The sequence below is a fragment of the Lampris incognitus genome, chromosome 11 (genome assembly GCF_029633865.1).
Source record: "Lampris incognitus isolate fLamInc1 chromosome 11, fLamInc1.hap2, whole genome shotgun sequence".
Lineage (NCBI taxonomy): Eukaryota > Metazoa > Chordata > Actinopteri > Lampriformes > Lampridae > Lampris > Lampris incognitus.
In genome coordinates, this window is record NC_079221.1 from 39,926,714 (window position 1) to 40,070,892 (window position 144,179).

General features: G+C 44.5%; 2 protein-coding genes and 1 non-coding gene across 3 annotated transcripts in view; 2 read left to right on the forward strand and 1 right to left on the reverse strand.

Moving 5' to 3' along the window:
• The first annotated feature begins 14,824 nt into the window (after nucleotides 1-14,824).
• Nucleotides 14,825-14,906, forward strand: trnas-uga (transfer RNA serine (anticodon UGA)). The gene has a single exon. It is a non-coding gene; the product is annotated as a tRNA-Ser (tRNA).
• A 24,238-nt stretch (nucleotides 14,907-39,144) lies between these two features.
• Nucleotides 39,145-97,569, forward strand: arhgap15 (Rho GTPase activating protein 15). The gene is made up of 13 exons (XM_056289739.1): nucleotides 39,145-39,251; nucleotides 42,806-42,983; nucleotides 45,183-45,248; nucleotides 45,570-45,719; nucleotides 47,967-48,056; nucleotides 58,782-58,880; nucleotides 59,168-59,309; nucleotides 68,887-69,021; nucleotides 70,556-70,654; nucleotides 72,893-72,970; nucleotides 75,129-75,263; nucleotides 90,363-90,468; nucleotides 96,811-97,569. Exons 1-13 carry the CDS (start codon nucleotides 39,238-39,240, stop codon nucleotides 96,992-96,994), a joined length of 1,476 nt encoding a protein of 491 aa, XP_056145714.1. The 5' UTR covers nucleotides 39,145-39,237; the 3' UTR covers nucleotides 96,995-97,569.
• Nucleotides 97,570-131,790: 34,221 nt separating this feature from the next.
• Nucleotides 131,791-144,179, reverse strand: part of gtdc1 (glycosyltransferase-like domain containing 1) — a 44,526-nt gene continuing 32,137 nt past the window's right edge. Inside the window, exons 8-11 of the mRNA XM_056289017.1 lie at nucleotides 143,161-143,305; nucleotides 133,403-133,473; nucleotides 132,849-132,940; nucleotides 131,791-132,725 (exon numbers count right to left, since the gene is read on the reverse strand). Coding sequence (XP_056144992.1) covers nucleotides 132,660-132,725; nucleotides 132,849-132,940; nucleotides 133,403-133,473; nucleotides 143,161-143,305 — 374 coding nt within the window. The 3' untranslated portion in view covers nucleotides 131,791-132,659. The remainder of the gene's footprint in view (nucleotides 132,726-132,848; nucleotides 132,941-133,402; nucleotides 133,474-143,160; nucleotides 143,306-144,179) is intronic.

A 144,179-nucleotide genomic window follows, 5' to 3' on the forward strand; every position in this document is an offset into this window, starting at 1 on the left:
GTTTCACCCACAAACGCGCCCATGATCCATCATCCGTGAGCAGAAAGATGGGTCGTATATCATGATCTGCTACTCAACGATGGAATGTGAGAAATCATTTTTTTTATTTATTTTTTTATTATTAAGCTTTTTTTATCCAGGTCCATTGAGACTCAAAATCTGGTTTTCCATGGAGACCTGGCCAAGACTGGCATAACACAGAGTTGCAGACAGGATGGCGCATACATACCATATGACATAACAAAGCAAATTAAGATTAAAAAAGGGTGGGGGTGGGAATGATTAAAGGAATGAAGAGGAGGGATGAAGTGAGCTTGTGTGTGTGTGTGTGTGTGTGTGTGTGTGTGTGTGTGTGTGTGTGTGTGTGTGTGTGCAGTAGTTTATAATATAACAGCTCAATACTTTTATTGAAGTTTCATGGCCATAATAGAGAATAAGAAAACAAATCATACCAGTGAGATTATGGCATAAAATTAAGATTTTATTCATGAGTAATCAACTTTTTGGGGGTACTTTTCTATTTTATGAAATATATAGCAGGATAAGCGGTTTGGATAATGGATGGATGGATAGGCTAGCAGTATCGACTAACAATACATAAGTACTCTATTGTGGCTGCAGTATTGTGCTCGTATCGTAACAGAAGTGTTTCTTCTGCGGTGATAGGATTACTATATCAGGACTTTACACAGTTTCTCTCTTTCACAACTCCATCATAATTTCTCCATCTCTCCAGCAGATTTGGGTGCTTGGATCTTTGGTACATCTGGTGGACATGTCTTTATAAAGAGCCGTCAGGGTTGTCACATACATGGAGAACCTCCTGGTACCGGTTTCCTCTCTCTGTCTTCTGTGGATGATATTACAGCCTGAAATGCGAAGGGGTCAAAATACGGCGGGGGTCCTCTCACAATGCTGGCTATAGGGGTGTCGCAACAACGGACTGGAGTTCCAGCACGCACCGCAAACCATTATAATTATGCTGGATTTGTTACTTGCGGCTATTTTCCTTTTGCTCAGTCCTTATGTCTGGTTTTGATCGATCCGGAGCACAGTTTTTTTTTTTTTGCCCTATCCCAGTAGGAAGCTCCTCTCTTTCTGTATGATGTGTAGCCCCCCTTCTCTCCCTCTCTACATCTCTCTCTCTCTGTCTCTGTCTCTTTCTCTCCATCTTCCCCCCCCTTTCTCTCTCGCTCCATCTCTCTCCCCCTCCCTCTCTCTTGCTGTCTCTCATCTCTCTCTCTCTCTGAGTTATCAAAGAGCCATGGTGCTCTCAGTGCTCCAGGAGGCTGGTAGATTCCCTGCCAAGGCACATTGTGAGACTTTGAGGCGCGGAAATGAAAGGAGCGAGGGTACGGCTGATATTCAGGCATCACAGAGGATGCATTAAATTGTCTTTCCCAAAACAAAAAAAAATGTAAAAATAAAATCAGGAGTGTAGGCATCCAACGACTTGAGCCCAGGTGTGGAAATTAAAGATGAAATGCGTGGCTCAAAGCTGGTGTTTGCTCTCCACCATTTCGGAGTCCATTTGAGTCACCGGGTCAGCAACAGACAATAAGACTATTGGGTTTAAGTCGGTGATCTATGCAGGGTTTCTATGCAGTTCAGTGTATAGAGGACCACACAGCGGTAATACCATCAGACACAATATGCCCCTGAACTTACGTTCAGTCGATGCAAGCTTGGTACAATGTGGAGCTGATTCCATTCAGCAGGCTCGGATCACCAACATCTTATCAGGGTGTGTGGTTAAAGAGCCAATGGAATGAGCCGTGCGCTGTCGAGTCACAGAGGCATCCATCCAGTCCCCTTCCGACACAGCCGCTTGTTGCCAGGCTTGTTTGTGCCGTGCAGGGGAGATGTGGAACTGGAGCAGAAAATGTAATGGAGAACACATGGGCTCCGGCTCTGCCACCTGAGCATCGCCATCCTTCACATGGACTCTCCAGTATGTTCTGAAGAAAGACACTCAAACTGCCTCACCCGACCAGTAATAACAGGGGAAACAACCCGGTTGAGTTCATATGGCTGGGTTTGAATATGGACAAGATTTGTTTCAGTGCAAAAAAAATAAAAACAACCCTCATTTGCTTTTATTCACCTGTTTTTTTTCTCTCGTCTAAACCCTAATTTTGCCTTGGTTTGCATCCTGGTTCTCTGTATGAGTGTGTATGGATGAGGGATTAGCGGGAAGAGTTGACGACTGGGTTCCTGTACTTTATATGTGAGGGTTGAACATGCAGGCGTAACAGCGACTGTTTATTGTCAGTCTTTGTGACCTACATTCCACTACTGCGGATACGATGTCTGAGATGTGATTGTGTAAAACTGGGTTGAAACTAGATAGCATATGGCAAAAACAAATGTTCCTCACAATAGCTAACAAAACAAGTAAATAAGTTCCCATGGCTGCTATTAAAATCAGTTTGAATAGAAAATATAAAGGGGGGGGGGGACCGGGGTCAGTGAGGAGCATGTCAATACATACCATTGTATTCAAAATGAGACTGTATATTTATCTCACGGCGCTGGAAAATAGCTAATGGAAATACATTTTCATCATGGAAATGAATTGAAATGTTTTTATTAGCTCTGTTCTGACTCAGTATCATTGCATCAAGGAAATAAATGCGTTGCATGGTGTATTTGGTTTGGGGGTCGGGACCATGCAAAAGAGAGACAAGGAAATATGCAAAAATGAAGAGCTATGTTTTTTTCTAGTATATAGAGTTTTGTTCAACCAAACAGGAAAAAAATACATAAGTAAAATGTAAATTCAGTCAAAAAAAATCAAATATAAATATACAAAAAACTGTTCTCATGCTCAGAGTTAAAGCTGAAATCCAGGATTTTCCTGCATTAATGAATAGTTATTCTATCCTTCTGAACCATGGAGTCAGGCTGCATGAAACTGTTATCTCTACCATGCTTGAACACACTCTCCATATATCCATGTTGATGTTCTACAATTAATATTACAGTAAAACAGTGTTTCCATATAGTTTGATGTAGTTTGTAATACATAAGACTGACTGCTAGCTGTGGTGCAAGGATGCCATTTTTAACATGGGTGGGAACTGTTTATTCCCAAAAGACACAGCTGGGGAAGTTTTAAGCTATATATAATATGATCAGGCTGAGGACTCAAGCGAGTGTGTGTGTGTTTGGGGGGGGGGGGCAAATCAGCCCCAGGTTTCAAGTTAAGCCTTATCCTTCCAGTTCCTGTGTTTGTGCCACTTTAATTCCAGACATCATGCAAACAAGGAAGTCCCGTATCAGATGGTATTAGTTGGAAAACATTCATTCCTCCACCTGAACGTCCTCCTCCTTTCAGAGGAGGTTCACTGGTTCTTGATGAATGGCAAGAAAAGTGCATGTTCAGAGTACAAGCGGACAGAAAAGTAGATGTTCCACAGTTACGCCAGTCGTTCACAAGCTCTATTATAGGGGCACCCTTTTCTATTTAGGGTTGCCAAGAGTTCCCCACAGGGGACTACATAGCAAAGTCCCTAAAGTTACTGCCTGTGTCCATAAATAGAAAGCTGTGCCATGGCTTGAGAGAATGTGGTGCTGTGCACCCTTAAGAAGGATGTTGTTTAGCCTCCCAACACTATGTACTTTCTGTTTTTATTTCAGCTGAAATCGATGTCCCATTAACTCTGATGTACTGGAGTTGAGTTTCTGCACCAACAGTATTGGCATCTTTTCCTCTGAAACGCCATGCCAAATTTAGAGAAGTATCCCGCCGCTCAAGATCCCTTACACCAGAGCTGCTTCACCTCGCAGCATTCAGTAAGTTCAGGAAGGAAGTGTAAATAATTTTTTTGACCCGGGCCCATTAAGGCAATAGCGTGTATAGAAGTGTTTTTTGAAGTTCCTCTGGCCCAGCAGGATGGTTCATAATTGGCACACCCTGCTGGTTCTGATGGGCTTCTGCGCATTCACGCTTCAAAGCATTAGCCCCGTCTCATAGTATGAAAGTTAGCGAGACACTTTTTAGCACACAAAATGAAAGGTGATTACTTTAAAGAAAAAAAAATAATAAAAAGGCCAACTTAAAGGAGTGCGCGCCCCTGTGGACAGACGCCGTAGTGTTTTGCAGAAGAACGACTTCATTTCGCATATCAGCGCTGTCTCTTATTGCAAAGATCTCCATCCAGCCGCTGGTAGCTCGTGTGTTTGGGATGAGTGAGAGATGAAGTGGTGTTTTGGAAAAAAAACAGGTGTTTGCGATGTATCAGCGACAGGCATGGGCGCACGTCCATGAATACTGGGATGGCATCCAGCGCTTTACCTGTGCCCCCGTCCATAGGGTTTGTGGTGTGTCAGGAAGGGCATCCATTGTAAAATTTTGCCAAATCATACCGGATCAGACCATACTGGATTAGTCGAGGCTACATATGGGATTGGCTGGGGCCCCGGTTAACAACGGCTGCCATTGGTGCTGTGCCCTCACAGGGTACCGATGGAAACTGTAAAATCTGCTGTGGCGACCCCTGAGAAACGGGGAACAAGCTGAAAGAAGAAGAAGAAGGTGTTTGCAATGTATAAATAGTGATGCGATAATGTATTTCTTATTGTGGCTATGTGTCCCATCTGTGTGGTGTAAATTGTTTTGTCAATTTTTTTTTTTTTGCCCAAATACAGCAATATCTATCTTCTCACTGATTGTCTCATTTGCTTCTGTCGGTCACAGAGGCATTACAGTTAAATGGAGCCTGATAAATAATAATAAAAAAACTCCTTGTAGCAGCTTTAAGTTAGACTTATGCTTAAATGTGCTGTATTTGCGAGTGTGTGTGATGAATTGACACTAATCTGCCCAAAGGTGTTTCAGGAATCGGAAACAATTTATTGTCATTTCCTTCATGTACGAGCGTACACAAAAGAAACGAAATTCTGTTTCCCCCAGCCCACAGCAGTGCGACACAAAAGACAAAAACACACATCCCAAATTTCCCAAAAACGACACCACCAAAAACATACAAAAACAGAGAGAACAAAGCAAAAAAGTAAAACACAAACAATTAACAGCACAGTCCACTCAGCGCAACACAGTCCGAAAAATTCCACTGTCCAGGAGAACGAACGCCAGCCAGGATGACTGTCGGAACTGCCAGTTTGTATGGGCTAGCAGTTAGCTTAGCCTGACCTGCTTCCGCGTCCTGTCAGACCGCCCTCGGTGTTTCCTCCTCGGGTGCAGCTCCAAGCAGGGGCCGTGGTCCCTGGGCCCACCGGACACAGCAGACCAGGCTCCCCCAGAGGATCCAACACTAGCTCTCCCAGCCAGACCGTCGACACACCTCCCCGCACTCCACACGACGACACTAAAACACAGTCAGTGCTAGGCGAGGCTGCCGCCAGACTACCCTCAGTGTTATCAGAACTGCTGGTCTGCATAGGCTAGCAGTTAGCTTAGCCTGCCCCGCTTCCCGCTTTGTCTATGTAGTATCTGAAAGTAAAGCCAAAGAAAAGTCAAAGCACCTAAGGTTTGGCTACTGCAATAAAAGGTAAAAATACACCAAAATAGACCGACTCACCATGATGTCCACAAGAACATCTCATCACTTCAGTTTCTGATTTCTTTGTGTGTTTGATGCCAACTTGTTTAATTGGATTTCTCTATATGCTTCATGGCATGACGTGGTCCTCACACAAGCATTTTTATGTTCATTTATCTATTTTTCCTCTGGAAGTACTTTGTAACTACCGCAAAGAATGATTTAGTCGCTGTGTGAACTTTACCCCCGTGTAACCTGTTCCACATGTTTTGGAGAGGAGATGAGAAGATAGCCAAGCTTAAAGTGTTTATTCCTCAGTGCACCACTTCTACAGCTGTCAGGCACAGCCAGGCGTTCGCACTCCTTGAGGGTCAGTTCAAGGCATTTGAATGTGGAATTGCATTCCAACCATCTCATCTTAACTTGGGCCAGTTGAATTATGATTTGTGTAGTCTGCAGGAATGGGTGGAGTGTGTAACAGATGGATTTACAGAAGAAGTACATTAGGTGAGAGACTGAGCGGCAACTAGCATCCAGCTATTGGGCGTAGTTGCATGATTAAACCGCGCAGATAAAACGGAGAAGTATCAAGTGAGAGTTAAACAGACAGAACCAGAGGCGTATGTAAGCTACAGAATAGCAGTGGGCCCTGGTCCAGCTACTTTGAGCCACTTAAAGATAGGCAACTAGACCCACAAAGAGAAAGAGAGGGAGACGTTTTAGGGCCTGTCTGCATATCCTGTTATCTGTGCAGGACGTTGAATTCAGGTTCTTTATTCTTCGTCTCTTAGTGGCGATTCAAAATTATAACCTTTTTTATTTCTGTCAGACAGTCCCCTCGCTTTGAACTGTTTGAGAGGAGGTGATTAAGTTTAGTTCCACTTCCATTACCTGTCACTTCCCATTGCAGTCCTGTGACTGAAGGGAGAGCTGTTTTTCTCCCCTTTTGCTCTCTTTCTTGTGTGCGTGTGTGTGTGTGTGTCTGTGTGTGTGTGTGTGTGTGTGTGTGTGTGTGTGTGTGTGTGTGTGTGTGTGTGTGTGTGTGTGTGTGTGTGTGTAAGGTGGTAGAAGGGCCAGAGAAATGTTGTGACATATTCCTGAAGAACAGCTTACCTTTAAAGGGAACATATTAAACCCAGAGAACCTTTCGGGTGTGCTTTCCAAGGTAATGATCTTTGAGGGCGGCCAAATGTCTTAAAGAGACACTGCCATGCCCTTTCTGAACACATTTTTTAACATTGGGAGTTTGAATCACAACCGAAAATAGGTGTGGTTTTATGAATTCAAAGCTATTGGCTACTGTCTTCCTGGGTGGTCGTTAACTGGATCCATGTCAAACATCACCGCGCTACCGCTCATACCGCTCATGTCCACCGACATAACTGACGGATAAACGTTGATTAATATCACAATTCTGTGAGCATTTTGACTTCATAACTCAAAATCTGTTACAAACAGCAATGGCACACAGGTACGTGGATATAAAGTTTTTATTTTAGGGTTTTAAACATGAGTGGTAGCATGGTGACGTTTGACATGGATCCAGTTATCCACAGGTCTCATAGGTAGTATAGAGGGCTGTGTAACCCCATATGCAAATTGACTGGTGTCTATGTATCTACCGGCACAATTTGTAATTGGACACCATCTACAGTCAATCACAGATCTCTCTCGAGTGGCTGCAGACGTGCTGTTTTTGCCACTAAATTTCTCTGTGGTCACATTCCAACTTGGAACATAGCCCATCAATAGGAATTTCAGATTTTGATGTCAGTATCACTTTATTAAGGACCGTCCACACCAAGAACTATTAGCTATAACGACAACAATGTGAGCGTCCACACTGATGAACAATAAACAATGGCGCCAAGCACGTGCTATGCGCTCCAGCAATGTCAGCAGCTTAGGAAAATGGTTATTGGTGTTTTATTGATGGATAAAATGGATATTGAAGACCTGTTACTGCTGTACGTTGCACAGAGATGAAGTGAGGGAACCGGGTGAGTCGTTGTCGGCGAAGGCAACTTGTCAACCCTGTCGGCTGGGACCCCCTGAACGTTCTTTCCCATGATGGGGTGGGTGGGCCTGTAGGCCCAATCTCATTATAGCCAGGCCCTAGCATCCATCTAGCTCTCCTGGCCGAACCTCTCGCGTTGCTGCTCATGAATCGTCACTCATCGTGGGTGCTGCTAGGTAGCAGTTTATAAGGCTAATGTAGCTACCCGTGGTTGGCTAGCTCCATTGGCACCTAGGAGGGCTAATGAAGCTACTAGCAGCCTTGTTGCTTCTTCTAAGGCTAATAGGCTTTTCATTTCATTTTGGTTAAGTTGTTGCTGCTGCTCCTTGATGCCATCCTACCACAGCAGTTAGCAAACCTGTTAGCTTTTTCCGGGTTTGTTGATGGCAGCTGCCATTACTCTCCCACCACTATTATTTTCCTACCACTTCCATATTTACCAGTGACATCGGTCATGAGACCAACGCGCAGGTAACCCCTTCTACCCTTGCGGTCCAGATCAAATATGGCGACCAAAATAAGATGGCTATCAAGCAGCTTCCCAGTCATGGCTGACCTGTTTGTGAGCAAAGAAAATGCCAAGCTTCCCCTTTGGCTCTCTCTGACAGCGACCAACCCCCCCATTGGAGGTGGACGCATTAGTCCACCCAGTGTGGCCTCCTGGCTTGCTTTCTACTTTCTACCCCTGCGACTGATGATGCAGCTGCTTCACAGGATTTGGACACAGCACCTTTCAGTGATAGTCATGGCGCCAGAGAGCCCGAGAGCCAGGTGGTTCCCAGACCTAGCTTAGCTGAAAGTGGCAGATGCGTGGCCAGTCTCAGACCTGCCCACTGCCCTGCAGCAGGCACAATCTTGTCGCATCCAGTTCTATAATAATAATTATAGCGCTTTTCTAGACACCCAAAGTACTTCACATTGAAGGGGTAAATTACTTCAACCACCACCAATGTGTAGCACCCACCTGGGTGATGCACGGCAGCCATTTTGCACCAGAATGCTCACCACTCATCAGCTTGAGGTGGAGAGGGAGGAATCATTGAGCCAATTACATGGGGGGATGATTAGGTGGCAAGATGGACAGAGCCAGGTTGGGAATTTTTCCAGGAAACCAGGGAACCCCCTACTCTTTGAGATAAGTACCATGACATCTTTAATGACCACAGTGAGTCAGGCCCTCAGTTTAACATCTCATGAGAAGGATGGCATCTGCAGCACAGTGTCCTCATCACTGCACTGGGATTTGATATTTGTTGTTGTTATTAGGACCCGATGGAAGACTGCCCCCTACTGGCCCACCAACACCACTTCCGGTAGCAACTCAGTTTTCCTGGGAGGTCTCCATCCAAGTACTAGCCAAACCCATATCTGCTTAGCTTCCATCATTTGGCAGAGCCAGGGTACATGTTGTTATGGCTGCCGGTTCTGGGATGGCGCCTCATTGCTTGGAGGCTGAGAGGATGAGACTGAGTGATGTGGGCCTCCCGTAGGCAGTTGTCGTGACTATTCTGAGTGCGCTTTCCTTTTCCAATTCCAAAGCTTGTGCTACGCAATGGTGAGTTTTTGCGGACTGGTGCAAGGCGAGGGACTTCAACCTGCGTTCCTGCCCTTTGCAGCGTATTTTGCAGTTCATCACGAACTGTTTGAGAGTGGCTGCGCTGCTTCCACCTTGAGAGTGTTTGCAGCAGTGATTACGGTGGGCCATGATAATTTTAGCCGCTTACCGGTCAGTAGCCATCCCTTGGTAAAGCACTTCCTGGTTGGGGTCCGCAGGCTGAAGCCCCCTACTCAACGCCTTGCTCCTCAGTGGGACCTGCATATGGTTAGGGATGGTTTGGGTGGTCCATCTTTTGAGTCACTGGTTCAGGCGGACTTGGAGCTTTTGTCTATCAAGACGACGCTTCTCTTGGCTCTTACTTCGGCTAAGACAGCAGGGAATTTGTGTGCCTCGTCGGTACATCCCTCCTGCATATCTGTCAGTGACTACAAGGGGTCGGTGGAACTGTGCCCCAACCTGTCCTTCCAGCCAAAGGTCAACTCTTCCTCGTTCAGGTCAAGGGTCATCCATTTGTGAGCATACTTTCCTTCTCCTCATGCTGACAGGGAGGAGGAGTGCCTCCATAACCTTGGTCCAGTGTGGGCGGTTTGTTGTTATGTGGAGCACTTGGCGACTTTCAGGGAGTCCCTTTCAAGCAGTTCGTCTGTCACGGCGGTCAGGCTCAGGGAGCCCCTCTGTCTTTGCAGTGGCTCGCTCACTGGATTTGTGATGCAATCTGCAAAAGATATTATGTTATGGCCGCCCTGCCCCAGTGGGCCTCAGGGCACACTCTACTAGAGGTGCTGCATCCTCTATAGCACTTTTTAGCAGCGTGTCACTGGAGGACATCTGCTTGCCAGCTTCTTGGTCTTCTACTTTGACCTTCGTGCAATCATATCTCAGGGATATGACTACTGACTCTGTGTCCCATTGGGTGCTCGATGCACTGTCGGGGGGGCCTCATCTTCAGCTGGCAGATGTCGGTTGTGCCCAGCCCTTAGCGGTTTGTTACAGCTTGGTACAAGACCCTCGGGGGGGGGGGGCAGTGCTCGACTGTTGACTGCTGCTATGTAGCTTGCTGTTTGGCTGGTGTCGGACTAGTGTCAGTCAGGCCCAGCTGGGAGTACACACATCCCTAACAGCCTTCGCCTTAGCTGTGAACCAGTAGTGAAGCCTGTAAGAGAGCGGAAAACGTATGACATAGAAATAGTAGTTACCCTCGAAATAACTCCAGTTCTATGAGTGCATGCATAGCCCTCTAACCACAAGCCTAACTGGCCTCAGTCTTTGTTGCGGAGTCTCAAAGGGAGACGAACAGCAGAGACGCAGGGGCTTTATATAGGGGATGGGGGCTATGTGGCTCCAACCACCCGATCGGGTGGTGAGTACAAAGATCTTTCTCAGGTGCCGAGGCAGAGCCTCGATGGGGTAAACCAATAGTGAAGCCTGTTAGAGGGCTATATACACTACCGTTCAAAAGTTTGGGATCACATTGAAATGTCCATATTTTTGAAGGAAAAGCACTGTACTTTTCAATGAAGATAACTTTAAACTAGTCTTAACTTTAAAGAAATACACTCTATACATTGCTAATGTGGTAAATGACTATTCTAGCTGCAAATGTCTGGTTTTTGGTGCAATATCTACATAGGTGTATAGAGGCCCATTTCAAGCAACTATCACTCCAGTGTTCTAATGGTACAATGTGTTTGCTCATTGGCTCAGAAGGCTAATTGATGATTAGAAAACCCTTGTGCAATCATGTTCACACATCGGAAAACAGTTTAGCTCGTTACAGAAGCTACAAAACTGACCTTCCTTTGAGCAGATTGAGTTTCTGGAGCATCACATTTGTGGGGTCAATTAAACGCTCAAAATGGCCAGAAAAAGAGAACTTTCATCTGAAACTCGACAGTCTATTCTTGTTCTTAGAAATGAAGGCTATTCCATGCGAGAAATTGCTAAGAAATTGAAGATTTCCTACACCGGTGTGTACTACTCCCTTCAGAGGACAGCACAAACAGGCTCTAACCAGAGTAGAAAAAGAAGTGGGAGACCGCGTTGCACAACTGAGCAAGAAGATAAGTACATTAGAGTCTCTAGTTTGAGAAACAGACGCCTCACAGGTCCCCAACTGGCATCTTCATTAAATAGTACCCGCAAAACACCAGTGTCAACATCTACAGTGAAGAGGCGGCTGCGGGATTCTGGGCTTCAGGGCAGAGTGGCAAAGAAAAAGCCATATCTGAGACTGACCAATAAAAGATAAAGATTAAGATGGGCAAAAGAACACAGACATTGGACAGAGGAAGACTGGAAAAAAGTGTTGTGGACGGATGAATCCAAGTTTGAGGTGTTTGGATCACAAAGAAGAACGTTTGTGAGACGCAGAACAAATGAAAAGATGCTGGAAGAATGCCTGACGCCATCTGTTAAGCATGGTGGAGGTAATGTGATGGTCTGGGGTTGCTTTGGTGCTGGTAAGGTGGGAGATTTGTACAGGGTAAAAGGGATTCTGAATAAGGAAGGCTATCACTCCATTTTGCAACGCCATGCCATACCCAGTGGACAGCGCTTGATTGGAGCCAATTTCATCCTACAACAGGACAATGACCCTAAACACACCTCCAAATTGTGCAAGAACTATTTAGAGCAGAAGCAGGCAGCTGGTATTCTATCGGTAATGGAGTGGCCAGCGCAGTCACCGGATCTGAACCCCATTGAGCTGTTGTGGGAGCAGCTTGACCGTATGGTACGCAAGAAGTGCCCATCCAACCAATCCAACTTGTGGGAGCTGCTTCTGGAAGCGTGGGGTGCAATTTCTCCAGATTACCTCAACAAATTAACAGCTAGAATGCCAAAGGTCTGCAATGCTGTAATTGCTGCAAATGGAGGATTCTTTGACGAAAGCAAAGTTTGATGTAAAAAAAATCTTATTTCAAATACAAATCATTATTTCTAACCTTGTCAATGTCTTGACTCTATTTTCTATTCATTTCACAACATATGGTGGTGAATAAGTGTGACTTTTCATGGAAAACACAAAATTGTTTGGGTGATCCCAAACTTTTGAACGGTAGTGTATGTACTCATAGAATCGGAGTTTTATCCAGGGTAATTACTATTTTTGATGGATTTGGCATCATCAGATGATCACAGTAGTAGTATCTGTTCATACTGCAAATCCCAGTGCTCCATTCAAAACAGATGCGATCCTGAACGTGAAGACAGCATTCGCATTGCAGGACGCAACCTTCGACAGTCGTCAGTTTTTGATGTTAACACAGGCAAGAAAAATCAGTGAAAATATGCCTATTTTGGAGAACTAAGACTAATCGACCATATAATCCAACACTAATATGAGCAACATATCAAGCCATATCAAACATTTAACCTTCTTCTACTTCTGTGGCAGAGTTGACCGATTTCTTCTGCAGGCACCATTACATTTGAATACTTGGCGAGAACGGTGAATGTTGCCAGCACAGATGAAAAATATATTGAGGAGCAATTACAGAATGCTAATACACTGAATGGCTTTTGAATGGCTGTTGCGATGAAAATTCCAGAATTATGGATTACATCTTAAATCTTTACTTTAGCATCTGTGAAATAAATCCAGTTTTCCTGTGTTGCTTCTATAACAAGGCAGACACTGTCTTAACTACCACTGAAACCAGTGCTTTGAATATGATAGATAAGTAAATAACATTCTTACAAATTACTCTAAACTCCCTTCCTCCTTTTTTACTCAGGAGAATAAGGTCAAAGGCAGATGTGGTATTTCCATGGAGGGATGTCAGCTCTCATCCTGGAGTGAGGTGGTGTGCGTGTGTGCGTGTGTGCGTGTGTGTGTGTGTGTGTGTGTGTGTGTGCGCGCCCCACCCCTGGAGATTCCTCGTGGCATGAATAAAACACAGCAATTCTCAACCAAGCTGTCAGTGGCACAGCGTTCCTCCTCCCTCAACTATCTTCTATCCCCCTCCCCCATGAAATATGAATGCTAAGTTTACAATGGTCACAGGTCACAACTTGTTCAGCCTCGTAGTTTTTTATTTACTGGAAGATGAGGGTGGTGAGGAGAGGAGGTGTAAAAGGGGTTTGGGGTTGATGACTAAGATTATCTGGTAGGAGGTGCGGGGGCCGGGATGACTACTTCTTTAGTGATTGCTGCAACTTCCCGTTATGTCAGCCGCAGTCTTGCTGCCGTTATTACTTATGGAGTAATACTAGACCCAGTCTCGGCAATCGTGTATCACGAGAGAGTTCTCCATGATAGCATCTCAACTAGTTTATTGTCTTATTTCCTCAGTAAGCCACAGAAACGGGACAGATAAGATAAGGCACCTTCTGCCCAGATGTGCTTTTTCATTTGTCGACTGACAACATGTGTTTCCACTTATTCTACTTCCTTAGAAGCCCTTCTAACATTAGGGCTGCTATCGAATGGGGATGAGAAAATACATTGTCCAGAAAACATTTCTGTGAGTCATTAGATGTTGGGAAGAACATCAAAGTAAATGATAAATTGTTCCACGGTTTAAATACTTTATGCTCTGGGCTACATTAGTCTGGGACTAGCAATTATTCTTCAATCTCAGAAGCCTTAGACTGAAAAACACCATGTCTGAGATGTTATAACTGGGAAGTTAACATACTATTCTCTCCCCCTCGACATTTTCCACATCAAAGATTATGAAACCAACTTGAAGAGGCTTGACCCTCTTTCTTTCCCTTCACTTTGGTTCGCCAGAGACAGCGCAACCACATGTTTTGTTATCTAAAATGTCTGTTTTTTGATAGCTCCCAGACAGCTCTTCTGGGGTGTGACTCATTGTGTGGAGTCACTGTGACATACACCTTGAAGGAATGTGTGATAGAGGACTGTGTAATGCTGGTGGCGACTGAGCAAAGGCGAGCCTAGGTTGGCACATGACAGTGCTGTTAATGTACAGTACGGGACATTTGCTCCCCCTGGATCGCCACCTTGCCTCGGTGGTGAAGCTTGCATGCACCAATGATCCCAAGAGCTATGCTGTCCGGAGCTTGGCTCATGGTAGGGTCACCTGAGGTGGACAGGTCAAGGGGGAGGTTCCAGATGAAGCGCGATCCAACAAAGACCTCAACGGTGGACCTGGTGGAAGATGTCTCCAGGTCACAACAACAGTGAAGGCGGATGAAGGCTGCAACAGAGGTTGGTCCCCAATTGTCTTAGTTCTCCATGACATTGCACTCTGGCCACATCCTGCCAAGGACCATGTGGTGGCTGCAGGCACATCAGCCTCTACGTAAAAAGCTGTCACATGCAAGCATCCTCCCATTATGCAACTCCAGGGTCGGCCTGTACACCCACCTGAGGACCCGAGTGACAGCTGATGATGATATCATGACAGGACATTTGGCTTGGCTTGCCTGCACCGAAGCCTTACTTTGTTGTCTGATTTAACATGTGAATGCCTGCATTTCTAGTTAAATTTTGAACATCACCTATGGGGGAGATATTTCAAAGGTTGCATTGTGCAGTACAGAGCAATACAAACCATTGTAGACTGGATAAAATCACATTAATAACAATGACTAAGACAGTGAACAGTCAGTCAATGCCAAAGTAAATAATGAGTAATGAAGAATTGCAGCCATTAGTGATTTGATCTCTTGATTCCTTTTCCCGCTTTTCCAATAAACTCATCGAATAAACTCACATAATGTGGCTTTTAATGTGATCATCTCAAGACACAAATTAAGGACAGCATGATTCTGCAAGCAGCTGCGATGGCCGAGTGGTTAAGGCGTTGGACTTGAAATCCAATGGGATCTTCCCGCGCAGGTTCGAACCCTGCTCGCAGCGAATGTGCTCAGTTGGTGGGCAGTGTTCCTCTTTGGCCCTGTGATGGACTGGAAGCCTTTCCAGGGTGTCTCCCCGCCTGCTGGGATAGGCTCCAGCATCCCATGACCTGAATTGGGATAAGCAGCTTGGGTAATGGATGGATGATTCTGCTTTTCATCATTGTCACCCAATACTGTTTTCAGCTATGACATTTTTTATGGCCACTTATGTGCCCAGGAATTTTCAGGCCCATTGGCCGCTCATACCCATTTGTATATCTGGTCAAATATACACTGTCAAATACTGGAAGGATGGTTTCTATAAATAAAATGCTACATTTTGAATATGAAAGTCACTTTATTTTGTCATTGTAGGTTCCAACAAATTTGTTCTCTGCATTTAACCCATCCTATTGTATTGCAGCACCCGGGGACCAACTCCAGTTCTTCTTTCCATTGCCTTGCTAAGGGGCACAGACAGGAGTATTAACCCTAATATGCATGTCTTTTTGATGGTGGGAGGAAACCGGAGCACCCGGAGGAAACCCACCCAATCACGTGGAGGACATGCAAACTCCACACAGAATGAAAATATAAGGTTTTCAATCCGCCAGCAGCTATGAAAAAGTACTAGTGACAGTTATCATATAATTATATATATATACATTCTCCTCTAGATAGTTCTACCATGACTCCCAGCCGTCTTCCTTACTGACAGGACTCAACAGTCACATGTCTGAGAGTTGAGCATAGGCAGTTCTGTTCTGTCTCTCGAGTGTTTTGCCCATAAAACAGAGCCCGAGGCAAAAGAGCTTCTTCCAATTACAGCGGCAGCAACAGTCAAACAGGCAGACACAGGCATGCATACCCGCAGCTCCAGACATGCTGTGTTAAACACAACCACCTACTGTAGGCTACAGGGAGGTGTGCAATCGTGTGTGTGTGTGGCGGTACATATTCTGTTCAATCTGCATGCAGTTTGGCCATATTTAGCATGGTATTGGTATTCAGTTTCAGGTATATCCTCTACAGTATAGCTAAACTGTCCAATATTAGAGCTGTATTATGCATAGAGATAATGGTGATTGTTATAGTGGTTATTAATATTCTATTCAGCATTTAATCAAAATGATATTTGATGAAGTCAAAAGCAACCAAGCCCTTTTTCAGTGTGTCAGTTTCCTGCTATGAAAAATCTGAGTCTGCACCCCTTGTTGTGTCAATTAGCAAAACTTGGAGCTTTCCGCTCTGTGTCAGCTTGTTCTGACTGAATGTGAATATAGTGTGGGTGTGAACTGCCGTAGAATATGGGCCTCAAGTAAACAAACACACTACTGAGTGATGTAGGAGAGAGAGAGAGAGAGAGAGAGAGAGAGAGAGAGAGAGAGAGAGAGAGAGAGAGAGAGAGAGAGAGAGAGAGAGAGAGAGAGAGAGAGAGAGAGAGAGAGAGAGAGAGAGACATCTAGTGGTAGAGAGGAGGTGGGTCGCCATGAGGAAAAAACTGAAGCGAGAACCCCCTACAGGGGTCTTGTGTTAGTTTTTAATGTTATTCTGTCACCTTGTGGTAAGAATAATAATTACAGTTTATCTGCAGGTTTAAAAGACAGATAATTATTATTCATTTGTAAATAAAATATCAGCAAATGCACTCTTTATCTAGAACGTAAAGAGCCAAACAAATTCATTTCGTAACGTGAACTCTTCACAGCATCATAGTTTGCCTCAATACTTCAATATCCTTATTTTGTGTGGTGTTCTAAGGAATATAAGTGAATAGCGCCATCCTCTGGTGAACTAGCAGGCTGAAAATACAATCAAAAAGATGTATGTATGTACTTGTATGTTCAGTTCAATAATGTACGCTGCAGTTCACAGAACAGACTACACAGGGAATACATAGTTTGTCAGATTCTCATGTTGCTCTGTCCGTTTTTTTTCTTCCAGCCACTGGTCTTCAGTGGTGTAAGGTGGCCTTGCGGTTTCGAAATGCACTGTTTGAGTAAAATATATTATACTTAATATTATTATTCACCACAAACTAAAACGATCCCAGTTCTGTTGTTTCTTGCATTAATGGATTCCCCCTACAATATTAAGTACTTGTGTTACCTTGGACACTCATTTTACTATGCGACTGGATTTCCTTTGCAGATTGTAGGTTATGCATAAATACAGAATGAAAAGCATGTTGGTAGGTGTGCAGTTACCAGTATATTCAAAATAAGAATAACTTCCAATTTCCGAATAGCAACCATTGGTCATTGTGAAGCTGTGTGGGAGCTGTATTTGAAATGGAAACATGCATGCATACTTACTTGAAAATGATCTACACAGCATTGGCCATTTAGAGATGTGTTGAACCATTTAAAGCACCCTGAATTTAATAACATGTTCTGCTGACTCCCCAAGGGCATATCAAAATCAACACAACTGGGTTCACATATATCTTCACATTTTAATGCATAGTTACTATTTAGACTCTTAGCTGACAACACGAAACATTTGGAAGCTGTGTAAAATGTAATATTAAGTACTGACTGACAGGGTGCCCAACGACTTAAATGCGCTGTATTCATGGTTTTATTTTTATTTTTTTAAATTCAATATTTGAATTTTTTTTAAATAACTGGGTGAACTGGGAACATCTGGTGGAGGCCCCTGTCTGTGAGGTCGTCAACTTCCACCTCCGGAAGAGGTTCTCGTGTATCCCAAGGGAGGCTGGGGACATGGAGTCTGAGTGGGCCATGTTCAAAGCCTCTATTGCAGATGCGGTAGGTAGGAGCTGTGGTCATAAGGTCATCGGTGCCTGTCGAGATGGCAACCTATGACCCCGCTGGTGGACACCGGTGGTGAGGGAAGCTGTCAGGCTGAAGAAAGAGGCCTTTCAGGCTTGGTTGGCCCAGGGGTCTCCTGAAGCAGCAGACAGGTACCAGGAGGCCAGGAGGGCTGTGGCTTCGATGGTCACAGAAGTAAAAACTCAGGTGTGGGAGGAGTTCGGTGAGGCTATGGTGAAGGACTTTCGGTTGGCCTCAAGGAAGTTCTGGCAAACCATTCGGGTTCAGGCAGTGTTCAGCCGGGGAGGGGAACTGCTGACCCGGACTGGGGATGTTGTCGGGCAGTGGAAAGAACACTTTGAGGAACTCCTGAACCTGGCTAACACATCCCCTCAGTGGAGGAGATAGAGTCTGAAGACTCGGGGGAAGCCCCACCCATATCCCTGGCAGAGGTTTCTTTAGTTATGAAGCTCCTCGGTGGCAAGGCGCCGGGTGTGGATGAGATTCGCCTTGAGATGCTGAAGGCTCTGGATGTTGTTGGGCTGTCTTGGCTGACACACCTCTTCAGTGTCGCATTGAGGTCGGGGACATTACCTGTGGAGTGGCAGACTGGGGTAGTGGTTCCTGTATTTTAAAAAAAAGGGGGACCGGAGGGTGTACTCCAGTTATCAGGGCTCACAGCAAAAAGGTCCTGGGTTCAAATCCCCAGGGTTGTCGAACCTTGGGGATCCTCCCAGGTTGTCCTCTGTGTGGAGTTTGCATGTTCTCCCCATGTCTGCGTGGGTTTCCTCTAGGTGCTCCGGTTTCCTCCCACAGTCCAAAGACATAGAGGTCAGGTGAATTGGCCATACTAAATTGTCCCTCGTTGTGAATGTGTCAGCCCTGTGATGGACTGGCGACCTGTCCAGGGTGTCTCCCCACCTGGCACCCAATGACTGCTGGGATAGACTCCAGCATCCCCTCGACCCCAATTGGGATAAGCGGCTTAGATAATGGATGGATGGATGGATGTCACAATCAAAAAATGGAAGAGTAGCTGTGTATCATATTGTGCAGAAATAAGTCATTTTTACGTTTGTATCCTACAGAGATTGAGAGGTTCCACTAAACATGCAATTTGACCAGGGGCTGAAATTTTTACACACAATTGTCCAATTACATTTTTGCACTTTGACATTGTTCTTTTATGTAGACATTGGTCTACATAAAACAAGGTGCCACTCAACCCTGATGACCAAAGGACCTCACTCTGGAAGGAACTTTCTTTGAGTTTCCTTCGAGGCCTGAAACCTCAGTTTAAGAAGCTGCATTGTTGCTTTTGTCAGCCTATCCATTTACTCTAGGTTCATGTAGTTTAATGCTCCTGGAACCAAATACATGGTGCCCTGGTCCCTGTCTGTCTCCACCATAGAAGAAGCTATGATTGTCCAGCTTCATCCATGAGTCGGTATCCATCAGTTCTGCTGTCATACAGGGTAATATTAGAAAAACAGCTCAAGACTGAAAATGAAATAAAGCTAAATGAGTGGGGCGTTTGTTTCATTCTCAGTTTCATTGAGAATTATTTGCATGAACAAGTTTGTCCAAAAGCTGAGCAGTGGGCTAAAATACTAACCTAAAATATCATCAAGAGGCAGTCTTCTCTTCGCTTACACTTAATCCATTAACTTTGAAGTAAATTTCATATAGTAACCACCCTGGTAGACTTCTTGACGAAGTTTGCTTTGTATTTTATATCCTAGATAGATAGTTGATATCACACTCCCACAAAATCCCTCTGGGAGCTGTGATGGGGTCCAAAAAGTTGGCCTCTCATTGCCTATGAGGCAACATTTATCACGCATGTTTATACCTTTATTATCATAGTTGTAACTCTTGTTTCAAGGTTTGGAAAATGTTTATTCCATAAAGAGCACCATCGAGGATCTGCCAGGGGTCCAAAGAGCTCATTTTGGAAAGCATAGCACCAAGCAATTACCATTTTAGTGAACAATTTGAAGTGATCTACAAATTATTGTACCATCTTAACCAGTTCCTGACACAGGTCAGGTAAGGTTGTCTACGTCCTCCCACCAATCTCAATCTCAGTCTCAGTCTCAATTGTTGCATCTTCAATGGGCCAACTGGAAAGTTATTTTGTCATACCAAACCCTGTCTCTCTAGCTGACGAATAACCTGGATAGGACATCAGAGCCCTCGTTCCCTTCCCTACACAAGTTGGCCACTACAGGTGAGACTGGGGAACCCATAGCACACCCATGCCTCTGCTTAACGTACTGTTCCCTGTATGTGAAGTACATGGACTGAAGACATAGTTTCAGGGGCAGACACACTTGGTCAGTGCTAAGGCCATGACACACCAGGCCGACCGTTGGGCTGTAGTTGAGCATCCCTGGCCCTAGTTTTTGCGGTGTGTCCCGCACCGTTGGCACTAGTAGGACCCCTGTCGGCAGCTTTTCAGCCTGTTCAGCATGTTAAATCAGCTGCGGAGCCCGTCGGTGAGAGAGATCATCTGACTGGCTGTTCAGCTTGGCGAATCAGTGCACGAGAAGAGAAACGGAAGTTACGAACGCAAGCAAACGACGAAGTCAAGAGGCCACACACAAGGCTCTTCTCATTTTTCGTCTTCATCTCACCTGAACATTTCAAGAAGCTAATATTTTCACAACGACATGGCAATCTGGAATGAAGAAACTGAAGACCAGTTGATCAACATGATTCAGGAGAGGCCAGCTCTGTACATTACAGAAAAACATGTCAGCCGAATGGTGAAAACAGAACTCTGGCGTGAGATTGAAAATAAACAGTGTTATATCAGGTAAGATTTTCTTTTTGGCCATTGAGATCTTTAGAAACTGTTTGTAACTGTTTGTGTCATTGATCGCTAATGGGCGGCACGGTGGCGCAGTGGTTAGCGCGGTCGCCTCACAGCAAGAAGGTCTTGGGTTCGAGCCCCGGGGTAGGCCAACCTTGGTGGGTCGTCCTCTGTGTGGAGTTTGCATGTTCTCCCCGTGTCTGCGTGGGTTTCCTCCGGGGGGCTCCGGTTTCCCCCCACAGTCCAAAGACCTGTAAGTCAGGTGAATTGGCCGTACTAAAATGTGTGTGTGTGTGTGAGAGGTGGCTTGGCGGCCTATCCAGGGTGTCTCCCCGCCTGCCGCCCAATGACTGCAAGAATGGGCTCCAGCGACCCTGAGAGCAGAATAAGCGGTTAAGATAATGGATGGATGGATGGATTGTTCGCTGATTTTGAATGACGACAGACTATCGCCACCTGCTGGTATGGAGAGTTTTTCCTCTCACGCAGGCGCAGAACGTACATGCTAGTTGGCCGTTGGCTGTAGTCTTTGCGGTGTGTTCAAGTGCTACTTTTTGGCCCAGACGCAGGCGACGTGAGACGACGCAACAGTCAGCCTTCGTCGCAGCTAGTTCTCTGGTGTCGGTCTGGTGTGTATGGGCCCTTAACTGTGGTCCTATTGCTAAGGGTGAGGTCGTTTTGTAATTTCACATGGACTACCTCCACTGCTTCATCAACAGGAACGCATGTGAAGAGAGACTCAACAGCATAAGAGACCATTGTTTCCTCCCTCTCCATAATGATGTCTCTCACCTTGTCCACACAATCCATAGTGTTCTGAATGTAATGTTCACTACTGCCTACCAACGGGTAAGAATATAGGCAGAAAACTTAAAAGAGATGTTATAGGTCACCAAGTTAACCATACTAACAATAGGTCGTAATGGCACATGTATTGTGGCGGACGTAGGAGTAACGACAAAGATAACTTTGCAGCCACTTTATTGAACTCACGCAGAAACAAGAACTAACGGGAAATGTGACACAATACATGGGGCTCATCTACTCGAACAACAAAGTTGTTCAGGGTTTCAGTACCAAGGTTACACAACGCAATAGAATGACAACTACAATTACACCACAACAAATAGTAATCACATCAACACATAAAACACTTACAAAACATTTAATAACAACTGACAATCTGCACGCAGTGCCTGATGGGTAAAACAGGATGGCACAATTCTGACGGGGCAGCGACTTCGCTACAGTATCTTGGGTAATCATACAGACTAGGTGTAGCTTCCCCTGGGTATTATCTGTGGCACAACAATACCTCAATATTGTTCTGTTCGAACTACTTCAGACAATCTAACACCTTTTTTGTTTTTCTTGTAACCGCTTCCTGTCTGTCGTTTCAGGGACTCATAAGTATTTGTGTCGCTAAGTAACGTCATAGCTTTCTCATGATAGTCCGTCTGCTTTAATAAAACAGTGCATCTGCCCTTGTCCGCTGGAAGGGTGATGATGTTCTGGTCCTTACTTGGTGGCGCCGTCGCATTGCTGAGACAGGCTGAAACTTTCGTCCGCAGTTGCTCTGCTTCCGGGTGCGCGATGTTTTTTCGGATTGCTGATTCCGTGGCTGAGTACGTCTGTCTCCACCTTACAATGCTGTGATTCAGGGGCGCAGTAATGGGGGTGGGGGCTTTTACCCTCTTTCCAATTTTTTTTTTAAGTCAGGAATCCCTGTATCCCCGCTAATGCCGCTATAATGCAACACTTACGGTAAGAAGATGTTTCAATCATTCCCGTCCACTCTAAGAAATTAGGTTAAATAAAGCACGCAGACATAAATCAGGAAGAATATTCACATATTATTCCACTCAAAGGGTACATTGCAACACAAATCAAATGCATTGTAGCCTACGTAGCAACCAATAAAACGCAGTGTGTTTGCGTTGTTTGTGTGTTTGAGTCGTTAACTTAGCTAACGCCAGCTCTGCTAGCTATCAATATTGCGAACACATGCTTCTGCAAAAACGTCAGAAGAACGAATGAATAAGAAAGTAAAATAGAGCCAAACAAAACTAAACTTTAACAGTAATGTTACACCCCCGCCGTGTGTTATTGTCTTGTAAACTCGTAGTTTAGGCTAATTGAACAAGAAATGTGTGTATCTAATCCCACATGCACTAGCTGGTTTATGTTTGAATTATACCGCTACCCCGTGGGCAGGCAGCAGAAAGAGCGGGATTTCAAAACTGAATACAATGTATCGCTTAAGCGCTCAAGCTCAACACAGAACGCTACATTGTGTTGCCTAACTGCAACAAAGTAAAAAGATGGGGCGGAAACGTGTCTTCAGTAACGTGCTTTATTGTATTCAAACCGCAAATACAGGCATACGGAGCTGCGCTCCAGTGCGCTCTTATAGCACCACAGTACACCCCTGCACACGCATATATATTGTAACGTGCATGGATAACGAGACAAGTTAGCCCATGGCTAACGGGTTGGATCCTTTAGTCGAACGGTTAGTGATATCGTCCGCGGTGCGGGAAATACGGGTTCGCGTCCCGGCTGTGGCGTTTCCTGCGGTTGCCCCCCCAAATTCGCTACATTGGTGTCAGAAGTGGGATGCGCGTGGAGGCTTTTTCCGAAGGAGGGGCATAGTGTAACGTGTATGGATAAGTAGAGACGTAAGCCCTTGGCTAACGGATCGGACCCTTTAGTCGAGCGGTTAGCGATGTCGCCCGCGGCAGTTCCTGCAGTTGCTCCCCGATTTCGCTACAATATCATTTTTGCCCCCCCCCCCCCCCACACACACACACACTTCTGAAATGAATGATTCCGGCGCGCCCGCTGTGATTGCAACTATTCCCCAATCCTCTGTCAGTAGTAGACATGGCCATCGACACTCTAGTTAACGGGCACACCCATATTTGATCATGAAACTGGTCTTTGGTTTCGGTCGTTAAACATTTGTCACCATCTTACAATGCTGTGATTGCAACACCCCCTAATCCTCTGTGAATAATACAGATGGCCTTTTGATTCAACCTTCTTTGATTTTCTTACCTGGGTTATTGAGCATGCATCAAGACGCATCAGAGATCTTATTCCCCGCATAGATGATGAGTTTGCAGAGTTTTGTGATACTAATATTACTTCTACTGAATTGGATATAGCAGTTAAGAGTTTGTCCTTGAACAAATCTCCAGTCAATGATAGTCTTACTGCAAATTTTAATAGACATTTTTGAGATTTGTTAAAACATCCATTCCTTTATATGTTACATGAACCAACTGAAAATATGACTATACTGTCCTCGCAATGAGTAGTCCTTATTCAAAGCTAGACAGTTAGCAAACAGTGTGAAGTCCTCAAGTAAACACAAGGCGTGACTTTTCTTTGATATTTAATGAAGATCCACAATTTACTGTAAAACCACAACAAAGCAGAAAATGTAAACACATATCAGAATTTGAACAATACTCATTACACTGACATGACTATATAAGAAATAAAAAATGCCAAGTCACAGGGCAAAGCAGGTTAGCTAACAGGTTACAGCTGTGCTAGTTATAAATTAAGTCACTTTTAAACCGAATTTGCAGCAAAACAACTATACAGCAAATATATGCATGTAGTATCCAAAGATACTACATGCATAATAGTATCCGAACAAAATACTCACAGAAAAATAATGTCCAAGGCAATAAGGTTGAAGACAAATTGCAGCAGGAGAAACGGTCACTATGTGCTCTCTACCCTGCCTCGTTAACTCAGAGGGAAATTCCCTGCTCTACAACTACTGCTGTTTAATGACCAGGAGGGGACACTGCAGTAAGCAAAAATCTACTTGGCTATTATACATGCACTCAGAGGGCAGAACACTCCCTGCCTGCTACAATACGATTGTACCACTACAATATAATAAATGAGATACAAACATAAACATGTAAGACAGTCCATTTTCTACTGTCCCTCAGACAAAAGGACAACCATCTCTGAGATGGGTCTCAGAAACACTTTAACAGTCCCTTCTTTTGCTGTCCTTACTTCTGCCTTGCGAACATTGTTGTCATTGCTGGGGAATATCTTAATAACAAGTCCCACAGGCCCGTTATTCCTGTGAGCTTGGTTATCCTTGAGCAGAACAACATCTCCAACTTTGATGTTGGGCTTGTCCATTTTCTTTGACTCTGAAGAGTGGCAAGGTATTCCCCCCTCTATCTCTTCTAAAAAGCGTCTGCGAGACACTGAACCTGTTTCCACTGTTTTATGTGGAGCTCTGCTGGGTCAAAGTTGCCAGAAGGTGCTGATAGAGTACTTGTCTGCTTTGTCAAATCCATTGCTGGTGTGAGAACAGCTGGCATGTCTGGGTCTGTAGACAATGGCACTAGTGGTCTCGCATTCTTTATTGCATCCAGGATCCGCCTTGCAACACCAATGAGTCTTTCCCACAAACCACCCATGTGTGAAGAATGTGGGGGATTAAAATGCCATGTGCAGACTTTTTCCTGTAGGTAGCTGTTCAGTGTAGTATCACTGTGATCAATACTCAACTCTTTATGGACACCAATAAAATTAGTGCCCCTGTCTGAGCGGAGAAGTTTTACAGGTCCACGAATAGAGAAAAATCTTCTCAATGCATTAATGAAGCTGGATGTGAACATTGATTCAACTAGCTCGATGTGCACAGCTCTTGTTGACATGCATGTGAAAAGCACTGCCCACCATTTGCTGTCTGCACTGCCACTCCTTGTGCGACATGCCATCACCGTCCACAAACCCAAGACATCAAGACCAACGTTGGTGAAGGTTGGCACTTGTAAGAGCCTGTCGGCTAACAAGTCTGCCATCTTTTGGATCTGTAGCGTTCCTCTGAGCCTACAACAGATGACACATTTGTAGATAACAGATGAGACCAGGTGTTTGCTCCCAATAATCCACAATCCTGCCACTCTGATTGCTCCCTCTGTGATATGACAACCCTTGTGTGCTACTTTCTCATGGTAGTATCTCACCAAGAGAGAAGCAATGTGGTGAGTACAGGGAATGATAAGTGGGTGCTTTTCTTCCTTTGTGAGAGTTGCCAGTGTCAGGCGGCCTCCTACCCTGAGTAATCCATCTTTATCAATGATGGGGTTCCATCCACTGCCTTTGCTTTTATCTGAGGTTTTCTTGAATGATGCTGCAACACGAATGAATGATGTCATGGTGTGACACAGGGTCATCCAGTGAGAAAATCTTTCAAAACAATGCAACTTTAAACTGGGCCTCTGAAGTTTTGGTGATCAGAGATGTGACATCAGGCCATATCTCTACATGTGTTTCAGGGTATACCAGAGAGAAGATGTCTGACTGTGAGAGCCATCACAGTCAGACATCTTCTGATGATGGTCCAGAAAGCCAGTTTGTGTGTTGAAGTTGGGAAGCATGAACAGGCCTGGTGGCGTGATCTGCCGGGTTGTTTTCTATAGAGATGTAGTGCCACTGCTCAGGATGTATAGATTTTCGGATGCGAGTCACTCTGTTGGCAACATATATGTGTAAAACCTCCTGGTGCTGTTGTATATGTATCCGAGGACCATCTTACTGTCAGTGATGAAGTTGACAGCATCCATGTCAATGTCAGTCTTGTCCCTTAGCAGTTCCACAGCCAGAACAGCTGTACATAACTCCAATCATGGGACAATGTGAGCAGGCCGTGGGGCTAGTTTGGATTTGCCCATGATGAATCCTACATGGCACTGACCTTCATGGTTAATGGCTCTTAAGTAAGGTGCAGCGCCAATTGCCATTGCGGATGCATCTGAAAAGATGCTCAGCTCTCTTCTCTGGGTAGAAGTCTGTGAAAATAGAACATAGCACCTGAAGATGTTGGAGATCTTTTAAAGATTCTTTCCACCTATCCCATTCTTCCTCCTTTTCAGAAGGGAGTGGTTCATTGCCACCGTTTTAGTCAGCTGAGAGTTCATGGAGCAGGGCTTTTCCTTGCATTGTTACAGGCAGTACGGTGGCACAGTGGCTAGCACGGTCGCCTCACAGCAAGGAGGCTTTGGGTTCAAGCCCTGCAGCAGTCCAACCTTGGGGGTCGTCCCGAGTCATCCTCTGTGTGGAGTTTGCATGTTCTTCCTGTGTCTGCATGGGTTTCCTCCAGGTGCTCTGGTTTCCTCCCACGGTCCAAAGACATGTAGGTCAGATGAATCGGCCATACTAATTTGCCCCTATAGGTGTGTGTGTGTGTGTGTGTGTGTGTGTGTGTGTGTGTGTGTGTGTGTGTGTGTGTGTGTGTGTGTGTGTGTGATGGCCTGGCGGCCTGTCCAGGGTGTCTCCCCACCTGCCGCCCAATGACTGCTGGGATAGGCTCCAGTATCCCCACGACCCTGAGAGCAGGATAAGCAGTTCAGATAATGGAATGGATGGATGCAATTGCACAAGGTGAGGGAGGGAGCAAATCAATGGGCCTTACAGTGCTCCTTATGCACAGCAGCTAGACCTTGGGTGGGTCATTTTGGGTGACGCCTGTCTCAGGACAACTCATAAGCCAACAAGTGTTAATATGCTGAAAACACATGTGCTCAGTAATGGTCATATATCCTTCCTTAGCCCATGTCCAAACAAAATCCTGGTCAAGGAGTATCTCAACTGCATGCCATCTCATCGCAGCTGTTCTCCAGCTTTTTGTACCATGGAAGAATACCTTAGGGGGAACATAGACAAGCTGGGATCTGCAGTTTTTGAGAAGACTAGGGATGATGGCAAGCCAGCATTTTCAATGGACAATCAAGCTTTTCTTGACATAATGGAGAGAAATTTATCAAGATAAGGGAAACAGCTGGGTAGCACCATTACCATTCCGCTCCCCTAGACAGTGCTTTCCAAGTAACAGAGACCAAGCAATGAAGTGTCTTTTTTTCTCTCAGGAAAAAAATTGGACAGAAAACCTGATATGAAGAGGCATTGACTTCATGCAGAAAATGCTTGAAAATGACCATGGAGAGCCTGCTTCTCCACTGGAGAAAAATAGGACCCCTCAAACCTATGGCCCTGGAGCATTTGATAACAAGCCGATGAGGCCCTTTGAGCAGTGGGAGAACTGTTAGACCAGGGCCAGCCCCTAGATGCTTCAAGATGGCAAGAAGTACCCCAGCACATCAAAAGCTTCCTGCAGGAGTGGAACCTGCTCAAAAAACAGGAGGGGTTGATAGTCAGACAGGCACTAGGTGAACAGACAGGAGAACAGCCTATCCAGATTGTAGTCCCTGAGGGGAAATGGCAAGAAGTATGGCGACACTACCACCAAGCACTACAACACATGGGGGCAGAGAAGACCATATCTGCATTACAGTGGGGTTTCTTTTGGCCAAAAATGCGAGCAGATGGTCCGCGGTGGTGTAGCGGTCTAAGCATCGGCTTTGTGTCGATGCAGTTGCCCACTGGGGACTGGGGTTCGCGCCCCGGTCTCGTCAGATCCGACTATGGCCGGACTCGATGAAGCAGCAATCATTGGCAAGCGCTGTCTTCGGGAGGGGGGCGGAGTCGGCTTGTGTTCGTCACGTGAATGCGTCTCTGTGTGTGTCGGAGGAAACAGTGGTTCGGCCTGGAGTCGCCTTGTCACGAAAGTGGGGAGGCGGTCTCCTTCGAGACTGCCGGCCGGAGAGATGCAGTTGGCGAATGCATGCAGTACGAGGGTGGGTGTTTGAATTAAAATAGGGATCGATTGGCCACTAAATTGGGAGAAAAAAGGGAAAAATCAGAAATAAATTAAAAAAAAAAAAATGCGAGCAGATATCCAAGAATGGACTGGCCAACGTCAACAATGTGTGGTGAGTAAACCTGGGCCCTCGACTCATGCGCCTATGATGCCAGTAATCACTAGTGCCCCGATGGAAATTGTGGCTATTGATTACTTGTCCCTGGGTCACCCAGGTGATGCATGTCCCTACTTATTGGTGATGGTCGATGTATTCTCCAGATATGCATGGTTAGTGCCAACAAAGGACCAGACGGCCCACACCACAGCTCGGGTACTATGGAAACATCTCTTCCGGCTGCCCAGAGCGTCTCCATAGTGACAGAGGGGCGACTTTTGAGTCAGCGGTGGTCAAGCAGCTTTGTGAACTATATGAGGGTACAAAAACCAGAACTAGCCCATACTGGCCACAAGGGAATGGGACTTGTGAAAGGATGAACCAGACACTATTGACTCTGTTAAATATATTGAGCATTGAAGGGCGGCAACACTGGGAGGAACAATTACCCGCTATTCTACAGGCCTATAATAACACAGTCCACAGTGGAACGGGGTACACTCCACACTATATAATGTTTGGTAGACATGCACGGTTGCCCATTGAATGTACCCTTGGAGTTAAATTTCCCCGTACAGGTAGATCAGTGGACCAGTGAGTGCTACATCACCACGAGGTTCTCTTGGAGGCCTACGAGAAGGCGGGGAAAGCTACCAGACAACGGCAGGCGTACGACCAACGGCGCAGGAACAACAGGCCACTTGCCCCACCCCTACTACCTGGTGAGCGGGTGCTTGTTCGTTGTTTCCACAGGAGAGCACATGGAAAACTGGCAGAGGCCTACTTTTTCCTTAAATAGATTGCTACCTCAAGAAATACCTGTTGTTGGTAGTCTGTCCTGAAATTTCACTGGGGCGCAAAAGAACTTGAGCCACTTCAATTGTGACAAACTCATACAATAAAATACGAAATATTTACATGAAGCCAAACTAATATGACTAACAAATGTGACTTAGACTTATGTTAAGAATACTAACATACCGACAGTGCATCCAAAAGCATGAAATGTATGTAGAGAATAGCGATATTATGAACAAAACGTCTCGAGGCTTTTACCAAGTTTTCAGTTGACTACTGTTCTTCCTGTACTGTCGATGTGGTGCTGGTGACGTTATTAGTGAACGAAAGACACTTAAAGAGACGGTACACATTAACTAATACTGACAGCACACTCCTCGCCTGGTATCCTAGGATACCACTACCTTTGCCTATTACAACACAAACAAAGAAAAGCTGACCTATCATTACTCTGCGGGAAGGAGTGTCACCACTTGAGTTATAGGTCTTTGGAAAAACTTCATGCCTTCTTTAGCCACAACCTTGATTTCCATCTTATGGATTTTTCCATCATCGTTCAGGAATACTTTACTGGTGCGCCCTAATGGCCAGTCATTCCTTTTGGACTGAGAGTCTTTCAAAAGTACTACAGTCCCTTCTGCAATGTCCTCCTTGTCAGCCTGCCACTTTCTTCTGGGTTGAAGCATAGACAGGTATTGTTTCTGCCACCTGTCTCAAAAGGTGTTTGCCAAGGTGGTGTTCTTTGGCAGTAATGCTGAGTGTCGTTACTTCAGGACACACATCTACATTTTCATAGGGGCTCACCAGGTCAAACATGTCTGCACTGCAAGGTGTCTAGTCCGGCTGAGTCAAGAAGCCTGGGCCTGTAAGCCATGTATTGTCCTTAAGGTGGGCTGCGGGGACAGATATTGTTGCTAAGTCGGCTGGATTCTGGTTGCTTGGCATGCCATGCCACTGCTGCAGCTGAGTGCGTCTCCTAATTCTCTGCACTCTGTTGTTCACAAACACATAGAATCTACGTTTTTCTGTTGATGTAAACAAAGACAATTTTGCTGTCAGTAAAAAAGGTCACCTTGTCAAATTCAATGTCCATCTTCGATCTTATTAGCTCAGGCACATCCACAGCTAACACGGCAGCACAGAGTTTGAGGCAGGGGATGGTTAAGTCTGGAGGTGGAGTAAGCTTGGCTTTCCCAAGGATGAAACCTGTCTGATGGTTCCCATGTGAGTCCGAGATATTGAGGTAAGCCACTGCACCTATCGCTAAGACACAAGCATCTGAGAAGATGCAGAGCTCTCTGTTAGAGTAGTGGAAAGGGAATCTTGGGTGTAAGGCCTGGGGATGTGAAGATCTTGGAGCTCTTGCAGGGAGTCTCTCCACTGTTCCTACATTTCCAGCTTTCCAAGGGGTAAATGCATGTCCCAGTCTTGAGAGTCTGCTGTAAGGTCTCTGAGCAAAGCCGTGCCTTGTATGACAACTGGGGCAGCAAACCCAAGAGGATCATAAAAGCCATTCATGGTAGGCAGGACTCCATGGTGAGTGAATGACACCTGGAATGTAAATGTGTCGCTCTTAAGGTCCCAGGTGACTCCAAGTGTGCATTGAACTGGCAATGTGTCACTGCCCAGGTCTAGTTCTCTCAGGCCACTGGCACGATCTACTGTAGGGAAAGCACTCATGACTTCTTTATAGCTGAGGTGATCTTGTGGAGCCTTAAGTTAGAACAAGCCAGCATCTTTTGTGTTCTTTTGAGGAGGTCGATGGCAGCTGCAGCAGGAGCTAATGATTTTAAGCCATCGTCAACATAGAAATCTCTCTCCACAAATTCTCGGGCATCTGCTCCATAATCTGCCTCACCCTCTCTTGCCGCTTGACTGAGACCATGAATTCTAACAGCGGGAGAGGGGGTGTTGCCAAAAACATGAACTTTCATCCTAAACTCTATGACATTATTGCTTTTGTCATTATCCTGATACCAGAAGAATCAGAGGAAGTTTCTGTCTTGTGGTCAGACAACAAAGCAGTGGAACATCTGCTGTATGTCTGTAGTAATAGCCACTGCTTCTTTCCTGAAGCACATGAGCATTCCAAGAAGGCTGTTGTTGAGGTTGGGACCGGTCAGGAGTGCATCATTGAGAGACACGCCATCATACTGACAGCTTGAATCGAAGACCACCCTGATCTGGCCTGGTTTTCTTGGGTGATAGACCTCGAACAGTGGTAAATACCAGCATTCCTCGTGCTTCTTTAGTGGAGGAGCCACTTTGGCATGGCCTTGCTCCAGTAACTTCTCTATAAAGCCAAAGAAGTGTTCCTTCATGTCAGGTTTCCTTGAGAAAGACCGCTCTAATGACCTGAAACGATTCAAGACCTGTTCTCTGTTATTGGGTAGATGCCATCTCTTAGGCTTGAAGGGGAGGGGGTTACCCAACTGTTTCCTTTATCTTTGTAGAAGTCTTGTTTCATGATATGGTGGAAGGTCAGATCTTCAATGGAAGGGGCTAGCTTTTCATCATCTTCCGTTCTCTTGAAGAAATCATCTCATGTGTGAAATCTGCCCTTGTCTCGTGTTGGTTTCTTAGCTGAGACATTAGTGTGCATTCTTCAGACCTTCACTTTACAGACACTCTCCTTCACGTGAAAGTGTTAGGGTGTGGTTTAAAGAGTGACTGTATACCATTTTCCAGAGTGTTGGTAAAGAAGACGTTGATGCTAAGTGGCTTATGGATTCTGCCCAAACAAGCGTTACCGACTAGGACTCACCCAAGGTCTAGACTTTGGGCATATGGAACATCATGTGGTCCATTTATCTGTCCTCTTGCTTTATGTATTTTAATGATATCTCTGCCAAGTAGCATCATGATTGGAGCATCATGGTCAAGCTCTGGGATCTGGCCTGCTATAGGCTGTAAGTGTGGGTGATGAAGAGCAGCTTGTGGTGTAGGGATCTCCAAGCAGTTATCTGGAATGTTGTTACACTCTTTTAAGGTTGGAAGAGAAAGAGTGACATGTCCGTCTATGGAGCTTACTTCAAAGCTATGTGCTCGTCTCCCACTTGTCTCTGCCACACGTGCACAGGTTTTTAGACGGTAAGGAGAATTGTGGCTGTTCAACTTGAAAACTTCAAAGAATTCTGGTCTTACCTAGGGATTATTACTCTGGTCATCAGTGACAGCATACACTTTGACTGCCTTATCCTGCTGAACAGTCGGAAACACTTTGAAGAGGCAGATCTTTGAGCAGGTTTTACCACTCAGATTACCTCCAGACTTCAGTGAAATTGGCTGACACATCTTCTTTGGAAATATCACTCCTCTCCCCGCCATGATTTTCAGTAGGGGTGAGGGCATTTACAGACTCTGGTGCAGGCCCTGGGTGTAGAGCAGAGTGATGCCTCTCACTGCCGTACTCATTACACTTTAGACCTTTCGCAATTCTTTGCTAGGTGTGTGGTTGATGCTATGCATTTAAAGCAAATGCCATTCTGCTTTAGAAAGGCTTTCCTGTCTTCCAGAGACTTTTCCCTGAACCCTCTGCATTTGTGTAAAGGGTGTAGCTTCTTATGAATTGGATACAACTTTGCTGGATCAATGTTAGCCTTTTGCATGTCTTTGTCTGCTGTTTTATTCAGAGAGATGTCTGTCTTGTGGACTGAGACAGATGTTCTGTTCGCATTTCTAGGGTGTTCTGGTTTTGTGTGGTCTGCATGGAGAAGGAGAAGGAAACTTGAGTCATTGCGCATCTTTGCTTGAGCTGATATGAAATCAACAAGGACAGAAAATGGAGGAAAGGAGACCCCATGCTGCTTTTTGAACATGTAGCCTAGCATCATACATCTCTCTTGTAGATTAAAGGGCAGTTTTTGAACTGTGCTGGTTATGCCCCATGCTGTATCTCAGGGGTCGGGAACCTTTTTGACTGGGAGAGCCATAAAAGCCAAATATTTCTAAATATATTTCATTGAGAGCCATATAGTATTTTTAACGTATAATAAATTAAATATGTCTTACTTTTAATGCGACTTCTGGTGCTGCATGGTTTTGCTAATGGCCTTGTAGTCTGGTTCATACGTGGTGAGGTTGAGCTTCATGCAGGCGTTGAGGCTTCCATCAGTTAAACGTGAGCGTAGGTTGGTCTTAATGTTCCTCATATGCGAGAAAGACTGTTCACATGCATATGTAGAGCCAAACATGGTCAATACGGCAATACTCACACGCTGCATTGTGTGGTATGTCACAGGAAGCTCGTTCCAAGTTTTAAGAATCAGCTGGTCTTCAGGTTGAAGATTTTTAATTTCTGTCCACTTGTGTTCCCTCGCCAGCTCTGCTCGCTGTCGCGCAAGACTTTCCAACTCTCCATTAAGTGACTTGAACTTACTCATCCACATGTCTGATGCCTTCAGGTCAGCAACTTCCAGCTCAAAGTCTCCGATAGAGACCCCGGGGATGCATGTCAGGTCGATTTTGTCCACTGCACACTCATGTGGATGAGTGATGAACTTGAAAAGACCAGTGCGCGCACGAAATTCTCCAAAACGTGCTTTGAATGACTGCAGGAGATTGAACGTAAAGCCAGCTAGCTGCTGGAGATCCAGATGTTGAGTGGAGTCACTTGCTAAGCATGCATCTCTAAATTGTTGCAGTCTTTCAAAGTGCAGAAGACGACCTGTTTCAATGTCCCTGAGAAAGACTTCCAGCTTGCTTTCAAATGCAAACACTGCTTGTTGAAGGGATGAGATTGTATTTCCAATACCTTGCATTTTCACATTGAGCTGGTTCAGATGGCCAGTTATGTCCACGAGATAGTGAAACTGCAGGAGCCAGTCAGTGTTGTCTAGCTCAGGATGCTTGACGCCTTTCATTTCAAGAAAAGTCCGGATTTCACTCAGGCAAGCCGCAAAACGGCTGAGCACCTTCCCCCTTGACAACCAACGCACGTTGCTGTGTAAAAGCAGACCGGGATAATGATTCCCAACTTCTTCTAACAGAGCTTTAAACTGGCGATCATTTAAAGCTCGGGCAACAATAAAGTTGACCACTCGAATGACCAGAGACATCACCTCGCCAAGCTCCTGGCCACACGTCTGAGCGCAAAGCGCCTCCTGGTGCAGGATGCAATGAAAACTTAGGATGGCTCTCTTTTCATGTTCACGGAGAAGCGCTACAAATCCTTTGTTCTTCCCCAACATACAGGGTGCACCATCAGTACAGACAGAAATAAGTTTATCCATCGGTAGTTTTTTTTCTTTAGCAAACTCCATGAAAGAAATGAATAAATCCTCTCCTCTTGTTGTCCCTTTCATTGGCAAAACAGCCAAGCTTCCCTCACGCAGTGTGTCACCTGCAGCATACCTGGCAATTATACTGCACTGAGATAGATGGCTAACGTCTGTTGACTCATCTAACGCGAGAGAAAAGTATGTCCCGGCGTTTATGTCCTTAATTTGTGTTTCCTCGACTTGATTTGCCATCATGATGCTACGATCGTGCACAGTTCTTGCTGACAGGGGCATGTCTTTTATTCGTTTGATTATCTTGTCTTTATTTGGGAAGTCATCAAACAGTTCATTGGCCACATCAAGCATGAATGTTTTGGCATACTCGCCATCTGTGAATGACTTTCCATTCCTTACTATTGCCAAAGCCCCCGCAAAGCTAGCGGAACTCCCGTCCCCTTGCTTGGTCCACACACGTAGTTGCTGCTGACTCGTCTGCACTCTCCGCTGTAGCTCCTCGCATGCCCTTTTCCTGCTGTCCCCCGCTGGAGATTTCGATGCAAATGAAGCATGGTGCGTATCGAAGTGCCGCTTTATATTTGACCGTTTCATCGATGCAATGTTATCATTGCATATTAGACATACCGCAGATCCTGCTCTCTCCACAAATGCAAATTCCTCTGTCCACGCAGCCTGGAATGCACGGTAATCATCGTCTTTTTTTCTTTTCGCCATCTTTTCCGTTACAAGGGTTGAAGCGGATAAACTAGTTGGCTATCTGATAAAATTGATTTCTTCACCTTTACAATGACCCGGACATGTTCGCGAGCCATTGGTTCCCGACCCGACCCACGGGTGACCCGTGACCCGTGAAATTTATCTTCAAAACTAATTTCTGTTTACTTTAAAATGACACAGTATTATTAAGAAATATCACAAGTATTTTAAAATCAGTTCCAAACTGATTTTTTTGAAAAAAAAATAATTTTCAACTCAAAATTGTCTGGGAGCCATATGCCGTCACCGGAAGAGCCATATATGGCTCGCGAGCCATAGGTTCCCGACCGCTGCTGTATCTGAACAGGCAAGAGCAGAAAGCACTCCCTCTGATTTTGCTGCTTGAAGCTCCATCAACAGGTCTCCCAGTTCTCCCAGTTTCTTCCAGTCTTTGATGAAATCTTTGGGAAGCTGTAAACTCTTTTGAGTAATGCACTCTCAACGACCTCAGGTGCCCCAAAGCCTTCATCAGGTCACTGCCAAATCGTCTGCAGTCCCTTTTCTGGGTTATAGACAGTCAAGAGAACAAGCAAAACAGATAAGAGCCGTTTTGCTGGTTCTCTTGACTGTGCATCTAACCACTTAACTAGGAAAGCCATCTGTTCTTTAACTGAGAGGTGAAGGCCTATTGTGGTGTTCAAGAATGATGCTTTCCAGGACCTATAAAGTTCTGTGCGATCATGAAACTGCAGTAGGCCTGTGGCGATAACTTCTCGACGTGCCATGAACCTAACAAGATCAGACACATTCTGATTGTCTCCATAGTGAGCCTGTGGGGTGCTAACAGGAAAGTGGGCATGTGTTTTTGGTGAAGGTGGGTGTGGCTTGACCTGTGGGGAAGTTTGAGATGATGGCACTGGGGTTAGGGCTGGTGGCTGCACCACACCGTGGTGGGGAGTATCTGCAGGTAAGTAATTATAATTCTCAGGTGGCCTGACATGGCCAAAATAAGCTTTGTGCTTCTGCTCTCTAAAGCCTGAATGCTCTGTGGTTTGTGATGGCTTGGTAGCATTTGCATCAGAGTAGGTAACTTGTCTCTCTACGCTGACTGCATGTCCATTAGGGAAATATGTTTGAACATCATAGGTGGCCTTTGTAGATGGCCTGCTATGGGGAAAGCCACTGTCTGTGTCTAGGCCATGCATTTGGGATGGCACTCCCTGGGAGTGCCATCCCAGGGTCAGTCCGTAGTCTGGTCTGCTCTTGAACAGATGTAGTCGTTAGTTCGCTGAGCAGAATCATGAGCACTGAATCCTACATCACTTTTCAACTCAAAGTCTGATTCTTTGTTGCACACGATGGCTGCCGCTAATGCTTTGGCCTTTGCAACTGCTGCTGATGCTGTTTTTTCAGCATTTAGGACATCAAGTTGTGCATCTAAGCATACTTTCTCTGCATCCAAGTGGGATTTTTGCATTTTAATCTGCATTTCCTTCTCTGCATATTTTACTTTAGCTTTGGCCTCTTCGGCCTCTGCAAAGGCTATGGCAGCTGCTGAGCGAGCAGAGGAGCCGCGAGAGCGTTTAGATGTTGCTGACCCACCAGACCAGGTAATAAAGCTGTTTGGGGATCGTGACTTCTGTTCTTCCACAATGTCATGGAAGCCTGATTGTTAAGCTGGTGTTCTGTTGTAAGCCTCTTTCACTGTTCTGTTGTGATGACACTGACCTGCTCTGCTGTATCTCAGCCCGTTAGGAAGCTGTCGTTTTACTATTTTGCCACTCATATGTGCCCTGCATAAGCTGGCAGATAGACAACTCCTCCTCCAATCACCACGCCGAAGAGGGTGCTTAGCTCCACTCTATTTAATTGTTGAGTGAAAGTAGGGTAAAACTACAAGAGATGCAACACAACAAGTATACAAATTTCAACACATCAACAAAAATGACTATGAAATGACGTTTGAGTTTCAAGTGTGTTACTGCTATGCAATTTCTAGCATACACTTTATTATTGACCAACTAAGGTGAGTATTTTGGCTAAACTGATGACAACGGATTATCACATCCAATTAATTCGCTAGCGTTATCATTCGCTTATAACAGCACATGCAATATGAACCCATACAATAAAATACGAAATATTTACATCAAGCCAAACTAATATGACTAACAAATGTGACTTAGACTTATGTTAAGAATACTAACATACTGACGGTGCATCCAAAAGCATGAAATGTATGTAGAGAACAGCGATATCATGAACAAAACGTCTTAAGGCTTTTACCAAGTTTTCTGTTGACTACTGAACTTCCTGTACTGTCGATGTGGTGCTGGTGACGTCATCAGTAAACAAAAGACTCTTAAAGAGACTGTATACATTAACTAATACTGACAGCACAATCATGATATTGATATTATGTTGATATATTGCCCAACTGTAAAATATGGTATTTTTGCACATGTAAGCAGATATCATGCTGCTGTGATATTTTCACAATATATGCATATTATGTAAAATTCCAGATGATTATCATTCTGATATTTTCTAAATTGCCCAGCACAAGTTAAACAAGCGATGGGCTGTAAAGTCAAATATTAATCTAAAAGTCAGGGTGATGTTTTCTGGCTGATGAATATGTGACCCTATGCTTCACTCCAAGGCTCTCCACCATTGACAGAATTCTTCCTCTCCTCTCAGCTGTTCCCGTTAGGGGTTGCCACAGTGGATCATCCATTTCCATCTCTTCCTGTCCTCTGCATCTTCCTCTGTCACACCAACCACCTGCATGGCCTCCCTCACTACATCCATAAGCCTCGTCTTTGGCCTTCCTCTTTTCCTCTTCCGTGGCAGCTCCATCTTCAGCATCCTTCTCCCAATATATCCAGCATCTCTCCTCTGTACATGTCCAAACCCTCTCAAGCTTGCCTCTCTTGCTTTGTCTTCAAACTGTTCAACCTGAGCGGTCCCTCTAATATATTCATTCCAAATCCTGTCCTTCTTCATCACTCCCAACTAAAATCTTAGCATCTTCAACTCTGCCACCTCCAACTCCACCTCCTGTCTTTTGGTCAGTGCCACTGTCTCCAAACCATACAACATAGCTGGTCTCACCACCATTTTGTGAACCTTCCCTTTCACTCTGCCACAAATCACTCCTGACACTCTTCTCCACCCTGCCTGCACTCTTCTTCACCTCTCTTCTCTTTAAATTCATCCAACTTCATCAACTCTACTCCTTGCATCCTCACCATTCCACTGTCCTCCCTCTCATTCAGGCATATGTATTCCATCTTGCTCCTACTGACTTTCATTTCTCCTCTCTCCGGTGCATACCTCCACCTCCCCAGGCTCTTCTCAACCTGCTCTCTATTCTCACTACAGATCACAATGTCTTCCGCAAACATCATAGCCCACGGAGACTGCCTGCCTGATCTCATCCGTCAACCTGTTCACCACCGACAGAATCAGGAATAGATATAGAGGATTAGTTGAAGGTTAGCGTTGTTGCATCATGTGGGACACTCCTACCCCCCGTTTCTTGACCATCTCTCAAAGCTGTGGCCCACTTGTCCGCACACTTGTGCTTTATTTATTTATTCATTTGTTTTCTTCTTTGTTAGAGGCCTCAGTGTGTGCTCAGATGGTCTTGTGTGCTGTAATTATCATATTACAGAAAGGACAAATTTCCTGTCAAATGCCAGCTTGGAGAACGCTGCATACAACTGCATGATACATAGCCTATCATTGAATTTTAAACAGCACCTAGAGTGAGTTGTTTTGACACGCGTGTTACTAAAAACAGTTCTTGAAAATGAGAAGAGGAAAACCACACTAGCTTTCTCGTACATCTCCTTGCAGTTGAGAGATGTAGATTTTGATGTGCAATGTTTCATGAATATACAATGATGTATCTGCCATATTGTAAGATGCATCTCCTGAACACAGTGCTAAGGGTCTGTCTCTTGAGATTAAGGTTAAGATTTGTTGTTGGCTTTTTATTTATTTCTTTTTTTCCCCACTTACACTGAGTGTCATGGTTCAGGAAATGGGGGGGGGGGGTGGAGGAGGCTGCAACTCAGTGCACACTTAACTTGCATTAACTGTTATACTGTGAGAGACATGGTGGTTTGTGGAGACCGGAGACCACGTGACCAAAAACACTTCCTCTAAATGGAAGGCCTACTTCACTCTCTCTGTCTTTCTACTTTTGTAATCTGTGACTGATAGAGGGATGGCGGGGATGAGGTAGGACACCAGTAAATGATCGGGGATGATCATTGAGCTTTCATAGTAGCCTATGTTTTTTGTTGTCTTGGTAATGGGCTGCTGTTGTTGTGTGGCTGCATGCTCCTGCAGATTATTAATGGCTTACGCACTTTTTAAGGGTGATTTCCGCACCACGTAGGCCTCTGCTTGTAGCATTGATTTGCGATGGCATTAATTTACCGTACACGCCTTTGTTATTCAACTCCACGGAGGAAAGTTTTTACTTTGGACATGATCCGCAAAAATGCTATTTACTCTTGCGCTGAGAATACTGTCTTGTTTTCAGGGTGATGCGGGGAGGGGAATAAATTGAATTGAAAGCACACAAAAAAAATGTGTAAATTCACATTCTACAAGTTGTCGTTTGAGTAAAAAGTGTAAAGCCTTTCTCTATAAAGCTTTAGAGAGCAGTGCATTTTGTCATTTTATTTTACCAGTTGCTAAGGTGGAATTGGTATTTTACCATATGGTGAGGTATTTCTGAGACCATTTCATGGATGGTATCAGGTTTAGCTTCCATCATTTGGGGTGGGGGGTCATTTTGTCCTTTTTGCTTTCTGAATACAATAAAACATCACAGATTTTTGTCAGCAATACCTTTTCTTGGGACTTTTTGTGTGTGGGTAGCTGTTGTGTTGCTGGATACTTTGTTTTGGGGCCACAACAAATGACTACTTTCATTATCAATGTATCTTTTGTTTCTTTAATCACTTAACCAATTAATAATTTTGACAAGAAAATGACAAAAATAATGACGAATGCCCTGTACACGTTCCTACTTACTCTGATGCAGCAGCCAAACAACTCCCAAAGTGCTCATTTTATGATATATATGTATCACAGAGAGGCAAGCAAATCTCAGCATTTTTTGAAGCAGTAATCTGCAAATATTTGGTATTTTAACTTGCTAAATTACTAAAACGATTAATCGCCTACCAACGTTATAATCAATTAATTTGCTGTCAGTTGACCAACCAATTCAGCACTTCTTTGTTGAATTTGTTGATTTTATCTCAAGACAAGTGTTCATGCTCATGTGTTCAGGTCGAAGTCATAGCTAATACTGATGCTCCTGTTCAGGAAAAAATAACAAATTTACTGACATTTACACGGATCTTGCATTGCAATGTAAAAGGATTAGGCTGTAAAGTTCAAGTGAAGCTCTCTGCCACTGCTGCTTCTGAGGAAAAATACATTTGAATTGTGAAAAGGTGACTGTCAAAGCCTTTTTAGGTCTGTAAAACTGAAACTAAGTGGGACCCTTCTTCCTGGGTCTTTGGCCTACATCTGCTATGTTTTAGCATGGTGTTAATATACAGCAGAAATAGAGCCAAGCCCATCTAAACGTGATTTACCTGCACCATATATAAGATCAGGGTGAAATGATGAACTAACTCATGCAGTTTTACATGCAAGAGCTTCAGTTTACTCGAAGTGGTACAGATGTAAGTTAGAACCTACGAACATCCTGTGCATGGATACGTATTGCTCATAGGTAACCAGAAATTGCCGTTAAAATGGGGTCGCAATTGCACAAGGGCTCTTTTCCTGTTGGATGGTAACCAATAAACCTCCCAAGAACTACAGTATGTGTGATGTTTTGCATTTCTGTAGTTACAGAAATGTAGACCATTTATTTCTATTTTTTCATTCTAGACACTCATTGTCGAAAGAGACATGTCTGACACAATTCTTGTGAAGCAATCAGGGCACTGAACAGGAACTCAAAGACCTCATGCCAGTATGAGGAAAAGCTTATTGCAATATGTGCTTGAATCTTTGAACTCTGTAGATCTGTAAGTTGCATGCACATGTGTTTTAATATGAAAGGCAAAGCACTGCACTTAAAGCAATTTCCTTACCTGAAGTTTTTTGATAACTTGTGGTATTGGAGATATTGTCATTCCATGTTGTCAAAGGTCTCTTTCTTAGTACACAGCACATAGTATCAAGATATACTGTAGGCCTAGCTACATACCACTGATTCAGATGTATACCTATGCTTTGTGAAAAAAGAATAATTTTGACATTGAAAATTTATTGGTCATAGTAGTGCATTAGCAATTTTAATGATGCTAAATGAAACAAATGGCACCTATAGCATTAAATGGCTGCACGGTGGCCCAGTGGTTAGCATTGTTGCCTCACAGCAAGAAGGTCCTGGGTTCGAACCTAGGCCGTCCCAGGTCCTCTCTGTGTGGAGTTTGCATGTTCTCCCCATGTATGTATGGGTTTCCTCCGGGTGCTCCCGCTTCTGGTACGGGAAGATGGCGGCGTGAACTCACATTTGCAGCAGCCTCACCCAGTACTGGTGTGGGAAGATGGCGGCACGAACTTACGTTTGCGGTGGCCTCACCCAGGACCGTCCATGCAGTGTCTTTGTCCACATCTGTGTCTAAGTTGTATTCGTTTGATGGCTGGGAGAGCTTGGTCTGTTGCATCCGGTGGGCATCCAGCTGCCCGGAGCTGCACCCGAAGAGGAAGCGACGAGGGTGGTCTGACAGGATGCGCAAGCGGGGCAGGCTAAGCTAACTGCTAGCCCATGCAGACCGTCAGTTCCAACAGTCATTCTGGCTGGCGTTTGCTCTCTTGGACAGTGAATTTTTTTTTCTTGGATATGTTGGATATATGTGTTTTTGTAATTTTGTAGTTTTTGTAGTTTTTTTGTAGTTTGGATATATGTGTTTTTGTAGTTTGGACATGTGTTTTTAGTTTTTGTGTTGAACTGCTGTGGGCTGTGGGAAACGATATTTCGTTTTATTTCATATATGCAAGTGCATGAAATGAAATGACAAATAAATGCTCCTGATTCGTCCCACCATCAAAAAGACATGCATATTAGGGTTAATACTGCTGTCTGTGCCTCTGAGCAAGGCAATGGAAAGAAGAACTGGAGGTGGTCCCTGGGCGCTGCAGCTGCCCACTGCTCCTGTACAATAGGATGGGTTAAATGGAGAGAACAAATTAGCTGTAAGAATAAAGGACAAAGTGGCTTAAGCTTGTGAGCTTCCTGTCAGTAGCAATTTAAATGCCAGCATTGCTGATGCTAAGTCATCTTTAACATGATTGGAGGACAAAGCAAATATGTTTTGTTTTGGGTTTTTTTATACTCTATTGATCCCTGTAGGGAAATTACTTTGCAGCTAACCCATCCTAGCAGTGTAGCTAGTAGCAGTGGGCAGCCACCGTGCTGCATCTGGGGACCAACTCCAATTCTTCTTGCCATGCCTCGGGCAGGGGTACACACAGGAGTATTAACCCTAACATGCATGTCTTTTTGATGGTGGGGGAAACCGGAGCACCTTGAGGAAACTCACCGCAGACACGGGGAGAACATGCAAACTCCACACAAAGGACGACCTGGGATGACCCCCAAGGGTTCAAACCTAGGACTTTCTTGCTGTGAGGCGACAGCGCTAACCACAGCACCACCGTGCCGCCCGGCCATGACATACGCTTGGCAAAGAAAGAATAAATTTAAAGTAAAAATGGCGAGGTATCCCTTTTCACTTTGCTGTTTTGCATTTCCACAGAATCACCGATGTACAGAGCACCCCTGGGAAGCAGCCACCTCTGATTCTGCCCCCCCAGCTGATTGGAGGCTCGCTGGGTGCCGTGCAGATGCGCATTAAGAGTTCCCAGAGCTCCGGGGATCGGCTGAGCCAGTCCAAGTCCATGGTACTGGCGGATTCGGACCTATCTCAGAAACCCGTGAGTACAAAGAAATCAGACAGCCAGTGCTTCCCAACACCGGCACATTCTGTGCACACGGGCCTTTCTATGTATCAGAGACAAATGAGGACAAGTCCCCCACTCAGATTTTATTCATGTCAGTCTGACCAAATCATTTGAGCGTCACGTGGTCCGAATGCTGTTTTCAGAGGTGTTTCAACATCGCAGGCACACTTGGAAGATTTTCAAATAGTCATGATATGTTAGACAGAGACTCACTGACGGTCGGGGGTGTCTGTGACATGTTAGTTTAAATTCTAGTTATGATGATTATGGGGTTTTTTTTTGCTAAGCAGTGAAACACATTAGGTGATCATCATTAGCTAAATTGAGTTGATCTCTGCTTGACTCTTAGCAGGTTCCTGTCGGGGTGGGGGGGTGGGAAAAATTATAAGACAGATGATGCATTTACAAAATGAGCAGTTTTCTGCAGCATATTTGGAGTCATATGGCTACCGCTCTGTGCCCATGATTATCTGTGTGTAACCCCCCTAATCTAATCTAGTTGACAAAGGCTAGGGCGAGCGGTGACACCTGTTCGGCGCGATTCTCCCACAAAACCATGACGTTTGTCTCGACCATAGCGCACTACTATTTCAGCATCGTTTCTTACGAACCCGTCCACTTGACTGCAGCCAGAGGAACAAGATTACTTCCATCCACGGCAACTTTGTGTGCTGTTAGATAACTGACAGAGGCTGGAAGATGCGTCCTTCTCCTCTTTTTGGACAATCACAGCCACAAGCGCACATTTGATGCTTTGTGCTCGTGTTTGCTAATTACGCAGATGCTTCTTGTTTGCAAGATGCCGTCCTGTAATAATAGAGTTTCACTGGGGGGCAGAAAGGCAGAGGCTACTGTGTGTAATTAACCAGGATAGTCCTAGAGACTGGAAACACGGTCATTAACATTCAGAGCACCATAAAAGTGTTGCCGTAACGTTGCATCAGTGCAGCGCCCCGGCATGCGGGCTGTTGTTTTCATTGCGGCCATAGGTTTCATTGCATTGCACTAAAGAAGACACAAAAGGTTATCTTATCTCATAAACAAGTGCTTCTTTTGTCATTGCTGGTGAGAATTAGATTAGAAGATGGAGCAAGGAGGAGATGATGACATTTATTTTTATATTTTTTTTTCCGAAACTGGTTCACCGCATCCCTCCCCCAATTAAATGAAATTAAACCAAACTCCAAACATTAAATGAAAAGAAAAGAGATCCCCAACCAAACTGAAATGAAGAGAGACAGAGAAACCTCTGTGTGAGGAAAGACGGCCGGGCCAGCTTTCGCTCTCTTCAAATTCCCGGCATTCCAAGGGAATCCTGCGAACAGTAGAGGGCAGGCCAGCACTGTGCTAGTGCCGAAAAGTTTATGTCAAACTTGAGAGACTCTAGACTGCAGTTTTTAATAGGTCTCTGGTCTCCAAAAAGGGGAATGAATTTCGTCTCACATTCTTCATATTCTCGTATGCCACTTTGCTAAAATAGCAGACGCTTTTGCATTTCTGTGTTAATGGAATATAGCAATTCATTATCCTTGTTAACTATTACAAACTTGATTTAGGAAAAAATTTTTAAAATTAGCAACTGTGTCGAATTGATTTCATAACTTTAATGACATATTTGTGCAAAGTGTGTTTTTTTTTTTCTTTTAACAGCACTTTTTTTATGCATTTGTGTATTCTGCAGCTATCGTGAACTGATCATGATTGGCGTTGAAATTCTGAATCGTGAGGTCTTGTGCTTGTAGCTGTTATGCTGCTTTTACATGCATGCACTAACACACACACACACACACACACACACACACACACACACACACACACACACACACACACACACACACAGTGTGAGAGAGGGAGAGGCAGAGAGTGAGTAAGGACATATCAGTATTTGCTGTAGAAAGCAACATAATAAATATGATATCATGCACCGTATAATGCACAATGTGCTGATGTGTCGTAGTCTTTATCTGTTCACATGTACTCTGAAATTGCTTAATGATGTTTTGCATTCCCACTGGATCTGCATTGACTATACTGTACCGAACATATTATCGGGGGGGTTGACGCTAGACAATATTTGAATAATGTTCACAATCGACTTGAAAAAAGGCTAGGATTTGTGGCGTGGATGAAGCGTCCCTTCACCAGCGGTGTTTCTGTGTTTTTGCTTTGTAGATTTCTCGCCACCGGAGGAATCAGTCCCAGCATAGCGCCGGTGGTGTCGGAGTCTCGCAGAGCTCAGTGAGTGTGACAGCACATCCGCACAGGACACCACGGCCCTTCAAAGGCTATTTTAGGGTGGATCCAAAAAAAAAAAGTTTTACTTGGTGGGGGAATTCTGTGGTCACCATAAGAAAAAAAAAAAGAAAAAGAAAATGTCAGTCCTCCCTCGGGCTGTGTAGCGATGGTTGGATTCTGCCTCCCAGTTAGGCTGGTGCGGCGTTTCATCTCCACGGCTGACTATCATCAACAGCTCGTCAGCCTCCATTTAAATGTTTTTACTGTTCCTCCTGATACTGACTTCTTTTGATGCTCACTGCCTCGTATAATCTTTACTTGCAGGTCGAACTGAAGGGCGAATATTTGAATAAAGCCAAAATATCAGAGGGAGGTAAAAAGCTGAGGAAGAACTGGACCTCCACGTGGGTAGTGCTGGATGGAGATCGGCTCCTTTTTTATAAAGAGAGCAAGCAAGAGGCTTTAGCAAATTTGGTATGTTAAATGAATATTCACTCGCTCTGCTACTGTCCCTTTTCTCTTTTGTTTATTTTTTCTTGAGTATTTCCAGACACTGTCTGCACACACACACACACACACACACACACACACACACACACACACACACACACACACACACACACACACACACACATACCCACTCATGCATGTACAAACACTCGTACACAAACACACATGCAGATAGACACAGATCCAGAGTGCGTTTCGGGGTAGAGGAAGTGTCTGTAAAGTCAGAAGTGACACCAATAGTGAGAATTGGACACTATTACCAGCAGACTATAAGAGGGCCAGCGTTCAATTATGGCCTCATATCAGCCTTCAGAGAGCTTGCCTATTAGCATTAAGAGTGCAAATGTTGAGTGAACGCACACTGTGCATTTTAATTTGATGCCAGAAATGAACCGTTTTCTTTTCATTTTCATATTTTTCAAACTGGCAAATTAACTTTGGCTTTGATCCCGAGGACTGGAGCTCACCCCATCAGAAAGCAATGAGGAACTGTTTACCCCCTCCTGGAGACTGCAGCACACGGGCATGTGGGGTGTGTGTGTGTGTGTGTGTGTCTGCATGTGTGTGTTCCTCTGAGTGTGTGTGCACATGCATATGTGTGTGTGTGTGTGTGCATGTGTGGGTGTGGGCATGTTTTTGTGTGGGTATGTGTGTGGGTGGGTGGGTGCGGGTGCGGTGTCACTGGGCAAGGCTGTGCAGTCATGTACAATCTACACGTTCTCTCACCATACGTATGTATGTAAGTGTGTGTGCGTGTGTCTGTGTGCATGTGTGTGTGCGTTTGTTCGTGTTTATGTGTCAGTCGGTGTGTATCTGACTTTAATCCACCCTGCCCTGATGTGGCTCTGACGTGCATACTGAGGGAGAGTGTAGAGAGAGACAAACAGAAAAGACAGAAAGTGGTGACTGGTTGAGAGAGAGAGGGAGAGAGAGAAAGTATTAGATAGGGGAGGGTGTCTCTAAAATGAGCTTGCCATGGTTTTTAATGAAGCTCCGAGGACTTAATCAAAGCCCTTTCCGTTACTGAGCCCCACGAGTGTCGGGTCTGTCAGAATCTCTCTGTCCAATAGTTCATTATTCGAGAAAGACATTTTGAGGCTGGGTTACAGATTGGAGTATCTGCCCCCTTTTTTTTTGATAAAAATCATCATCTTGTTCTAGTTATTTCAGGGAGAGGAGCTACATGTGGGCCTGTGGCGCTGATAGCGAGCCTTTGAAAAGTTTAACTGGCTGATCAGACCTTAGATTTAGAAGGGTTATATTTGTTTCTGAAGCAAACCGGCACCGGGTCGTGCTACGTGACCGGTCATTTTTGACATTTTTGACCTTTCGGTCCGAATCCACGGTGTCGGCACACATGAACGCGGGCTGGTTTGAGCTCACTTGCTCTGCGTAATACACAAAGAAGTGTGTCATTTGTATTATCATTTGGCTAAATGTGGAATATGTGGCGCTTGTCACATTTACATGTCTTGTCTGTGGTATGTAGGCTTCCATTTACACTCATTTCATTATGAGTTATCATGTTTATACTACAAAACCAAAGCTGCTAATCTCTGCAAAGTTAGAATGTGTACTGATGTGAATGTGTATTTAATGTGTGGTTAATACAATATTCACCTGGCTTGTGTTGACTGACAGCAAGGAGGGACTCTTCATTATAAAATATTGTTTCACAAGACACTTAAATATAGCATGACGTGCTCATGTTGTGTTCGTTTTCTTTTTTTCATCCTCAACAAACGTTCTGTTGTGCAGGGGTTTGAATTTGCTGAGGCCACGGGAAACGCCAATCATATCTAAATGGACCGCCGTGCCTTTTACTTTGATTAGCCCGTGCTTGAAAACAGTATTTTCAAAATCACATTTTCCCCTGATTGAAAAACAAAATCATTTTTGATCGTAGCGTTGTTGCACACAACACTTTTAACTGCTCGAGAGTAAGGAAACGATATTATGGATATTGAAAATGTACTAAGCTCTTATTCTCGTTTGATGAAAAGGTAGAAAAATCTATGCGGGCAAACTATGAACACAAAGCAGAAATAAATGGGTCTTTGTTATTGGAATATATTATTGCACTCACTTTATTATCAGAATTTTAGTTTTTTTTTTTTCCAGAACTTCCTGAAGGTCAGTTTGCATTCGAGGCCTGTGTCAGTGGCCTATGCTCCAGTGAACTCTGACCTTTTCCCCTGTGGTATAATCTAGAAACCGGGATGCAAGGCGGACAGCGTGGACCTCTGCGGCGCTGTTGTTGAGTGGACATCTGAGAAGTCCAGCAGAAAAAATGTGCTTCAGGTACGTCAAACCTCAACATGCACTGGTTCTGTGTTGGAACTTCATATAAAATAACTAAATAAATAAATAAAAATGGCTTCTAAGCACTCTATGCATTGCCTTTGTGCACTGCCTGTTGACGCCTATGTCCTATTAGACTTGAACCCAGTTTTTTTGGCACTTACTTGCGTTGTCGCCTCCTGACTAGATCCTTGCTTGTGTTGTATTAACTCTCAGATGTACGTCCCTTTGGACAAAAAGCACCTTCTAAAATGAAATCTTAGCATTGTGAAATTCATATTTCACACTACGAACTGAAACAAAAGTGAAGGAAAAACACAGTTAATTTCAACACGACCGCAACATAGTCAAATCTACTCAAGTCAAATCCGGTCCGTTATTTGTTCTGGCAGTGTGCCAGTCATGAATTGCAAAATATGGACACCAACATTGTTGAAATTCCCACTGAATAATGTGCAGTGTCACCTTTCAGCCGCTGCCCTGTGTTGACTGCAGGTTATGTACACGGTATTTTCGGCAGGAAATGCCAAAGGGTGGTGTTAGGAGACACGCTCTGACGTCAGCATCTCCCATCTTCCAGAAGATTTGCACGGCTTATGAAGTGCTGTTAAGTTCTTACAATCCTATTTGATATTTTGAGGGTCTTTCTGTTAACCACCTGCTCCAAGAAGAATTTAATTTTAGTCAGATTGTATTTAAAGGTGATGCTGGGACATCTTTGTGCGACTGAGAAATTGTACTTTTATATTTTGGGGGAATTAGACTTGAGAATCCGCAGTGTTGTGCTTCTTATTGCCTTTTGAAGATAATCTTTTGACAAAGACTTAAGCCAGGAAAGCAAACTGATGATCAATTCATTGGTGGGGCAAGATTTCATGAGGAAACGCAGTGATATCCGCGAGAAAAGGGAAGAGGATGAGAGCAGATTTCCAGATCTCATCAAACGCTTAAGACACTTCATCTCAACAGAGTGCAACTCTTCCGCACAGCATTTCAACTCTGAAATCTTAATGCAGGGGAGATTAAAACGGGAATTACAACATAATCTTAAATAATCCAAGTGCCGCGGACAGAGAAGTGCTTGTAATGTCGGCGCGAAGCTATTCTGAGGCCTGACAACATTGTCAATCAACACTGGGATTAAAGTTAAAATTAGCACGGAAAGTTACTGTTAATTTTGCTCTTGTCCCTAAATGTGATTCATAATCGCAGAAATACCTTTGAAAGACATGGTGGCCAGATATACAGATGCGATTAAGAACATAATGGTATTATTTGAACACCCACTTATGTCCTAAATTCACATTCCCATGACTATCATAGGAAAAGGATCGCAACATATTTGCTAATAATTTGTAGTCTGAGTTTATATAGTTAGTGTTTCACAGCGTCTGTATTTATTTGGTGCACAGAACATACACACTCATCAGCATAAATCATTTTGCTGGTTCAGTAAGCAGAATGTGGAGATTAAACACACTTTAAAAGTCAACACAAGGTAAATTTGTTCTCAATGCAATAGGAATGATGGTTGGATTATTTGTGTGTGTGTGTGTGTGGGGGGGGGGGGTTCCACTCCACTCCACTCCACTCCACTCCACTTGCCCAAATGGTATTATTCCCTTCGTTCCAGTCAGGGAGCATCCTCCCTGGACAGCGGTGTCATCAACAGACTGGCAAGATTCAGCCAAAGGTCACAGACCCTGAGCGACGCTGGGCCTCTTAGCTTGTGTCCACTTTCTAAGACCTCTCCCATCAACAGCTGTTTTTCCCAGCGCTCGCTTCTCAGATGAGCCGTGCCAGCGGGCTGCAGCGGAAGACCTGCATTTCCTACAGGAAGTTATGGCTAAAAAGGATAGAGGCTCGAGCTGAAACCAGACCTCTTCAGGCAGTCATCTCCCTGAAAAGAGAGCCCTCTTTTCCTTATCCAGAAAGTTGAAAGTTTGAGGGCAGCGGGGGTTCAATCACTTCACGAGGGTCCGCTTGGTGGAGATTAACATAGCTATAGCCTGCTGCAGGGGTTTGAATATCCGTGTTTGGAAATGTTGACAGAAAATAGGGGGGTGAAAATTAAGACGCCGCTACTTGTTTCATTTTGTGATGCAGGTTTTCATTTCCACCATAACCAACCAGAAAAGCTTTTCAGCCAGACATCATCGCATATAAGTTCTGGATAAACAACACTGCCATTATCAACACAAGTTTATTTAGTCACCTTTATCGTTGAGGAGGAAGGACACACAGTTCTTCCAGATTCCACCCGCAGGGAAAGGGGGGAGATGGGAATGAGAGGAGGATGTGGCTGAGGCTATTGTCAACGGTGCACGGTATTTACTCAGCTGGTCTGTCTTTCTACTTGACACTTTCCTCACCCCTCCTTTGACTCATCAATATCATAAACCCTCTCTATGGATGTACATTGCTGTATATTAACTGTTATGCTAGTGCTTGTTTTTCTACAAGGGTAATCCATGCTCACAGATAAAACTCTCTGGCCTCTTGTCAAAGGATTCTCAAAACAGTGCAAGGTTCCTCTCAAGGGTGTCCTTTATCAGGGTGTCAATAACACCATAGGCTGACACAGTGAAATGCATACCTACCAGCCACGCAGAGCGAGGGCTCTGCTCTATGTATTAGGATCCTTGACACCTGGGGGACCGCCTGATTTTGTGCCGCACTCACGGAAAGAATGCTAACACAAACAGAGATAGAGACAACAGCAGTCTGGCATAAAGGTCAGTTATTGTGACGGGGTTGCTTGGTGGTGGAGAGCAGGTCATTGTTACACACCCCCCCATATGGGGTTCAGATTCAGCATTGCTCGTGGGCAGATAAGAAATACACAAGTACAGTATGTTTTCCCTGCAAAAAGAGAGGCTGTGGTGTAGTGTAACCCATCAGTGTAGCTCACTGATCGTTAATCAAAAATATATATGGCACAGTATGTGTTTGTTTTGGGGAAACTTCAGATGAAATGGCAGATAGGCATGGTAGCATGTATATGCAGAAGGCAATAGATAATATTCTCAATTCATTTTTTACTAGCCGCAGTATGGATTAAAGAACATCTCCTCTGAGACAGGCTAAAGGCTCAAAAAGGTTCCCTTGAGGCTAATAAAACTTGAAATTTCTTTGACATTGCTCAAATAATCAAAAAAAAGGCACAACTTTGAATAAGTGGTCATGCATTTTTCATTTCTGAATATCTAAGTGTGTGTGTCTGGCTTGAGTCAGTTAAAAGCAAATAACAAAAGGAGGAGAAAAAGTCCAAATTGCAGCGAACCCCCCCCCCCCTCCCTTGAAGAAAAGAGAGACAAAAGTAATGTGTCAAAGGCGTCTGGTTTTATCAACTGGCCACTGTGACAAAGATGTCAACACTTGCATCCCTCTCTCATCATTAATTGATTCTTTTGAGTTTTGGGCGACTCTCGCTGTGAGCTCCTTGTACCCTTTCTGCTCTGACAAACATAGTTCTTACAGTCACAATCTGGAAAAACAGACTCCAAAACAACAAGCGAGAGGACAGAAACAACTACAGATGATGAAATAGAGCCCGGGGCTAGAAAATAATGAGTCCACTTCAGTCGCGGAGCCCTAACCTGCCACCACTCCAAAAACATTGCTTTGTCTCGACTAATCACGAGAAACTTTAATATTCTTGCAAAAGACCTTTTACCACCTCACAGTTGCATCTCTGTAAACATGTTAAAGGTGGATTACACTATTTTCAGCCAGATGTTGTGAAAAGGACTTGGTTATTAAGGTTAGCATGGTTTTCGAACTCTCATTTCTGAATGGACCTCATATTTTTTTGCATTTAATGCTGATGTAGAGGATATTGAATACAAAACTTTGTTTATAATGCCCAGTAACACCCAAACACAAAAGATGGCAGTTACCTCCATATGACCACAAATACCTCTAATGGCCCCTAATTGGAATTAGTTGCAGTTATTGCTCTGCTGTCATTCAAAAGACAGGTTTCAATAAAATTATTAAAGGTTAGAAATGACTTAAACAAATATATTCAACCGCGCTAAATGAGGAGAGCAGGTTGGAACCAGTTTGCGGTAGTAGAGTGCAGTAAGTGTCCTATGTGAACTGGCCCCTGCCACCCTGATCCCAGGATGTAATCGTCCAAAGCCGCTGACCTGAGTACTTTAATGCCATCCGTCTTAAGCTAACAGTGCTTGATTGCTTCCTGATGACTTGCCGTGATTACAGTTGTGAATAAGAGTGGCTTCGTCCCAAAACACATACCGCTTCACCCAGGAAAAAACATGCCTCTGACCCAAATAGATAAAATTTACTCTGCAGCGTGGTAATTGATATTCAAATTTGAAAATATCTTCTACACAATGAGTCACGTGCAGACTTCTTATTCTCCTTCTCGGCCATTGCTCCACATACCGTTGGAGAAGAACTTTTTCTCCTGACCTTGCAGGGCCCACACATTACGCTGCTTCGAAACACAACCTTACTTTAAAGTTGACACAAACAACATTAGAGTGATGTATGTCTCCGTAGAGTCAAAGAATTGCTATCATAATTGCGTCTTATACGCTACCTCATGGGCATGTGCCCAGACTGTTATGTTCAGCTGTGATAAGTGCAATGGCTAATTGACCCAGGAGTGTTGCTAAACCGCTGTCATTTGAAATTGGGTAGTAGCTGCACATTACTGCACATCAATCAGTTGCCATCGTCCAAGTAATATGTTGTGTACGCTTCTTATGGCTTCAGAGGGGGGAGTAGTTAGTGGCTATGTTTCGCTGTGCCAAAATGCTGTTCAAGGTATGTTAGCAGCAGTTGTGCACTATGAAACTATGGTTTCTCTGAATCAGTAAACTGGGGAAAAATGGCATTTCCTCCTGCAACCTTTTCAATGCAAACAACAAGTCAAAGGGTGGCAGTCCCAGATTACTGCTGAATTATACCTCGTGAATTGCTGTCTCTCGACTGAGGCTTGATCCAGTGATGAAACGGGCAGGTTTCCGATGTGTCATCCCATCAGCTGTCCACGCTGCCATGCATGCAATCAAAGCGCCATCTGATTGTTGGAGAAAAAGCTTTATTTGGCACAGTTTAATCACATTCTGCAATTCTGGATTGCTATTCTCTCGGGAGAGTGAAGAAAAGTAAATACGGTTGATTCTGTTGCTGCATCAGCAGCACTGTGTTATGTTGAAACTGTCTGCACATTGACTTGTTTTACCTTTATAATGTTATGATATAATTTCTCTATGAAGTGAGCCTTAGGAGACTTGAAACGGGGAGTTAATCTCTTGAAATGACAGTCTCTGCCTCGTCCAAAAGCAGAGAAAAGGTATTTGTGGTGTGGCCCTTACTCTTCAAAGCTGCTTACATTGAAGTGGGCATTAATTTGGTTCTTGAAAGAAACAGTGAAAGCACAGTGTTAATCGCCAAAACGGTGGACGGATTTAGACCTCCAACAGCAGATTGCCTTGGAGATTACAACTTAGAAATGAAGTTCTCCTGATATCCTGCGGGCCTTTATTCTGGACAAACATGCAGGCAACTGTATTAAATGGTTTACCTTTATCTCCAGCTCTGTGCAGATTCTGTAACACGTCTGATTTTGTAACACGTCAAGAACACGGACCGATAGTGAACAAGCAGTTTGTGAGTTGTGATTAAACGAATCAGAATCAGAATCAGATACACTTTCTTTGTCATTTCATTTCATGCACTTCCACACATGAAGTGAAACGAAACATCGTTTCCCCCAGCCCACAGCAACACGAAGACAAAAACACATCCAAAAACTACAAGAACACACATATCCAAACTAACACACATATATCTAAACTAAACAAAAAAAATCACTGTCCAGGAGAATGAACGCCAGCCAGGATGACTGTCGGAACTGCCGGTCTGCGTGGACTGGCCGTTAGCTTAGCCTGCCCCGCTTCTGCGTCCTGTCAGACCACCCTCGGTGTTTCCTCTTCAGGCACAGTTCTGGTCAGGGCCGTGGTCCTTGGGCCCACAGGATGAAGCAGACCAAGCTCCCACAGCCGATCCAACGCCAGCTCCCCCAGCCAGACACCTTCCACACACCTCCCCTCACTCCACACGACATTAAAAACACAGTCAAGGCTAAGCGAGGCTGCCGCCAAACCGCCCTCGGTGTTATTGGAATTGCCGGTCTGCATGGGCTAGCAGTTAGCTTAGCCTGCCCCGCTTCTGTGTCCTGTCAGACCGCCCTCGGTGTTACCTCTTTGGGCACAGCTCCAGGCAGGGCCGGAATCCCTGGGCCCACAGGATGCGGCAGACCAAGCTCTCCCAGCCGATCCAGCGCCAGCTCTCCCAGCCATCAAACGAAGACAAAACTTAGACGCAGACATGGACAAAGACACTGCATGGATGGTACAGGGTGAGGCCGCTGCAAACGTGAATTCGTACCGCCATCTTCCCACACCGGAAGCGGAAACTGTTGCATGTTGTACAAATGATGGCAAAAGTGAATTCCACAAACATTGCCTCGGCCATGAAATTAACATTCTCCTCAGGACAAACCTGATGAAACACCAGCACTTGGATATCAATTTTTTTCTGCTGTTAGTCTAAGAACTCCGTTCCCCCCCCCCTTTCTCTATGAACCATATCATCACAGTTTGACACATTCACAGATATTTTGTTGCAAATTGGAAATAATTAACTTGGCAAAGTAGAATGCTTCAATGTTGTATTGTTCCTTTATGAAGAACCGTAATTAATGTTTAATTTAAGAGCCAAATGCAAATGTATAAAGGCACAAATGGTGCTCTCCTCTCTGCACCACTGTGCATATTTAAATATTAATGACTCCAGTCAAAATAAGGCCCAGACATTGAACATCCTCTTTATTGAAAAATGTGATGAAAAAAAATGTATTATTTCGTATTCTTTTTCATTTTCTAAATGCAAAACAGTACTTTGTGCTTGTTACAGTAACTTCATTTCACTTTGCAGCAATACACATGAAACTTTGGACGGGAGTTTTGTTTTATCTTTTCCCTTTTTTTTCTGTGGTGGCAAATGGAATTATTAGAAACCGTAGTGTACCCTTCACTTCGTATGGAGACCCAGCAATGTGACTGTACTTTACTTTGACAGTGGGTGTACTCTGGTGTGTGGGTTTTACACACTGGACAGTTGTAATATTTGCTACCAAACTCATGAAAACACAACGTGTTCTTGTTGGTTCTTTCTGTTTGCTCACTGACAGACATCTCTTAATGGACCCAACATGACAACTCATTTGCCTTCCTTATCCTCTGTGTGTATGTGTGTGTGTGTGTGTGTGTGTGTGTGTGTGTGTGTGTGTGTGTGTGTGTGTGTGTGTGTGTGTGTGTGTGTGTGTGTGCGTGTGCGTGTGCGTGTGCGTGTGCATGTGTGTGATGTACTCTCGTATTTGTTTCCCATCAGAGGCCAAGGTGTCACAGTTTGGTAAGTGTTGTGTAGCTCCTGTGCTGTTGCCTCACATCTGGACGTGGCCCGTGAGAGGCCCGCAGGGGATCTGTTTGCTCTCAGGCACATTAGCATGTCTTCAGCAAACATTTGCCTGAGAATGAAATGACCATGCTAATTAAAATCACAAACTGCAGTTCAAGAGGCCCGTGCATGTCAGGATTAGCATCAAGCCGTATTACGGCCGAACCTACAGCTCAATGTGAGGCTGACGTTGGAGGCGGCGTGCTGCACACTGTACCTTTGTGCTTGGTGAGATTAGGACAGCTGACATCAGGACTCGAGGCTGGATGTGGCCGCGTTTAGTTGAAAGAGCTTATCTCCATTTTTCATTAGCTGAATGAATAGACGTGGAGAGTCCGCTGTCATCTCTTCGGTCCGCCTCTGATAATCTCTAATGCATCTTTGACCATACTGCTCCTAAAGAACATGTTTGATATATTTTTTAAGTAGTTTGCTCTCCCTTTTTGATTAAACTTCAGAAGGCTGAGTCTCCCTTATCAGAGGGTGAGACAGACTCCGGCACATAAGCCTGACACTTCAATGGAGGACCACTGTTTCCCAAGATGACGCGAGAAGAAAAGCGACCAAATGTTCAGGATGCATTTCCTTAATGGCCGTCCTGTACAATGCACGATAAATCCGCCATACTCTTAAACCCCAACAAGATGGGGATTTTACCGCCACCATAGTGTTGGATGTTTGGATTTCAAGATCAGAAGTTACGGAGACGTTGTTATTTAAGGCATGTCATATTCACAGGAATTTGGCGAGGAATCCTCAGTGAACACATAAATGCCCCGCTTACATCAGGGAATAATCATATCTAATTCATGTTCAATGTTTTGTGGGGCTGGCGTCCGGGTGGCTTGGCGGTCTATTCTGTTGCTTATTAATACGAGGATCGCCGATTCGAATTCCCTTGTTACCTCCGGCTTGGTCGGGCGTCCCTACAGACACAGTTGGCCGTCTCTGCGGGTGGGAAGCCGGATGTGGGTATGTGCCCTGGTTGCTGCACTAGCGCCTCCTCTGGTCGGTTGGGACCCCTGTTCAGGAGGGAGGGGGAACTGGGGGGAATAGCGTGATCGTCCCAGGCCCCTTGATGAAACTCCTCACTGTGAGGTGAAAAGAAGCGGCTGGAGACTCCACATGTATCGGAGGAGGCATGTGATAGTCTGCAGCCCTCCCCAGATCGGCAGAGGGGGTGGAGCAGCAACTGGGACGGCTCAGAAGAGTGGGGTAATTGGCTGGATACAATTGGGGAGGAAAGAAAAAAAAAGTTTTTTGTGGGGCTTTTACTTTGAAAAAAAGCTAATAGGTAAAATGAGAGATGGGATTAGACCCTTTTCATGCCATGTGATTAAACTGTATGAGCATGTCATGTCATTGACTAACATACCGACCTTTTATTGCTGTAACACGCCACTGATTCTTGAGACAACATGCCCTACATCGAAAAGTCTTCTTTGCATTAAAAATCAAGAAATTGATAATAATAAAAATACTTTAAAATGTTAATCTGAAGGACCTCTGAATACTCGTGAAATTAGTTTCAAACAATTTCATTAGAATTAGTCAAAATGCGGGCTCTGTACTCCGAAAGTACATATCTGTCATCCAGGACATACACAAGACGGATGACCAGTAGGATTTGAAGCTATATGTGGCAAGCATTTGAAAGCGTTAGGAGCCAAAGAATGGCAGTATGAAAGATATATAGTTTCATCCCAGTTGAAGGTAGCTCGGGCACTTGTGGGAGGCGAGAAAGAGCTCACTGTGTCCACCATGCAAGATTCATGAGAGGAACAGACTGTAACGAATACAAAATTCATGTAAAGACATCTAACTGAGGTTACGAAACAACCTATCCAAGTCCATTATGGCCCTGTGAATCCCAGTGTGAAGACCTGATAAAAGTACAACATAGAGTATGCCATTAATAACAGGGCCCTAATTCGTCGGTTTCACAGTCCCATCCCTGCGTTTCTTCTGTTTTTATTTTCGTGTAACACCATAAACAGAAAAATTAGATAAATAAACCTAAAGGTTTGTGCGGACATGTACTGCAAGAACTTCTGACTGTACCAGTCTATTCATAACCTGTCCCCCACGATGCAGCACGATTGTGCAGACCCTATTACTGACACGTCCTGGGGCAGCCTCCAGGAAAAACAATGTTCCAGAGCAAACATGCTTGTTCAGATGCTTGTTACCCAAGAAGAGAGGGATCACAAACACACTCTGACAAGGATTGCGCCCATAACCATTCCCCCTTTTTTAGATCTGGCATCACAAAAGGATGCTGCTTAACTGCTCCTGACGCTTTGTAATGAAGTCAGAAAAGTCAGCTCCCAAACAGTCAGAAACTTTGAAGGTCTGCGCAGGCTAACCAGATTGCATGAGTGGAATATTGGGACAGGAGGATGTGGGAAGCCACTCCCTAAGGCTACGGCTGACTCTGCGAGCACGGTGGTTGATAAAATATGAAATTTCTTACTCGGAATTGGTTAAAAGGTTTCGTGTGACATAAGGAATTATGCTCTGGTCCGGCTTTTCATCCTGGATTAAGATTATTCCCCAAATAAAGGGAAAAGGTTATGTGGATTCCGAAGTTCTCATACTGTTACAGGGTAACCTCCGTGATGGAATGAAGGAAAAAGAAAAAAATGTAATTTCTTTATAATTCAAATAGTTCACTAAAAATGCTGCTGAGCTTTTCCATAAAAGACATTGTTCGGTTACTAGATGTTATTTTTCGCTGTTTTCTGGGTGCAATGTGGGCTCTTATCAGTATTATTTCAACCACACTTGACAATGCTGACCTTGATGTCATGGCTTTTCAAAGACTTCCACTAACTACGATTATTGTATTTGACGGCGCCAAACGCTGTTACTGCACCGTTGGAGAGATGCAGAACGGGCCCAATATTAAGATGACAAGTATCACGCTAATTGTGTTTTCCCCTCTGAGGAGACAGTCTGTGTTTGTCTCTTCTTCCTTGGCACAGACCCTGCAAAACGTGAGCTTCTTGTCACACACAGCAAGCTTTCTGCATAAGGTTTCCTGATGTCAGTGTGCCACTCAGGCTTACACACCACCACCATGTGGATCTGTTGATGGTCGTCATCAGCATAGCCTCGAACGTTCCTCTGCTATGGGATGATTTGTATATAAGTGATATCAGAATATGTGGAAATATGTCCAAATGTCATTCTATATGTGTTACTAGTAATTTTCTTATTCTGCTGTTGTAGATCACAACAAACCTAGGAGGGGAATACCTTCTTCAAGCTGATAACTACTCCACAATTAGTAAATGGTACGACGCCATCACGAAGACAGTCAATTCCTCGGTAAGATTTTAACTTCTTTTTTTTTAATTATTGTTTTTTTTTAAGAGAGTTATCAGTATTACCTAATTGCTGTGATTTCACTATAGTTTCATTATGAATCCTTGATATTTTATTGACCTAACAGAAAAAGAAATATATAAAGCAAATTCTATAGCTTATGGGCTACCAGAGCAAATATATAATTTCAGGTTGCAGTGTAATTACTATGGTGATTTTTCACCCTTTGTGGCTATGCAATAGGTGTCTTTTATGACTGTGAAAAGTTATAACCTGCTTTTCCTCTGCAGTCTAGAAGGGATGGAGGGGTCGTCCCAGGGCTCAGGAGGTCAAATAGCACAGAGTACCTGCCAAGACACAGCTCCCTGCCAGGATATGGAGCAGCCTCCCCCAGCTCAAAGCAACGCAACCCTGGATACCGGCGCTCCCTCAGTATGTGGCTGATTTCAAGTTGTGCTTTAGTGACTCAGCTGTGTTTACTGAGACACTGATGTTGGTCCCGTATGATAGTTGGCTTTTTTTCCATTAAGATAATGTATTTCATCTTAAAGGACATAGCCTGTAAAAAGTTTCCCAAATACATGAAAAACTGTAAATTGTTCTAAAAAATGCAAAAACTTGGGAATTATGCATGTTTTTTTTTGTTTTTTTTTTATTATCTCCTGCGTAAGTGATTTGGAGTGACAGATTTCCTTGATATTTTGTGGCACTTTTTATGTTTTACAAATATATGGCCAAGCTATGTTGTGGCTGTTGATTTCAATTATGAATTTGGTAGACTAACCATGACACAAGAACATGCTAATTAGCATTATGTCAGCATGTCAAGTAGCAATTATGGTAATCCCTGTCAATGGTTCAAATCAATCTTGTCACCTTTGGCACTACGCGAGGAGTATTAGTGAAGTTGGATGATCGTATTAAATTTGTAATTAGAGACAAGGGACATGGAGGCCAAGATCTAGTCTCTTATTGTTATCTTTAGCTTCAATATGTGATCTTAGTAGTATTATTCTTACCACAAACACATGCAGTATTCACTTGGAAGACTTGCATTATGTTTATACTAAAGTAGACCGCAGCACTTCTAATGCAGCACAGCTGACATAGTAGTGCCAGTAAATGGTAATAATATTAAGTCATATCTGAGCTATCATGTGCATTTCAGTTTAGTCATTGATAGGGTAAATGCATTCTTATTACCTGATTACTCCTATTTCTCGCTTGTTTTACTGGAACAACTTCCTTCTGCTAGAGCAAGGGGGGAAAAAAAGAGTGTTTCTTGGATTTCACAGCTAGCCTACAGACAAAATAGGTCATCCTCATTCATTGGGGAGGAGCAATGTTCATTTTTATTAAAATGACAAGCAGGCCCGGTCTTTTCAAAAACAGTTGGGAATTCCCAAAGACACAGAAAAGTTCAATTGGAATGAATAATAGAAAAAGACAGCCATGGGAGAGGTGCCTGGAAGGAAGCCTAATGAATAAATAAGAGTGGGAACATAATGAAGGGAAAAATCAGCATCAGGTAGCAGTAACATTGCCAGACCCTATTTAGGGGGGCTTTAGCACCCTTATATTTTCCATTACCAACCAACCAAAGAGAGAAAAATATCCATAAATTGTCACTCCCCTAGGTGAATTCACATGTTAATGCAACTGTTAAATTTGATGTCACAATCAAGGCATAGCAGTTTCAAATGAAAGCCAATTATCTCTTTAAATTTGTCAGTATTTTGTGTGATAATTCTCTGCCTTATTGTGTGATGAGACTTGTCTAAATATTTTGTTGTCATCCTGCCCTCGCTTATATTTTGTTGAAAATACATTTGGACATCTTTCTTGGCTTGCAGAAATTGTGCCATCACACGAGATATGTCTATAAATCATATTAATAGCTTAATGAATCAATATTGGTTTAATATAACTTGCTGAATTCATGACTGAATGGTTTCTTGGCACCTTGAAGTTCATGGGATTTATTTTCTGGATTTAGCCTATTTTTCCAATGTTAATTTACATCTTATACAATTGATGACATTATTTTTTTTTAAAAAAACTCCTACCTGTTATATTTTAGGAAAGATTTTAATTAAAAGAATTTATCAGGGACCAGATTCACCCTGCCTAAAGTTACGACGGTATTATCCAAATTAGAATGTGCATGTTGCTGTGTAGGCTCAGCCTATTAGAGGTGCACAGTGGAATTGTGGGGCACCTTCAGATGCACGTAGTATTTTCAGAACTGCAGTTTCTCAGTTCTTTCTTGACCGGTCAGCTTGTTGCCTTTATATATCTTTCATCTGATGCTTTGCCATTAAATATTGGTTTCCTTTAGGGTGACTGTGCATAAAGAATGATGCCCTTCAGACTTAGATATAACACATAGTCTGGGCATCCGGGTAGCATAGTGGTCTATTCCGTTGCCTACCAACATGAGGATCAGCGGTTCGAATCCCCGTGTTACCGCCGGCTTGGTCGGGCGTCCCTACAGACACAATTGGCCATGTTTGCGGGTGGGACGTCGGATGTGGGTATGTGTCCTGGTCGCTGCACTAGCGCCTCCTCTGGTCGGTCAGGGCGCCTGTTCGGGGGGGACGGGTGGGAATGGCGTGATCCTCCCAAACGCTACGACCCCCTGGCAAAACTCTTCACTCTCAGGTGAAAAGAAGCGGCTGGCAGCGCCACATGTATCGGAGGAGGCATGTGGTAGTCTGAAGCCCTCCCCGGATCAGCAGAGGGGGTGGAGCAGTGACTGGGATGGCTTGGAAGAGTGGGGTAATTTTCCAGATACAACTGGGAAGAAAAAAAGGGGGGGGATATAATAAATACAATAAAGTATACTACAGAATCTGAAATGATTTAGCCTCACCTGAAATCTGTACCTTGAGAGAGAGACCACACACATATTGATTCTCTGAGACCCCTTCCATTAGATCCCTTCTTAGATCCCGTCAAAGATCAGAGGAATCCTCACCTAGAAAACAGACACACTCCTATAGCCTGGCCTGGGGAAAATGTAAAGTGCCTAGTGCCCAGGGATCAAGCTTGGTTGTGCACGGTCCGAATAAGCAACATTTGGACACCGCCTGCAAAGAATGGGCCCTATGTGTGAAGGGTTTTGGGCAGGAGGGCAGGAGTAGGGCAGAACTAAGCATAACAACTTTGGATCACCTGGTGATGGGTTAGATCAGACAACTGGTGAGGGTTTCAGACATTTCTAGTAAACCAAAACTTAATATAGCGACAGTGTGCTGATATCATCTTGTGGAGGATACTGTCCAGAACAACTTCAGTTCTCATCTCTCGCCTCCAAATGACCTTCTCTTATATGTTTGAGACAAAGAGTCTGAATGGACCTTGTTCAAAACCTTCTAGAATTGAAGTAGCTGCCAAAAGTTGTGGCCAAAAGGTGATGGGACCAGTGAAGGTTGTAACGCAAGGATTCACTGGTGGACGCCAGTGGTGAGAGTAGCTATTACACTAAAGAGAGAAGGTTTGAGGGACTGATTTAGTAGAGAAGTATTGGCAGGCCAATTTGGCTGCAACTGCTGTGTTAGCAGAAGCAAAAGCCCCAAAGTCAGACTTTAGCAAAGCTATGGAGTATGACTTTCCTTCCAAGAAGTTCTGGCAATTCATTTAATGACTCAGGAGGGGAAGGTTAGACATCATCCATGCAGTTCTCAGCAAGGGCAAAGCCATGCTGACCTGGACATGGTCAGGTTGTGGAAGTACTACTTTAAGGAAGTCGTAAACATGATAGGAACACCCTCTGTGTAAGAGGAGGGCCTTGAGGACTCTGGGCATTTCAAACCCATCTCTTTTGTGGTAGGCCCTGATAAAGTTAGAGAACTATGCATTATTAAAACACTGGGAATGGAAGAGATTCACCCTTAAATGCTAAAGGGTCTGGGCAGAGTTCAGTTTTTTTGGCTGACATGTTTCATCAGTGTTGCATACATTCTAGGAGCAGTGGCTTTGGACTGGCAGATAGGGATAGTGGTCCTCCTTTTTATATAAAAGGAGACTGGGGAGTGTGATCCAGCGATCAAGGGATAACGCTGCTCCAAGGACAGTTTATGCCAGGATGCTGGAAATATGTCTCCAGCCTTGGTTAGACTTCGGATTCTGGGGGAACAATGTGGATTTTGCCCAGGCTGTGGACCACAAAAAAAACCAAAACTATCTATCTTCTCACAGATTATCAAGGGACCATGAGAATTTGCTAATAACAGGTTATCAAGGGGGTCATATGATTTAATAATCTACACTCCACAGTTGATTGTAGTCTAAGGACTAGCATCAGTCACCATTTAAGGACTGTGGCTATGGACAGTCTGTAACGTGTTCTTTTAGTTAGATTCACTGATACAGTTTATGCTGCTGTCGCCACCATTGTTGTACAATAATCTGCTGTATCCAGTTTGCCTTTAAAGCCTATCAGATGAGATTCTGGAACTGCAATTTGATTGTCCCCCTCAAGTTTTCTGAAATAACTCTCAGTGAAAGGCAAGCTAGCTGTATCAGTGGTCCATGTGATAAATTTGTACTATGCACTTTTTGAAAAGATGAATTGTAAAAGGTGGGGTGATAAAAAAGAAAAAAAATACAGAGCCACTGACAGCGCATTCGCTTGGTAAAGTATGTAGAGCTAATGGCATATAGCTGAAGAACAAGGGATAAGTGCATGGCTAGTGTGTGGTTGTCAGTGAGGAATGCAGCAGTTTGGGGTTTATATTTGTTTCTATAACAAGTTAAAACACAGGACAAACACTCTGTATGGACCACAGCGAAACATTAATAGATTAAAACAAAAGGATGGCCCAAAAAGAAGAGAAATTATATCCATATCAGTAATCATGATAATGGCGGCATGGTGGCGCAGTGGTTAGCACGGTCGCCCCACAGCAAGAAGGTCCTGGGTTCGAGCCCCGAGGTAGTCCAACCTTGGTGGGTCATCCTGTGTCGTCCTCTGTGTGGAGTTTGCATGTTCTCCCTGTGTCTGCGTGGGTTTCCTCCGGGGGCTCCAGTTTCCTCCCACAGTCCAAAGACGTGTAGGTCAGGTGAATTGGCCGTACTAAAATTGTCCCCAGGTGTGTGTGTGTGTGTGTGTGTGTGTGTGTGTGTGTGTGTGTGTGTGTGTGTGTGTGTGTGTGTGTGTGTGTGTGTGTGTGTGTGTGTGTGTGTCCAGGGTGTCTCCCCACCTGCCGCCCAACGACTGCTGGAATAGGCTCCAGCATCCCCACGACCCTGAGAGCAGGATAAGCGGTTCAGATAATGGATGGATAATAATGATAATCACAATAGAAACAGTTCAACTCTAAAAGCTGTCATTATGTAAGAACAAGGATTAAAAAAGGTACGTTTTGGTGAACATTTTGGAACTTCAGTCAGTTTACATGCCTTTGTCCAAAAGACCATTCCAAAATCTGGGCCCACTGTAGCCTTGCAATCATTTGTACTCCTTATTTTAGGAGTGGCTAAATCGTTTGATGTTTGGTTAAGTCATGTTTAATCATGTTTAGTTAGGTTTGATGACCCCTGCCTGTGGCCATCAGACTTTACAACTCCTCCCTCACGGTGTCCGACACTCGGAGTTAATGGTCATTGGACTAGCCCTCCGACTTGTTTTACCCTGTTGAGTTTAGTTCATGCTGCTTGTTTTGTGCTGCAGTAGTGCAGTATAGATAGGGTGTTATGTGCACCATGCTCCAACATGGTGCACATATGTTTATATATTTAGTTCTTATTTCTATTTCTTATTTTATCTTTTATTTTCTATTTGTTTTCTGTTTGTCTTGTTTCTATTTGTTTCTATTTTCTTGTTTTCTTGTATCTCGTCAGCTTTTAGAGTTTTCTTTACTAGAGCACGAGTGTTTGTAACAGGACCCAATTTCCCCTCGGGGATGAATAATGTATTCTGATTTCGGAATTCTAAAAGGATAGAGCTCTGAGGGCTCTACCAGGAATACATTTCAGCCACAGCTCATTGATATATTTAGAAGCAACAGCTTCCTTATAACTGGAAGCAAGCTTATGCAAGGTTTCCAAAGTCAGGAAGCCAATTTTAAAAACTCACCGAAATATGAATCAGTTCATCTGGACACAATGTCTACTGGGAGAAACGTTTCTTCACTCATGTAAGTGACCTCTTCAGTCTCACCTGACTGCAGGTATCCCCAACCTTATAAACGATACAGAGGCATAACGACCGAAACGGTCTCATATGCAAATTGCCGTGACCATTATGTAGAGTTTCAATGGCCATGTGTCCTATTCACAGAGGATTGGGGAATAGTTGTGCTGTACTCTTCTGTGCTGTACCATTCTCTTGGCCAGTGTCTGTTTGGTTCCCTCAATGTACAAGTCATGGCAATCCTCCTGGCACTCAATAGCGTACACTATACTGCTCTGTTTGTGCCGGGGCACCCGATCCTTGGGGTGGACCAATTTCTGGTGCAGCACGTTTTTGGGCTTGAAAGCAACTGAAATGTGGTGTTTGGAAAATATGCGTCTCAACTGTTCCGAAACTCCCACCATGTATGGACTCACCACTGGTTTATGCAGCTGTTGTAGTCAGTTGAGACTGAAGAGGTCACTTAGATGAGCGACGAGACATTTCTCTCAATAAACATTGTGTCCAGATGAACTGATTAAATTTTCTATGATTTCCTTACCTGGATTATTGAGCATGCATAAAGACAATTTTAAAAACTAGTCAAAATGGATTGGTAACCAGTGCAAGGGCTCTAACACCGGTGAAATGGTAGTAGCTCACTTTTGCAGCAGTATTCTGTACAAGCCTTACATTTCCTTTTGCTAGCCATAAAAATGATAAGAACGTTAAGCATCTATTTGGGATTCTTGTGTATAAGGAAAGGACTGTGCACATAAACTTGAGATATTTAGTATCTGTTTATTGTAATTTGAAGGTACAAAATGTATATTTTGCGTGAAATAGTCTTAAGTGTGCCTCTTGCTGGAGGCTGTGTATCCCTGTATGTAATGCCATGGTTGGAGTCGGCAAAGAGGGGGGAAATTATTCAGGTATATTTGCCCCTATTTCTAATATTCAAAAATACCTTTTTTCTGAAGTCAGTCTCACTTGGAATTTATATTCATTCATTCATCATCAGCCGCTTCTCCGGGGTCGGGTCATGGTTGCAGCAAGCTAAGGAGGGAACTCCAGACGTCCCTCTCCCCAGCAACGCCCTCCAGCTCCTCCTAGGGGATCCCAAGGCATTCCCAGGCCAGATTGGACATTTAGTCCCTCCAGCAAGTTCTGGATCTACCCCGGGGTCTCCTCCCAGTTGGCCGTGCCCGGAAAACCTCCAAAGGAAGGCGCCCAGGAGGTATCCTAATCAGATGCCCGAACCACCTCAACTGGCTCCTTTCGACATGAAGGAGCAGCGGCTCTACTCCGAGCTCCCTCCGGATGTCCGAGCTCTTCACCCTATCTCTAATGCTGAGCCCAGAGACCCTACGGAGGAAACTAATTTCAGCCGCTTGTATCCACTCTCACCCTTTTGGTCACTGCCCAAAGCTCATGACCATAGGTGAGGGTTGGAATGAAGATTGACTGGTAAATTTAGAGCTTTGCCTTCTGGCTAGGCTCCTTCTTCGCCACAGCAGTCCGGTACAACGTCCGCATTACTGCTGTTGCTGCACCAATCCACCTGTCAATCTCCTGCTCCATCCTACCCTCACTCGTGAACAAGACCCCCAAGATACTTGAACTCCTTCACTTGAGGCAACAACTCATCCCCAACCTGGAGGGAGCAATCCACCATTTTCCGGAAGAGAACCATGGAGACTTGGAGGTGCTGACTCTCATCCCAGCCATTTCTTGGAATAAAGAATTAAACAATTATGAAATATTATAAAAAAAAGTATTATTTTTCAAAGTTGTGGGAGGCATGCCACTTGACCCCTCTCAACATCACAGCAAAAGGATTTTGAACCCACAACAGTTCAGATCTGAGCATGATCACATAAAACAAACATGAAATTGATCGTGGGTTATTTCAGCAGTGTAGTGGCTGCACAAGCTGTTCAATTTCAGCACTCATACATGAGATTCAACCTTGCAGCGTGGTCTCACATCACTGTACATGACCGTCACAAAAACCCAACAGGGGATTTATAACTATAAACCAGTCTTGAAAGCTACAGATGACTGTTGACAACATCAGTGAAAGGCCAAACTTTTATTTTCATTTTATTCAACCCTTAATTTAACTTAAAGTGTAACCCCCCCCCCATCTGAGCCTAACTCCACCCGTTGCATGATTTTGAAAAATGCTAAAAAGTGGATGGGGGGGGGGGTATTAATTTGTGAGGCAGGAGCATGGACAGGAGTAGCTGGGGAGATCCAGTCCCCTCCACTTGCCCGCCTTCCGCGAAGCCACCCCCACCATGACGCGGATGCGCCGCAGACGGAAGAGGGCCCCGCGAAACGGGCCGTGGCTTTCCAGCGGCGGAGAGAGGCGGGCGACTGCTCCCCCAACCGCGGCGTGAGCCAACCGTTGTCCGGTGGTGCTTCTACAACCGTCAAAAGCACAAATATGAACCATTGCACCAAATTGAAAATGATGAAATAGTATAACTATAACTAACTGCCAATTGAGAGAAATTCAAAAGGTTGGTAGAAATTTTAATAAAGGAGCGAGGTTAACAAGTAAACTCCTGTGAATAATGAGTCTCGATCAGCATAGATTTGAAAATGAGTGCGGTTTCACAGACTCACACTTAAGGGCAGGGCTGGGGAGAAGTGGGTTGCCCACTTCAGATTGGAAGGTGTTAACGTCCTTTTCCTCCTTTTTTTAAAAATTCTTGACGTAAAAAACAACATGCATGTGTGGGATTACTGTAGCTTTAAAAAAAACTGACTAACTAATAAACGATTTATTTTTTATCTTATTACCTTGTATATTATGAAATCTCTCACAGCCCGTGGGAATGGAAACAACTGGCAGCTAAAAAATTACTGGACGCCTCCGGGTAATACTGGTGCCATGTGAGCCGGGCTTTGACATATTACTATTACAGGCACCTGAAATGACTTCCACAGTATTATGAGACAGGGTCCCTGCAACCCCCACCTGGTCCATTGCTCTGAACAAGGGTGTTCCCCATGCAGCCCAAGGGCTACTTTAAATACACTTTCTACTATTATATGGCTCCTACTTGTAACACACCTTGGAAAGTAAATACTAGTCTTATCATGACAATGTGTAGAAAATACCTGAAAGGGGTGTCCAGGTAGCATAGCGGTCTATTCCGTTGCATACCAACTTGGGGATCGCCGGTTCGAGTGCCCGTGTTATCTCTGGCTTGGGCGTCCCTACAAACACAACTGGCCGTGTGTGTGGGTGGGTATCCGGATGTGGGTATGTGTCCTGGTCACTGCATTAGTGCCTCCTCTGGTTGGTTGGGGTGCCTGTTTGGGGAAGGGGGAACTGGGGGGAATAGCGTGATCCTCCCACGTGCTACATCCCCCTGGCGAAACTCCTCACAGTCAGGTGAAAAAAAGTGGCTGGCGACTCCACATGTATCGGAGGAAACATGTGGTACTCTGCAGCCCTCGCCGGATCGGCAGAGGGGGCGGAGCAGTGACTGGGACAGTTTGGAAGAGTGGGGTTCAGAAGAGTGGGCCGGTTACAATTGGGGTGAGAAAAAAAGAAAAAAAAAACCTGAAGAATTTTTGGTGCAATGCGAATGTGTCGGGCTACCTTGAGAAATATCATCAAACTGCAAAATGTCCTGATGTAGATAAGTCCCAGCCAGGTTGACTTTACAGCAACATCGGCCTCGTAAGGTTCAGGGCTGATTTAAAACAGTAGATGATGGCGTGTTGAGGCATTTTCAACCCATGAAATGCCAATTTTTACAATTTTGGTAAGAGGTCTATACTAACACCAGTATTGATGTGTTTCATCACCGTAGAGTTATATTCAACACGTTTAAGTGTTTTGTACCTCTTTAATTTCTCACATTTTGCTGTCCACAGATATGTTTCCAAGCTCCAAGCTGAAACACAGTGTCTCAGACAGTGCAGACAAAAGTGGGGTAAAAAACAGGCTGAAGAAGTTCATCATCAGACGGCCATCTATGAAGACCTTACAGGAGAAAGGCATCATCAAAGGTAATGATTTTTCTCTTCAATTCAGGCATTACCTGGAGTCACCGCCACATTTTACGCACGGAAACTCACGAAATACATAAAACACCCTGTTTAAAATGGTTTAGCAGGTATGTTCTCCCCATTTTTATTCACATTATGGTGGGCTTGTGATGAACTGTATCACCACGTGCAGTTAAGAGCACCTCATTGCAGTGTCTATGTGATGTCGGGCATTTTAAGTGACTGGCTTCTTTTATAATTGCTTGTTAGCATGGCATTACCGCCAATAGGTCTAGCGCGTGATTTGAAAATCATCTCTCCTCCCCACCTATTAAAGTCAGAGAACAACAGAGATAGATAAATTAATTGGACGCATTTTACTCGAACAAATCACGCCGATCCGAGCAGCTACCACAGAACCCATTCCTCAAAGGGGTAACGAATTTATTGAGCTCACGGTTGAAGGAAAATACACCATTAAAGGGCATATTTAAGCACATTTGCAATCCTTAGAAGAAGGTAACGGTATTTGGAATTTCCCCCAGCTTCAAGGAGACCCTTTAATGTTGTGTCCACGGGACAAACGCAAGATCAAAGGGAGAGGACGTTATTGACGGAATAAATGAAATACTTGTGGATTATGGAATGGGGCAGGTGGCCCCCAGACTGTCCTTTTTGGCAGAGCTGGTGGGCAAGCCACTTCAGAGAGTGTGCTTCCTCACATCATGTCCTCTCCCTCCACCCCCCTACCCCCCCACCTCACACTCTCGCCTATCATTCTTCAGAATGCAAATTAAATCCATGCGACGGGAGGGTTATTTGAATTCCTTTAGGAGGGGTAATTTTGCTCCATTTCTCTGCCCTCCCTCCTCCCCCCCACACTCTTTTTCCCTGTGCTTATCTGCCGAGTGCTGGGGAAGTGTATTTTGTATGCAAAGGTGCCTCGCTCGGAGTCATTTATGTATTTGGTGCACCCTCCCCTCCCCTCTAGTGTATAAACAAGAGAGGGCGATCTTTGATGTCCCACAGGCTGGAGAGGCAGCGCTGTTGGAGAAGCGCGATACTGGAGCATAAGCCCCGCTGACAAGAGCACCTCATCACCCAGTGTGAAAATCGGCCTGTGTTCCATGTGTGCTCGGCTCACCCAAGATTTGTTAAGGTCACGGCCTTTCCGCCGTTCGCTGGTTTCGATGAAGCCGGTAGCCACAGAGCCTTTTTCGATTTCCTGCCTGTTGGGACAAGTGCGGAGAGGTGCTGCTTAACTAAGTTAGCCGGACAAAAGCAGAGTAATGAAGTAATGGAAATGTTCACATAGGGAGGGCGAATGGGGTACCGTCTGTGATTAGAGTTAAGTCGTTTGGGAGAGTTAAGGTTCTTGGGAAAAAATGTCCACAATGAAAGCATTGTAGGCAGCATCAAAGACGTCTTTTTATTTACTTTTAGAAAATGATGCATTAAGTAGTTGGTTAAAAAAAATAACTTTTAAATTTGTAGGTCTGTGTCTGTGTCTCTGCAGTGATTACAAGTAAAGTTGTCACGCTTCATTCTCTCTAAGATCGAGTGTTTGGGTGCCACTTGTTGACGCTTTGTGAACGCGAAGGAACCACCGTGCCAAAGTTTGTTAAGCTCTGTTTGGAAAATGTGGAAAAAAGAGGTGAGTTCTTTTGTGCAACTGTCTTGAAAGCTAACATTTTACATTCCTTTTTTTTTTTGTATGGGAAAGAGATTGGAATACATGATATCTGTGTGGGAAATGTTTGAAGAATGCATTTGCTTTTTCTCCTGTACTTGGAGTTTGACATCATCTCTCAGCCATCTCTCATCTTGACTGAGGCCAGTCCACCTCTGCGATGCTTCATCTACCAGAATCACAATCACTAGTTAAGCGTTTTTTTTTTTTTTGCCATGTTTACACTCGCTCTCCATGTTGTTGAAGTTTCAAGCTCCATTGGACAAGATCCACGGTTCGAAGTGCCTGCTTTATAAGAGCTCCGTCTCGGTCATTGACCTTTCGTGTTCCTGCGCAGTGTGTCTGATCAGCAGTTTCCCAGGCTCCCTAACATAGCTGGCGAGGCAAACGGGGGCTCAACCCTGAGGAAAACGCTCTCCGGCATCCCAAATCACTCTTTTTTGGTTCCCGTCCAAAATGGAGTCCACTTCAGACTGTTTACAACGCGCTAAAATTGAGAGTGAATTATGTGTTTGTGTAATGGGTTCCGTTTGTGGTTTTGGCTGAACGTTTGTTCAGGACTATTAGCTATCTTGGGGTAAAATTGTGGTGGCCTGATAAACTTGCTGAGAAAATAATACTGATTAAGAGTCTCTTTAAACTATGGCAATTATGATTTAGAGTGCTGTTATGTTTATTGATCCATGATGGACTTCAGGCTGTAAGAAAATAAACCTTTCAACACAAGTAAAAATCATGCAGAGCCAACAGAGGGGGCTTTGAGCGAAAACAAGCAACCTTTGACAACCTTAAAAAGAAACCGAGTGTCCAGCTGTACGTAGTCTAGGATCACCTTCATCAAGACATTTGACATTTGGTCACATAGACTGTACAGAAATAAGTAGGAGGACCCTTTTAAACAACACAAGCAATGTCCCCTTCACTTGCCGTGTCAACTATATCCTCAAGTTACCCCAACAGTGACAACTGTACAATTTGTGCCACTGTCAAATGTTTGAAATGTGGACATTCATTAGTGCAATCAATATAAAGGGCAGAGGAAAATGTCAGTCCCTCTGCCCAGTGTTAGCTTGCTGTGACAACAGTGTCCCTAAAATGATGGTGGCCTCTTCTGATGCCTTAGGCTGCAGGAACCGAGTTGGCATCTCATGGAATGTACTAATTTTATTTTTTTCCTGCACTTCTTTCACGGATATTTGGATGTTTTAATACCTATGGGTTAAATTACTTTCATTTCCCATCAAAATACAGGAGCATGTCTTTTGTCATACCCCCTAGCATCACGTAAAGGGGCATCACTTCCTGTTACGTATAATGAATGAGCAGGATGCAGATGAAAATTGTGTTACATAGAAAGCTGCGCAGAAGACATTGTTCATTTTTTAGAGTGGGGACAATGGAAGCCTGACAAGCTGTCGGCTGCTATTGAGTTGGTTTGGCAGACTCGGCATGCATTCTTGGATGCGTCGTGGAATGGCAAGCCTACTCTATAATCAAAGAAGTCCTCAAAATCTCACAGTGAAATGGAGCCATATGGCATGTCGGTCCAAGCCCCTGACTAGGCTCGCCGATGGATTATCTACAACAGTCCACATGAAAACCAGGAATCAGAAACCAGGGACTACTGTATCACGGATAAGTTTTGTCTTCCAAATTAATTTCTTTGCTATGTTGGTATTTTCAAACCATAGAAAATAATATTTCATTTGCAATTCATCCCATAGTTGACTGCTTGAACGATGCAAATCAAAAACGCCAAACAATGGTTATCATTAGTAGATAGCTCTGTATACTTTAAGATACTTAACTACATCAAATGATGAAACAGTTCACAGTACTATATATTAACCATCAACTCTATTGCAGTTAATACAGACAACGTGAATCAGAAAACGGTTACAATTTTAAGTGAGGCTGTCTGATATTTATTTGCATGCATGTATTTTATTTATACTATACATTACTTCATCAGCAAATGACTCAATATTCAGCTATGTGGTCTTTCAAATATTCCTTTGCTCAAAATGAATATGCGTACAGTTTTTGAGGGTGTTTTTGTGTAGTCGTTGTACTGCATTTCTTGTATTTCATGTGTAATCTAGGTCTGAGAGAAGGATGGCATCCTTTCTTTTTGCATGTATTTTCTTTTTTTATGCAACACTGAAGAACATTTTACTTACATGTAATATCAATACCTTCCAGGCCTGGAAGCTGATGGCATCTACAGAGTCAGTGGCAATCTGTCCACCATCCAGAGACTGAGGTTCATTGTCGATCAAGGTTGGTGGACAAGAGGGATTTGTCTTTTTCTTTTTTTTTCTTTTTTTTTTAACTCCTTGCGTGCCCTTCATTTGAGTTGTCAGTAATGCATGAATTTGGCGTCGGTAGGTGAGAAGCTACTTTTTGTTTGTGCCCATGAACATTGGAATTATACTATGGTTGTATTGTTCATCACAGCCAGTCCATCACAGCTGGCGGCCCTGTGGTGGACTGGCGGCCTGTCCAGGGTGTCTCCCCACCTGCGGCCCAATGACTGCTGGGGATAGGCAACAGCATTCCCGCGACCCTGACTAAGATAAGCGGTTTGGATAATGGATGGATGTATTGTTCATCACAGAACAGTTTACCCCAAACTATCACTACGGTATACCTGTTCAGATTTGCTTGACTAAGACACTAATCCCTGATCTGTCCCGGGGGCACATTTCCTGGGTTGCCCCTGCACTTTGAACCCACAAAGTTAAATGTGTATCTTCAAGCGTGAAAAGGGGACATGTGGTTAAGTGCTTTAAATTAAAGAAACAAAAAATAGATTTAAGGAGAATATACCTGAGGAGCAGACAGACCCTTCCCATCGGGCATGATAAATGTCTCCCCAAGACAAGAGGCTCTTTTGATGCCACCATTCCTGCTGAATTACATTTCTACACAAAATATTCCATATTTCTATGGATTTCTCACACAAGCAAAAAAAAAAAAAAACGCTTCTATTTTGGCCCAGGAACAAGAAGAATAGACAATGTCTGTCTCCCTCAATTCTAAAACAAACGTCAAGCCAACTGTCTTTCAAATGTACATTACCAGTTTCATTTTTCTTTGCTACCTTGTGATGGTGGGCTGGATCACAGCACGAGACAGTAGGAGAGAGTGACAATGGCGTCATTTTTGACATACCATGCATTCATGCATAGTGACACCATGTGCCTACGTTCTGTCTCACCCATTTGTTCTCAATTTGTGTTTCTCCTCCAGCCGCAGCACTTCAGAGGAACTAGACCTTATCTAAACGGGGGAGAAAGTGCACAATTCTTGTGATCATTTTAATAACATCAGCCGGGCTACGTCGGCTAGGCTACATGTAGCTCACTGTATAGTGTATCATTCAGTTTTAAGAAGAGAACATGTTCTGCCCAGGCCCTGCTATGGGCTGGCAATCTGTCCAGGGGTTTCTCCCTGCTTACTGCCCAAAGTACACTTGGACAGGCTCCAAACCCCCCCATGACCCTGTGAAGAAATAAACGCGTAAAGAAAATGGATTAACTTTCTACCTATGATTTGGGTGCCAAAAGCAATTTTTCATTTTCGCTTCTCAGCTAAACTTGATTTACATCCCAAAAGAAAATGACTGACTTTCACAAGTGGATCCTTGTGCCAAGGCTCAATAGCAGTGCAACAGTGGGCTGATTAGCAATGAGCTTAGAGGTGTCAAGTGGATCAACTGGCTAAGGCTGACTGAAAGTTTGGATTATTGGTGTTTGAGGACAAGAACCTTGAAAATAATAACGCGTGGAGTTCACTGAATGCCGTTTCTTGGGTGGAAGTTATTAGTTCGAAACAATAACTGTCCTTCACAAGCAAATGTGAGATTCAAATCCACTTGAGAAAATATTCAGGCCACATAGCATATCCACAGCCCTCAAAATGAGTTCTTTCCATGTGTATTATTTGACAGATCCCCTGATACTATATGATTTTCATCTTGTAAAGGGTAATTGTCTCAGTAGGTGAAGGCTGGCATATTTCCAGAGCAATGTACACTCCAATGTGACTTCATGCAGCAGAAAAGTGTTCTCAGACCTCCAGGCCTGTCAGCTTGGCTCTGGCTCACACTTTGCCTCCCTCCTGTGGCACCGCAAAGCCGCTTTCCTCTGAATTGCTCGTCTACCTGATGGCCTGTGTCACTACCAGGGGTCCTTTCTGGTCTCAGCTCTATTAAAACTGAATCATTTCAGCCGAGGGTTTGCATTGCCTCAAACAGAGAGTGGAAACATGTGGCACCAGACCTCTGGGTTGCCCAGGGAGGCCTGGCTGTTAGCGAGCGCCGCTGTTAGCAGGTAAACATTAGCATAGTAATTAGCTCGAGCTAATTCTCCCAATTAAAATTGTGTTGTTCCCTCTGTCTTCCCCCCTGTCCCTGGTCTGCCTGGTGTTCTCCCAGAGGAGGAGCTTAACTTGGACAGCAGCCAGTGGGAGGACGTCCACGTTGTCACCGGCGCACTCAAGATGTTTTTCCGCGAGCTGCCAGAGCCGCTGTTTCCCTTCAGATTCTTTGAGCTGTTTGTTGCAGCTATAAGTGAGTATAAAAAAAAAATTGCAGTTTTTTTTTCAGCACCATTGGTCATGTGTCAGCGCCTCTTGCCATGTTGGCAAGGCTCTCCATCAACTTGCAGTCACTAATATTGTTCCAAAGTCTTCGCCCTGAAAACTTTTTTTTTTGTTTTTTTGTGCTGGAGTTAATTTTGCATCATCCCTTTGTAAATGCCGAATATCCCATTTACTGCATGAAAAGCGGTGTATCTGAAAATATCTGGAAAACTAAACTTCTGCCAAACCTGCTGTTCGCCGGGGATGGGCACAAATACATCAAAAAGTATCTTGTTACAAATTACAAATACTTGCTCATCAAATGTATCAAAATAAAATTCAAAATACTGGTATGAGAATTACTTGTATTAATTAAAATACAAGTAATTTTTGATTTGAAAATACAAAAACACATTCTATACAAACTGATATCACATATTAGGCATTTAATAGCCTCCATATGGGTCTGACCTTAACCCTCCTACATTGAAAAGATGAGCTCTGCTAATTTCCCCACATCATAGATTTGAAGTGGCCAATCAGGATATCTTGGAGGTGGGAGCCTGCGAATTCAGGGGTGCATGCTGGGTGGTTTCTGTCAGTCAAAGCGGCCATTGACTTACTGAGTGAACAGCCAATTGAAATGTGACTGAGGAAACTGAACAGCTAGGCCACAGTGATGCACTAGTTCTTTCAGAAGACAGTAAGACTGGGCATTTAGCAGATGCTTTTTCCAAGAGTGATAAATAAAAGTGCAGTGGAGTAAGTACATTTCTGAGATCTCCAACATTACAAGCAACCAATTGAACGAGTGCAAAAGACACATAACAGTACCATTACAGCAGAGTATGATACGGTACAAAATATTAGAAGAGACAAAGAAGCACCCCCCTTCCCCCCAATGCCAACAGCAACCTAAATAAGGTATACTCCTTTGTGTACCCCCTAAAATTGCAGTCCTTTTATTTCCGTTTTTGTTGTTTTTCCGCACAATTAAGATCTAAAAAATTTTTTTTTTATATTTCAGTTTTAGTTGTTTTTTGGCACAACTAATTACTCCATCAGCTCAGCTGTTAATCACCTTCTGTGAGGGTGGTAAACCATGGCTGCAAAGGAGAAGAGACACTGGTGCCGATGATGGCAAAGTGGTGTTGAGTCTCATAAAGAGTAGCTTCATCAGTGGATATGAATCCAGCGAGGAAAGATCCTTTCTGGGGTCCTCCAGAAAATGAAGGGTCTCCAGCTCTGCTTTGCTGTGGCTGGGCAACATCTCTCTCCCCAAATGGCTCTCAGTTCCTGTTGTTGGGATTGGAAACAGTAGAGGCAAACAGGAAAACAAGGTTGTTGTGAATTTAGATTAAAGTCAAGGATTTTTAATATCACAAAAATATTTAAAAATGTGACATGTGGGCGTCCGGGTAGTGTAGCGGTCTATTCCATTGCCTAACACTAACATGAAAAAGAATAATCTTTGGGGCGTGCAGGTGGCGTGGTGGTCCGTTCCGTTACCTATCAACACTGGGATCACTGGTTCGAATCCCCATGTTACTTCTGGCTTGGTCGGGCGTCCCTACAGACACAATTGGCTGTGTCTGCGGGTGGGAAGCCGGATGTGGGTCTGTGTCCTGGTTGCTGCACTAGCGCCTCCTCTGGTCTGTCGGGGCGCCTGTTTGAGGGGGAGGGGGAACTGGGGAGAATAGCGTGATCCTCCCACACACTACATCTCCCACACGCTACATCTCCCACACGCTACATCTCCCACACGCTACATCTCCCTGGAACAGCAACCGGAACAACTTGGAGAGTGGGGTGATTGGCCAGGTACAATTGGGGAGGAATAAAAGGGGGGAATAAAAAAAAGTGACATGAAACAAGCTACTTATTTATCTTTAATTGGTGGATATTCATTTTTTCATGATTAATTCATGAAACTGCAGTTTAACCTTAAGAAACTGAAGTGAGAGTAGTTTACCCGTACCATGGTTAGAGAAGATGAAGAAATCGTCTTCAATCTCTTCAGTGGTGTTTGATGAGGCAGTCTCACTGTCTTACATACAGTAAGGCCAAGCTCTTCAGCTGAGTGCAGAAACAGGTGATGTATCCTCTTCTAGCTAGCAGCTAGTTTTGGAGGCAACCACCTCATCTTGAAAAACAGGTGGGTTACTGAAGCCAGGATGGCTTCATTGACAACAGTCTTCAGCTGTAAGAAGCTACTGAAACTTTGCTCAAAGCCAGCTATGGTGGGTTGCAATATATGTTAGCAGTACTGCAGGTTTGAAGCTTGCAGGTTATGTAGTTTAGCCTGAACAGCAAAGAGGGTAGGTATGAGCTCACCATAGTATCATGAGGTCTGACCTTGAAGGCAGTCAATTGCTCTTTGAATGGTGGGAGTTACAAGGCAGGCATGATCTCAGGAAGCTTCTCCCAAAGAAATGTCATCTAACTCAAACAGTCATAAAGAATTCCACCTATAAACGTGGGGTGTCTTCAGTTGCTGGTTGGTTAAGTCAGTGAGTATTCCCACGTGTTTTCATCTCTCAGAAGCATTCCATAGGGCTGAACACTTTGCCATGGAGGAATGATTCAGCCTGTAGAGAGTTGAATTGTCTTTAATTGCCCTTTTGGCATCAGTGGTTGAAACCGAACTCAGTGTGTGAGTGGAACACCTGACGTGAGGTGGTAGAATGACAGCACACTCTGACACTTCTTCTCCCTCTGGATCTATTATTACAAAAATAAGATCCTGTTCCTGCTCATCTGTCTCATCCTGTTCCTCTGAAACGATTGTGATCTCAAACCCTCGAATGCGTTTGAGAAATTTGATGCATTGTCAGTTACAATAGCCACAGTAGTGTCAGTTGTGAGTCCATATTCTGTATGGATTTCCTCCAGTAGTTCTGCAATGCAATTCTAGGTATGTGGACTAGGAAAATGTTTGCAAGCAAGAGCAGCCGATTCACATTCTATCATGTCTGTTTTTATCCAATGTACGGTGACTCCCATATAACTTGTTTTTTAGTTGACCAGATAGCTGCAGTTGTGCAAACATGTTATATACACTTAAGTCTTTCCTTCACATTTGCTGTTTTATTATTAAGGTCTTCACTGATTCTTCTCCTAAGTGTCCTCCTGGACATAGCTTTAACACCTTGGCAAAGTCCCTGTACCAAGTCTATGAATTCTTTATGCTCAGCAGTGATCAATGGGTACATGCCTTTAGTGACAAAGGATGTGATGAGAGAGTTCATTTTATTTGGTGTCACTGGACCACGTTCAAAGAGAGTAGTGTGTTGGTATGAGGTCCTGTTTTTTTTTCCCCACAGGGAAATTCCTTTATGTGGTCTTCAAATTCCTTTATTTTTTCAGGGTGCCTTTGTTTCATGTGGGTTTTAAAATTTGATGTCGCTGCAAGACAGCCACATATTATGACCTTTTTGTTAGTGCACAGCTGACACCAAGCCTCTATCTTTCTGTTTGGGATCTGCTTCACTATTTGGAAGTATTTCCCATCCAGCATTGCACATTTGAGCATTGGTATGGCTTCTTCTTCTGCAGATGTGGCAGATGATGGGCCAGCCTGGCCAGGCTCTGATGGTTCATTGCCACTCATCCCCTGAGATGACTGACTTCTACCTAAAGAAAAATGTATAAAGATACCATTAAATTGATTATGCCTACCAGTTGCAACTTAAAACCAAAAGCATTCAAAAAAGACTAACAGCTCACGTAACGGACACTAAAACGCAGACATTTATGTGTTAGTTAAGCATTATCCAGGAATGGAGTCAATTCACTTTGAATTGTATTAACTCTCTTTAGTCCATATTATAAAACATTTTGTACAAAAAGATGAACATTTAGCTTTAAAGATCAGAATTAAAGATTTTTAATTGATACATGACTTGCTTACTTAAAATCTATGATGAGTTTTTTTTGTTTTTTTTGTTTGTTTTTTTTTGCCTGAATATTAACCCTGGCATCGCAAAGACTGTAAAAAGTTATCCTTATCCTCAAGAGGACTGCGCAAGCTATTTCCCTAACAACTATTAAAAATGGCCACTATAAAGCGCCTAAATGTAGTTACACTCGAAATTAATTTTGTCCTGAGTTACAGAAGTTGCTAACAATTAATCTCACTAATGAAGCATCCCATATGATGACTAACCACGAGATGCCACTGTTCCAGGCTGCCCAAGCGTGTCTGTGATGTTAGCTGGTATGCTAACATTATTAGCTAGTAATTTGCCTGTTCTAGAGCACATGTGTTTGCTAATTGCTCTTTTCCTCTGTTGTATTTTAGTCATTCAGAAAGCTTGCCTTGCATGCAATATCTGATCATATTTTGATTACATACCTTTATCTTAGGGGAAATTTGCACCAAACACCAAAGCAGAGTCTTTTCTCAAGCTACTGGTCACAAGAAACACAAATGAAATCTGGTAGTTCACAATGAGTGCGTTGCTGTGACCCGACAGGACATGTCACATGATTCACTTGCATTTAGCCAAATACTGTGATTTGGCTAATTGTTGTACAGTTGGGGTTTTTTTCTCCTACAGTTTAAACCTGGGGATGAAAATGTGTCTTATTTGAGAATAAAATGACATATTAAATAATGTATTTTAGGTATTTCAAATACACAAATACAAGCTCTTAAAGTATTTTTTACAAATTACGTCTTGTTTTTTCTGTCCAGCAAAATACAAATGATGAAATAATTAAATACATATTTTAAATACATTTAATTGAAATACTGCCCATCTCTGTCCATCGGAGAATGGCTTCCCGTGTTTAGCAATGCACTGTACGACTTTATAGCTGCCTTTGGTAGCTTGGTTTTTGGAGGCACATTGGGTTGTAAACATGTTGCTTTGCTTCCCGTACTGCACCACTGCCCTCTTGATTGATTTAGCTTTATCAGCCAGTTTTTCCTCATGCCTTGTTTCAAAATGATGTTTTACACTTGACGTTCAACACACAACATTTTCACATCAGAGAGTACACACAGCTCGGTCCTTTCATGAAAAAAAAATTGAATTCAATCGTCCAAGTCGGCTGAAAGAGGGGAATAATAGACAGTATTGCTTCTGCCATCGTCAGTTGTTCTTGACATGAAGCAAAAAAGAAAGCTAGCTAGCTATGCTACGTTTTCACTACTGCTGTAATGCTGTGCTCGTGGGCAGATCAGAGGGAGGAGGAGGAGGGGTGTGTTAGACCACGTCAATTGTGTGCGTTCTCTTGCTGTCAAAAACAGTGGTGTATTTTGAGACTAATTTTAAATTGAACCTTTTTTTAGTTTACCGTTAGGCTATAGTTTATATTAAAATGTTTTTTTAATCAAAAAATTATATTAAAAAACATTTTTATTGAATTGCTTTGCGTGCCCGTGTTAATGGCCTCGTGTGCCACCGTGGGCATGCGTGGCATAGGTTGCCAACCCCTGCTCTAAGACATCAAGGTTAAAAAAAACACCAGGGCCAGAGTGTATTTTCAGAGCAATGGGTCTTTCGGTGCAGTAGGCTTTTGTTTTCGGGATAACGGACTGTTGGACAAATGGACTTTTGGTCCAATGGGACATTTTTTGGACTGTTGGGGTTTTGGAATAATGAGCCATTAGAATAATGGGGGTAATACTTTGACCACATCTGGCAAAAGAAGTGTTGCAGATGACATACATGAATACTGTTTTATGTACATTGCATCAGTGGTGCCATGGCGTGACAAGGAGCCATAAAAATTGAATTGGAGTAGAGCGGACATTGAACTGTTTGCTGTGGTCATTTGAGTAGTTCAAAAGAAAAGGGCGATTGTTGTTATGGTGACAACACACATTAGTGGGGCCTTTAAAGTGTGGAATATTACATTATAATTTAATGAATAGAATTTGATGACTTACCAATAAAAATGTGAAGCAATTAAATCCAATTTCTTCGGCAATCCTCAATTACCCTCTAGCAGCAAGGCAACCCTCCATGCTTCATACTAATCCACTACTCGTTTGGTTGTTGCTGCAAAACCTCACCTCAGTGAGTCCTCGACATACTAAGGTGAGGTTTATATGGAAGTTTATATGGAAAGTTAGCCCGCTAGTATGGTGACAATTCTTTGCAATGGCAGCAATTTGAATAAAAATGTCCGCCGCTCTAACCATCCTGCTATGCTGATTTGAATGGGAATGTCCATTCTACTCTAGTTCCGTTTCTATGCAAGGAACCCGCATCTTTTGTGGACAGGATGTTGATGAATTCAGCAGCATAGGTACTTTGCAGTGGCATCTGGAGCTGTTGACCTTGTTGAAAATGCCTCATGACCTGAGCCTCAATAATTGTGTTGTTTTGATCCTGACTAACGTGTCAGAATGGTAGATGATATTCCGCCAAGACCATATTTTATGCAGTCTACCCTGCGTTTTACATAGTAACACATTCATTTGGCCCTGCGGTGTATTAGCCTTAATCCTGTTTACAGTGTGTGCCTCTGTTTGCCTCTGGAATTGTTGTCCCTTAAGGCAGCTCAGTTAAAGACTAAACTGTGTCTCAGTATGTGAACAAGAAAGAGACCACTGGGAATTCAGCTGATAAGCAAAGTATAAGTTTTCACTGTGCAAACGAACAGAGACGTAATCAATTGGGAGCCTACCACAATTGGGGTCAATCCACAATTTGTGAATTTAGTTGGCCAGTTCAATATATTTGTAATGGATTTCCTACTGGAAATGAGGCGGGAAGATTAGCCCACATGCATGTAAGAGAACGATGTCAGACTGAAACATGGGATTCATGTATTTTATTTATATGAAATCCCTCACTTGAACATATTAAAATCATGTAAAATGAAGAACATGAGCACATGAAGTTTTTTTATATACATTTTACTGAATTAAACCTTTCTTTTTTTGATTTGCTTAATTGATTTAAATCTAGATGATGCTTTCCGTGATCATATCCGACAGTTGAACATGTAACAGCTTAACACGCAGCATACATACATTGTAGCGGCGCGTCCGTTTGGTGCTCATTGGTTTGAACTTACAAAGTAAACGCATAAAAAGGATGGAAAATTCATCTGCCAGGCTTCCTATGAAACAGGATTCACTAATTAAAATCAAATTAAAGTTTAATCTAGTCAACTCTAAAGTATTGATTTGGATTTCATTTTAAATGAACTTGTTTCTTTTCTTCTCTCCAGCAGCTCCCGAGATTTTCACAAGGTTATGTTAATTCCAGTATGGCCTCCTTTTTTAGCTTTGGTATCAACATGGGGCACTGCTAAACACTATGGCCGGTCACGTTGCTCGTGTTTTTTAATCCCATAACCATAGCTGCGGTAATTTGGTCAGATCAAAAGCCATGTGTGGCCTACAACTCAGGATTCAGACACAAACTGTCACCAGATCCTCCAGGCAATCATGTGTCACCCTTGTGTTTCACCGCTCAACTGGACCCCCCATTAGGCCCGGCGATCAGACCCTTGCTATTTCACGCGGCGGCTTGACGCCACCGTGTTAAACTTGTATAAACAACTACATTAAAGTTTGGAGCCTGGCGCTGAAATGCTACCTGAGTCATGTGCTCCGTGCCTCGGGGTTGAACCGCAGGGCGCAAGTGTCATTTGATGACTTTAAAAACATGATATTCTCTCCTGGGGGGGGGGGGGGTTTGCCTTCTCTGTCGCACAACTTTTGTGATCACATCACAGACCATTGCTGTGATGCTTTGTTCGTCTGCGAGGATTTGAACAGATTTTAAAGCTCTGCTACTGCACACACAAAAAAAACGGTTTGGCTTGACCTTTTTTAATTTCAAACTGGGATCTCGAAGTTTGATGAGTAGTTTCAGAGAATGCTCTCCTCCATTATCAGATCTGTTCTACCCTATTTACAAAACATATTCTCCTTGAGACCTTGACAGCAGATTGCCAACAATCCCAAGATGGTAGCATAATTTGGCAATAAATATTTACATGCTCGGAATGTAGGCCAGAATACCCACCGGCACTCAAGGTGGTTCCATCCAGTTAATCAGATAAGCATGTGCCTGGCTGGTGAGTGGCAGACAGCGTTTAGACAACTAATTAGCGGTGGAGGAAGCCCCTCATAGCAGGAGGTGTAATTAGACTAACCTGCTACACGTTTCTCCTACTACCCAGATCAAACGGCCAGGGGAGGAGAACGCCGAGAATTTTGACTAAAGTGACGGTGGTAATACGAGAGGATGGACTGATGAAGAGAGATGTTAGCGGATGTGTTCTGCTGGGGCGCCATACTTAAAACTTCAAACAAAACTAGCATTTTGTGCTTTGTCGAGTGCCATCTTTGATTGTGAGCTGCTCTGCCAGATGTAATATTTATGTCTACATTTTAGCCAGTTGTGCTGCTGTGGGGGATTGCTTGGTCTTCCTCAACTAACACCTTGAATATTACTCGTACTTGGATCTGCACTCACTCCTTATACTTATTCATATCTTCAGTTTTTACAATCATCGTATTTCGATTTTACTGGCCCAGTTCATGTAAATGTGTAACTGAGAATAACGTATCAAGTGAAATTCTTCATACTTCTTCTTCTTCTTTCGGCTTGTTCCGTTTCCCAGGGGTCGCCACAGCAGATTTTATAGTTTACATTGGTACCCTGTGAGGGCACCAATGGTGGTTGTTGTCAACCCAGGCCTCGACCGATCCGGTATGGTCTTGTCTGATTTGGCAAAATTTTATGTCGGATGCCCTTCCTGAAGCAACCACTAACCCTATGGACGGGGGCGCAGGTAAAGCGCTGGATGCCATCCCAGTATTCATGGATTTGCACCCATGCCTGTCGCCTAAAGTCAAATTCTTCATACAATGTTGCCATTGGCTAACAAATTTCAGAGTCAGAGTCAGTTTTATTGGTCATGTATGAAGTCAAATTCTTCATACGAGACCAATAAAACGGACTCTGAAACTGTTAGCCAATGACAACAGATCATTAGGTATTTCTAAGGACCCACATTGTGTCATTCAGAGTAGAAGCTTCTGTGTAGATAAAGCAAGCTCACCTAAGTGACCAGCCCAATCTGTTCTGGACAATAGCTTATATAAATTTTTATATATATTGACTCTGTGCCCCGCGCCCATCTATCATCCTCCATTCAAGAGATTTTGAAATGGCCTCTTGGTGGTGATGGAGGAGATGGGTCATCATCATTATCACCTCGGCGGCCATCTTGGCTGGATCAATAATGGATTTGCATCGGAGCAGGAGATCCTCTGGGGCAGCATGGGCCATGTTGAAATGAGCGGTGGGATCATTATGCTAGCTCTACTTCACCAGCCCTCTAATTGAAATCCCCAAGCCGGCAGCTAAGCGTGAGCTTGCTGTATCCCTGCGTGCGGGTTTATAGTAGTATCTAGCAAATTAAAGTGCGTAGATCACAGGGCTGGTATCATTGACCTTCTGCAGTTGATTATAAAACGTTATAGTTACATTTTTTACATAAAGTATCTGGATGTCATATCGTTGTGTGTACACAACCATGTGCTACAACTACAAAATACAAACAAACTGTTTTTTAGATAGTTTCTTTCCAGTCCTTGACTGCCTTTGATCCTTGCTTTGTTTCTTTCATTCATTCTCTCACTAGTTCTGTGTGCACAGATGCCCCTTTCCTTCTCCCACCCTTCTCCTTCTGCCTCTTTATCTGTTTCTCTGTCCCTCTCTCTCTCTCTCTCTCTCTCTCTCTCTCTCTCTCTCTCTCTCTCTCTCTCTCTCTCTCTCTCTCTCTCTCTCTCTCTCTCTCTCTCTCTCTCTCTCTCTCGCTGTTGCTCATTTATTTATTTATTTTTCCTGTGCTGGGTCCTCAGGTGGGGCCCATGCCCTGTTTCTCTTCCCTGTGAGCTGTTCATTCTTGGATGGCTGAGAGGAGCAGCTGTGTTTGCAGGCCATGATCCTGGCACCAACGTAGCAGAATCTATTATTCATGTGGCCCTCGTATCAGAGCGGGGGATCTGGAATCTCCAGCCACCTGTCTCACAGACAAGCCTGCCTTTTTGTTCAACGCAAACACTGATGAATTGAGTTTTATCTGTTTTGAGCACTGACATGGATGTTGTTTAAACACTAAAGCCGCTGGGATAGTTTACATTTTTATTTATATGTATTATTTTTTTCCAACATGGGGCCTATTAAAAAGTATCACCATTAGAAGTGTAAATTGACAGAAGGCTCTTTCTGGGTGCACGGCCATGTTATTTATTGGTCTCAGGATGCTGTATGTACTAATTGTGTGATTGGTGTGTGTGTGTGTGTGTGTGTGTGTGTGTGTGTGTGTGTGTGTGTGTGTGTGTGTGTGTGTGTGTGTGTGTATGTGTGTACTTTTTATTTTTTTCCTGCACGCCACAGTTGACCCCTGCTAAAATAGTTCTGCTCCTTCGTTTCCTGCTACCAGTCGAGCTCCCAGAAATTCAAACTGGCAAGCATTCGTAAAAAATTATGTTAATTCAAAAGTACTAATTAGGAAAAGGCATATTTTTCCCTAGTTGTTTGGTCCTTGCTTATGCCCTCAGTAACCATGGAAATGGAGTCATGTGAATCTGTAACTGGGCCACCCAGGCGAGAACAGATCGGGGAGAATACAACTCCACAATCTCAGCCGTGCCAGGGACTTTTTTTCGTCTAACTAGCTGACTTTACTTTCTTCATATTTGCTCACCCCACTGACACGCAGGAGAAGCACAGAAATTCTTCTTTTTCCAAGAGGAGATGGCATCTGTTGTGTTCGCCCCCATGTGACTGTTAACCTTCGCCATACCCACACGATACCTGATTCAACCACCCTCGTAACACACAGGGACATATTTTGATAAACCGTACAAGCTGATGTTTGTGACCTTTTTTTTTTTTTATCTGTGTGCAAAACGCCCGCGAGACATGAGTTACAGCATCCACGTAGTGATATATTGCAAGGGTGGTTAGAATTGGGTCATCTCGTCAGATGCAGATTTTTATCTGGTGATTTCTTGGAAAGGGGTAAAGTCCGGCTCTAGGTCATCTTGGGTAAGACGCCACTTCCTTAGCTTCAAAGAGCCGTCATTTACATATGAATAATTGTACATATTTATGATCTGGCCTACTTTAAACTAATGATCACGATTAAGGAGGGAACGGAAAAGTAACTGGAAATGTAGCACATCATAACTCCCTTTACCTCAGTGGCGTGGAAGCCTTACAACAGCTTCTTTTTTTTTCCCACCCCCATAAATTTATATTTGGTTTATGTATCCAGACTTATTGAGTGCAGCAGAGCCACTATCAGTCAGATTGATTATACACTTATTCCTAATGAGTATTAATTATGTTTGTTTATGTTGTAGTTTGGGGTGCGGAGTGAAGCCCTCACATAAATATGCAATGATAGAATGAATAAATCCACTTCTGTGCAACTGTGCTCGCGAGCCTTTTGTCGGTTTGCCTGTGCAGCCCTCGTAATCCGGCTACCTCCGATCAAGACGACACCTTTTTCCATGAACCGGAGGAATCTGACGGTACTTATTAGTTAATTTCTTTTTTTATAACTCTTTGAAACTCCGTCTTCATTTGCATGCAAGTAAGCTGGCCATGCAAATCGTTTGAAATGCAAAAATATATCTAGTTTCTATATTTCATCAAGGAGCTTTTCATGTTTAATAAATTACAGACGCCATCCTCTAAGACTTTGTTATTCATTAACCAAAAGCACACAATTGGGATCCATTTAAAATCTTAATCACAACCTGCAGGATTATTTGCTTTCTGCTAATATTTGCCTTGACAGGGCCCGGGTAAGCTACTACACTGAGCCTGGAGACGGGCTTGTAGAGCAGGCTGTCTCGAAACAAACTAGGTCTCTCTGTTTGTAATGGGATTAGATGCACAGCAGTTCTAGGTGCCGAATGTGTATCTATTCACTGCGTCACCGATGGAAACACTTATCTGGCAATGGGCGGGGAAAAAAAGAAGAAAAACTTAAGGCTTTTGTCTGGCTAATTAATAGAATTCATCTCAAATGGAGGGGAAAAAAATGGAAAAATGTGCAAGTATTGTGTTTTTTTTGTGTTGAGGACATTCCAGTTTGTAATTTTGTTCCCGTGAACAGTACGGGAGCAAATGCAAAAGTTGAAAATGCGGGCGAGAGTGTTATTTTATTTTTTTTCTTTTTACCTCGATTACTGTATGTTAAGATGCGGGACTGTGAAATATACCCTGTTGAGTCCAGGTCAGTTGATGGGTTCGAGGATCTGTTACAGCGCCTTACACGGCTCCTCGTCATTGTATTGAATTTCATTTCCACGCCGGTGCGTTTGTTTGTGTTGTTGTAAACAGACCTCAGTTGGGAGTTGTAATGGTCTCTTGTCATAACAGGCCATAAATCATTCGGGTCCCTCAAGGTGCCCAAAAAGCAGCCTAATGCTGCAGCCTGGGACCCGCTGTGACATGACTAATGTTCATTTAGTCTTCTGCGGGTTAACATCGCTTGTCCAAGACATTTCCCATCATTCCCGAACCTTCGTACCCCTTTTCAAGATTGATCCATAATGGTAGTTTTTTTTTAATAGAGGAATTTTAGTGATATCAGAGTTCTGTATCTGTATTTTTTGTATTTCTTGTATCTGTATTTTTGCTTTATTTATAGATTAACATTGTTGTGAAGTGTTACAATATATATATATTTTCTAATATTTATGATTAAAGTTAGTCAAGAATGTGTAAATACTTAAAACAACTTTAGCTCGGTAGCTAGCGTGGCCAAAATTAGCATTATAAAAACAATTTTTAGCTATCCTTAGCTAGTGTAAAATTGTGCCAGGTGTGTGTGTGTGTGTGTGTGTGTGTGTGTGTGTGTGTGTGTGTGTGTGTGTGTGGGCCCTGTGATGGCCTAGCAGCCTGTCCAGGGTGCCTGCTGCCCGATGACTGCTGGGATGGGCTCCAGCATCGCGGCCACCCTGAGAGCAGGATATAGCGACTTGGATAATGGATGGAGTTCTGTATGTGTACACAGCTTGTACATGTATTGGTATTACTAGTACATGTATTGTAGTAGTGCGTGTATTGGTATTACTGGTATTATGATCGTTTCGAAGCAGTTCTTGGTTTTCCACTGCGAGTCATTAGTTCAAGTGATTCAGCATCTTTGGATGGCACAGTCTTAACATTTCCGCCTGCCTTAAATTAATGACAGTATCCTCACCATCTGTCTACAATGGTAGGCTGAGGGGCATCTCCAATATGTCCGCCACCAACGGCAAAGTAATTAATGAATCATGTCCTTTGTGCCCATAATAGAGACAAGATTAGATATTTCAAAGCCGAGCCACTGCTAATAGGTTGTGCGTGACAGCAGATGCTGGCAAATGTTGATCTGTCCTTTCAAATTGAAAAAAAAAAAGAGAGAGAGAGAGACACTACCTCTCCGTGATGCTAGATCGGTCTTAAAGCTGCTCTGCGGAGCAACCCGTGCTCACTTTTGGGATATTCTTGACCAAATCGTTGCAGAAATTCGACCTGAGGAGCGTGTTGGAAACCGGCGTGCACGGAGGCATCGCTGGCGAGCGCCGGGGAGTGCTGCAGCACATTCCAGAGAGCCTCACCTACAGCAGAAGGTCAGGGGCCCTACTTGCTCTCCCTGAACGTGCTTGTCCATCTGTGCCCAACTGGCGGGGCTGGCACCCGACACAGGCATCTGCCACCTGTGCCCGTGCCAGCTCGGTGTACACGCAGACATCTGCTGTAGCCGTGCTCAAGGGGAGCCTCGGCGCTACAACAGACAGCGGGCCAAACATTGTCCTGTCTGCGTCTGCTAACAACCTGCCCTAATGAGAATGTCGTAGGGCGGACTCCGGCAGGATGACGCCGCCAAAACGTGGACGGCTCTTCCACGTGAGGCGAGCGGGCAAACGTCGGGGCTCTCGCCTCTGTTTTAACCAGCGGTGAACGGGTGGGTGGGGGGGTAAAAAAAAAATACAAACAGGTTGCACCAGATCAAACGCAGGAATGTGCTCCGAATGCTTATGAGTCGGACGGAGACACGGCTTGACTTCCAAACATCCCACCTCGCTCTATTTTCTTCCCTTCTCTATTTCGGGCGAGTAAACAAATTATACTGTGAAGACGCATACACATGTTGGCCCGACTGTTCCTAAATAGAATAGATTTACAGCAGGCAAACATCTGCTCAGATTAACACGCAAACTTGTTTGGAAATTTGGGGTGTTGCAGGGGGGGATCTTGATCCCTTGGTGGTATTGATGTCTTGGCCTGCGAGGATTTAATTGAGGATTTTCTCCAGACATGTTATCTAACTCATCTGACCAGTGTGCTCTAGGTTTTGGTTATTTATATGTTTTTGGGTTTTCTTTTTTCTCTGAATTCTAATCAGAGCCGTGTTTACCAGCCTCGTCGAGGCAGGGGTTCACCAGGTTCGCCAGCGGTATTGTACACCTGATCATTAAAGGCCCTGCGGGTGTCCATTTTACGTGTCTTTGACCTTTGCAGCGGTGTGATCGATACTCGCCGCGTCCCGGGTCAACCTCCAAGGCCCTCCAATAGAGAGGACGGGGATGATGGTCACTTCCCTGACACTCCTTTCATCCGCATTAGTTGCAACATTTGCCATCCCATGAGGAACGGCCTGATGATGGGGTATATTCTCACGCAGTCACTAATTGGTCAGCAATCAAGGCTTGTGTTACAGTGTAACACAATAGCATCTAATAGCTTCCTGTAATAATCAACCATTTCTACTGAAAGTCCCGCTAATACCACTGGAAATGTGGGGAATGGTCAGAAACGCATTTGGTATCGATCCATCTACGTACGTAGTATAGTGAGAGCGCCAAGCAAGCATTTCCCCGGCATCTAAGGAAACTTGCCTCACGCTCCGTAGTTTGGGAATTAATTACTTATGGTCAGCATGGCATGACTGACCATAGTTTTATGAGTTACTTTTAATTACTGAAGCAATTAGAGTGCTCAAAGTAAGTAAATTAATCAAATTAATTACGGTATCACAGCTAGCCTGTAATGCCATGCATCGAGAGGAAAAAAAAACAACAAAAACCTGCTCCTTGTCTTCACAGAAATAAAGGATTCCAAGGAGAAGGTGCACGCCATGAAGAAGTTGGTCCACCAGCTGCCCAAGCCCAACCGAGACACCATAAGACACCTCTTCACCCACCTGCAGAAGTGAGTGTGATGATGCTCGGAAACGCCCCACATCAGACAGCCTCCAGAATGCTCCTTTCACAGAGCATTTTATATACATCACCCGTCTATGAAGAATTTATGTTACATTATTCCACAAAATTTTCCATATGCGCTCGTAGCTTTAATAATACCACCAGTTCTGTGTCTCACACACACACACACACACACACACACACACACACACACACACACACACACACACACACACACACACACACACACACACAGAAACAGACCAACTGTCAGTGTGTAAGCCCTGAGTCAGGTCTGCCGTGCATTGTTATCTACCATTCTAAGAAGCAGATTGACAGAGGGTCAAACAAGCAGTTTTAAGGGGTTGGTGAGGTCGGACACTTTCCTGCCCTTCCTCAGCAATATCCAGGTCCCACATGAGGGCCATGGAAGTGACCTCAGTGCTGTGTGCGCAAGTCGACTGGCCCCTGTCCACTCCTGCCTGTCCTGGCCAGGCTAAAGGGCCATATGGCTAAACCTCCATCCCCAGAGAGGTGTTCTATCCCATCCGAAGCCCTTCTCCATATTTACCAGCCTGCACAACAGGCCAACTGACTCATTTTAGATTTATGAGCCCCTCCCTAACTGGAACATACCCCTTGGCTGCGGCGGGAAAATGTGTTTGTCTGTTTGGTTTTGCATGCCAGGTTCCCTCAATTAGTCCAAAGCTCCCTATTCATATTCCTGCAGAATCGCCCTCAGAGGATGGCTGCCGGGTGAATCTCTCTCCCTGCCCCTTCCCTCACCGGTTTTCACAATATCATCATCTCACGCTCTCTTCCTCCCTCTCTCTCTCTCTCTCTCTCTCTCTCTCTCTCTCTCTCTCTCTCTCTCTCTCTCTCTCTCTCTCTCTCTCTCTCTCTCTCTCTCTCTCTCTCTCTCTCTAATTCCCTTTAGAAACCCAGCTAGAGCATACCTAATGAAACAAACTGTACTGAACCTATCCTCTAGTTCTCATCTATGTACGACTGTCTGAAGGCTGATAGAGGACACAGAGATGGGGAAACACAGGAGATAATTTTTTTTCCAGAGGGATTCAATGCCACAGAGGCGCTTGTATGTGTGATTTCACAGGGCACCGGCATAACCACCCCACCATCTATGAGCACAGAGAGGGGATTTTTTTTTAAACAAATGGAAATGGCAGTGGTCCCATTTCAATTTGCTTTGCCCTTCTCGGGTCTCAGTGCCAGTGTCCTTGAGTAGTCCTTAAGTGCAGCAGGCCCAGGTGAATAACGTCTACCCACAAGCCACCAGTGGCCCCTAGCCGGAGTCCACTGACGCATTGTTTCATTCACACGCTTTTCACCACCGAGAGATTGTGGGGACGGAGTAAATCCCAACCAGTGCCTCCAAGTCTGTCGCTGGCCACAAAATCACTTCCCCCTGCCCTCTCACCATGAAAATAATCAACCCAAGACCATCTCATGTGACAGAATGGCAAGAGAATAGGCCCTGAGGGAGCAGCGCCAGGCCTTGGGCCGCCACACCCATACCTACTGATGTGGCCTCACTTGCACTAACTTATTTCCCTCTCTCACTCTCTCTCTCTCTCTCCCTCCCTCCCTCCCTCGCCCAACTCTATTCTCCTGCTCCCCCCCTTCTCCCTCCCCCTTTTTACTTGCTTTCACCATCTCACATACTGAATGCATAGTCTATGTCTAATCCAAATTGCACACTAGACCACACTAAACGAGGATCATGTGGGATTTTTATTTATTTATTTATTTACGTACTTATTATTGCCTCTGTTCCCCGGTGATGGGAATAGTAGAAGAGGGCACGTGCTGTACGCCACGCCTTACCCTCCCCCCCCCCTTACCCCCGACATCTCAAGGGAGGGGACAGGAGAACTGGCAAAACAATTATAAGGCCAAAAAAATTTTTTTTCCATGTCTATCAGCGGCCCACAATTCTTATCAGAGATGTCAAATGAGATTACAAGATGGCACTTTGGAGAGTGTGCGTGTGTGTGTGTGTGTGTGTGTGTGTGTGTGCGTGTGTGTGCGTGCGTGTGTGTGTGTGTTCGTGTTCCCGTCTCCCACATGAAGTGAGGTTTACTCTGAAATGAGGAGTGTTTTTTTACGATCCCGGGCTCCGTTGAGGGGTTTTATTTCGGTCCTGGCTGGGGCTGGGCCTTTAGTAATGTAGGAGTCTATGAAGTTTTCGACTCCTTTGTTGTGGCTTCATCCTCTGCCTGTGTGGAACCAGTGTTCCCTTCTTCTTCTTCTCCTTTTTTTTTTTCTTTCCTCCCCAATCCATGGGGTCTGGCTTCAATATGGAGCTGTGTACTCGCATTGTGATGATGTGGTCAAGGAAACCAGATTCTCTGAAGTGTACCTTCACTTAGCCATTCTATTTCTTCCCTCTTTTTGTGGGTGTTTTTGTCACTGCTGTTCATGGTTGCCATTTACCGCAATGGTTTTAAAACATCCACGGGCTCAGTTTTCCGTCTCCACTTCTTGCTGACCTTAGAGAACAGAGGAAAACAAACCTTTGGAGTGACCTCCATCTAGGCGTGGCACGGCTGAGGCAAGTCGTGAAATCAGTGGGTACCCAACCAGAATGGATTAGATCCTCTCTTTTCTTTTTTTCTTTTTTTTCCGGGGCTGCCGTGTCGTTTGAGATCGATGTTTCGCCATCCTGGGGTAAATATTTACCTCTCGTGAAGTGAAGATGCATACTGCAGACTTTTTTTTTTTTAAGCGCTTAAAGTCAGAAGTGCTTCACGGCAGAGGTACTTTTGGTTCAGATCAGACGTGGGCGCTGTCGGTTCACTTTACAATGCTGAACTCAATAGCTACAACCTCCGAGCCATTACCCCCCCCCCCCTGTCATCGTCGTACTCCTCCTCCTTCTCTTCCCCTGGCGCTGTGGCCCTTCCTTCCCCTCTCATCCTCCTCCCCACCTCAATTTATTATCTGTCCCGTGATCCTGAAGGAGTCAATGATCCTGACCCAATTAGTGGGAGCCTTCCAGGCGAGGAGGGAGAGGGACGCCATCATGGTCCAGCTCCCATTTCCTGTCATGCCCCCCGCTCAGGAAAATTAGATGCTAATTAATTAGCATTGGCATCTTGGGCCATGCACGTCAACTTATGTAGGGGATATCAATGGTTCGTCAGTTCACATCAAGAGTCCTGTGGTCACCTCTTGGGCACGCCGGACACTCGCCATTGTGCATGCCACCATGGCTTCCTTTGAATCTCTGTGCTGCACTATGAACTAGTGTGTGTGTGTGTGCAGAAGAAAGTTGGGCTGTTTGGCTGTGTGACTTTATCGCGGTCGTGTTGCGCGGATGACATGACCGGTCAAAGAGAGGGAGAGAAGCTAAATTGGATGGCGTGGATGGAGAGAAGGTGGAAGCGGAGTAAAAAAAAACAACACCCGTCCAAGCACGAGATGGGGATGAGGGGGAAGAAGGAAAGCACAGAAGGGAGGAGATGGTGGCGGAATGGTGAGGAGCTGCTGTATTAACACCAGCTCCCATTTGATCGCCACAGAGCGGAAGAATTAGCCAGAGAGCTTAGGTGATGTATTCCTCCTGTGAATATACAGTAGAATCACTTTAATAATTGAGTCTCCTTATTTGAGATCATTAGTGAGCCATTAGGCATGGCAATCCAGACCCTTAGATCATTGTACTGTTCTAATTAAGTTAAAATGCTGATGCCAGGACAGGCATGGAACAGTGATGTACTGTGTACAGGCACGGGGCCGAGGTTAATTGCAGACGTAAATGGGAAATTATAGCATGTACACATTCTAATCGGGTTTCACTTACGATGCACTCAGGGACGCGCCCATAAACACTTAGTCACAGAGATGCACCACCATACGTACGTTTGTATGCTTACATACCGGCATTGGCACTCTTTCTCTTCCGCTCCTCCTTTTTTTTTTTCATGTAAACATGAATTCTTGCACTTCCCTTCTTATTCTGCTACATTTATACTTAAAAGATGCAGTTTGTACGTTTTTTTTAGCCTATTGCTGACATCCATGTCAATTTCTCCCCTTCTTGATTCCTTGTAAATATATGTTAGTGTTTCAAATCTCCCAAACTCGAAATCTCCAACCCCGATCTTTCAAACAGAAGAAATGTCTGCACACTGTGTCCATTAATCTCTATCATTATGCTTAAGTAGCACTGATAATTGTGTGGCAGTGAGTCAGCTTCCTGCCGTTTAACACACACCTGTAAACCAAGCTGCAGGTCTGGATGCAATTACTGCAACTTGCCCACAACCATTTCTGTCTATTATTCAGCTGCTGTGCATCATATTTCCAGCTGGATGATGCTGTGTGACAGAAATATTTCATAAACCAATGTTGCAATGAAGATACGATTGCAGCAAACAATAACAAAATGCTTTATTGCACATTGCCGTTGTGGCGCTCTTTTATCACAGACTGACTCTCCCATATACCGCTGGGTTCTTTAGTGTTGCTGTATTATTACTTCTCCGGAGATTTGTTTTGGCGTTGCAGATGAAAGGCATATTTCAAGGAAAATTTTTATTTCTTAGCTCAAAGTGAGATGAGGATAATTATTCATAATGAATATGTCAGCGTGGATGATCATCAGGACTTTCGTTCATTAATGAGGTTAAGGAATATGCATGGCATGCACATGCCCTGTCCATAGTCTAATGACATATGGCAGGGCAAGATGTTGGCCATCACATGCAATTAAGCATTTTTTTGGCCAAGTTTTCGTAGGTGATAGATAAATCCTGATCTTGACCTTATTCGAGAAGCCCTCAGAGAACATGATGATGCAAAAATGTGGAACATATTTTAGATTATAGAAAATATCCCCGTGTGTTGTTATGCATGTCCTCTGACATGCCTTCTGAGGGGTTTAATATTAAGCAATGTATACATTACATATTTAACACGTTTATTCTGTCTCACTGAACTTTTTTTACACAACTCCAGTTTTTTTTTATGTATAGAAACCCCTTAAATAAATAAACCATTAAAAACATGAGAAAAGGGGGGCGATTTTTTTACAAGTGTGCATACACGTATGCAATACTTCTGACTAATAATAGTATGAGCTATGAGGGCAAGCAGTGTATGTCTTATGTTTTGTGTGTGCTTGGTGTTTTACGACATGTAAGCCATAGATAACATCACTTTGGCACTCCAGAATACCAGTTTTAGACGCCACAGCAGCAGAGACGAACATGCCTGGCGCGCTGACAATACCTTTTGGATGCAATTATGTGCTGAGAGGCCCTGTGTGGATCTGTTTTGGGCAAGGAGGGACTCGATCCCACCTCAGAACGTTTCGTCAAGAGCCCACTGACAGCTTGGAGAGCGGCCCTGTGCCGCAGTCCTTCCATCCTGTTCCAGGCCTCACTCCATAACGGGCCCAGAAGCCTGTGGGCTGCCTGCTCCGTGGAGCTGGTTCCCCCCCCCCCCCCGGCCTGCGCTGTCCCCCGGCCAAGCCTCAGCACAGGGAGAATGCTGCACTCTGTCGCTCGCTTCTCCCTCTGTCATTCCTTTCTGCACACAAGGTCCTCATAACACTCCTACCCTCAGCGCAAGGAGTCACTTTTTAATGGAACACCTTCCCACGGAATGATTTCAAAGGGGGGAGGACGGTTCACACCAACACATATTCTTGACCAGGGTCCAAACTGAGGTAAAATGCAGTGCAGTTTTCAATCCTCATGACCAGTTTCCCCAACCGCAGAAAATGCAGTCTTACACGAGTTCAGTGTGGATCTTGATTTCCTGCGCCAACTTTTTTTTTTCTGGTTTTCTTGCCTTTCCAGACTCCCTGTGCTAAACCTCCATGAGCAGTACTTTTAGAACTTTCCCTATTCACTCAAAGGATGTTCTGCAATGCACACCACTCCTGCTGTATTTGTGGTGTGGAGCCATTGAGTGGTTTTAGTTGTGGCTAAACCTGGATCTTAAGAGTACCTAAAGTTGGGTTCACAAAATGATATACCAGCGTTGCCAGTATTGAAATGAGATAGACTTTTTACCAGGGGCCATTTAAGGGTAAAATCTACTGTGCTGACAAACCCAAAGAGATATTATAGATGCATATACAGTAAAGGGCAGGAGAAGCAGAAGGTAAGTTTTTGCCAGCAGTGCGTCTGACCTCTCATCACCCCAGATCTCTAAACTTAGAAAGTCATGTTGACATTTGGCTTAACAAAGGTGTAGCGTAACATACGCTGACTGATTTTGCTGTGTTACAGTATAATCAGTCCACCACAGTACAGCCATTCTCTCATCCTCCTCTTTACACACAAGTACGGTTTGATGTGATTCTTTCCTCTTTTGTCAGAGTCCTGGCCAGTGCAACTAAAAACCTGATGTCGACCCAGGGAATCAGCATCGTCTTTGGCCCGACTCTAATGTGGCCTGAACTGGACTCGGGGAACATGGCGGTCAACATGGTGTACCAGAATCAGATCGTGGAGTTTATTCTCATCGAGAGTCGAGAGATCTTCGACCTTAACGAGGACTGAGAGTTCTGTGTGAGCCGAAGGGCGACCCCGTCTTTCAGACTTAAATAGACTTCTTTCAGACTGTGTATGTAGGTGATACAGTACAAAGAACAGGACGGAACTAAGTATCATAGCGTATACTGAAGAAGTACTTTCTCTTCATGCCCGTTTTAAGCAAGTCTGAGTAAGTACTTGTCAAGAAAAGTACTTGAAAGAGTTGCTTCATTAAAATGCTCTTTCTGAGCTTTGGAGCACAAATTATTGAGATTTTATGATTTATTTTTTTTTAAGTTGAGCACTGAAAAATAATGCATTGCTTGTTTTGGAGTGGATTATGCAAATAATTGGATGATTGTTGTGTTGTACAGTATTATTGTCCAATTAGTTATTGGACATTTCCTGTTTGATTAATACCATACCATTTGAATACAGGGGGTCGCATCCAGAGTGACTCTTTTCATACTGATTCCCATTTATAAAAGAAACTCTTAAAAGTAGAGCTCACTTTTAAATAAGCCCAGGTTTTAAAGTATAACCTAAAATAAAAGTATTGAAAAACACAGTGATTCAAATAGTTGTAATTGGCTACCTCCCATTTCTCGAAGAAGATTCGGCGAAGAACGTGGCTGAGACGGCATCGTCCCACCAGGATTTGGACACCTGCAGTTACTGTGAGCGGCCGCGTGGGCTGGACAAAGTCAGCCGCTCCGACGTTAAGGCCGAGAAACCGTTTGGGGAGAAATACAGTCAGCTCTGGGATATTCTGTTTGATGATGCCTTCCTCCTGCACACTGCGGCTAGTGTCGTGTCATTGAGCAGAGACTTGGCACATTATGCGTACGAGTTTGAACAGAGTCCGTGTGAGAGAAGGAGCAGCAGTCTCCTCATATTGTCCTGAGATGCCACTGTTACAAACATTAAGTCCAGAAACAGGCCACCGGGTTTGTTTCTTAACACGTTCATGTGTAAATCTAGTTGACTTCCTGATCATGGGTTTTTACTGCAGTCTTTTTTTTTCTTTTTTATTAAGAGTGCGTTTGTAATTTGACAAAACGTCAATGGTAAGCGATCATTCTTCTTTCGATGCCAAATTGGAGTCAGCGTTCAGGACTTGGCATATTTTGTTAAAATAAAACAGCCCTTTATCAATGGACAGTGCAAGTCTTTGTCTGAGACGTTTTCCGTCCCGTCCTCTTAAGAAATGTTTTATGCCCCCGCAAGAGTCCCACGCATGGGCATGTTTATTGGAAATTTAGGTTTGGTAAAAGGGAACATAATTGGATTCATTAATTAAGAGAGTAGTCACAATGTCCTCGCTGTGTGTGGTGAAGTGCACGAGTCAACGAGTCCAGAGGACGTGTCCACCAACGCCAGTCTGCACACAACACAATGTCTTGTGCACTTTGTCGGCTCAGTTCATAACACTTATTTAGAGGGGGAAGAACTGGGCAGGGCTGTCCTTAACAGGTGTCCCTTTTTGCTGCCCTGTTCTGTCTACGTTCTAAACTTTTATCCTGACAAATTGTTGTGGTTTTTTTTTTCTTTGGGGGGGGGGGGGGCTGCAGACTACCACATGCCTCCTCCAATACATGTGGAGTCGCCAGCCGCTTCTTTTCACCTGACAGTGAGGAGTTTCGCCAGGGGGACGTAGCGCGCGGGAGGATCATGCTATTCCCCCTAGTTCCCCCGCCCCAAACAGGTGCCCCGACCGACCAGAGGAGGCGCGAGTGCAGCGACCAGGACACATACCCACGTCCGGTGTCTGTAGGGACGCCCAACCTAGCTGGAGGTAACACAGGGATTTGAACCAGAGATCCCCATGTTGGTGGGCAATGGAATAGACCACCACACCACCCGACCCCCCCCCCCCCTTGGATAAATTGTTTTAAAACTGAACCGGATCACCGGCTGTTTAAAACAAAGGTCACATGACCTCTGAAGACAGAGCAACAACATTACCAAGTTATTTTTCGACAAAGCAATATTGGACCGCTAAAACATCATGCTAATATGACCTCACATAACTATTTATCACTAAAGATGCAGCTGAAATGGTGCCATAAAGCAGACGGGAGGCATGCGTCTGAGACTGATGCGCGCTTACATGGAATTGATAATTAATAGTTTAGTAGTTTGGGAATTAATCGAGGATTTTAATATCTTGACTGAGCGTAATAGCTGCACGGTGTGCTCGCTGTTCAAACCGCGACCATGACTTGTGTGCAGTCAACCGACGTTCACATCTCTACTGACGGCAGCAGAATAATTTAGAGAATATTGAAACTACAGTAAATAAACAGGGACACGGGATAAGATGGATGGCGAGCTTAAAGATGCAGGTATTTTGGTCATCTGTGCCACATTACTGAGCGTCTATCAGAGTCCCTGCGGTGAGACGGTGGACGTGTCCGGTGTAGAGACAGTAAATCTAATGGAGCTGTGGCGGAAACCTGCTTTCATTCAAACACATTTCACAGATAACGTAGTAACCGAATACAGGCATGTGCAATAATGGGTGGAAACCTGGATGGATTTCCTGACTCACCAAGATGAGTCACTACTTTTCGCATGTGATGTTAAAAAATAGCTTACTTCAGCAAAAGAAGGTGCAAAGATAGAGGTCATGTTGGCACTGAGGAGACAACCCACCAGTCTTGCCTTACCTCATGCTTCACTTTGACATGGATTGCCCCTGATTCTAAAGCCACTTTATTTTGTCATTGTACATTTCCAATGAGTTTGTTCTCTGCACGTAACCCATCCTATTGTATAGGAGCAGTGGGCAGCCGCACTGCCTCTTTCCATTGCCTTGCTCAGGGGCACAGGCAGGAGTATTAACCCTAACATGCATGTCTTTTTGGACTGTGGGAGGAAACCGGAGCACATGGAGGAAACCCACACAGACACGGGGAAAACATGCAAACTTCACACAGATGGGATCTGGGACGGCCTGGGGTTCGAACCCAGCACCTTCTTGCTGTGAAGCAGCAGTGTTAACCACTGGGCCACCACGCCGCCCCTAGATCTTTAACTAGGGGGCATAAAAAGTAATTCAGAAATATAAACTTTAGTACAAAGTATAAACTTTAGTAGAAAAAATAAACTTCAACCATCATGTAGGCTGTGAACATACAGTGTATCCTCTAACACAGTCGGGCTAACACATGTATGTGTGTACAAACTGGTTCTTCTATTTAGAAAAAATGGCTGCTTCCATTTTGTCAAAGGTGACTCTTCCCAGATATCCTCTTAGCATATCTGGGATTGGAAGCAGCTACTGGACTCTGATCAGAGATTTTCTCTTTATCTCAAGGGTCTCATATGTACAAATAATCAAATTTGATTTCAAAAAAATTTTTTTTGTTAATAAAAAGCCACGTTAATCCCCAAAGTAAACACGAAAATATTTTTACGATTGTCTTCCAAACAGATGCCGCAGTTATCTATGGCTAATTAGAGTACAGACAGAAAGGGCGTCCGGGTAGCGTGGCGGTCTATTCCGTGGCCTACCAACACGGGGATCGCCAGTTCGAATCCAGGTGTTACCTCTGGCTTGATCGGGTGTCCTTACAGACACAACTGCCCGTGTCTGCGGGTGGGAAGCCGGATGTGGGTATGTGTCCTGGTCGCCGCACTAGCGCCTCCTCTGGTCGGTCGGGGCGCCTGTTCAGGGGGGAGGGGGAACTGGGGGGAATAGCGTGATCCTCCCATGCATTACGTCCCCCTGGCGAAACTCCTCACTGTCAGGTGAAAAGAAGCGGCTGGTGAATCCACATGAAACGGAGGAAACATGTGGTAGTCTGCAGCCCTCCCCGGATCAGCAGAGGAGGGTGGAGCAGCGACCGGGATGGCTCGGAAGAGCGGGGTAATTGGCTGGGTACAATTGGGGAGAAAAAAAGGGGGGGTACAGCCAGAAGTAGGGTGGGAAGGGGGGTCGTGTTTGTACTGAGTGTAAGTTACATGGCACAGGTGACCCCGGGTGGTGCTGGCGTATGCTTTAACGTTACAAGTTGGCCAAAAAGTGGCGGAGGTTCCAAGTCTGCTGTAGTTGCCATGACAACAGGCAGTTCCCTTCAGATACAATAAGACTTAGTTGGGAGCATTGCAGGAGACCTGTCATGTGCTCTTTGACGTGTGACTGTCATCACGTATCAGGATGAGTATTAAGTCATATGGAGCAGCGTGTCGTCCGACGGCGGCTGCTGTGACCCCCCAGCTCTCGGCCTTGAGTGACGGAGTAATGACAAAACCGTCAGCGCGTGTGGCGCGGTTGGCCGGTGCCTAAACTTGTGGGGAGACGCTTTCACCGTCATGTGCCTGCAAAACTTTCAACAGGAACTTCATGTTGAGTTTCTCGTGTGGCTCTCCGGAGGCCTCGTGTCTGTCTCCCGGTTCTCCATCATCAACATCTCAGCTCAGACTCAAGGCTCATCTCCTCTGTCTTGCGGCGGGCCGGGCTCGGGTTTTCAGGCCAGGCCGAGCCTCATGGACACACACACACACACACACACACACACACACACACACACAGTATAGGACAAGATGGTGATTACTTTCGATAATTTTCAGTGACGGACGAGCCCCTTATGGACGGCTGACTAATGGAGCCGTTCCTGAAATAAAACAGCCAATCGGGGTGTAAGTGGAAGGGAGGGTAGGAGAGCCGGGGCCTTTGTAGTCTAATGGTGATCACAGGACTCATATCACGCTGTCTGTCAGCTCCTATTACACACGCCTGCCCCTCAAACGCTGCGTGCAATTAAAACCGGCCAGCTTCATCTTGTTGTAAGCAGCGCTATTTCACATGTGTCACTTTCTTAAGTCCCGTATCCTGTGCTGCTGCAGTCCTCAAACAACTGGTCTGGGGGGGGAGGGGGGGAGAGAGAGAGAGAGAGAGAGAGAGAGAGAGAGAGAGAGAGAGAGAGAGAAGATCCGCATTATTCTATCTCTGTCCAGTGTTGGGTCTGAGAGGCGTTTAAGGGAAAGCGGCGTGGAGGAGTATCCGCGGCTGCAGAGGAGGTGTTGACCTCAGGAAGTGCTGCACGCTGGCTGAGTGCAGCTGCGGAGCAGAGATTTGATAAGCAAGCAAACTCCGACTCCCCGCACGACTCTGGCGAGCGTCATTACTGAGCTGTCGATGAAATGAACAGTATTGGGGGGGTTTTTTCTTCTGTAGGAATAAATTCTGTTGACTTCATAATTACCCATAGGGTTGATAACCCCCCCTGCTGGTCAGTTTAGACTAGGGTAGTGTCGCGCGCGCGCGCGCGCGTGCGCACACACTCTCTCTCTCTCTCTCTCTCTCTTTCACACACACGAACTCACACACTCTTTCACACATGCACACACAAACTCTCTCTCCCACACACACACACACACTGTCTGTCTCTCTCCCACACACACACACACACACACACACACACACACACACACTGTCTCTCTCCCACACACACTCTCACACTCACTCTCTCGCTTTCACACGCACAAACTCTCTCTCTCCCACACACACACTCTCTCGCTCTCTCCTCTCTCTCTCTCTCTCTCTCTCTCTCTCTCTCTCTCTCTCTTTCACACATACTCTCTCTCTCTCGCTTTCACACACACACAAACTCTCTCTCCCACACACACACACACTCCCACACACACACAAACTCCCACACACACACACACACACACACACACTGTCTCTCTCTCTTTCACACACACACAACTCTCTCTCACACACACCCACAAACTCTCTCTCTCTCTTTCACACACACACAAACTCTCTCTCCCACACACACACACGCACACACACACACACGCACACACACAAACTCTCTCTCTCTCACACACACACACACACACACACTGTCTCTCTCTCTCTCTTTCACACACACAAACTCTCGCGAGCACACGCACGTGCGTCTGTTTCCTGTACTTGTGAGGACCCTCATTAACTACACTCATTCTTTAGCCCCTCACCCTAATCTTAACCATCAGAACGACATGCCTCGTTTTACCCTTTACCCCACATTTAACCTAATCCTAATTCTAACCTTAATCCTACACCCAAATGTCACCTTGGATTAGCAAATGTGCAAAAATGTCCTCACTCTTATGGTGAAACCACAAAAAAAATGGCCCTCAAAAATCTAGCTGAATAAGCACACACACACACACACACACACACACACACACACACACACACACACACACACACACACACAGGTGTTCTCCATCACCCGTATCAGCCCAGCTGCCTCCTTCCTCCGCCAGCGCGCCTCCGCCACATGAAAGGTGCTGCGAGTGTGCTCATTGAACGTCTTCCCTGTGAGCACTTAGCGTTGTTCTCGGAGCTATTCTGGTCTTGAAAGGCGAAGCAGGAACCGCGCTGAACAGGACCAGGTACGACTTATTAGAGGAGCCAAAGAAGCCCTTCTCTGTTGGCCCACGCTGTTATCGCAGCTAAGAAAGCTATTGTGTCATGTAAGACCGGCGGTGCGGCGCCGAGGCTGAGCGTCCCAAAGATAGTTTGTGGGGGGGGGATATAAAAAAAAGAAATGGCAGACTAGTCCGGAAAGCTATCGGCCCTGAGTGAGCAGACTCTGGCTGGCGCAGTTCTGCTGTGGAAACGTAATCTGGACTACACGCTGGACGGTCAATGTTGGGTGGTGATGAGTGACGTCGTGTTGGCGGGACAGCCGGCCGTGCGTAAGGCCGCGCGTAAAAGCCACTCCAGGACTGACAGCGCCCCCCCCCCCCAACGGGAGCGCACCTCTGCCTCGCGTTAACGCGTGTTTTAACCCCCCCCCCCCCCCGGTCAACGTGTGATGTGCGAGCAAGCGCAATCTGTGTAAATATACTGTTAAAAAACACCAACCCTACACAACCTTTGCTGGCTCAGCACATGGACCGAGTGTGCAAGTAATCCCCGCTGAAACGAGGCCGTTGCTGCGTGGCGCAGCACGACAGTGTTCACATCAGTTTCCAATCAGCCGGTGTCAAATCAGAAACGCTTTCATATTCCCAAACAGCAGTTTCCTTTTATGCCCCTGCAAAAAAAGCCAATGCACAGAACTCTCTGCCTGTATAGAATTTGTTCTTTTCTTCTCCTCCTCCCCCCCACCACCACCCACCCACTCACCCACCCACCCCTCTGTCTCTGTCTCCCTCCTTTTCTCTCTCTCTCTCCCTCTCTCTCTGTGTGTCTCTCTCGTGCCGAGATAAGAGAGTCTGTAATTATGGGAAAGCCATTTTTCTGTATTTTATTATTCCCTAAATCAGATGTCTCATGCTTTGGCAGCGGACTGGGAACGATGGGAGAGTGACATACTTAAACTAGCTTTGTGGTCGTGTGTTTCACTAAATCTCAGCAGAGAAGAAGAGAGAGAGAGAAAAAAAAGGTGGGAGGGGGGGGAATAGGGGGGCAGAGAGAGAGAGAGAGAGAGAGAGAGAGAGAGAGAGAGAGAGAGAGAGAGAGAGAGAGAGAGAGAGAGAGAGAGAGAGAGAGAGAGAGAGAGAGAGAGGAGAGAGAGAGAGAGAGAGAGAATGAGCTCCAGCTTGGAGTGACCTCCCCTCCTGGCACACACACACACTTTCGAAGACCAAACGAGGCCGGCAGGCCACCAAAGCTTTCAGCGCCACATTTCACTCTCAGAGACTGACATAACAAAAAAAATAATAAATAATAATAATAATTACAAGTTAGACGGGCGGGAGAACTAACAGTGCACCCCCCTCCCCTCCCCCTCCTTTTTTCCCATGCTGCACTGCTGCTGCAGCGTGAAGGTGTGCAGAGGTGATCAGCCATGTGAGTCGGTGCGACGAGCTGATGCTGAGCGGCGACCCCCCCCCCCACCCCGCAGACCCTCTGCTGAGGGGCCTCGCCATTACAATAATAATAATCGTAATAATAATGGGAGGAGGGAAAAAAAAGAGAAACCCCATAACAAAACAAGAGATACTGGACAAGATGACACAACCACCGTGAGCTTGGAAGCCTCCGTAGCAAGCTGTGAGTCAGTCTAGTAAAGGGGAATGTAGCTGGTTTGTTTTGGGTCTGAGCGCCAAGCCTCTCTCAGAGCAGCTATTTCATATAATAACTGTCGACCACTCTGTTTTTGGACAGCTCCCCCTCCCCTCTTTTTTTTTTTTTTGTTCCTCTCTCTCTCTCTCTCTCTCTCTCTCTCTGGAAGAGAGACTCGCAGTAATGGATGCCTGCCTGCTTTAGTTAAAAAGAAAAGGACACGCTCAAAAAAGAAAACAGGGGGAGAAATGAAAGCATAGCAGAAGAGTGTCCCTGTGCAGAGGCATGCCACGTTCTAACCATCGGGCCCATTAAAACCGAGCCTGAGATCCAGAGGAATATGGCAGCATATTGATAGCATATGACTGTGTCACTTGAGGACAACTTCTTTTCATTCGCCTCCCTTTGTCCTATCAGGAGCATCGGCGAGCGAGCGAGCGAGCGAGCGGCGCATATGGCAACGGTAAAAAAAAAAAAAGCTAATGTGGAATCGGCGGCCCCGCTCGTCTAATTATGGCACCTTTAATGCTCCAATCTCCCGGGAGGGGCGTCTTCTTCTGAAGCCTCATGGAAAATTGAGGCTGGCCTTTATTTAAAAATGCATCTTTCAAGCGCTGCATTTTTAAATAACCCCGAGATGGCGGGTGACGGACTGCTTTGATGCCCCCCCCCGCCGCCGCCGCCTTTAGCACCGTGTTCAGGTTTCTGTATTTGGGCTAGTCACTGTACAAAATGGGGTAAATGAAATTTCCACTTCAAAAACACGTGTCTGTGTTTACTTTGCATAACTGTTGTTGGATATTTGTCTTTTGATCCCCCCCCCCCGCGCGGTCTATTCCGTTGCCTACCAACACGGGGATCGTCGGTTCGAATCCACGTGTCACCTCCGGCTCGGTCGGGCGCCCCTACAGACACAGTTGGCCGTGTCTGCAGCTGGGAAGCCGGATGTGGGTATGTGTCCTGGTCGCCGCACTGGCGCCTCCTCTGGTCGGTCGGGGCGCCTGGGAGGGGGGCTGGGGGGAATAGCGTGATCCTCCCACGCGCTACGTCCCCCTGGTGAAACCCCTCACTGTCAGGGGAAAAGAAGCGGCTGGCGACCCCACATGTATGGGAGGAGGCATGTGGTAGTCTGCAGCCCTCCCCGGATCGGCAGAGGGGGGTGGAGCAGAGACCGGGACGGTTCGGAAGAGTGGGGTAATTGGCCGGGTACAATTGGGGAGGAGAAAAAGAAGTGGGGGGGGGGTCCAAACGCCTTCGATGGTGTTTTAAGCCCCCAACGTACTCTTGAAGGCAGCGCTGCATGGAAGGCACTCCCCGCCCCCTACAGTTTCATCCAATCACAGCACTGGTTAGGGTTAGAGTTAGGGTTAGCGCCAGTGCTGTGATTGGCTGAAACCGTAGGGGGCGGGGAGTGCCTTCCATGCAGCGCTGCCTTCAAGAGTACCTTGGGGGCGTAAAACACCACCGAGCTCCAAACGCACACCGTGATGCTGCACGGGAAGCTTGACCTGGCAGGGTGCGAACAGGTTTAAGGCGGTTTTCATGTCTGCTGGAGGAGGACGTGAAACAGGTCCGCGCTGCTGTAAACGAGGGGCGGATGTGTGCTATTAGAAGTGATGGATGTCCTTGCCCCCAACTCGGCAGGGGAGGTGGTGCTACGGCAGCCCCCCAGTCTCAAACAGCCCACCAGACGACCGACGGGGTGCTCTTGTGCTCGAACGGCGTGCACGGTGAACCCACCACCACGCTCCGGAACAACCGGCCGGTCCCGTCAGAGGCCGTGGTAAGGCTAATGGCGCCGCGCTTCTTGGCAGATGACCGGTTTATTTATTTACGTAGTGTAACCGGTTATTTTCTTGCCCGGTGCGGGATTCGTTGCGGGATTCGATACGGGGTGTACCGCGCCACAAGGCGACATCAGTAACCGCTCGGCTGAAGGATCAGACCCGTTAGCTAGGGGCTAACGTGTCTTATTAATAGTTTACAGTCGTCACCCTCTCCCGGAAGCGCGCCCTCACGCTTTGTTATTCCCGCGCTCCGACGAGACTTCTGAGGATCTGCACACTTCCGGATCCCACCGCTGCCACCAATGTGACCGGTTATTTTCTTGCCCGGTGCGGGATTCGATACGAGGTGTACTGCACCACAAGGCGACATCGCTAAACGCTCGGCTAAAGGGTCAGACCCGTTAGCTAGGGGCTAACGTGTCTTATTAGTAGTTTACAGTTGGTCGCGTTTATAGCTCGTGCCGGCCCGTCGGGAGCGCGGCCCAACAGGTTCTCGCAGGCCCGCGCCGCAGACGTCAGAGGGGAAAACACGACTAGTTCCTTATCCGTATCCGCATGCACACACATGTACATTTGCATAAACAAATTTCCCAGATCAGTGTCTTTGTTTTTGTCATTCTTTTAGTTTGTCGTTCCATGCTGGAGGTGTTGTTTCAGCCCACAATCAGACAGCCGCAGAGCCAAGAGGACGGAACCAGCCTCGCTCCTGATGCGTGAAATTAATGTTGCTGTTCTTTGTTGATAATCCACCAGTTTCAAAAGGCCTCAAACCAACATTTTTCTTACTTCTCAACATTTCTGTCTTTCCCCTCAATGTGTGTGCGTTGTTTTTTTTTTGTTTTGTTTTTTCTGGTCACACACACATACGCAGACTCTCCTGTTTGTTTCACTTACAGGGGATCCTTATTTCCAGCCTTCGCAATATCAAGTGGAGCAAAACCAGCTGCGGCCGGATAATTTTATCTATTTACTTTCACTTTCCTCATAAATTGCGCTAGCCTTTGACACGAGACAAATAAATAAATAAACAAATGAAGACCCCGGCCACCGTTTTTTTTGGGGGGGGGGTTGTTTTTTAATGGAAGTGTGTTGTGTTTTTTATTTTTTGGGTGAGGCTGAGACGAGTGAACAAGCCGCGGCTCAAGGCCACAATCTAGTCATTCAGGACCTCCAGCAACAATGATGCACTCATCTAGCAACCTACACATTAAGGAATGAAGCGCTTTGCCTTTATTTGACCTCTGGCGAGAAAGGAAGGGGGGGAGAGAGGGGGAGGGGGGGGAGAAGCTTTAATTACAGAGGAGAATTCTTCTCACTCAGCTGTACGCAGCCAGAGAGGAACAGGGGATGACAACAGGCTCGAAATGTAACACCAACACAGAGGAGAGCCATCACGCTCCGCTGGGCTCGCTCGCCTTGTGTTTCGCTGCCGGTTCTGCCAGGCCCGCTCAGCTTTCGCCCCCCCCCCCCCCGCAAGCCGGGAGGCTGCCTCAATTTAGCGCCTCAAAAAAAAAAAAAAAAACCTTTCCTAAAAAAAACAAAAAACAAATCTAACCCCCGGAAGTAATACAGTAAAGCCAATGTTTAAAACGCAGATAGCAAACGCGCGCGCGCGTGCGCCCTCACGGGCGTCTCCGGGAGGCACCGGGAACAACTCGCGTGGTAAATTAACCAAAAATGAAGGGGCGGGGCTAATAACTCCCAAATTGCCGGTTTCCAAGATTTGAAAAAAACAAAACAACCTCAGCAGGAAGTTAACATCAGACCCCACCCACCCACCCACCAAAAAAAAAAAGTGGGTGGTGGTCTTCAGTGACAAGTTTAAAGTCAACCGTCCTAGCCCCGAGGTATCGAACGGACACGCGCGCGCATGCGCACACACAGCAGAGTAACAGCAACAGCGCGAGTGGCGCGTAGGCTACAGTAAACAGGGGCAGGACACATGACACCAGCCGTTCAGAGCCCCGTGTATCAACAGGCCAATGAAAAGGTTTAATGCATTCACTCTTTTATGGACTTTGCTATAAACCCTTTATGAGTGGGGTGGCATTTTGCAGTTGGGAGACTGACTGCATTGTTATGGGGGGTTTACGGCGTCGTTGGGTCCTGACCTGGCTCTGTTGTAGGTGTCCTACTAACTGATGACCACATCCCTGCAAAAAAGAAAAGAAAAGGTGGGTGGGTGGAGGAGGTGGGGGGGAGGGGGAGTGACCGTGTGCTTGATCAACATTACGCCACTCAAGTGCTGCTGCTTGTGTATTCAATAATAATAATAACACTCAACTTCACGCAGCTGGCTCTTGGTGTCAGACGATGAGATCATATTTCTAAAACCGGGCTGGGAAACCCCGACAAATTCTCCTAGAGTTTCGTTGTGGACATACTGAATTTTTCCCCAAATGTTGGTTTTGGTCCAATTCTGGGCGATGGGGTATATCTGGTGCAGCACACAATGACCCACTTAGACAATAATCGTGTCCAAATCTGCAGCGTATTCTGAACATCATCTGTGGGAGGGCAGCATCTGCAGGCCTCATATTGGCTTTTGTACAGATCATTTTGGCCATATGTGTTAATTTTTTCATCGCTGGGCGAATGCCTTCTGTTTACATTCAGCTGTAGATCGGCTGTTCAACTCCCGCAGGACTCGCAATACTTTCCCTGATCAGGGGGAGATTTTGTCTAATCAAGTCCATGAGGGAAAGACCCGCAGGCCATTTTTATAGTATGGTGAATACAGGTTAAGTGGGACAACTGGTAAAGTAGGACTCTTAAGTTTCACCATCTTTATCTTTATGGCTATATTTACTAATATTCCACGTGCTCCGACATTTAAGCCATTTGGATCATAATTTAAAATGATCCAACATGTAAATTATCAGAAAGTGTCCCACTTTACTTGTATTCATCCTATATATGGAAGGGCAAACTTCTATATATAGGGTGAATACACAGTGACTGTGCCGTTGCATGTTGCACTCGAGAACACATGTGACAGTCAGCATTCACACAGAACAGCCCGTTTACTAGCTGAAGCATCACTACATGAACGCAGACATTGCTTGAAGAACAGTGATTTAACAAAAGAATCAATGGACATTCAGCGCAGGCAATGCAGAGGTTGCCATGGACCATGCCCTGATGTCCCTGTTGCGCAATGAGTTAAAACGGCCATTCAAATACCACTTTATGATCCACATTTTCTGAAGCATGGGGAATGTTATTTTCTTATGGACTACCTGTATGGATAAAACACCTTTGTCGCAGTGGCATATTCAACGTCCTGCAAAAATCCATGCAGCTTCCCTGTTGTGAGATCCCCCACTGAAAATCATAAATGTAAAGTATGAATTTGCCGACCTGTCAGATGGGCCGTTGCAAATAAAAAGCCAGTGCGTGTTCACGATATTTGCATGTAGTGCAAGGCTTGATTAACATAGTTCTTCTTGTACCGTTAACACACAGTGAGGTTTTCTTGGGCTCTCCACCGTGCGACGTCTGTACGGAGCAGAGTGGACCTGACATACATTGCTTAGTGCAAGAGGAATTGCATTAATGTTGCTTCTTTTTTCTCTGACTACCAGGTGGAAGACAATAACCAGAGGGCAAATTTTTTTTCACAGCATTTGAACTGCGGGACGCCATTTCCCTACTTTTGCAGACAGAATATGTGTTAGCGCTAAATTGCCGTGATGTGTAATGAATGTTAAAGCTTGATTTCTCCTTCTGCGTAGAATCTAACCAGAGCCTACACCGTAGTCTACGTCATGGTGCGTAATTCATACTGTAGCGAATTCGGGGGGCAGCTCGGGAACCGGCGCCACAGCCGGGACGCGAACCCGTGTCTCCCACTCCGCAAGCGACGACGTTAACCAGCCGACTAAAGGACCCTTTAGACAAGGGCCAACGTGTCTAATTATCCATGCACGTTACATTACCCCCCTCCTTCGGGAAGCGCGTCAGCATATCAGTTCCCTCACGCCTCTGGGCGCACGCGCTTCCGATGACCTCACGGTCTCACCATCCTTCTTCTGACACCAATGTAGCGAAGTAAGGAAGCAGTCTGGGAACCGCCACATCCGGGACGCGAACCCGTGTCTCCCACTCCGCAAGCGACAACGTTAACCAGTCGACTAAAGGGTCCGACCCGTTAGCCGACGCCCAACGTGTCTACTTATCCATGCACGTTACAATACTTTTGCGCTGGTGTCGGCGTCACTCTGCAATTACACCGCCAAAACGCTAGCTGGCGGTAGGGTTTGTATGCTATTGTGTTGAGTTTCTCATAGACAGTAAAATACGTTTCTTCGCGTCCTTCAGACCACAGACAATGGCGACTGAAACTGAGCAGAACGTTTTTCTTCTTCTTTTTGGATGGCGGGCTGGGCAGCGAAACGTTTCGTAGCTCTGCTTCCTTACAGCCCAAAGTCATAAAATTAGACGATTGTGTAGACATCAAACGGCTGGATTTCAAGCCGTTAAAATGGCAAATTCAAAGAAACCTGTTGAGGGTCGCCCCTCGAGTTCTTCAGCCCCCCCCCCCCCCCCAATCTACTTGAAAACACAGGACACGACTAGAGCAAGACTCTCCACCAAATACTCTGACAAAAGAGCGCGGAGAAAAGAAAAAGAAGTCAGAGGAAGAGGGAAGTGAGGTCTCCAATAAAGCCATCTAGGAAGCCATAAAATCCTTAGGTGCGAGACTGGATGACCGGTTGGTGGAGATCAAGGACCAGCTGAAACGCAACAGCACCATGATAGCGAGCCTGGCGAAGATCCCGCAAGTCAGCCCGGAAGACCTCGCCCAATGTAAGAAAGAAGATCAAGGTGATGGACCAGCTTCGGAAGGAGAACGCTGAGTTAAACATGAAGGCGAGGGAGCAAGACCGATACAGGAGAAGGTGGTGTCTGAGGATTAAAGAACGGAAGGAGAAGACGCTGGAAAACATCAGAGCAGAGACAATCCAGCTCCTGAAAAGCATCGCTCCTGACTTGGATTCCAAGTTGGAGGTTGCAGTTGACGTGGTGCATTGAGTCGGAAGGAAAGAAGATGGCAAACATCGCCAAGTTCTTATTTTGTTCGCCATGCGCAATGTGAGGGACGAGATTTGGAAACGCACTAAAGGCTCTCCCGTGTGCAAGGAGGCCGGAGTGCGTTTCGCAGAGGATCTGACCTGCGAGGACCTGATGGAGAGACAACTTCTCTGGCCCCAGATCGAGAAGGCAAGGCAGGCCAATAAGGTTGCACACTTCAGAGGCCCCTTTGCCTACATTGAAGGTCGCAGGATCACAGCTTAAAGAAGAGTCAGAAGGATACTTCATGATAATCATGGCCAAGGTGCCTATTGTATTTAGAAATCACGTCAGGACACAGCGCTGTCTCTCGACACAACCGCTACGTTGCATTCTTTATTTAGACTGACACAGCATCACAGGCAGACCCGATCAAACAACCCAGAGCCCGCAGGCATCACCAATCGATCCCAGCACAATAGAACAGCACCAAATCAAATGCAGCACTGTCGATGTGTGCAGACATAACAGTGCCATTTCGTCATTCTGCACGTCATGTGCAGTGAGAAAGAAGAGATCTGGAGACACTCCTGAAGCCCCTTCGCCTTTATGGAAGGACGCAGGTTTACAGTATGAAATACACCCATTGTACGTTATTAAATAGTCAGAATTACATTAGATGTCACTGACTAATTGTTTTGGGCGTTTCATTCGCTCTTTCCCTCTTTTTCCACACAATACTCTACAGTCCATCTGTTGTGAAATCTACTTTCGTTCAGTAGAGTTGTTAAATGTTATTTTTGAACACTCATATTTACTTCTGTTCCTTAAATACCCGGGGTTTAAAAGAATGTTAAAAGAAAAGCCTTATTTCTTTTCTGTAAAGGGCAAATGTTTAACAGTTTCTTTCTTCAAGAGACTCACTCATGCGTTGCTGACGCCACTCCCTGGTCTAACCAGTGGGGTGACTCTATGTTATTCACTCTGGTCTAACCAGTGGGGTGACTCTATGTTATTCACTCTGGTCTAACCAGTGGGGTGACTCTATGTTATTCACTCTGGTCTAACCAGTGGGGTGACTCTATGTTATTCACTCTGGTCTAATCAGTGGGGTGACTCTATGTTATTCACTCTAGTCTAATCAGTGGGGTGACTCTGTTATTCACTCTTGTCTAACCAGTGGGGTGACTCTATGTTATTCACTCTGGTCTAATCAGTGGGGTGACTCTGTTATTCACTCTGGTCTAACCAGTGGGGTGACTCTATGTTATTCATTCTGGTCTAACCAGTGGGGTGACTCTGTTATTCACTCTGGTCTAACCAGTGAGGTGACTATGTTATTCACTCTGGTCTAATCAGTGGGGTGACTCTATGTTATTCACTCTAGTCTAATCAGTGGGGTGACTCTGTTATTCAGCCATGGTTCCAACCGTTCTGGAGGAGTTGCAATCTGTTTTAATACTTTTCCAGGTAAAGTTGTCACACGTAACGCTGATACTAATGGACACTGGTTAGCGGTAGTGGTGGATATAGACAATTTATTTTTTATTTTAGTCAATATGTAGCCGGGTGGTAAATCTGTTAAATATGTTAAATGATTTTCCACTTAAATTTAGTATAGTTTAACTGTTAATATATGTAATCGTTACACTGTCAAGCCTTGTAAAATGTCATTTGATGTATTTAAATTGTGAAGCAGATTGAGTGTATTTTTATAGTTTTGGTTGTCATTGCATGTTTTGACCAGTAAGTGGCAGTGTTGCGGACTTTTATTGTAACTCCGTGCAAGTTATCCAAGTGCATCTTGGGTACTCTTTCTTTTGTACGTGTGAACCACCTGGAGATTGACTGACGGTGCTCTGACTCCGTAGTAAGTAGGTGTAAATATCTTGTGAAATATACCTGCAACATTATTCCAAACAATATTGTATGTCGGTAATTTGACAAGATGGTTTGATTTAGACGCTACTGGAGTTGATGTTCGGTGATTTTGGGCGCGAGCCGTCGACCACTGTTCGCCATTGCAGGCATGACAAGGTAATGTTGGCGTGCATAAAGCCACACCATGCCATTGTATTTGGCTAGTAAGGGAAATGTAAAGGTTTTATATGCATTTTAATTCTGTTTAAAGGTAACTGACAGAGTGAGAAGTTGCGCAATCTTCAGGAAATTCCACATGTCTTTGTTAAACCCTGTTTAACATACATAGTCCACTGCCGTATTTTGCACCCTATTTTGTATTTTGTATTTATTATTTTCCTTTTAAAATCTTTTCTGTTAAACTTGCCACATCTGTGAACATTTATGAGCTGTTTGCTCGAAAGACACAGGAATTTATGCACTCAGTAAAACGATCTGCATTCGAAGGTTCAAACAATAAAATTAAAGCTACAAGAACCCCGGAAGTAATTGTGTCCTGTGTGGTATCTAATTCCACGGGCTACATAATTTTGGTACCAGGAGTGGGGTGTAGCTAAAAAAAATTTTTTTAAATTGGCAACAGAGTGGCTTACTTTTACTTAAAAAAAATAAAAAATACGGCAGTGGTGAAGATTGCTGGTGACGTCCGTTGGTGTTGAGTCTGAAGCCATCCTGCTGTGGAGGTGGTGACCAGCGAGAGACGACGTGAGGGGCTCTAGAGGTTCTGGTGCTTCCTGTTTCACACGACTCAGCCGTACCAGCGCAGAGGACTCCAGCGCTAACTTCAGCTACAAAGACCAAGATCCAGCAAGGCTCCAAGTTAAAGACTGTCCTTGTAGTATCCTTGAACCAGGTTTTGAACAAAATATCCTCATTTATACTGGACTGAGTAAAGATTAATATATCCTTATGTCTAGTTATTCTGGTGATGAAGGGAGTTCACGCAATGATAATGGCCACACCTCAGGTGGCATAACGGGTATAGGTGAAGGTGCTACAGAAGAAATGCAGACCACCATGCAAGAGCTCGCCAGACTGCGAGATGAGCTCACCAGGTTAAATGGTGAAGCAAGGGCTCAGAGAGCAAGTGATAACAGTGCACCCACACGTTCATACATCTACGTTCCAAGAGAACGCCAGATCCAAGCATTTAGTGGGGAGTGTGGTACAGACAGGAGATCTGTCGAAGAGTTTATTGAAGAGGTTGAAAGGGTTTTAAGATCCAGAGAGCAAACAACAGAAGAACAATGTGACTATATACTATCTCTATTGCGTGGCCCTGCATTAGAAGAGGTGAGACTGTGCATGAGGGGTCAGTCAGTGGGGCCCAGTGATTTATACTCTTACCTGAGAAATGCATTTGGGGAAAAGCGCAGTTCCACACAGCTTTTGCAGACCTTTTACAACCGTAACCAAACTGATGGAGAAGACTTCCGCGACTACTCCCATGCACTATCCCAGATTTTGAGCTCTGTAGTGAAACAGTCCACAGATGTAATACCTAATGAGAAAACTGTGCTCAGAGACCAGTTTATTGAGGGTTTAAGAGAAGCAGCACTCAGGCGTGAACTCAGGAAAATGGTTAGGGACAAACCAGAGAGCAGTCTTCTAGATGTGAGGAACGAGGCCCTCCTGTGGGAGATGGAGGACAGCAGGTCTCATCGTCCGAGGGTCATAAAGAGCAACCAAGTTACATCAGAGGTTCCAGAAACCCAGTGTTCTACTATTAAAACAAACAATGACCAAGGTACTGCATTAAATGATGTTCGGAGAGCAGTAGGAAAAACAGCTAGCAGAGTTAGGCAAAACACTTGCTGATCTAGCCTTTGCTGTAGGTGAACTGAGTAAGCACAGCACTCAACAGACATTCCTAGAGCCCAAGCCACGACCTAGACCCCAGCCAAAGTTCACACCACATGGTCAGCCTATCTGTTTCAAGTGTAGAGGCACAGGTCACATTGCAAGAAAATGCCCACAGGCCAGAGGGGGTCAAGGGGACGCAACACCTAGTTCTTCTGTAGTGCAGGAAAACTCGCACCCTCAGTTGTCATGAGCCACACAACTCGAGGGGAGGAAGCTGGCTCACCAAAAGAGACACCAGACAGAAGCAAGATCTTAGTGTGCAGTCGGAGAATGTAAAACTGTTGAGGTGAAACTACGAGGTGTTAGTGTCCTGCTTACTTGACACTGGTAGCCAGGTCAGTACAATTTCTGAGAGTTTTTTCAGGGAACACCTGTCAGTGAAAGGCGAAGACATTCACCCGGCATTTGAGTGGTTAAAGATCACTGCAGCTAATGGATTAGACATACCCTATATGGGCTATGTGGAGCTTTGATGTAGAAGCCATGGGTCTGACTATCCCAGAGCGAGGTTTTCTGATAGTTAAAGATTCTGAACACTCTTCCTGTGTTCCAGGTCTAATAGGGATGAACATTGTCAAAAAATGCAGAGAGCTAGTACACACCGAGTTTGACACCACACTGCAGGAGAGGTTTGACTCAAACTGGAGAGAGGCTTTTAATCATCTTCATGCGGTACATGTAACAGACAGACTCTTTCGCTAGGGTAGCTGGTAAGGATGTAGTCCATATACCTGCTTCATCTGCTGCTACAGTTATGGCTAGGGGACTCAGGACCGTGAGTGAGGATGGTTCTTTTTTGTTGCTGGAGTCTGTGGGTGTCCCCGTTCCTGGAGGTTTGGTTGTTGTGCCTACTTTGGTTTCATCGGGCAATCACATTTTTCCAGTCCGAGTCATGAACATGTCTGATGAAGATATCTGGCTAGGGCCACGGACTAGGCTAGGGGTTTTGACTCAGGTAGACTGTGTGAAAAGTGATGAGCTTTGTGAGGTACAGTTCCAGAGAATCTCAGCAGACACTGAACAAGTGAGTATCAGTGAACACCCTGAAACACCGACAGATGTGCAGGAAATTCTCGGCAAGCTCAATTTTTGTGGTAGCCCAGAACAACAAGCACAGCTGACTTTGTTACTGGAGAAGTACTCTTTTGTATTTGCAACAGAAGATGAAGATCTAGGCCACACTGACAAAGTACAACATGAGATCCATCTTACAGATGACATATCTGTAACACAGCCATACAGACGAATCCCACCCACACAGTACAGTGAAGTCAGGGAACATATTGGCAAGCTGCTAAAAAAAGGGGTCATTCAAGAAAGCTCCAGTGCTTATGCTTCGCCCATAGTACTAGTGAGAAAGGCAGATGGTAGTCTGAGGCTATGTGTCGATTACAGGAAACTCAACTCAAAGACAAGACATGATGCATTCCCGCTCCCGAGAATTGATGAGAGTTTTGATGCGCTGAGAGGGGCAAAGTTCTTTTCGACCATAGATCTGGCGAGCGGATACCACCAGGTAGCTATGCATGAGAGAGATCGGACTAAGACTGCATTTACTACACCGTTTGGTCTGTATGAGTATGTGAGAATGCCTTTTGGTGTTTGTAACGGTCCAGCTACATTTCAGAGACTTATGCAAGTTACTATGAATGATCTAATTTTTCAGATACTCCTGGTCTACCTAGATGACATCTTGGTTTTTTCAGAGACATTTGAGCAGCATTTGGAGAGACTTGAGACTGTGTTTAAGAGACTGACAGAGACGGGCCTTAAGGTGAAGTTGCAGAAGTGTGCTTTTCTACAACAGTCAGTAAAGTTTTTGGGTCATCAGGTGTCAGCAGAAGGTATAGGAACTGACCCCTCCAAGGTCTCTGCTGTTAAGAACTGGAAGGTCCCAATCACTGCCAAAGAGCTGCAGTCGTTCTTGGGTTTCTGTAGTTACTACAGGAGATTCATTCGAGGCTTCTCACAGATTGCCGGGCCACTGCATGACCTAGTCAACAAATGTTCAGGTGTGAAGAAAACAGGGAAAGTAGGTCACCAGTTTTGTAATATGTGGACACCAGAGTGTGACTCTTCCTTTGAGGAGTTAAAGGAAAAACTTACCTCTGCTCCCATTTTGGGTTTTGCCGACTTCACACAACCATTCGTAATTGAGACAGATGCTAGTCAGAATGGATTAGGCGCTGTATTGTGTCAGCAGCAAGGTGACACCAGACGTGTCATAGCATATGCTAGCCGCAGACTACGCCAGGCTGAGAAGAATGACCGTAATTATAGTAGCATGAAGTTGGAGTTGCTTGCCTTAAAATGGGCAGTTGTTGAAAAATTCAGGGGTTACTTGCTTGGTTCAAAGTTTGTTGTCCTGACTGATAACAATCCCCTCTGCCACCTCAAGACAGCCAAGTTAGGTGCTATAGAGCAGAGGTGGGTAGCGCAACTGTCTGTTTTTGATTTCGAGGTTAAGTACCGTCCTGGTTGCAGTAATGCCGCCGCAGATGCTCTCTCTAGGCAGGAGTTTGCAGGGGAGCATGAAACAGACCTTGACTCAGATTTTGACAACTGTATCGCTGTGTGTAACCTGATTGAGCGAGGAACAGTTCTGGATCCTGGTCTTGTCTCTAGAGGTCTGGAGTGAGACAGATCTGTGCTGGGGAGTCGAGGTCGGGTGAGACAGGTACTAAACAGGGCAACACCCCCACACTGCCAGGTTATACCAGAGAGGAGCTGGTAGGTTTTCAGGCCAGTGACCCCACCCTAAAAGAGTTTAGGGCATTTTGGGATCGGGGGAGGAGGCCATGTCCCAGAGAGAGAGCAGCCCTGTCTAGTCAAGTGAAAAGATTGTTGAAACAATGGAGATGCATACAACAACGAGAAGGGTTGTTGTACAGGGTTATCACAGACCCACGTCATGGAGAAGTGTGGCAGTTACTTGTGCCTAGTTGTTTGAGGGACCAAGTTCTAGAAAATGTACATAACAACATGGGACATCAGGGCATAGAGCACACTGTAAACTTGCTAAGAGGGAGTTGTTTTTGGGTAGGGCTATGTGAGGATGTTGAAAGCTGGGTTAAAAACTGCGAGCGGTGCATTTTGACCAAGATGCCTCAGCCAAAAATCCATGCTCCAGTTCAGGCATTCCTGGCCTCCCGACCTCTAGAAGTGGTGGCTGTTGATTTTACAGTGTTGGAGGCAGCTTCAGATGGCCGTGAAAATGTCCTTGTTGTGACTGATGTGTTCACAAAGTTCACACAAGCGTATGCTACCAAAGACCAGAAGGCTGACACTACAGCTAAAGTTTTGCTCAGGGAGTGGTTCATGAAATATGGGGCCCCAGAGAGACTGCAGTCAGACCAAGGTCGACATTTTGAGAGTGAAATTATAGCAGAGCTGTGCAAACTCTATGGGGTTAAAAAGACACGGACAACTCCCTACAGGCCACAGGGAAACGGTCAATGTGAAAGATACAATCGCACACTCCATGACTTGTTAAGGACACTCCCACCAGAGAAAAAAAAGCGTTGGCCAGAGCATCTGTCTGAAGTAGCATATGCCTATAATGTCACTCCTCATTCCACCACAGGGTACTCGCCTTATTATTTGCTTTTCGGGGTACAGCCACATCTCCCAGTAGATGCTTTATTAGGGCGTGAGTGTGTGTCAGACAGGAAACAGGATTGGTTGTCTGTTCATCAGGAGAGACTCAGACAGGCACACGAGAGAGCCAGAGAGTACTCAGAGCAGAAGGCAGCTGAGAGGATCTCACTGCAAAATGAGAAGGTGTATTGTCCTCCTGTAGACATTGGTCAGTTGGTTTTCCTACATCACAGACCCCCAGGTAGACATAAGATTCAGGACACATGGACCTCAACAGTCTACAAGGTAGTTGACATCCAGGGTACCACACACACCGTTGAACCTTTTGAGGGATGTCTCATTAAAAGAGTTCATAGGTCAGAGTTGCGACCTTGTGCAAAACCAGTTCCCAAACCCAGAACTAGAACTAGGTTACAGACCACTACACAGCCTGTAGCTGAGGATGAGCCTGAGTCACCTGAGGCTGATTTTGTTATTGTTGAGGAAGTCATCCCTCGCCGGCTTGTGCAAGTACCTAATCTGCCTCTTGCAGCAGAAAGTGTTAGTTTACATGTGACAGCACCCACAGATGAGAGTGACAGTGAAGGACCTGAGGAAGGTTATTCAGATATGAGAAATTGTGGCACACAAACAGAATGTGTTAATGATGTGCATCCAGACGTTAGCGACAGTGACTTGCCCATTATTAAAAACAGGGACAGGCCCGCACTAACAGATGATGCTGGTGGAGCAGGACGTAGAACCTATGCACCTAAACCTGCCGTTAGGAAAAGCAAGCGGGAAATGGCTGGATCTCATTCAAACCCATTTCATCTGCCGAAGTCAGCCTGTAATGCAGTCTCAGTCAGCACAGACATGGTCTCTAAGGTTTTGACAAGCCTGGGTGCTGCTCTCTTTGAAAAGGCCTTGCAGGGAGCATTTGAGTCAGTTCATGTTTCATAGTCACCGAGGACGTTGACTATATTTGCAGGGGACTATGTAGCCGGGTGGTAAATCTGTTAAATATGTTAAATGATTTTCCACATAAATTTAGTATAGTTTAACTGTTAATATATGTAATCGTTACACTGTCAAGCCTTGTAAAATGTCATTTGATGTATTTAAATTGTGAAGCAGATTGTGAGTGTATTTTTATAGTTTTGGTTGTCGTTGCATGTTTTGACCAGTAAGTGGCAGTGTTGCGGACTTTTATTGTAGCTCCGTGCAAGTTATCCAAGTGCATCTTCGGTACTCTTTCTTTTTTACGTGTGAACCACCTGGAGATTGCGGTGTGACGGTGCTCTGACTCCGTAGTAAGTAGGTGTAAATATCTTGTGAAATATACCTGCAACATTATTCCAAACAATATTACATGTCGGTAATTTGACAAGATGGTTTGATTTAGACGCTACTGGAGTTGATGTTCGGTGATTTTGGGCGCGAGCCGTCGACCACTGTTCGCCATTGCAGGCATGACAAGGTAATGTTGGCGTGCATAAAGCCACACCATGCCATTGTATTTGGCTAGTAAGGGAAATGTAAAGGTTTTATATGCATTCTAATTCTGTTTAAAGGTAACTGACAGAGTGAGAAGTTGCGCAATCAAATTCCACATGTCTTTGTTAAACCCTGTTTAACATACATAGTCCACTCCCGATTTTTGCCCCGTCTGTTGTATTTTGTATTTATTATTTTTCTTTTAAAATCTTTTCTGTTAAACTTGCCACATCTGTGAACATTTATGAGCTGTTTGCTCGAAAGACACAGGGATTTATGCACTCAGTAAACCGATCTGCATTCGAAGGTTCCAACAATAAATTTACAGCTACAAGAACCCCGGAAGTAATTGTGTCCTGTGTGGTATATAATTCCACGGGCTACAAATATATATGGGTATAATAATTATAAAGAAAACCGCAAGCTCCTTTCGAAAATCAGAGTTTATAGTTTAATTGAAATCATCCTTCCCTACGTGTTAGTAGGTGGTGACTTTAATTTAACGCCTGATCACTGGCTTGATAGGTGGTCATCCAATTATGCTAATTTTCATTACAACCCAGCTATTGTACAATTTAACATTGACAACCATTTGCTTGATATTTGGAGAAATTTAAATCCGAACGTAAAACAGTTTTCTCGGATTAAACCTGATGCAAGCAGCAAGTCAAGAATTGATTTTTGGCTTGGTACAGAGGCAGTGATGAGAGCTACATTCAATTCTGCCATCGCACAGGCCCCCTTAACTGACCATTGTTTAGTCTCGTTAGTTTTGAATCCGGTCATGAAGTCTGTCAACTCCAAAGGCTATTGGAAGTTCAATGATGATATATTGAAAAATTAGGAATATTGTGCCAATATTAGAATAGAAGACTGATTTCTGAATTTAAAAATGGTGTTCAACTCTCCTCTAACTGCAGCAAATGGGAGTTTCTGAAATACAAGATTCGAGAGCACGCTATTGGCTTTAGTAAAAAGCTGTGCAAACGAAACAGAGAATATGAATGTACATTGCTAAATGACATCTGCAGGTACACTTATAATAAGCAGGACAATAACAACAGTAATGAACATAGGGACAATCTTGTTGCATTGCAGTCTAGGTTAGATGACCTTTACATTAAAAAAGCCCAAGGAGCATATGTGAGATCTTGGGCCAGGTGGATGGAAGAAGGGGAAAGAAATTCGGCTTACTTCTTTCAACTTGAAAAAAAGGAGACAGATAAAAAAAACCACAATAAATAAGCTTATTATTGATGGGTCTGAGTCCTCTGAGCCAAAGGATATAGCAAATGAGGTATTTAATTTCTATAAATCACTGTACTCCTCTTCGTTTTCTGACTCTGGTTCTATGCAGTTTTTTGACAAGGCTAAAGGTCACCTGCCTAGCATTGATCAACCCTTCAAAGGTTTGTGTGACTCAGACGGTCTTATAGAAGAATTGAATTATGTTATCCGAAAAATGGCTACAGGTAAATCTGGCTCCGATGGTCTTACTACAAATTTTCTTCAAATGTTTTTGGTCCTATATTAGAGAATTATTGCTAAATGCAATAAAGGACTGCATAGAAAGACAGGAACTGACTCCAACTATGAAACAAGGAGTAATAATGTTGATCCCTAAACCGGGGAAAGACAAAAGTATTCTTGACAATTTAAGGCCTATCACTTTGCTAAATACAGACTATACGATTTTGTCAGGAGTGTTAGCTGCCAGACTGAAAGAAGGTATAACACAAATAATTAGTGAAACACCGTCTGGTTTTATCAAGGGAAGATCTATTCACAATAACATCCGTCTGGTTCTGGATCTACTAGATTACAGTGATTTAGTTGGAGATGATGGATTCTTACTGTTTCTAGATTTTCACAAAGCATTTGATTCTGTTGAGCACCCTTTCATCTTACAAGCCCTACATCATTTTGGTTTTGGAGAAAGGTTTGTTGGTGTCATAAGCATGTTATACAAGGATATAAACAGTTGTGTGTCCTTACCTGGTGGTACCTGCCCGAGGTTTGGTGTTAAGAGAGGCATTAGACAAGGCTTCGGCAGCTCCCCTTTGTTATTCACTATCATAGCAGAATTACTTTCCATTCTAATTAAAAATGATAACATTGAGGGCCTGGAGGCCTTTGGCAACAAGTTATTGATAAGCCAACTTGCGGATGACACCACACTTTTCTTAAAAAATGCCTCCCAGATCCCTTTGGCCCTTAAATCAGTTGAGCTCTTCACTAAAGCATCAGGTTTAACTCTGAATATAAGCAAATGGGAACTTTTGGCGATATGTGAGCATAATTCTAGGTCTTTGTTTGGTGTCCCTGTTAAAACTGAGGTTAAATGTTTGGGAATTAAGTAAAAACCTTGAATCAAGAGAAGAGATTAATGTTCAGAATAATATTACAAAATGTAAAGCTACGTATATTAAATAGCTGGTTACAGAGGGACATTACTCTGTTCGGAAGGACTCACCAAAATTTGAGAGTCTCTAGATTTATTTATCCTGCTTACTCATTGGCTATTTCATCAAGAATGATTAAATCCATAAACCAAACGAATTTCAATTTTATTTGGAAAAATAAGTGTCATTATATCAGGAAAAGTGACCTCTTGAAAAGTTATGAAAACAGGGGGCTGAATGCCATTGATTTTGACATTATGAATGGTATGATCAAACTGAAGTGGCTAAAAGCCTTTGTCATGGATGAGTCTGTGTTTTGGCATGTCATTCCTAATGCAATCTTTAAAAAGTTGGGAGGGATTGCTTTTCTTTTGAACTGTGACGTTACGTTTATCCGCCTTTCATAAATAAGTTTTGCAATATTGGAAACTGTTGTTTAAACACAACTTTACCTCCCGATGCAGTTCCAATTTGGAATAATAGATGATGTGTCCTGTTCAAGGGAAAATCTTTGTTTTTGGAAGAGTGGTGGAAGAAGGGTATTTGGTGCATTAAACACATCATGGATGACTGAGGCAATTTATTGAATTATAATGAGTTGTGTTTGAAATACAGTTTATCCTCCTCTGTAAAGGTCTATGACATGGTAATAGGTGTGATCCCTATACAACTCAAGATGATAGTCTCACAGTGTCTGATTTACTCCTCTGTCAGCCCCACACTTCGCCCCTTAATGATTGACAACGTAAAATTTATCGACAGAACCTGCAATAATATCTATATCAGAAATTCTCTGTTGAAGATATGTTATCCTAACCCTTTAAGAAGGAATTGTATTTAAACATCCAAAGGAGTTGAATCAAGTGCAATTGGACTTGGTATATATCCGTGATTGTTATATATCACAGATATATTGTAAGATTGTTATTTTTCAAATCTGTGCAGAAATGGAGATCAAAAGGTGCCCTTAAATTGTGTAATGTAATAAATGCATACGAAGAAAATTAACCCCTGTGCAGACTTTACTTTGGAGGGTTTTTTATGGTTTTTCGTTTTGTCTCTTTGTTCATATATTGTATGTAGAGATGCTGCAGAGTTTAAATTTTGTGAATAGTGCCTGACTGTTTTGTAATGCTTTATATATATATATATATATATATATATATATATATATATATATATATATATATATATATATATATATATATATATATATATATATATATATATATATATATATATAAGGCATTAAAAAAACATTTACTGGAGATGCACGTCAGGCTACTGTGTAGGGTACGCAGCTACACCGTACAAACGCCTTAGATTGTATGCAGGATAAATTGCCCTTTAATTTGTGGTACCGACTGTTGCATTCCATTTCTTCTTCTTTTTTTTGGTGAAGATGAATGTTAGACTAATAAGTTGAGGTACTTTCACTTTCTCTGCGAGATCAACAAAATTGAAACTAGAAGAGTGCACTCAGTAAAAGTGCAGGTCCCCACCAGGCGCAACTCCCCTTCTCTGGTGCTTGGACTTGGGCGAAAAACCAGCTGAGGAGTTAGCACTCAATTGCGGTGTAAAATAGTTTTTTTCCCCAAAGGTTTTGAATCATCGCTACCACAAGAGGTCCATACAGTCATAACTGTGCACAAAAATTATTGGGTTGATACAGGGATGGCTGGTATAAATGACCTAACAGGGCTAAGCCCTCCTTATCTTTTACAATAAAGATGAGAAAATTATTGTTAAAAAACCTTAGAACAGATTATTTTGAATTTTGGTGGAACCTAAGAGCAGCAACAGCACTAAATAATCACAAGAAAAACACAAAATACATCTAAATGGGCTCGTTCAAACACAATTGCTTCAGCTTCCATTCGTCTTCGTGTTACGTGAGTGACAGGCGTCTTGGCACGCCCTCGACTTTTGACCAATGACAGCACAGACTACGTACAGCGATGCGCTACTTCTGTGAGAGTGGGAAGGGAGAAGAGTGAGCGACCGTGGCAATGGCGGCCGTGGGCGTTAGCCAAGTGTATTATTTTATTCATCCATTTTCTTCAGTGTTTTTGGAGGGAAAGTTGGAAGTGAAGAGACTGGGGACCCATCGTCCAAACGGTGTTCAAATAACAGAAAATGACAAACGACAAAACCGTGAGTTTTGTGTTACTGGGTTTCAGCGAAAGGACCGGCCAACGCCAGGTGTATAGCTAAGAATTCCCTCTTCTGTTCCCCAGGCGTGCTTTCTGGGGGGAGACGCGGCTTGGACCCAACAAGGGATTGTGGATTTGAAACATTTATCCGACAAAATTAGGAAACTCGAATGCAGCACAAGTCACACTGGAAATAGCGTACAGCTCCCAATGCTGGGTAAAGTTAGCATCGCCGGTCAACTTGATGAGGGCCACCGCATTTCTATACAGAGACACAACGAGCTGGGGAAGAACAACGGGCGTTATCTCGGATTGTGGACTGTATTCTATTTTTGTGGGGCACGTGAGCTAGCTCTGCGGGGGTCCGGCGAATCTCCGACGTCACTCCAGCGAGGCGTTTCTGGAGCTCGTTGACCAGTTCTCTCTCTCTCTCTCTCTCTCTTTTTGATAGCCAAGCACACGTGTAAGACAAGCCAAAACGAGTTGCCTGATTGTATGTTAGCTGTTTATGGACAAACCTGGCTGATGAAATATCGCAGGCACCATTTGTGGCTGTGCGAGCTGCTGAGACGACCGATGTGGCCTGTCTAAGCCAGTGCGTGACTGTGCTCAGGGAACAATCTTCAGCGCACTTTTTCTGAAACGTTGAACTTCACACAAACAGCCATCGCAACCCCCATGACATCTGCAGGGTCGGAGAGGCGTTTCAGTACACTCAAGGGGTTCAACTCATTCCTGCGAAGTACTATGGGACAGGATGGGCCGAACGCCCTGGCTATGCTGTCTACTGTGCGGGACTTCAATGACATGGTGAGTAACCTGTTTGCATCCCAGAAAGGACGTCGATGTGAGCTTCTCTTCAAATAAGGTAGGCCCAAGCCCATAGACCTCTTAAAAGACCACCAGACACGTTGAGCTTTCCTGTCCACATATTGCTTGTCTCGCTTACCGAATTGTTTTGTTCGGGACATGTTTGACAATGTGTTGCAGAACAGTTGTGATGAAAACAGTTGCAGTATTTATTGGCAGTCGTTTTAGTTGGGACACGTTTTGTTGTGCATGCTTAGGTGGTGAGCCCTTTTCTGACGTTGTAGGCTACATGGTTCTGCATTCTGTTCTGTCATGTAGCAGCATATCACTCCATCCTTCTTGCATGTGTTGTTCTTGTTAAAAATGGCATGTGCTAATGTGTACAGCGAAAAATAGTCAAATGGTGTGTGTGTGTGTGTGTGTGTGTGTGTTTTGGCGTCAGGCCATTCCTATACTTCTCTATAGTGTTGTAGTGTGGCTGCTCTAACTTGGTATCTAGGATGTTATGTTGCTGTTGCTGCAGTGTGAACCATATATAGGTGGGTATACTATATATGTTAGCCCACCCACCCAATATCACTACCAGCCATCACTGGATGTGTGTATTCAAAATTGATTAAAATTAAAGGCTTTTGGGCGTCCGGGTGGCGTGGCGGTCTATTCCGTTGCCTACCAACACGGGGATCACCCGTTCGAATCCCCGTGTTAGCTCCGGCTTGATCGGGCGTCCCTACAGACACAGTTGGCCGTGTCTGCGGGTGGGAAGCCGGATGTGGGTATGTGTCCTGGTCGCTGCACTAGCGCCTCCCCTGGTCGGTCGGGGGGGAGGCGAAACTCCTTACTGTCAGGTGAAAAGAAGCGACTAAATATGTATCTGAGGAGGCATGTGGTAGTCTGCAGCCCTCCCCAGATTGGCAGAGGGGGTGGAGCAGCGACGGCTCGGAAGAGTGGGGTAATTAATTGGTCAAGTACAATTCAGCCTTCGCTAAGCCACGCCCCCGAAACGCAGACTGGCCAGTCGCAGCGCAGCATAGGACAGGCTCCGACAGAGGTCCGGCACTGTCATGGCGGCGCTCCGTTGACTCCGATGCAAAAGTTTGAGATTTTCTTCATTTTCGAGCTGGTTTCGTGGACTTTTAGCTCGTTGTGGGTAAACGTTGTGACTGGGGTACTTGTAACAGTGACACTCGCTACCCGGAGAGGTTGGAAGGAGATGTACGTTTTTTTCTCCCCTTTCCAAAACCAAAATCAAACCCTGAAAAGTGTAGGCTGTGGATAAAGCTGTGTGGACGTCCTCAAATCCAGTTGAACCCCTCAAAGATCAACAAGCACAGCTTTGTCTGCTCCAAGGTAAGTAATTACTTTTATTAACCGTAAAATAATGTTAAAGCTTGACGGACTTAGCAACAGTAACCAAGGGGGGCGGGCCTTAGCGAAGGGTGAATTGGGGAGGAAAAAAAGGCTTTTAGGAGGACACTACGTGTTGTGTTCATTTTTTCAACAGCTGCTGTTACTAAAGTCACCAATTAACATGGCCACTCGTTAAACAGAAACGCAGAGTTAGCGATTGTCTTTCCTTCTCTGAATACCTTAAATTCTGTTTATTCAACATGGCATAACGTAGAAAATGATTGTTCCAACCAATCCATTGGAACCACAGCGCCCCCAGCTGCATATCTCTGTAGATGCATGGCCACTGCTTTATTACCGCACAGTGCTAAAACCACAGATGTACGATTAATCTACACAACAAAGCAGTGTCCACTAGTGGTTTTGATTAGTTTTGGTTGATTAGTTGACTATTCTTTGAAACCCCTAACACACACACGCACGTGCGTAACCCAACATATAATTTCCTCCAGGCTATCCACCTGGCGAGGATGGAGATGGCAACAAACCGTGTGGACATGGGTGGATTACCAAACGGGTCTACCGGGCTCAGGGGCCCAAGGGCTCAGGGGGCCCCCTAAACCTGAGCCTCTGCGTGAAGTCGCTGTAATTAACTTTGCATTTCTTGTCACATTGTCAAAGGGCTGAGTTGCCTGATATCAGACAGAATTGTAAACTCTTCACTCTCCATTTCCATCTTCAGGCTGACATGGCCTCCATTCTAACAGATTTCCGTGGGGGAGGGGGTTCGATTTTCCCTTAGCAATCACTGGAGACCAACGTATCCGCCTGAATGTAACTTCTTTTTAAGTCGACACTGATGCATAGCCATTCCAACATACTGGTTTAGGGGTTTTAAGCGTGGAGAGAAGTAAAAACAAACTACGATATTGGGCGATATTGAGAAGACATGCCGTCTGGACAACAGCTTGACAATGGCATTAGTCCTGCCCCTGGCACTGATTGGCTAATCGTTAGTTAGTCCCCCCCATGGTGCCAATGGTATAATCACTTTTTCAACTGAGAAACTGCTGTTTCATGTCATGATGCCAGACCAGAAGAATCAGTCAACCTGGGGAAGTGGGCCGATTCAAAGGTCTAGACCCAGGCAAAGGGCTCAGTCATTCATGTCAATAACAAAGCCCCAAAAATCCTACTGAAAAACTGAAGAAAAATATAGGTGCATGTCTTGGTTAATATGCTGTTGGCATTAATTGTGTGTATGTGCGCTGTAAATCCTGTTGCGATACAGGTGAATTTAGTTATTGTACTGTTGGCTGCAAGACAGTGTACCTGCCCTGCCCGGGGGGCACTTTTACACGTCCATTGTCTTATAATCCACCTATGCGTGTGGAGCCAGACTTGAGGTGTAATGCTTAAAGTGAGAATGGATATTTGACAACTTTATGGTTCGAGGTCACTCATTTATATATATATTTTTCCATTAATAACCATTCAAAGCACACAATTTCGACAACTGTCTGTCTGAAATGCAGTGCAAACCCTGGTGCCAAACTGGATCTTTTGCCACTGCTTGCTAAGTTGCTGTTAAAGAGCCTGTTTGTATCATAAGTGTCAGAGATATAGAGAGAGACAGATATCTGAGGGAAGAGATGTAGCAGAATATTTAAAGTTAGCCAAATGGTACCAATCTAGATGAAGATGGTGTACCTAGACTGCTGCCATGGTGCGTTACCCTTTTGTATGGTTTTGTTTTACTTTACATGTTGAGTCCATATTGTTTCATGTTAACAAACCACCAATGTAGCGAATTCGGGGGCAGCCGGGAAGCGAACCCGGGTCGCCTGTGTAATGACCTACTTTTCACTCTCACAGATGATAACACCGTTTCTGAATTAGCTGTGGAACTTCAGCCTGTTTATTTCGCTCCATGCATAACGTGCACATAATCCGACTGACCCTCGTCTACCTTCCCGCTCCCGTGGCTGCTCTGTTTTACTATCCCATAATTCCCTGAGTCCTTAAAGGTGTATTCCCCTAATACTGAACATCACAGCCCGCACCACGAGTGTCTGTGCTAACCAGTCAACTAAAAGGTCCGACTCGTTAGCCAAGGGCTAGCGAGTCTAGTTATTTGTGGTCATTACACTACTCCTCTCCTTTGGGAAGTGCATCCCTGCGCTTCAGCATATCAGCTCCCTCACGCCTCTGGGTGCACGCGCTTCTGATGGCCTCACGGTCTCACCATCCCACTTCTGACACCAATGTAGCGAATTCAGGGGGCAGCCGGAAACTGCTGCAGCTGGGAATTGAATCCGGGTAGCCCAGACCACGGACAACTGTGCTAACCAGTCAACTAAAGGGTCCGACCCGTTATCCAAGGGCTAGCGAGTCTACACGTGTGAATTTTTCAAGTCAAATTATTTATAAAAGCGAGCGTCTAACTGCCTCAGTGAAAATACTGTACCAATACCACAGCTCAGCAGGCCATTGGTTTTAGTGGTACATAATTATGATATTAACGTGACAATTTTCTGCCGTCTTGAAGGATCTTTGTTTTTTTTTAACAACCTGGGTCCTGTTTTCATAGTTTTTGCCATTTTGCGTATCGTTTATGATATCATTTTACTTAACGGTTTCATTGTAGAGATTTTGGTCACAGGATCACTGCCAGACACAGCTTTACAACAGCGTCTTATGGGGCAACTGAACACGAGTCTTAAACCCGTCCTTTCAACAACAATAAAAAAAGCCCTGAGTGTCTCAGTTACACTGTATACGTGATTTCCTATTATCTATGAATTCTCTATTGCACTGGCTGTGTAGCTTATTGAAGGTAAGTACTACCTAGGCTGCTCATTCCTGCAAGTTGAACCAGGAAGCAGCTGAGCAATGTGATCGACCCTTGATAATATTGGACATTTCAGGTTTACATAAGTCGGTTAAATTGGACTTGTTGACACACGTCTTGACACTTGTGTTCGGTTGCCCCATAAGACGCCATTGTAAAGCTGAGTCCAGCAGGGGCCCCATGTCCAAAACCTCTACAATGAATCCGGAGAGAAAATTATATCCTTACCAAGAAGCACAATGTCAAAAACTACAAAAATAAGACCCAAGTTATAAAAAAAAAAAAAATCCTTTACCCACTTTCTGAAGCACATTCTCCACTCCTGTGTCACTGGGATGACACTTATTGTAAAACTGAGCATCAGGGTGAGTTAATGAACGCACGCATCGACACAACCAGAGATGCTGCACCGTAACTGTTCTCGGTGGGGTGTACTCAGTGAGTGATTGATGTCACCCTTGGGGCTGCAGCGCTTGATAAACATAGCTGACAGAGCTTACACTGCGATCTCCATTTGAAGAAGATTCCATATGCCGAAAGAAACAATTATCTCTATTCTGATCTTTGGGGCTAGCACAGCTGGATAATACGAATTACGTCAATAGTAACAACAGTTGCCATGCTGGTGCCCCCTTGTGCATGCATAACTCCCACTCTTCCATTAGTAGAGTTAAAAAAATAAATAAATAAAATATAAAACCTTGTGCTTTTTGTGGAAGCTAAAGGTGGGGGGCCAAGGGAGGAGGCTCCCCAAAGCTCCCCTGCATCCACCCCCACTTCCTTTTATATCGTTTGTGAGAATGCAAAATGCATCGAGATTGGGGGCTGTGGGTAACTTCGCCCCGGGCTACAGCCGTGTGTCGCGCTCAGTTGTGTGGGTGGACAGTTTGATGCTACACCCTGAGGCTCATGTTACCTCAAAGTCCATTAATAACCTAGATGGGCACCCCTCCAGTAGATCCAGCCTAGCCCTACAAACACACAAACATCTGCATAATAGGAAGATTTTAATTCAGACGCTAACTCTATCTTTCCTCAGGAATCTCCATCCTCCTCCGTATAGGAGCCCGTGCTGTGCTAAGGCTGTTTTTTTTTTTGGTGTGCATTAACACCATGAAAGCTCAAGGAGACATGAAAGGCTGTGGATTCAGGATGCTCCGAGCAACACCTTAACAGAGCCTGTTTAGAAATGGGAAATGACTAAAAAAAGAAAAATGATGCAGTTCTAGTACATTCCCAGGATTTACTTTCAGTCCTATGGTTAACCCTTTTCACCTGTTAAACGTGGATGCACTCATATATGAATGCCAATGTAGGACCTTTTTTTTTTTTGTCCTTGTCTACAGAATTGAATATTTAGGCTATGGAAGAAGGTTCTCTAACGCTATTAGCACTGGAGTCATTGGCAGGACAGGATGCCTGTGTCTGGTGAGAGGAAAGGGATCTAAGGGATTGAAGGCGTCCTACTGATAGCAGTGATTCTACCATCTCTGTGTTATAGTGCAATTCCTTCATATCATTCAGAGGACATAGAAAAAAAAAAAAAAACCTTTTCTGTTGCAAAAAGAAAAAAAAAGGAGAAAACTTGTCAGTATCAGTGGTTTGTAATTTCAGGCAGTAACAACAAGTATATTGAACAGATATCGTACTTGGCGAATGTATGTGCATAGTACATGTACAACATTTCAGACAACTGTCTGAAAGCATATGGAAATCAGTTGATACCAGTCAGTTCAACGGGGGCCCCAGAAGGGCTGAGGGTCTGTTTAGGCACTTTGAAAAAAAAAAAAAGGATTGCAGGGACTCTGGCCCAAACCTGGCAACCCAGGTGGAGAGGCATAGAGCAGCACGTCAAGCCACAACTTGGCTGCCGCTCTGTCGGCGTGGTAAGAGGGGAAAAAAATAGAAGAGAGAGAGAGAGAAACAGAATTCCAGCCTTACGTCTTCCAGTACAAAAGGATAAAAATGGATAAAACCGGATATATGAGGTGGCACCGCCTATGGGAAACATGAAAGCTTTTACACGTTCTCCTTAACTCCCACCACCACTACCTCCCACCTCTCAGAAAACCACACACACACACACACACACACACACATAAAAGAGTCCCCTTCCAGCACGTGAAGATGGGGACATTTACAGGTCCCGACACAATGTCTCCAAAAAAAAAAAAAGGGAAAAAAAGGGGGGGGGGCTGGCTTTGATTTGCAACAGGAGAGGTGCCTGAGACGCTCTGTCTGGGAAGCCACCACAGGTTTGCGGCTCGTGGCTTCGTGTCAGGCATGACGACGGGCCTCAGAAACTCTACTGGCAGACTTTTCCGTCAACCTCTAAATCCATCTCCCTCCGCCGCTAATGGAGTGGAGTGTACCAGCGCTTTGAACAAGCTCCTCAGCAGCGGCCGCCTGCCTCCCCTTTTGGCCGGAGGCCTGTCGGGGGGAACGCAGTGGTCTTCTTAGGCCGCCAGCATTCTCCTGTAACCCTCCTCCAGAGCCGCCCAAGAATAGGCAGCGGTATCGACCTAGAGCGCAGACATGCAGAAAGGCAAGTTGAACGAGAGGGCTGGAAAAATCAGCAGATGAATCAGTCACTGAAGTCAACGTATGGCAGTTCATCCTCCCTGTCATGTCCGAAAGCTAATTACCTTAACATGATGTCTCCTTGCTACGTCTGGACTCTTGCACAGGCCCTGCAATCTTTTACACAGCTGCTCAGGTGTCGAGTACAGATACTCAGCTGTAAAGAAGGAAGAAAGATGAGAGAAAATACATACAAGCATAGGCACATGCACGCACACATGCATACAGGCACATCTTTAATGAAACAAAACCTCAAAGGATAAAGCTAGAAACGGCACACTTTTATAATTAAAAATACATACAACACTGAAGTGGAACAGGTTTTACATAATTGAACCGGTATTCTTTTTAAAGATTCACATTATTAATGCAAATCTAATTGAAGGTAGAGCTGGTTGTGGACCAAAAGATCAGGTATATATGTATATCAGGCGGATATCTTTGTTCTTATATCTTCTTTGAGCTGGGTGAATGTAAAATTTACAGGCCCATTTACAAAGGGAATCCATCGGTATGCTCTCAGGAATACGTCACCTTTTAAGGCAGAGAATCCTTGAAAATTTAAAGAAATGGCAAGGGTTGTGATATTACCCTGCAAACCTGGAAGTATTTGCTTTACCTGGGAATATTTCTGGATACACCAAAGACTTGGGACAGAGTGGATAGCAGCCACAATGGACAGCTTCTAACCTACAATGTTATTGGGAGAGGAAAAAAAAGAAAAAGCAAATGGCTGTAATACACAAACACCAGCTTGCAAGCCTCGAGTTAGAAACCCATCAGCAGAAAATGTCTAGTGTTGGCATAGATTTACTGTAGTTGTTCTCTATGTCCCTAAAATAGCAAACTGAAAACCTTATCCAATGCTAATAATTGCCTGAGCTGAACGGTCGTGTCAAGATGGGTGAAATTGTGTCGCTGTTGACATTGGTTTCTTTTCATGAATGTTTCAGAATAAATGAAGTTTCACACCAGCCAGGCAAATCCAGTGAAAAGAAAAAGGTCCCCAGACATTTCCCAGCAAACCAGTGTTGTACAAGTCACCCTGTTCTCAAAAACATGGGAAGAAAAGCGCTTCATTTATAGAAAGACTTCCATGAAAAAAAACCAAAGACAGAACTTTTAAAAATAACATTGCAAAATAAAATGAGTAAATCCTAATTACTCACTATTTCACTGTTAAAAGCATCACACTGCATAGCTAAACAGATAACTAACACGAGACTCAGTAGGCTGTACTTCATGTTGAGTGTGATTTATTGATGCGTAGGTTGTAACACTGCAAGCACAAACACAAGAATACATGACACGTGAAACAGTTAGAATGAAATTTGTGCAACAATATTACAACAATTCTCCATAGGTTTCCACATGAGGTAAGTAACAGTCTACGTAACTTATGCAGACCAGCTAACGTGTTAACTTAAAAAGCAGCCTATTCCAGCAATTAGCTTAGTTGATTAGCTCAGCAGCTGGCTAGCTTGACTTGTAAAACTGACAACAAAATCTTTTTAACAGCATTTTTGAAGCATATACAAAGGTAAGTAACCATACTCGCAGAAAGATTTACTCCAAGGATCAAACCATAAAACTCTGAGGCTGTTCTGAGCCTGCATGTGTATTGCTTGGCTGTGCTGTGTAGAGTTAAAAAAAAAAGAAAAAGGATGCAGCAATTTGGGGAGTACCTTAAAGCTACAATACCTCAACCTGCTTAATTTACAGCAAACACTACCTTGTTTAAGAACATTCCCTGCTTGGTATAAATATGTTATACCACTATTTACAATGTTTCACCTTTGGTATAAGTAAAACCACATCACTGATGGGTCTAAGGTACTCTTTAGTTGTCCCTTGGCGGAAAGCCTTCACCATGACCTTACACACCTTGCTGTTAGAGCTTGAAATGCCCTTTACTACCAGTCCAAAAGGCCACTCGTTATTTTTGCTTGAATGTTCATTATCAAAACAATGTCGCCATCCTGGAGGTTAGGCTTCTCCTTGGTTCACTTCCTCTGGGGCTGAAGAGTTACTAGATACTCCTGCTTCCACCTTTTCCAGAAGAATTTTGCCAAGCTCTGGGCCTGGCACCCCTGTCCCTTACACAGGTATTCAAGTTCAAAGTTCCGTCGGGATGTGGGAGTAATACTCACCTTCTAGGCTAGGAGAGTGGCAGGCATGAGTATCTCAAGAATCTTTGCATCATATGAGATGGGACCCAGAAGTCTGGAGTTCATGAGGGCCATAGCTTCTGCCATGAGGGTTGTTGGAACTTCATGGGTCAGTTGAGTAGCCCCATTCATCAGCAGTGTATCAAGGACCCATCGAGCCACACCAATCATTCTCTCCCATGCTCCACCCATATGCAAGGAATGAGGTGCATTAAATGTCCATGTACAGCCTTGGTCTTCCAGGTAGTCCTTGATCTTAGGATCATTTGTGTTAATCTGAAGCTCCCTGCATGCTCCAGTGAAGTTTGTACCTGTGTTTGACAGGTCCACATATCGACAGAAAGCACCTCTAGGCATTGCTGAAACTTGAGATCGACATAGATTCAATGATTTCCAAGTGGACAGCTCTGGTATTAAGACAAGTGAAAATAACTGCCTAGCTTTTGCTATGCGCAGCATCTCCTCATGTGCGACGGGTTGTCACACACCATGGACAGAAGACATCAAGTCCTACCTATGTGAAAAGTGGATCCATGGCCACTCTGTCAGCAGGCAGGTATCTTCTGAACCTCGAGACTTGCCCCCCAACCTTCTACAGATGACACATTTTAATATTATGCTGAAGATGAGCCTCTTCCCTCCTGCTATCGAGACACCAGCGGTACGCAGTGTGCCCTCTGTAAAGTGGCAACCTTGGTGGTCTACTTGATCATGACAGCGCTAGACTAGGAGAGTGGCTATGTGATGACCAGCTGGTAAGATCAGCAGCTGTTTCTCTTGGTCTTCCACTTCAGCTTTGTGGATGTGACCTCCCACCCTAAGCAATCCATTTTTGTAACGAAAGGGGTCCAATTTTACTAGAGAGCCGTGGTGGTGAGCTTTAATGCCTTGAGTTAGACATTTGAGCTCCTCCTTGTACACATCCTCCTGCACTGCCTTGAAGATGGCTGTTTTGGCCTGAAAGAGCTCTGGGGTGCATGACTGATTGCAGTGATGCCATCCTTTACACTCACCAATATGAGTCTCACTGGAGAAGGACTTGGCTACATGAACAAGGGTAACCATATCTAATACAAGAGCCTTCCAAGTAGAGAAGTGTTCAAACTTTTGTCATCCGAGAGACTGCTCTGTGACCTTGGTTGCAAGAGAGCTAACTTGAGGTCGAATCTCTTCATCTGTCTCTGGTTGCACAAGCTCAAACATTTCAGTCTCATTATCTTGATCTGTGTTTGTCTGGTTGAGAAATGGTGGGCTGAAGAACCAACTGGATAAAGCCAGGTAAGCCACTGGAATTAGCCTGGTTCCATGGTCTGCAGGGTTCTCTTCAGTGTTCACATAATGCCACTGTTCTGATTTGGTGGAACTTCTTATGCAAGCTACGCTGTTAGCTACGTAGGTGTAGAACCTCCTATTGTGGATGTAGCCAAGAACAATGCAACTGTCTGTGAAGACCTGACTGCATGTAACTCCAGGTCTACCGGGCTGGATCAGTTCTGCCCGCTCGACCACTACGACTGCTGCACGCAGCTCCAGACGTGGTATGGTGCGCACTGGATAAGGAGCCAGCTTCAATTTGCCCATCACAAACCCTACATGCCACTTTCCATCAGAGTCCGGGACACATATATAAGCTACAGCAGCTATTGCCATAGTAGAAGTATCGCAGAAAACGTATAGTTCTGTCCATCTACAATATGACAGAGATTGGAATGTATGGTCTCAATGTGAAACAATTCCAGCTCAGTTAATGAGTCGGTCCACACCTTCCACTGTGCTTCCTTCTCTGGTGGGAGTGGCACATCCCACTCATACTGCTCTGAGGAAAGGTCTCTTACTAAGGCCTTGCCTTGCACTGTGATGAGAATAGCAAATCCAAGGGGATCATATAGACTATTGACAATGGACAGTATGCCTCGCCGAGTGAACGGTTTAACATCTTGCGACACTCTGAAGGTGAAACTGTCACTATGGAGTTTACCCAAACTCTATTGAAGGGTCAGGAGGTCTGCTCCTAAATCCAGATCCTTAAAATCACCTGCTCGTTCTTCCAGAGGAAAGGCCTCCGTAAACTTTGCGCTATTTTAAGCTATTTTGTGAAGCCTCAAGTAGGTATTTGATGTGCTGGAGGAGATCAGTAGCTTCAACTTCCCTTGACATTGAGGTGAGTCCATCATCCATGTAAAAATTCCTGAGAATGAACTCCATTGAATCTGTGCCGTATTCAGTTTCCACTTGCTCTGCAGCTTTCCTCAGCCTATATGTTGCCACCACTGGCGATGGACTATTCCCAAACACATGCACAGTCATCCAGTAGTCAACAGTCTCCTTATCTGGGTCGTTATCTCTGTGCCACAGAAACCGGGGGAAGTTGCACGTGGAGTCGCCAGCCACTTCTTTTCACCTGACAGTGAGGAGTTTTGTCAGGGGGACGTAGTGCGTGGGAGGCTCACGCTATTCCCCCAGTTCCCCCCTCCCCCTCAAACAGGCACCCTGACTGACCAGAGGAGGCGCTAGTGCAGTGATCAGGACACATACCCACATCTGGCTTCCCACCCACAGACATGACCAATTGTGTCTGTAGGGACACCCGACCAGGCCGGAGGTAACCTGGGGATTCAAACTGGCGATTCCCATGTTGGTAGGCAACGGAATAGACCACTACGATACCTGGACGCCCCTAACCTGGGAATGTATTTAAGTGCCTTTTCCACCCTGGTCTGGCTTGGGGTACTGGAGAGATTGAATGCAAAACTCGGGTCGTTTTTGGTCTTTGCCTTAGCACATACACATTTGACAAAAAAGCTAAATGGTGGGTAGGAGACATGATAATCATCTTTGTACTTGGAGCCTTCCATGATCCAGTGCTCCCATAGGCTGAAAGGAAGCTTTTTGACTACAGGATTAACGCCTCTTGCAGTGTCCAGATATGCCAGACCAGGCAAGTATCCACCCGATTTAGCAGCATCTATCTCCAGTTACAAGTCACCTAATTCTCTGAGCTGTGCATTCTTTGTTTGAGATGCATGGAAAGGTCTTTAACAATTTCAGTAGGGCATGTTCGATCACTTTTGGGCATCCATAACATTCCTCTAAGCACTGCGATATCATATTGACCACTGGTGTAGGGTTATGAACGTGCACTGACCGCATCCGCATTGCCTGTGCTGCTGACTCCGGCCCAAGCCATTTGACTAAGAGGTTGAGCTCCTCCTGGTCACCCTTGTAACTGCTTGGAAATATGATTTCCATGCCCAGTAATATTCTGGACGGTCATCAAAGGCAAGGAGCCCAGAGCTCACCATCTCTTTAATTACAAGACACTGGGCTAGGTCGGAGATATGAGGAGTTTCAGGTGAGTATTCCTTTGTTAAGAATGCACGAGAGAGGGCAACGCATACTGTATGCTGTCATTGGGTTTGTGCTCATCTGCATCCTCATGAGGTTTTAATATTGAATTTACTGCGCAGCTGCAAGGGGGTGGTCCATTTGAGCCCTGTTGGGCGTTATCATGAGAAGCCAGCTGCTGTGTCATTGCATCTTTAAGCTGCTGTTGAGCATGTTGTACAAATGAATGATTCTCTATGTACTCTGTGGTGCGTGTTGCTGGTTCTTCATGAGTTAAATCCTGTAACTTACCAAGATGACCTTCTTCCAAATCTGCTGCTGCAGATGCTGTTATAGCTTCTTTCTATAGCTTTAATACATAAATGTTTGCCACTACTTCTGCCTTAGGCAGGGCTGCTTCAGCTGAGTCTCTTTGGTGCTGTGCTTCTATCAAAGCTTTCTCTCTCATTATGGCTGCCTCCTTTTCTGCATAGGATACCTTTATTTTTGCTGCTTCGGCTTTAGCTCTAGCCCTGATGGCTGCAGCGCTAGCAGATGACCTGCTTGAACCCACAGAGGACTTGTGACTTGAGGCTCGGAACCCTGTTTGCAGAGACAGACATTCTTCATCCTGGCTATAAGTAGTGTTTCTTGAGGGACTCTGAAGGTTGAAGCAGCAGCATGGCGTTCACAGAGTTATTTCGCACGCTTTTTCCACTGTGTAAATGTCTTTACTATTCTGCCCTCACAAATGCATCGCACTGCATAGCTAGACAGATGGCTAACACAGAACTCAGTAGGCTGTACTTCATGTAGAGTGTGATTTACTGAAGCTTAGGTTGTAAAACTGAAAGCACAAACACAATAATACATGACAGTTACAATGAAATATGTGCAATGATATTACAATTTTTTTCTACACAGGTTTCCAAATGAAGTAAGTAACTGTCTACGTAACTTATACAGACCAACTAGCATAATGTGTAAACTTGGGATGCAGCCTATGCTAGTAATTAGCTTAGCTGATTAGCTCAGCAGCTAGTTGGCTCAACTCATAAAACTGAGGACAACAAAATCTTTTTAACAGCATTTTTGAAGCACATACAAAGGTACTAGTCCAAGGATGAAACAAAAAAAAACTGTGGAACTGAACTAAGCGTGCATGTGAACTGCTTGGCTGTGCTGTGTAGACTAAAAAAAACAACATGGAGGATGCAGCAATTTGGGGAGAACTTTAAAGATACAGTACCACAACCTGTGTAATTTACAGCAGACACTTAGTAGTTCAACTTTGAACCATGCTGACCACCATACTTGCCAACATATTTAAATACAGTGCAGATTTTTAAGGGAGTTGTTCCTTATCTGATGCGAGGGTCTAAGGACAGGATGTTGTGTTGCTGTAAAGCCCCTTGAGGCAAATTTATAATTTGTGATATTGGGCTATACAAATAAAATTGACTTGCCTTGACTTGACTTGCACATTGTAAATTAATTTTGAAAACTTTTTAAATCTCATTCCTTGCCATAACTTTGCTGCATCATTTCTCAAGCATATACACCAAATTTTTTTTCAGGGCTGTAATTTCAAAGGATTTTTACTGATGGACGAAGAACATGCCACCCTGCAAACTGTCTTTACAAATGCTGTCACACCTCGCAAGGAGACGCAACAGTTTGCTGGATTGCAATACTTCTTTCAAACATTTAAACCTGAAACTATACTTTGCTCAATGAATAGTGTTCAAAAGACAAGCGATGCTAATAAAGCTAATTTCGAGGTATGGCAAGTCCATAGCCCCCTGGTCTATGAATCAGAATGTATGAAAGCGATTATTAAGGTCAGTTCCGTTCCAATGGCATAATGTGTATGCGTGCAAATGGTTATCAGGCTTTTCATCTCAAATATAATTAGCTGATAATTTTGCCGGGCTAAATTACTTCATCACTGCAGGGCATGAATAGTCGTCTGCTCACATTGCCTACTCATAATTAATCAGATTAAGCCAAATTCAACAATAATGAGGATGAAACACATTGGTGACACCTCAGTTGGGCAATATGAGTGGACCACTCATTCTGTTGAAGCTGCTCTCTAGGGCTTTTACACTTGGAATGAGGGACACGGCTACACCACCTCAATACTAAACGCTTCGAATGCTAAGCAACACTCATAAAAAGGAACAGCCACGCCAGTCTGTTCCTTGAAGGGTCTTTGTCAGTAAGCACGAGTAAAAAAGGCAAAGAAATGAGCCAGTTTTAGGTATTCAATACTCCCCTCCACCTGAGTATAGCTCTCAGGGGGGGAAACCCCAGTGTTTATATAGACCCATTCAATGCATACATTCCCATGTGCATTGTCTGCAGCCTCCAAAAAAAACAACCTACACATGTGCACGCTTGCATATACTTAGATGAGCATACGTGTCTTCACAATTATGGAGTTGACTCTCAATACAGCTTAGTGGGTGGGCTGTGTTTCTCAGCTCCCCCCTGGTTTGGGACCGAAAGAAGTAGTAACATCTTTGTATGAGGCTTCCCCCCGAAGTGACATCATTTCCTCGAGCTAAGAAGGACAGTGGTTTGGGTTTTTTTTTCCTTGCCATTTTTACGCTACTTTATTTTCATGTGGATCCAAGATTCTCGCCATGGCCCCCCCGACTCGTTTTCCTCTTCTGCTTAGACAAATCCTCATGCTCGTCTTACCGGTGAGCACGCAGCAGAGTCACCTTCTCTCCACATAAACTCAAGACGAGGATGACGTCCCCTCCGCTGCCTTTTGTTACTGATGCATTACTTTGGCTGCTGCCGCTGAAACTGTAGGAACACTAAGGAGTGATTTCACTGAAAACATATTACACCTCAATTAGTCATGCTTGGGCACATGACCGCACACAGCGATTGTGCCACTGTTGTGACAAGCCATTTGCTGAAAAAAAGAAAAAAGGTATAGTACTGGCTTACCCGACTATTTTACTTGCATTAATTAGGCTTTTTTTTTTTTAAACTTTTCATCTTCCTGCTTTTGCTGGCTGACCAGCACGTCACTGCTCTGGTCGTATACTCGAGGAAATGAGTGTCAGTAGTGCCCCAATAGTAAGAAAATAAGCTCCTATGTAAGGCTATTATAAGGCCTCATTTTTCTACTTTAGTTAAGGGTATGAAATGACCTGAGGGGAGTCTGATAAGATCACAACCTTTCACATACTTCAGAATTTGGACTTAGTAAAGAAGACTGCTTTCTAGAGTGAGCCTGTGGTGCTTTCCAACAGTGTGAAAACACTTAATGTGTTGAATGTGTTGCATTACACCGAAAGTTCATTCATTTCAAATGAGACCGTCTGTTAAACTGTGCATCATTGCATTGGGGTTGCATTGCAAATGCATTACGTTACCATTTGAAATTTGCATGCATTAGGTTGATCCTGCTTTTTTTTTTTTTTTGCATTATAGATGCATGAGAAAACTAAACTCAATGTTTTTGAGTTGACAGTGATATTCATAATACATTTCTATCATCTAATAGAAAGTAATTCTGCATATGGTAACATTGTCATAACCATGATACATAAAGTTGCATAAGTTATTGATATACCCCAAAAAAATTTGACGTTTACATAAGTCATACTCCTCCCTAGTCAAAATTATGGTATTGGAGGAAAACTAGTTACATATTGTCAAAAAACATCTGTTTGTTAAATTTCCATAAATATACAAAGAAGTGTTGTGCAAGTTTGGGTAGCCCAAGACCGCAGTTATAAGATTTTCTTCCATCTTCAAATGCAAGTAACCTTATGTACTGCTCGGCACCATATTCACATAAACATGATAAAAAAGCATGTTATGCATTATAGGTGCTATATATGAGCATTAATAGACCAGCAAACAACCATTTACTATGTAAAGAGATAGTGGAGTATCGGTGTCCTGAGCAGAGAATGAAGTCACATTTCGTGTGTGTGTGTGTGTTGTAATCCGAGTTTCTCTGTATTTTGTTTTGGAAGCCAGTTCGGCAGTGCGTGCATGGTAATGCATGTGAGGTAGCTAGCGTTAGCAGGATAGCACACAGGCTAATAATTACGTTACATGGCTTTAGGTCACTTAGCAGATGAAAGAAATAGCTCCTTTGGTCAGGCGTCCCTACAGACACGATTGGGCATGTCTGCAGGTGGGAAGCCAGCTGTGGGTAGGTGTCCTGATTGCTGCACTAGCGCCTCCTCTGGTCGGTCGGGGCACCTGTTTGGGGGGGAGGGGAACTGGGGGGAATAGCGTGATCCTCCCATACGCTACGTCCCCCTGGCGAAACTCTTCACTGTCAGGTGAAAAGAAGCAGCTGGCGACTCCAAATGTATCGGAGGAGGCATGTGGTAGTCTGCAGCCCTCCCCAGCTTGGCAGAGGGGGTGGAGCAGCGATCGGGATGGCTTGGAAACAATTGCGGAGAAAAAAAGGGGGGGGGGGGATCCACAAAAAAAAAAACTCCTTACCAAGCTGAATATATTACTAATGTTAATAAAATAACTCTATAATGTAAAACAGTCAATGTTCCAACCAACAAAATAATAGCCAAGAATGCGAGGGGGGGGCGCAAAGGGAGGGGTAAGGTTTTTTTTTTTGTCTGAGATGTTGGTGCTGAATGTTGCATAAAGCACCTTTAAGTCTTTGAACTGTAAGTTGAGTGTATATATATGCCTGTGTCCAACATCAGATGTGTGTATTGGGTGCCCACACATGTTGTATCTAAATGTGTATGCAATATTTCCTAATGTGTTTAGACACACAAGAAACAAAACATTCAGCCAGATTTCGCTCTCAGGTTAAGTTCATGAGTTTTAACTGACTAGTTGTGAGAATGAGTTAAAAGCAAAACTAGAAAGGCAAACTCACATCGCCACACCAAAGAACTCGTGCTTTGCGGTGGAGACGACAACGTCTGCTTGGCAAAGCACTCGGAGGTAGCCATCTTTACTGGGAAGGAAGCCCCAGTTGAGGATATGGGCATCCAACTGTTCTCTGGCCTCAGCAAAGATTTCTGGAATGGGAGAAAATGGACAGAGACATGCTAGTGTCTACAGCTGACAATAATGTCTTTGTTACTTTGGAACTGCCATCAGATAGCATGATTTGATACGTCCACATTGACTGAGTCAAAAGCCAAAAAGACTGACGTGCTTTGTCAGAGCCAAGTACACTGTCTCAATTTAGGAGCTTTTTATTGCCGAGGTCCTGCAATGGAGGCAATTAGATTTCCATTTGAGAGAATGCCGTTTAATGGGGAATAAAAGAATTGAAATAACGCAACTGCAGTGCATGTCATTGGGAAGCCATCTGCCGTGACATTTTGGGTTTCTAATGAGTTCCATGCTGCCGTCTCCTTGCTGAAAAAGTGATGAGCTAGGGAAGTTGTCTGGAGAGAAAAAGTATTTGAGGAGCGTGCACCAGTGAGCAAGGGAATGAGGCTGAATTCCTGAAAAATTAGAGGGAAAAGACGTTTTTATCTCATTTAAAAAAGGGTTGCAAAGGCTCAAAGGATAAATTTTGAATTTATGACACGTGGCTCAGATATGCTATCATAAGAAGGGAAAGAAGTACAGGTAAGGGGTGAAAATAATCAATACAGTGACCCTATTACGAAAATCAAAGTAGATTAAAATTGTCCTAATGTGATTGCCTTCCGAGCAATCATAAACGTAATTACTGAATATGAGACAAAATTTATGGCCGGCCTTTCCATCTGTTTATGCTTCTATAAAAGTTTACATCCCAATATAAGAGAGTGTGTTTCCTGTAAATCGGTCTTTGCTTCCAGCCAGTGCAGGGAGTGTGTATTAATTAACTTAACACTGTGGTGTAAATACATTTGAGTGTCTCAAAGTCATTATAGCATCATCAGCTGCAAATGGAGA

Excerpts from the sequence above, each read along its gene's own strand:
- arhgap15 (XM_056289739.1), top strand. Across the intron at positions 42,984-45,182 it reads CGGACCTATCTCAGAAACCC|ATTTCTCGCCACCGGAGGAA; the intron begins GTGAGTACAAAG and ends TTTGCTTTGTAG. Across the intron at positions 70,655-72,892 it reads GGAAAATGTGGAAAAAAGAG|GCCTGGAAGCTGATGGCATC; the intron begins GTGAGTTCTTTT and ends AATACCTTCCAG.